Source organism: Podarcis tiliguerta (genome assembly GCF_965153285.1).
Source record: "Podarcis tiliguerta genome assembly, chromosome: 13".
NCBI classification, from domain to species: Eukaryota; Metazoa; Chordata; class Lepidosauria; order Squamata; family Lacertidae; genus Podarcis; species Podarcis tiliguerta.
The window spans coordinates 10,381,971-10,523,909 of record NC_139546.1 but is presented as its reverse complement, the minus strand read 5'-3'; the positions used below and the strand labels follow the sequence as shown (position 1 = coordinate 10,523,909).

At 46.0% G+C, this 141,939-nt stretch overlaps 5 protein-coding genes and 1 long non-coding RNA gene across 12 annotated transcripts; 3 read left to right on the top strand and 3 right to left on the bottom strand.

Annotated features, from left to right (window-relative positions):
• Window positions 1-24,311: 24,311 nt before the first annotated feature.
• ARL4D (ARF like GTPase 4D) lies at window positions 24,312-27,516 on the bottom strand. Of its 2 annotated transcripts, none has more exons than XM_083408047.1 (2): window positions 27,284-27,516; window positions 24,312-25,755 (listed from the first exon to the last, which is right to left on the bottom strand). In XM_083408047.1, the coding sequence occupies exon 2, from the start codon at window positions 25,677-25,679 to the stop codon at window positions 25,086-25,088; it is 594 nt and encodes a 197-aa protein (XP_083264173.1). In that variant the 5' UTR covers window positions 25,680-25,755; window positions 27,284-27,516; the 3' UTR covers window positions 24,312-25,085. The 2 variants fall into 2 exon arrangements, with proteins under 2 accessions (XP_083264173.1, XP_083264172.1); XM_083408046.1 differs by having other exon boundaries at window positions 27,378-27,514.
• Window positions 27,389-35,096, top strand: LOC310662476 (uncharacterized protein; the record flags this gene model as incomplete). The annotated part of the gene is made up of 5 exons (XM_083409409.1): window positions 27,389-27,509; window positions 28,361-28,788; window positions 29,806-29,917; window positions 33,928-34,004; window positions 34,887-35,096. The coding sequence occupies 5 exons, from the start codon at window positions 27,389-27,391 to the stop codon at window positions 34,911-34,913; spliced, it is 765 nt and encodes a 254-aa protein (XP_083265535.1). The 3' UTR covers window positions 34,914-35,096.
• Window positions 35,097-35,414: 318 nt separating this feature from the next.
• LOC310661717 lies at window positions 35,415-79,648 on the top strand. Its single transcript, XR_014504097.1, has 3 exons — window positions 35,415-35,896; window positions 46,281-46,362; window positions 79,512-79,648. It is a non-coding gene; the product is annotated as an uncharacterized lncRNA (long non-coding RNA).
• Window positions 38,590-54,060, bottom strand: TMEM106A (transmembrane protein 106A). Of its 5 annotated transcripts, none has more exons than XM_083407993.1 (10): window positions 53,286-54,060; window positions 50,882-53,118; window positions 49,153-49,340; window positions 45,508-45,761; window positions 44,315-44,378; window positions 44,019-44,178; window positions 41,737-41,877; window positions 41,609-41,652; window positions 40,370-40,423; window positions 38,590-39,498 (listed from the first exon to the last, which is right to left on the bottom strand). In XM_083407993.1, the coding sequence occupies exons 4-10, from the start codon at window positions 45,743-45,745 to the stop codon at window positions 39,375-39,377; spliced, it is 825 nt and encodes a 274-aa protein (XP_083264119.1). In that variant the 5' UTR covers window positions 45,746-45,761; window positions 49,153-49,340; window positions 50,882-53,118; window positions 53,286-54,060; the 3' UTR covers window positions 38,590-39,374. The 5 variants fall into 5 exon arrangements, with proteins under 5 accessions (XP_083264119.1, XP_083264117.1, XP_083264118.1 ...); XM_083407991.1 differs by having other exon boundaries at window positions 50,882-50,960; window positions 53,835-54,042; XM_083407992.1 differs by having other exon boundaries at window positions 50,882-50,960; window positions 53,435-53,891.
• Window positions 58,239-87,344, bottom strand: NBR1 (NBR1 autophagy cargo receptor). Of its 2 annotated transcripts, none has more exons than XM_083407530.1 (21): window positions 87,186-87,344; window positions 85,000-85,110; window positions 82,149-82,211; window positions 81,009-81,027; window positions 79,061-79,083; window positions 76,941-77,144; window positions 76,390-76,446; window positions 75,456-75,664; window positions 73,987-74,148; window positions 72,872-73,078; window positions 71,507-71,663; window positions 69,544-69,831; window positions 67,922-68,074; window positions 67,607-67,682; window positions 66,070-66,231; window positions 65,828-65,968; window positions 64,585-64,915; window positions 64,207-64,301; window positions 63,882-63,960; window positions 62,290-62,395; window positions 58,239-60,209 (listed from the first exon to the last, which is right to left on the bottom strand). In XM_083407530.1, the coding sequence occupies exons 1-21, from the start codon at window positions 87,300-87,302 to the stop codon at window positions 60,030-60,032; spliced, it is 2,940 nt and encodes a 979-aa protein (XP_083263656.1). In that variant the 5' UTR covers window positions 87,303-87,344; the 3' UTR covers window positions 58,239-60,029. The 2 variants fall into 2 exon arrangements, with proteins under 2 accessions (XP_083263656.1, XP_083263657.1); XM_083407531.1 differs by lacking the exon at window positions 87,186-87,344 and adding an exon at window positions 87,151-87,156 and having other exon boundaries at window positions 85,000-85,111.
• Window positions 87,345-89,480: 2,136 nt separating this feature from the next.
• On the top strand, window positions 89,481-141,623 carry BRCA1 (BRCA1 DNA repair associated). Its single transcript, XM_083407381.1, has 21 exons — window positions 89,481-89,655; window positions 91,501-91,594; window positions 97,397-97,450; window positions 98,680-98,757; window positions 99,473-99,561; window positions 100,907-101,052; window positions 103,950-104,043; window positions 104,931-104,979; window positions 110,225-110,352; window positions 110,724-113,903; window positions 114,869-114,957; window positions 117,883-118,042; window positions 127,175-127,506; window positions 130,000-130,087; window positions 132,134-132,211; window positions 133,411-133,451; window positions 134,998-135,081; window positions 136,376-136,430; window positions 137,927-138,000; window positions 139,271-139,331; window positions 140,700-141,623. Exons 2-21 carry the CDS (start codon window positions 91,515-91,517, stop codon window positions 140,807-140,809), a joined length of 5,070 nt encoding a protein of 1,689 aa, XP_083263507.1. The 5' UTR covers window positions 89,481-89,655; window positions 91,501-91,514; the 3' UTR covers window positions 140,810-141,623.
• Window positions 141,624-141,939: the final 316 nt, after the last annotated feature.

The window sequence follows — 141,939 nt, the reverse complement described above, 5'->3', positions numbered from 1 at the left end:
AAAGAGAGAAGAATAAAAAATTACATAAAAAGAATGCAAAAAAGGCACAATACATCAAAACACAAAAAACAAAAAAAACAACAATTAAAAACACCTCCAATATTTATCCTTATCTTTCATTAACTTATTTCCTCGACCTCCTCACACCTCCCATTTTTGTATTCCAGTTATTAATTATATCAGCAAATCCTTTCCGTCTTTCACTGCTTTCTATCATTTAGTTATCTTAATTTGTTTTAACCTTATCTTATCATCAAAACCTTGAGATTTATTTATACTTAACTCCTTATAATATTTCTACTAAAGTCATGTAATTTCATTCCAACATTTCCTAACGTTCATTAATTAGACAATATTTCTCTAAATAAATTTTTATATTTCCCCCCCCAATCTTCTTCCACCGTCTCTTCTCCCTGGTCTCGGATTCTGTCAGTCCTTTCTATCAGTTCTATATGGCCCATCAGCCTGGTGATCTTCTAACGGACGACCATATTTTCAAAGTTCCCAGTGCCACTCACAAGAGCTGGAAAGTCCTCGTGCCAAGGAGTGTTTTCCAAAGAGCAACCTGCCAAGTCTGCGCTCCGTGCCAAACAGCTGCTGCTCGTTTGCTCGAAGCAAGACATTCAATTTGCCTTGTCAGGCTTTCTTGTCTGCATCTGATTGGCATGCCCATTTCAGTGCGCACCAGGCAGAGCAGGGGCTTGTTTCACAACAACAGGTTGGCACCCCGGGAAGTTGTCTTGAACCAGCCGGGGCAGGCCGCAGTCTCTGAGGAGGCAAGATGTCTGACGCACATTTCCCATTGAACTCTTCTTTTTTTATATAATATTTTTATTAAAATTTTTACATAGAAAAAAAAAAAAGAAAATACAAAAGTACAAAGAACAGAAAAAAAACCAAATAAAAACAATTCCATTTTCATAATATTCTTTGCGTTTACTTATTTCCCAGACTTCCCCACACCTCCCCTCACTGTATTCCAATTCAAATATTTAATCAGCAAATCCCTTCCCTCTATCTTATCTTAATCTTTATCTTAATATATTAAACCTTTAATTCTTCATCTTTTAGCCTTCGAATTTTCCATACTCCTTCGCCACATTATTACTAATAACCTTTTAACCTCCATCCGATGTCATTCTAACATTCATTGATTTTATAATATTTCTGTAAATAGTCTTTAAATTTCTTCCAATCTTCCTCCACCGTCTCTTCTCCCTGGTCTCTGATTCTGCCAGTCATTTTTGCCAATTCCATGTAGTCCATCACCTTCATCTGCCATTCTTCCAGAGTGGGTAGTTCTTGTGTCTTCCAATACTGCGCGATGAGTATTCTTGCTGCTGTTGTGGCATACATAAAGAAAGTTCTATCCTTCTTTAGCACCAATTGGCCGACCTCATTTCCCATTGAACTCTGGGTCTACTCGGCTTCGGTGCAACGGAGACGGTGCCATGATGTCAATTTGAGGGGTTTAGAGAGCGCTCCTGCTGCATTAGGGGCGGAAACTTGTGGGGCAAATGAACTACAATTTTAAAGGGGGGGGGGGCATTTGTGCGTCTTGTACAGTGGTGCCTCGGGTTACAGGCGCTTCAGGTTACAGACTCCGCTAACCCAGAAATAGTACAGTGGTACCTTGGGCTAAGAACTTATTTCGTTCCGGAGGTCCGTTCTTAACCTGAAACTGTTCTTAACCTGAGGTACCACTTTAGCTAGTGGGGCCTCCTGCTGCTGTTGCACGATTTCTGTTCTCATCCTGAAGCAAAGTTCTTAACCCAAGGTACTATTTCTGCAACCTTTTTCAGCCGTGGGCCGGTCCACCGTCCCTCAGACCATGTGGTGGACCGGGCTATATTGGGGGGGGGGGGATGAATGAATTCCTATGCCCCACACATAACCCAGAGATGCATTTTAAATAAAAGGACACATTCTACTCATGTAAAAACACGTTGATTCCTGGACCGTCCGTGGGCCAGATTTAGAAGGCGATTGGGCTGAATCTGGCCCCCAGGCCTTACGTTGCCTACAGGCCTTAGGTCATCTGAAAGAAAACTCCAAGCAGCTGCTATTTTGGGGTTTCTTTCAGGGAAGACAGTTAAGCCTGTTTCCAATCTGTGCATCCTCAGAAATTCCCCTTTATCTTCTCTCAAATTATCACCGGCTGCAATGTTATAATGATCAAAGGAGTGGCAGCATGAAGGCTTGCAAACTTTCTTCCTTCATTTTCCGCTCTGGGGGAAACCCACGGCAGTCGGAGTGAAAACAAAAGCTTTCCTGGAAATGAACCCTGAGCAGGGAGACTGGCGTTAGGACAACCCCAAAAACTCCTCCAGGGAGAGGGGAACCCAGTTCTCCTTTTTAAGAGACTATTAATTATGGGAAGCGCTGCTTCAGAGAGGAAGGAACAGGTTTCTGTTGTGCCGCAGAACAGATAAGGCCCTTGGCATTGCAATAACATTGCTGGACGAGTTTGTGCACATGTGTGCGTGTGTTTTCGGTTTTGAAACCTGGGCTCAATGCGTGTTCAGACCCAGAAACCTCCCCACTAAATAAATTCACACGTGAATCAAATTTCGGTTTGGTTTTTGGCAGAATTTAGGCCAAAACTTTATTGATTGCAGGAAGAATGGAATAAATTTAATGATTATTTAGTTAAATTTGTTAAGTTAAACTAACTGGAAATCGCTTGCAGATACTTAATGGGCTTAGGATTTTATTTATGTTAAGTGATGAATTAATATGTTTAATTCTATAAGGTGAAGATTTAAGGATGTTAATGTTTAAGTTAAATTTCATAAAAATTGGGATTTGGAAAACCGTTAAAAGGACATGCAATGAAATTCAACCAAGGGGAAGCGAGGAAGTCACTTAACAAAGTTAATAACTGTAATTTTTAATAAGGCTATGATTTATGTTTGTTTTGTTTGTTTGTCTTGTGTGTTTGTTTGTTTATAATATTGTGAAAACCAATAAAAAATATTTTTTTGGGGGGGAAACTTTATTGATTGCAAAATGTGACTGGTTGCATAGGCTCTGGTTCGACTAACTCCCTGCCATGCAGGTAGCGCTGACCCAGGGCACCAGCATAGGTCAGCCAAGGGTGAACACCTGGATAAGCGGAAAGCCGGGCACAGGCTAACTCCGCCACCCAAATGTCCCCCTGGACTCAGGCACGGGCACAACCCCCTCTCAGGGGTTGACCAAACCATCGAGTCCCTGGATTCCTTTAATGGAATACCCTTCACATAATAATAATAATTAATAATAATAATATTTTTTTTTTACATCCTGCCCTCCCCAGCCGAAGCCGGGCTCAGAGCGGCTAACAACAATAAAAGTAATACAGCATTCTAAAATCAATTCATTCTAAAATCAATTCAAAATCAAATTAATGGCAACCATTGGGCTAGAGTTCTGTGAGGATTACCAAAGGAGGGGGTCAGGCTGTGCCTTGGCCAAAGGCCTGGTGGAACAGCTCTGTCTTGCAGGCCCTGTGGAAAGATGTCAAGTCCTTCAGGGCCCTAGTCTCTTGTGACAGAGCGTTCCACCAGATTGGGGCCACGGCCGAAAAAGCCCTGGCTCTGGTTGAGGCCAGCCTAACCTCCCTGTGGCCCAGGCCCTCCAAGATGTTTTTGTTTGAAGACCGTAAGGTCCTCCGTGGGACATACCAGGAGAGGCAGTCCCGTAGATATGAGGGTCCTAAGCCGTATAGGGCTTTAAAGGTTAAAACCAGCACCTTAAACCTGATCCTGTACTCCACCGGGAGCCAGTGCAGCTGGTATAGCACTGGGTGAATGTGATCCCACATAGGGATGGCGAGATGACTCCCCCATCCCTACCACCTGAACCAGAGCCTATCCGCAACCTTACAAGTTGTGGTGATTTGCTACGTGGCAGGCGAAACCCAAATGGCAACAGCCAATCAGCCAAGTGGGGGAAATTCCTGCCGTGCCCCTGTCTCAAAGACACACGACGGCATAGCAAGGTCAAGCGCAAAGCCCTAAAAATAGGGAGAGGTGGGTGGGTTCCAAATGCGCGCGCCGAAAGAGGAAGCTCTGGGTCACGTGCGTGGGCTTAAATAGGTCCCTCGAACTGTTTGGACTGCGTCCCATTGGCCAGATTGCACCCAGCTGCGAGGGACCTACCAATCGGCTGTTGTGGATGACCAATAGAACCCACCCACAACACAGGGTGTCGGTTATCCGGGTCTCACCGCAATATGTGCCCTATTTAAGGGAGGACCCGATTTGCAGCCTGCATCCCCTGAACCCAAGCACCCTTTTCCCCCACCCAGACTGCTTTAAATATTTCCCAGCCCAGAGCACTCGAGGCAAGTGAGGAGCAGAATAAACTTCCTCCCACTGAGTCAGAATATTGGCTCACCCTGCTCCAGTGGCGTAACATGGGGGGTGCAGGGGGGGCCGGCCGCACCGGGCGCAACATCTGGGGGGGGGGGCGCGCTCGCACTCGCAGCTCTCTGCCCCTACCTGGCTCACTCACTCTCTCTCACTGCAGTGCTGGCTGTGCGAATCCGATCTGAGCCGCCGGGTCGCCGCCCACTGTGGAGGGGAGGGTGCCAGGCGTGCGGTGCGGAGAGAGAGCGAGGGACTATCTGGGGGAGGGACAGTGCGGGGGGGGGGGCACAAATTACTTGCCTTGCCCCGGGTTAGGGGGCACAAATTACTTGCCTTGCCCCGGGTTAGGGGGCACAAATCCACGGGTTAGGGGGCGCAAATTACTTGCCTTGCCCCGGGTGCTGACAACCCACGCTACGCCACTGCCCTGCTCAGTTTTATAGAGCATCTACTTTGGGTGAAAAACTCTCCAACTTCCACCCCCAGCTAAAACTTTGAGGAGCTGATTCCAGTCAGGTGGAAAATTCTGAGCTAGGTCAACTGTTGGTCTGACTTAGCATAAGGCAGTTTCCTATGTGCTCCTAAAATCTAGAACCAATCTAGATTGCAAGCAGCAGGTTGGGGGAAAGCGGGAACAATTCTGGTTTGAGAAAAACTACATTTTTGCGCTACAAATGAGTAACTGTGTGCACTGCTACTAAGCACGTGTGTTTTTACAAATAGCAGCTGGAGGGGGGGGGGGAGCAGACCAGGATTGGGACCATGGTGCATGTGTAGGGTTTTTTTTTATTAAAAAAATATTTCCTCCTCTTCTGTGGTCCTGATAAAAGTGTGTGTTTGTGTGTGTGTGTGTGTGTTGTATCACACACATTAAAAACACTAGAATGCCTATATTACGCAAATCCAATTGAAAAAACACGTGAATGTAATAGGCTGTATGATAACAACTGCAAAGTTATTTACTAGAAACTACTTCTCAAAATTAGATACAGCTTCTTATAGTGTCAAAATCAACATAATATATTAAAATGTAGCTTATTCAGTTGCCCACCAAGTCCAGTATGTACAAAATACAAATCCTATTTTGTCAGTGCCGGAATACGTTTATTTCTAAATTCCTCATCTTCTATTGTATTTTTCTGTCTAACTTATTCCTTAGAATATTTATATCACGCACATAGCTGCTGTTTCTCTGAGACGAAAGCTTCCGTTGTGCCAAGCAGTCAGTGGCTCCGTTCAGACCACTACTAATTCTGCCTCCGTTTCACCCCAGAGCAGGAGCTTGGTTGGTCTGCTCTTGTGGCTTGATGTTGCTGCGCGGAAAGAAGGAGCTGAAGCTTTTTGCAGCAGGGAGCTTGACATCATCGCCTGTGCATCAGGCTTCTGTCAAAAGCACTGGCTGTTGAGAAGCTGGCAAGCTTAACAAGCACACCTTGAGCCAGGGCTTAGCCACACTTCACCTTTTCCCTGCTCTTTCCAGACACAGGTTTCGGGCTTTAAAGCTCTGTGTTGCAGCACTCTTTATCTTTTCCCCTGGAGCTTTCCCTACAAAACCCCTCTCTTTGAAACCTGAAGTGCAACAAATGGCAATTCGGGTGTTTTTTTTGTAGATTGACATTTGCTCCGGTTCAGCTTTAAATACAGTGGTACCTCAGGTTAAGAACTTAATTCGTTCTGGAGGTTTGTTCTTAACCTGAAACTGTTCTTAACCTGAGGTACCACTTTAGCTAATGGGGCCTCCCGCTGCCACCGTGCCACCGCCACAATTTCTGTTCCGATCCTGAAGCACAGTTCTTAACCTGAGGTACTATATCTGGGTTAGCGGAGTCTGTAACCTGAAGCTTCTGTGACCTGAGGTACCACTGTACAATGGTACCTTGGGTTACATACGCTTCAGGTTACAGACTCCGCTAACCCAGAAATAGTAGGTTAAGAGGTTAAGAACTATACCTCAGGATGAGAACAGAAATCTTGCGGCGGCAGCGGGAGGCCCCATTAGCTAAAGATGTGCTTCAGGTTAAGAGCAGTTTCAGGTTAAGAACGGACCTCCGGAACGAATTAAGTACTTAACCCGAGGTACCACTGTAGTGGGTTTTGTAGGGAAAGCTCTGGAGCAGAAAAAAAGGGGCTCAGGACTGCCTGGAAAGCACAGAAGAAATGTAAGTGTCGATAAGCCCCTAGTTGTGGGATCTGCCAGAAATTCACTGACTTGGGAGCATCAATTGAGAAAGAGGGAAAGGATTTGCTGAACCAGCTAATTTGAACTAGAATACAAAAAAGGGAGGTGTGAGGAAGTCGAGGAAACAAGCAAATGAAAGTTAAAGATATGAAAGTTGGATGTGTTTTTAAATGTTTTTGGTTTTTTTTCTTGTTGTTTGGTTGTATTGTTTTTTCTTTCTATTTTCGATGTATTGCTTGTTTTTTTTTTACTATTTTTTCTTTTTTTTGTTACTCTTTTTCTTTCTGTAACTTTTAAATATCTAATAAATATTACTTGAGGGGGAAAAAGAGAGTGTTTCGTTTCTAAAAAGAGTGTTGCATCAACTGAAACCATCATCTGAGAGTCTTGCCCTCTGGCCTGGAAGGCTTTCATAATAACCTGGACTTGCTTGGGCTGCTGGTGGTTCACAGCAGGTATATTTTTTCCAGCTGGAACTTTCTGGCACCTCTCAGGTGGGTGCCATTGCCATTATGAGAACAAGGGAGGCGTTCGTGGTGAGTCCCGGCACCTTTTCCTAGAAAAATAGCACCGGTTCAGAGAATGCCTCTGTCACAGATATGGCTTTCTGTACCTCACACACCCCAGGACAGATCCTTGTTGACACCGATGGCGAGTTTAATGGCCGAGCCTTTAATGGCACAGCAAGAGCCTGCCTTTCTGGAGCTTCATGGGTGTAGATTTTCCTCAGCACAACTTGGAGACATCCGGTGGTGACACAAACCACACACGCGAAACTGCTACCGGCCTAACCACTCACTAATAACCACTTGCTGCTGCATTCCTGCCTCATCTTTGCTCACCTTTCCTCCATCTCTGGACAAATGAGTGTGTGTCAGCCTCACCCTTACCTGAGCATCTTTGCAATTTGCAGTTTTCATTGTTATGAGCGGGAAAAAACTGCTCCTTTTCCCTTATGGGGTACCCAAGAGCCCATATAGAGTCCTTTTGTAGGTTCTCTATCGGTGGGTGAAAATAACAGAGACCAACCGGAGAATATTGAGAAGCAAAGCAGCTAGTAAGCCTGATCTTTATTAAAGCTGTTGCAACAGGGTGCCCCCCCCACAGGAAGTGGGGGGGCCCAGGACAAAGGTGTACAAGCCCTTATACAGTGGTACCTTGTGTTACAGATGCTTCAGGTTACAGACGCTTCAGGTTACAGACTCCGCTAACCCAGAAATAGTACCTCAGGTTAAGAACTTTGCTTCAGGATGAGAACAGAAATCACATGGTGGCAGCGGGAGGCCCCATTAGCTAAAGTGGTGCTTCAGGTTAAGAACAGTTTCAGGTTAAGAACAGACCTCCAGAACAAATTAAGTTCTTAACCCGAGGTAACACTGTATAGACTTTGAAATTGCCCACCCTGTAGCTCAAGACCACCCCCTGGATACATCATACATACATCAGGGAAGGGGCGGACTACAACAGAAATCTGAGTGAGTTTTTTATCCTGTCTGCCAGGTTACCTGATTGGATTACTACTCAACTCCTGAATCCAGGTCACAGGCTCACACTCTATTCGTATCTTAAATGTGCTCTTAAGAGCGGATTTGTGAGCAAAGAGACAATGGGGAGGCTTCCCATTTCCTTCGACCTTGCAGAGACATATTTGAGGTCAATTTGGAAGGGAGAAAATGGTTTCAGGACTTTTCTGTGGGTTTCAGACATATGGTTTACATATTTGTATGTGTTTGCTTGGTACATTTATGAACATCTGCTGAGGCTCCAATACATGGCCACCTCATGAGAAGAGAAGACTGCCTGGAAAAGACCCTGATGTTGGGAAAGATGGAGGGCGCAAGGAGAAGGGGACGACAGAGGACGAGATGGTTGGACAGTATTCTCGAAGCTACCAGCATGAGTTTGACCAAAATGCGGGAGGCAGTAGAAGGCAGGAGTGCCTGGCGTGCTCTGGTCCACGGGGTCACGAAGAGTCGGACACGACTAAACGACAAAACAACAACAACATTATATATATATATATATATATATATATATATAGACGCGGGTGGCGCTGTGGGTAAAACCTCAGTGCCTAGGACTTGCTGATCGTAAGGTCGGCAGTTCGAATCCCCGCGGCGGGGTGAGCTCCCGTCATTCGGTCCCAGTTCCTGCCCACCTAGCAGTTCGAAAGCACCCCTAAGGGCAAGTAGATAAATAGGTACCGCTTTCTAGCGGGAAGGTAAACGGCGTTTCCGTGTGCTGCGCTGGTGCAGGCTCGCCAGAGCAGCTTCGTCACGCTGGCCACATGACCTGGAAGTGTCTTCGGATGGCGCCGGCTCCCAGCCTCTTGAGCGAGATGAGCGCGCAACCCTAGAGTCGGTCACGACTGGCCCATACGGGCAGGGGTACCTTTACCTTTTATATACACACACACACACACACACACACACATATATATGACCATAAAATTCTTATAACATAATTCATGACGCCTCCACCACAGGGCTCTAACTTGGGGATGGAGGACCCTACTTAGTTATTTAAAGGGTGGGGCCTACATGCCTTGATATTGTGATCTTGGGGTCTCCGTATTCAACCTTTGGCCTGTGTTAGGTTAACAGAAAACAAGGCACATATTTATAGCTTTGCGTTTCAGTTTGTTTCTCCTTGCATTTAATTAAGATTACACCTGCCCGCCCCATGTACGAATAGACTAGTTATTGTCTTGCCTTTATTCTTGAAGATATACCCCTGCTTTGAGGCGTTCACAGACTGTCTTCCCTTGTATATCATTTACTACAAAGGCATGCCTTAATTATGCATCCTCCACGTACCTGTATTTTAAATTAATATTTTCTTTATTCTGCTTATTAATTCAGTGCAATTCTGTTACAATAGATTTTGGCAGCCTGATGACTAAGGGATTTAGCGGCAGAACGTCAGATCACCGGAACGGCGTCCAAGCACCGAACCACTGGTTTGTCGCAAGTGAACCCTTTATTACTGTGTTTGCAGTTGTTCAAGATAAAATCTATTTTGGAAAGAGAAGAACCACTGACATATTACAAAGGAACTCTTTATTTACAGCATTCGCTATTGTTTCAGATAAAACTGATTTGGGAAAGAAACTACTTTTGCCATTTTTATGGACGTTAATTATTGTTTATTTGCGGATAATCGCCTTGGTGAAATTATCTTGCGTCGGTTGCAGTAGCCATTGTATCACCACCCTGTTTTATCACCTCATTATTCCAGCAGGCTCCAGAACACCTCCGAATTTTGGCTGTACATTTAGATCACTCCGTTTCCTGGGTTCTTAATGATGGCCTCGGAGGTGCCACCGTTTGCAGTCATGTTTTGGGTGTCCCATAATATCTGTGAGTGTCCACCTTCTTCTTAGAAGAAGGCCTTAGAGTTCCACAGTTACTCCAACAGAGCCAAGAGGGTCTCTTTGAATGTTGTAGTTAAGTCAGTTTTCTATATTCAGATCCAAAACATGAGCTTTATCCACAGTTGCCCTATGCTCAGTCCTGGAACTGCATTCAGGGAACATGGTGTTACAGCTAGGTAATTTTAGACCCTGGCCATACCGGTCTTGCAGAGTCCAATTGTATTATGTCAGTTGTGAAGCACACCATTAACATTTGACTTCTCTCAAATCCCATCCTTTAACATCAGCTCCCGCATTCCTGGTGTGTTAGAACAAGGAGCAAGCAAGCAAGCAAGCAAAACAAAAAACCAGTTCGGCAACCGTGATTAAACAAAAAGGAAATACGCTGAGAGCACGTGCAATTTCACATTTTAAACTCACTTGAATTCTTGCGTCACCATGACTACAGGAATAAAATGGGGTGTGCTTCCCCGACACTAAACACATTTATGCAGGAATAAGCACGTTGTTCTTTGTAGAAAATAATAATGTATTTTTAAAGAGAAAATAAGAGAAAACAAGCATCTATAACCATTTATTAGCCTGGCTGCTCACCCGCTGACGTAACTTTTTAAAAAAAGAAAATGTAGGCATAAGAACAAAACGATGCTGCAGTGATGGACATTAGCCCTGATGATACTGGGATATCCTGCTGCTGCCTTCACCACCTGCTACTTTCTAGGTCAGGGCTCAGCAAGGTTTACCTCACCTGGGACGGTTCACTCCAGCGGAGATCACTCTGTGGGCCGCATTGCGCACCCGCCTGCGATTTCTGGCATCTGCGCAGATGCGATTTCCGGTGCCACGGAAGCGAGTCCCCGCGCTGTGCTGCACCGGTTTAGCGCAGTGCGCGGGGACTCGCCAAGCAGGTGGTTCAGTTCGGGGGTGGCTTGTGGGCCAGTTAAACGACCCCCGTGGGCTGCTTGTGGCCCCTGGGCCTTAGGTTGCCGGCTCCTGTTCTAGGTAGTCCGGGAGGGTCTGGGCTTGGGCTCCGAGGTTTTGCTGGACAGCAGATGCAGAATGTTCTCTGGCAGCTGCTGGTCCCTTCCGCTGCAAGATTTGGAAAAACATCTCAGCTGTTTCTAATGCTTGGACCAGGGCTGGTGCAGCTCTGGTGGCTTCCTAAATTATGTTGGTAAGGAATGGCAGAGGTCTGCTGTGCAGCCGGACTTCTGAAAAAAAAAAAAGGATCATGTTATGTACTGAAGTTCTCACCCTGGTATCCCTAGCAGGGGGATACTGTAGATAGTTTTCACTCAGGTCCACATATGCAAATAAGGACTTGAAAGTGACGTTCAGTGATTGGATAGTTGCAGAAAATGGTTACTGTTGCGTTGTACTGGAGCTCTATATAAGCAGGCTGGCTGAACCCTTCAGTTCAGTTCTGTCCTGGCCTGTGAATAAACAAGAGCTGTTTGAAGAATCGCTGTGTCATCTGATATGTTCACCCACAACTTAACAGATCAGGCTTTGCATTCGGAGGAAGAGAGCAAACCTTCCCCCTCCCCCCGGTCACCCTTTCCTTCTCCTTTGCAAGTTTGCAACGCAGACGTTTCCTGTGCAAGCCCTTCCAGGCTCACACTGGGTGGAAGATCTTAACTGCACGCACCCAAAGATGGCCTTAGATATGTGCTCAACATTCTTCGGCTGCAGCACCCGCTGCTCCTGTCAAGGAATTATGCAAGTTTCAACCACACGCCCGCCCAGAGAGCAGATGCAAGTCTGATATAAGGAAAGCTGAAGTCTGCCTGCCAATTGCCACCCTCTGAACAGGATGCCCTGCTTTGTTCTCTAACCCAAGATTGTATGTGTGGGCTGGTTGCAATTACCTAGTGAGGTGATCTGGTGCACTCTCTGTTTTTCCTCCTTCCTGCGAGTGGCATTGATAAACCCCCAAGCTAGTCACCGAACAAAACAGGGTTCAAAGCTTCTTACTTTTTCAGCTAGTTTCAGAGTGGTGATGCGGTCATTTGAGTCGATGTTGCACCGTTTCTCACTCTATTCCAGGGGTCAGCAAGGTTTACCTCGCCTAGGCTGGTTTACTCCAGCGAAGATCCTTCTGTGGGCCGGATCAGGCACTTTCTGGCATCTGCGCAGATGTGATTTCTGGCGCCGCAGAAGCAAGTTCCCGTGCCGCCCTGCGCCAGTTTAGCGCAGCGTGGGGGGGGGGGGCTCGCTGAGCAGGCGACTCGGTTCGGGGGTGGTTCGTGGGCTGGTTAAATAACCCCCGTGGGCTGCTTGTGGCCCATGGGCCTGAGGTTGCTTACCCCTCTCTATGCCAAACTTAAAAATGGAAAGCGTAATGCTGGTGGTCAACAAAAGAGGTTTAAAGACTGTCTCAAGGCAAAAAATTGTTTAAAATGTAGTGTAAAGGTAAAGGGACCCCTGACCATTAGGTCCAGTCTGGGTTGCGGCACTCATCTCGCTTTATTGGTCAAGGGAGCCAGCGTACAGTTTCCGGGCCATGTGACCAGCATGACTAAGCCGCTTCTGGCGAACCAGAGCAGCGCACGGAAACGCCGTTTACCTTCCCGCCGGAGCGGTACCTATTTATCTACTTGCACTTTTGACATGCTTTCAAACTGCTAGGTTGGCAGGAGCAGGGACCGAGCAACGGGCGCTCACCCCGTCACGGGGATTTGAACTGCCGACCTTCTGATCAGCAAGTCCTAGGCTCTGTGGTTTAACCCACAGCGCCACCCGCATCCCTAAAATGTAGTATAAACACAAGCAATTGGGGAACACTTGCCTGTGAGCGCTCCAGGGGTAGAACAGCCTTTGCCAAAGGTGTCATGGGCTTTGAAGACGCCCGAACTCAGGACACAAGGGAGAAATGTGCTGAGAGGAAGGCACGCTTGGCAAATCCACACCGTGATCAACTCCCGCCCAGAAACCTGTGTCCCCGCTGCGGAAGGACGTGTGGATCCAAAATTGGCCCCCATAGTCACTTACGGACTCACTGTTAAAACCGTGCTTGTGGAAGACAATTTTACTCGGCTATGAGGGATCGCCAAAGAAGAAAGAAGTTACCTATCTGCCATGGCTTATTCTACAACGACGTTTCCCTCTGCCAAAACTCTTCTCGAACAACCATCCCTTGCACTAGCTCTGTCCTTTTATTACCGTATTTTCCCGTGTATTAGACAAGGTTTTTTGTCTCAAAAATCGTGTCAAAAAACTGGGGTCGTCCAATAGACAGATAGCGGCATGGGGGGGGGGGAAGCAGTTGGCGGTAGCGCAACTTTCCCTGATGCCACTGCGCGTGGGAAATGATCTAGGGAGTGTTTCCCGCGCACAGCTGCATGGGGGGGGACTCAACAACTTTGGGCCATCTCCCCTCAGTTTCGTAAAATTGAGTCCCCCAAAATAGGGGGGGTCTTACGCATGGGGGTGTCTTATAGACGGAAAAATATGGTACACTTTTTCATATAGTCTTAGGCACTCAAGTGCATGTACAGTGGTATCTCGGGTTACATACGCTTCAGGTTACATACGCTTCAGGTTACAGACTCCGCAAACCCAGAAATAGTACCTCGGGTTAAGAACTTTGCTTCAGGATGAGAACAGAAATTGTGCTCCGGCATCGTGGCAGCAGCAGGAGGCCCCATTAGCTCAAGTGGTACCTCAGGTTAAGAACAGTTTCAGGTTAAGAACGGACCTCCGGAACAAATTAAGTACTTAACCCGAGGTACCACTGTATATGCAAAGTCTATTTTTTGTGGCGTATATTACCGTATTTTTTGCTCTATAGGACTCACTTTTTCCCTCCTAAAAAGTAAGGGGAAATGTGTGTGCGTCTTATGGAGCGAATGCAGGCTGCGCAGCTATCCCAGAAGCCAGAACAGCAAGAGGGATTGCTGCTTTCGCTGCGCAGCAATCCCTCTTGTTGTTCTGGCTTCTGAGATTCAGAATAATTTTTTTCTTGTTTTCCTCCTCCAAAAACTAGGTGCGTCTTGTGGTCTGGTGCATCTTATAGAGCGAAAAATACGCTAATTTGCTCATGTGTCTATAGGTAGCTGGGTGCATTGGTGTTCTGGTCAGTCGTATGACATGGGCTGTTTAGGGCGAATCGGTGTCTTCAGGGTTGGAACACGCAAATTGCACAAGTGCGTGACCCAGAAACAGGGAGTACAAACCAGCCCGTATTATTTCCCCCACCTACACATTTGCCTCCGAAAATGGCAGGCAGCCATCGCTTCAGCTGCAAATTCTTGCATAAGGCCCTCATCTGTCCTGGCTCAACGATCAGGCCAAAAATAATTATCCCTGTGTTGTAACACTGGACTTAATAGTTTGGTTCAGACTGGATGAGAGAGAGAAGGAAATCGATCTTTGTGTGCAGCAGATGGGAACGAAAATCCTTGAATGCCCCAGAATTTCCCTGCCGCTCTCTTGATGTGAGCGGGTTGAAATTTTGTAGTCACAGCTAACAAAGCCAGTAATTTCAGATGAAAGTGTCAAACACTATCTCTGGCAAATAACTTTATCTCTTCTGCCCAGGGGGAATCCCCCCCCCCCATATCAACATTTGCAATTTGTATAGTACTGGCAACAGTTTTAATCAAACATGCTTTGAGTATGCTATTTTAAAATCGTGGCAGGGAAGATGGCAATAAATCTGTATTTGTAGCATGGATGTTGTAATGGTTCTAGGGGTTGCTCGTGCGTAAATCGGCGCCACACCTGGGTGGGTTGCCTGAGTGAACCCTTTCTGTCTGGACAGCCACTCGCCCGTGGCTGTCTCAATCGCTGGCAGAATCCGTCAGTGGGCGTTTCTTGAACTTCTTCCAGCATAAAAGTTCTTTGACGCCTAGTCTCCTCCTACTCTCTCTGTGCGAAAGCCTTCTGTGCAAGGAGGGCGTAGGCAGCGGAGGACCTCTACTCTCCCCACTGGTCCCCGGCATGGAGTCATGGGACCGCCTCGCCGCTTCCCCCATCTGCCCCCCTTCTCCACTGGAGCTACGTTGATTCTCTTCCCCAGAAGATGGGCTGCCTCTCCCAATCCCGGGACGCTCTCCGGAATCCCTCTGGATTTTGCTCTCTCCCTCCGGCACTGATGGCAGTTCCCTGACAGATGTGCTTAAACGTTTAGGTTCACAAATGTTTATCACGGGATGGAGCAATTCCTCTCTGAGGAGAGTTTCATAGAATCATAGAATTGTAGCGTTGAAAGGGAGCCCCAAGGCTGATCTAGTCCAAGTGGCTTTTTTGTTTAGTGAAAAGGTGACTAAGAGACAATGTGCTAGGGGAAAAAACGAATTTGCCCTCTTTAACAGCACTAGAATTTGTGGATAGCAAAAGAAACCAAACATTGAACATAGGGTAAAAAAATATGGATGTACAATTAGAAGCAAAAAAATTTGTTTTGATGAATTGGAAGAGCCGCAAAAAGATTCCATTGAGCACATGGATTGATAATATGGACAGATTACCTACATATGAATGCATTGCATGTCGACGCAAATTAAGAATGGATAAATATGAAGAAATCTGGAATGAATATTTAAGCGATAAGGCGGATAGTGGGGGGAAGTGGGGGGAAGAGAGAGAGGTGGGAAAATATTGTTTAAAAGGTGCAGTCAGAGGTATATCAGTGTACAGTGGTGCCCCGCAAGACGAATGCCTCGCAAGACGGGAAACCCGCTAGACGAAAGGGTTTTCCGTTTTCAGAGGTGCTTCGCAGGACGAATTTCTCTATGGGCTTGCTTCGCAAGACGAAAATGTCTTGCGATTCCTGGGGGTTTTTTTCCGCTCCCCACCCCCTTTTTCTAAGGCGCTAAGCTGCTAATAGCCTTTTAGCAGCTAATCCGCTAATCCCTTAAGCCTTTAATAGCCGCTAATAGCCGCTAATAGCCGCTAAACCGCTAATAGCGCTAATCCGCTAATAGGGTTACTTCGCAAGACGAAAAAACCGCTAGATGCAGAGACTCGCGGAACGGATTAATTTCGTCTTGCGAGGCACCACTGTATTTAAATCTGAATTGTCAAATTGTGTTATTATGGTTTTTGTTGTAGTGTCTTTTGCGGTTGTTGTTTGTATCGAAAAAATGATTAAATAAATTTAATAATAATAATAATAATAATAATAATAATAATAATAATAGATAGGGCAGGTGCAAAAAAAGTGCTTCTCTGCACAACGCATAGTCAAACTTTGGAATTAGCTCTCAGAAGAGGCCGCGATGACCAACTTGGATAGCTTTAAAAGATGTGCCTCCATAGCTGATTGGCGGCACTCTGCTTCCGAATACCAGTTGCTGGGAATTGCAGGAGGAGGCTGCTCTCACACTCCGGTCCTGCTGAAGGGACTTCCCACAGGCATCTAGCTGGCCACTGGGAAAGCAGGATGCTGAACTATGTGGGTGACTGGCCTGACCCAGCAGGCTATTCTCACGTTTTTGTTTTAAATACTTATTCAAATGGCTTTTGAAGAAGAGCATGGCTCACGAGAGCATTTGCATTTCTGAAGCTCGGTGCATTTGACTTCCCTGCATCTGAGGCCTAAAATGTTATAAAAATTTACATGTGGCTCTTCCCACTTGCGGAAGATAAGGTAGAGAACTTGTGTCTGCCTGGTACCATTTCGGATCGGGGCTCATATGATTTCCTCTCCTCCTCCTCCCATTTTAGTGTATTTTTCATCTTTGTTAGAAGCCGCCCAGAGTGGCTGGGGAAACCCAGCCAGATGGGCGGGGTACAAATAAATAATAATAATAATAATAATTATTATTATTATTATTATTATTCTCACATTTTCTGCATGTTACGGCTGGCATGTTGGTGAGTTTTAACTTTTATTTTGTACAGTAGAGCATGGGGTCGTTTGAGCCTCCGCCAGCATTCTGGAGGGCTACAACTGAAGTAAAGTGGTACCTCAGGTTAAAGACGCTTCAGGTTGCAGACGCTTCAGGTTATAGACTCCGCTAACTCAGAAATATTACCTCGGGTTAAGAACTTTGCTTCAGGATGAGAACAGAAATCGTGCTCCGGCGGCAGCAGGAGGCCCCATTAGCTAAAGTGGTACCACAGGTTAAGAACAGTTTCAGGTTAAGAACGGACCTCCGGAACGAATTAAGTTCTTAACCCGAGGTACCACTGTATATGTTTTAAGAATCCTCTGTGGTTTCTTACTTTGTCATGTCCTAAGTAACCGTGCCATCCAAAAACGTTATCCAATCCTCTATATCTAACATTTCCGTATTTTTTTAACATCATCCAATCTATAATCCAGATCAAGCTGGACACTTCATAGTATACCGTATTTTTTGCTCTATAAGACTCACTTTTTCCCTCCTAAAAAGTAAGGGGAAATGTGTGTGCGTCTTATGGAGCGAATGCAGGCTGCGCAGCTATCCCAGAAGCCAGAACAGCAAGAGGGATTGCTGCTTTCATTGCGCAGCGATCCCTCTCGCTGTTCTGGCTTCTGAGATTCAGAATATTTTTTTCCTTGTATTCCTCTTCCAAAAACTAGGTGCGTCTTGTGGTCTGGTGCGTCTTATAGAGCGAAAAATATGGTAGTTTGAGATCTGGAACTGTGAAGTCTCCTCTATCCTCGATCTCTGTTAATAATGTAAATTTTATTTGCAATACCACTGTATAGGTTTCCAATTTCCTACATAGTTGGGGGGGAACTAAGCCTTTAACCAAAGCTTCTTCCAGGAGAAGCTCCTCCTTTGCCAACACAGCAATAGTCTGGCTAAAGCTGCCTTCATTATGAAAACTGAAAGGGGCCCCAGGAAAGCAAAATGTGGGTGGGTGAGACACCTGTTTCAAGAACATCCCAGCCCAGGAACTTAATTAAGAAGAAACTACTTTATGGAGCAAGTCCTCTCTATTTACAGCTGGAGTCAAGATTGCTGCCTTGCCGAGATGCAGACAGACACCCAGGGGCTGAGCCAGGACTCAGTCACCTGTTTTTCTTGCTGTTGGCCTGGAATATGTGAGATAAGTGACCGAGAGAACACACCTGAGCATGTGCAGAATGCTGCTCTTACTGGCAAGCAGCACCGCACCGCAGAGATTGGAAGCTGTTGTTTCTTCACAGTACAGTGGTACCTCAGGTTAAGAACTTAATTCGTTCTGGAGGTCTGTTCTTAACCTGAAATTGTTCTTAACCTGAGGTACCACTTTAGCTAATGGGGCCTCCCGCTGCTGCCGTGCCGCCTCTGCACGATTTCTGTTCTCATCCCGAAGCAAAGTTCTTAACCCAAGGTACTATTTCTGGGTTAGCGGAGTCTGTAATCTGAAGTGTCTGTAACCTGAAGCGTCTGTAACTTGAGGTACCACTGTACTAAAAGGTAAAGGTACCCCTGCCCGTACGGACCAGTCTTGACAGACTCTAGGGTTGTGCGCCCATCTCACTCAAGAGGCCGGGGGCCAGCGCTGTCCGGAGACACTTCCGGGTCACGTGGCCAGCGTGACAAAGCCGCATCTGGTGAGCCAGCGCAGCACACGGAACGCCGTTTACCTTCCCGCTAGTAAGCGGTCCCTATTTATCTACTTGCACCCGGGGGTGCTTTCGAACTGCTAAGTAGGCAGGCGCTGGGACCGAGCAACGGGAGCGCACCCCGCCGCGGGGATTCGAACCGCCGACCTTTCGATCGGCAAGCCCTAGGCGCTGAGGCTTTTACCCACAGCGCCACCTGCGTCCCTTACCACTGTACTAGTAGTTTCAAAATCTGGAGCTGACCAGATAAGCCAGGCAGCGTGGATTCTGAAATGAATCACCTTCACACGTGGCCAGTCCCCAAACCTGCTTTCAAAGACGGTTTTTTGGTTGTCTGGCCGTGTAAAACAAGTGAGGGCAGCGCCTCTGAGCTGAACAGATTGCCTGTGAGGGACTGAGCCTCTGAGAAAGATAATGAGTCAGCACCACTAAGCCTGGGAGTGGTGCAGGAGCAGGAGAGGTCGACAGATTTGGAAAGCCCTTATATAACAGCTCCAAAGGCGATTTAAACCCGTTGCCCTCAAATCTCTTACATAAAAGAAGGCATTAGTGTCCAAGCACACTCCGAGCAAGGACAGCCTGGTGGCTTATCCTCCAGATTCAGAGTTCAGCTGGCTTGAAGTAATGCAAGGCCACTGCTACGTGGTCACACAGACCCCTGATCAGCTTGGGAGCTGATGGCATCAGTTTGAAGGGCTTTCTGGTCTAAATCCAGTTTAAACATAAAGCACCATATAGAGTCCTTGAAGTTGCTCATTAACAGCACCTGGCGAACAGGTAGACAGATCGCCCATCTGGTCACATCCCACTTTGGTACGATGCACTGTTTCCATTTAAGTGATCAGAATTAATTCTAAGTACAGTACACCTATATATCAGCATAGGGAAATTTTACGCAATCTTGTCTCTTTTCTCAGGATGCATTTTCTTCTCTTTTTGTGATATGTACGTGGCCACGCTATGCTCTTAGGGTGTGAAACCAGCGTTGGAAATTCACTAGGCGCATTTTGTACCTGGCTACCAGCCCCTTAGGGACGCGGGTGGCGCTGTGGGTTAAACCACCGAGCCTAGGACTTGCTGATCAGAAGGTCGGTGGTTTGAATCCCCGCGACGGGGTGAGCTCCCATTGCTCGATCCCAGCTCCTGCCTACCTAGCAGTTCGAAAGCATCTCAAAGTGCAAGTAGATAAATAGGTACTGCTCTGGCGGGAAGGTAAATGGCATTTCCGTGCGCTGCTCTGGTTTCGCCAGAAGCGGCTTAGTCATGCTGGCCACATGACCCGGAAGCTGTACGCCGGCTCCCTCGGCCAATAAAGCGAGATGAGTGCCGCATCCCCAGAGTCGGCCACAACTGGACCTAGTGGTCAGGGGTCCCTTTACCTTTATCATCCCCTTGTGACCAAATGATGATGTCCAGGTGCCAGGATTTCGTCGCCTGACGCCTCCACCATCTGGAGGTGCAGGCCTGGGGATCCTTGGACCTTGACTGTTTTCGCACATTTAATCCCACATCCTGTCTAGCCGTTATATTTTATCTGCCTACCAGCCTCTCTCAACCTGTGGGTCCCCAGATGCTGTTGAACTACAACTCCCATCACCCCTAGCTAGCAAGGCCAGAGCTTGGGGAGGATGGGAGTTGTAGTCCAACAACATCTGGGGACCCACAGGTTGAGAACCGCTCATTTCAGGAACCAAAAAGTTGTATTGAAAAATACGGCTTTCAAGCTGCCTGGCCCCAAAACCGGACATGCGGTTTTGGTGCCTGTAACTCTGGTTTAAGGAACCATTTGATGCCTAGCTTATATATCTGAGTTTCTAACACTGTGTGAAGCTTTACATTTCCTCGCAAGCGCCTGCTAACTAAATCACAAGGAACACGTGCTGTGGAGGAATATTACCAGTGCCAAGAATCAGACACCAGACCAGGCATTAGAGAAACTTCACTGGGCCCAGACCAAGAATGTCAGAAGCAAGTGAATGAAAGAAGAAGAAGAAGAGTTGGGATTTGATATCCCGCCTTTCACTCCCTTTAAGGAGTCTCAAAGCGGCTAACATTCTCCTTTCCCTTCCTCCCCACAACAAACACTCTGTGAGGTGAGTGGGGCTGAGAGACTTCAAAGAAGTCTGACTGGCCCAAGGTCACCCAGCAGCTGCATGTGGAGGAGCGGAGACGCGAACCCGGTTCCCCAGATTACGTGACTACCGCTCTTAAGCACTATACCACACTGGCTCTCAGACACAGAGGTCTATTTGGTGCACAACAGTGACTGTTCTTTCATAATCTCAACCTCTCCCTTTCGTTCTTTATTAGTTGCTTCATAACACAAGTTTCTCTGAGGGACAAAACACATTTGCATCAGGTGGGAGAACGACTTGAAAGTAAGAGGATGCGATTTCTAGGCAGCGCATGAACTCTGGTACCTCTCGTACAGGCTGTTGTCACAATAATTGCTTTGAGCTATGTTTAAATTGCCAACCTAAAACTAGTTCCCAGCCGGTTTGGCTGCTGTGGCTTTTGTCCAGGAAGGTAACAGATGAATTCTCATTTAGTAGGCCAAGGAGTCAGCCGTACCCAAGGGCTTGATCCGAGAAAGGACTTCAGCCACAGGATGTGTTTTGAGTGCCAGAAGTTACCGTATTTTTCGCTCTATAGGACGCACTTTCCCCCCTCCAAAAATTAAGGGGAAATGTGTGTGCATCCTATGGGGTGAATGCAGGCTCCTTGGCTTCAGCGATAGCAACGCGAAGCCTCCGAAGCGGAGAGGGAGTGCTCCCTCCGCGCTCCGGAGGCTTTGCGTTGCTTTCGCTGAAGCCTGGAGAACAAGAGGGGTCGGTGCGCACCGACCCCTCTCGCTCTCCAGGCTTCAGGGATAGCCGCCTGAAGCCTTCAGAGTTCCCGCTGAAGGGGCGCTGAGCAGAGAGGTGGAGAATTATTTTTTCTTGTTCTCCCCCTGTCCTATGGTCGGGTGCATCCTATAGAGCGAAAAATATGGTAGTTCTTGAATGTGAAAACACCCAACAAGGCAGAAGACCAGCAGAGCGACTTTCTCCTCAACTCGTGAGTAATCTGTGCTGCTTCTCCTTCTTCTGCCTGGAGCGGATCCAAGGGCAAACCACACATTACATGGCAGTCCTGGAAGTTGCTATCCTGACTTTTTAATTTTTTTACTTTTAAGTTTCAAATGCTTTATTTTGGTTGGGGGGAGAGATATATTTGACTGGAGTAGCGCTGTGGGTGCCTGATTGTCCTTCCTGCTGCTAGTGTTTTCCCAGTCAAAATTCCTTCCCAACAACTGCTTGTCCCGGTAGGGAAGTTTTGCAGCAGGCCTCTGTATTCCCCCATCACAGAGAAAACAACAGCCTTGATTTTGCACCAGAAAACATGACAGGTATCCACAAAACACATGAACCCCATCATTTTACTTTAGAAGGTCAAGCGGTGTTGATTAAAAGCTCTGTGCATCAGTCGGTAGAGCATTAGACGCTTAATCTCAGGGATATGGGTTCAAGCCCCACATTGGGCAAAAAGATTCTTGCATTACAGGGGGTTGGACTAGATGACCCTTCCAACAATTCTGTGGTTCTGATTCTATGAAAAGCTCCATTCCGGCACTCTGAACATTCATGGGTCCCACACATTTCCTCAGCAGCTCTGTGCAACTGACGGCATGTGTTCAAATGTAGGCATTAAATGCAGGTGAATAAAGCGTCTCCTCTTGACAATGTCCACAGCTTATTCCCACCCCCAAAAAACCCCAGCCAAAAATTGGAAGTACTTCCAGCTAAAGAGAAAATAGCCCGGGGGGGGGGGGATTTGTAGGAGAAGATTTGCAAGCATGAGCCCTTTTCACCAATGGATACCAGGAAAAAAATAACCGTCTGTCCCTGTGTTCTCATGTCCACAAATGTGGAATTGCTTGCCAAATTCCAGCCAGAACATTAGGATTAGCAGACTCTAGAAACACGGTGCTGTTCCGCTGCGTATCGAAGGAAGCCCACACTTAATTCCTCCTCATCCACCAACAAAGGAGCGATCTCTTCCCCAATGGGAACATGCAGGGGCCGACATGTAAAATAAGAACTGAAGAAATCTTCACCGTACAAACACGAGCTTGGGGTGCCAGACCGTCCGGAAATCTGGTGTTTCCGCTGAGCATGTTTGCCAGGCTAAAAACAGTTGTCCACTTTTCCAGCAGCGTGTCTGAGCCAGCACCAAATTCCCACCCGCCTCCACGTCACCCCAGAGACACAACAGCTGCTACCCAAACGTGTTATCGGTTTGATTTTGTTGGCGGAGGTTAGACCCACAAGCGGCAAGAACTGCTGGATGCTCTGGCCTGCCTAAATGCTCTGATCTGCGCCCCTAAGCCTAGATATGTGGGGTCTGGGTTAAGAGGAGAAGATGGCAAGAAAAGCACAATGCATGCGCATCTCTGGAGCAAAATGCTGCTTTAGAAGTGAAGGAAAATGCAAAAAGGAAAACCAGCGAATGGTTTTCTTTTTTATCATCACCGGACACCTTATTGCACCGACAAGTGTATTGATAAATGCTCAGCTGCAATGTTTGCAACGCTTACCTCTGGTTATCTTCAAATAAAGATTTGCATGCTCAGAGCTGGGAAAGCTCCAAACCCTGGAGCTGAAAATTGCTTCTGATCTAAACAAAGCCTGAGCGAACAATGTTGATCTGGGCCTTTATAAGGCTCATGGAAAACTGGGGCGGGGGACACAGTCAGCGCAAAAGCAGATGGAATTTTACAGCGACGCAAAGCCCCTTGCATCAAACGCACCCCTCCCCTCCTCCTCTCCAAGTCAACACAGGCAGTCCCTAACACCAGAAGAGGAAACTGGGAGCGCGGCAACCAGTCATCTCCAAAATTAATAGTGCTTAGCCCAGAGCCTCCCTAGAAGTGACAAGCTGGGTGTCCCCGTTCCCAGATGCTGAGGAGCTAGGTGCGGGTACCTAATGATGATAATCACTGGGACATGTAAAGGAACTCACGAGTCCTCCGTCTTCCAGCATAAGCCTGTCTTCACTACCGAGCAGCCACAACTCATGGGGATGTATCCAGAGGTTTGTGAGTAGAAAACTAAAGGCCCTGAAAAGCCCTGAACTCCAGCCTCTTTCCTGCAGAGGTTACAGGGAACCAGGCAGAGGGCCTTCTTGGTAGTGGCGCCCGCCCTGTGGAACGCCCTCCCACCAGATGTCAAAGAGAAAAACAACTACCAGACTTTTAGAAGACATCTGAAGGCAGCCCTCTTTAGGGAAGCTTTTAATGTTTAGTAGATTATTGTATTTTAATATTCTGTTGGAAGCCGCCCAGAGTGGCTGGGGAAACCCAGCCAGATGGGCAGGGTATAAATAAAAAATTATTATTATTATTATTATTATTATTAAGCATTACCTTCCATTCCAGGAAGGCATGATGTTTACAAATAATCCTTATAAATATCATGCAACCAGCATTCGAAACTCCCATTGTTCTGGGCACATTTTGCGACAGGCAATTTCATTAGCGTGAGCAGTTGCTGAGCCTAAGATTTCAGATTGAAACTGCAGTGTGGAAGGAAAGGAGGACTTTTTCTGCCTCCCCACATCCAGCTATTCTCTGAAGACTATAGAAGAGACCCTCTTAAGAATATTAGGGGGGTGGGCAGGGGAAGGACTAGACCATGCGAAAAATGAACATAATATTTTAGCTGCAGTCCATTCATTTTCAGCTTGTTGTAAGACATTCCATTGTTGCGCTCATAACCTAGGTTCAAGGTGCCCTTTAGCTCCTCGCTTTCCCATCTCAGTTTCTAACACTGCATGCAAGCAGCTCTGCGATCTTCCCCTGTTTATCATCTGGTCCATCTCCTTAGCATGCCAAAACCCTCCCTCATCCCTGTGTACAAAAGATGACATAAATGCCTCATCCCCAACTCTGAAAAGAATGGTGGTTTTTTTAATAATTTAAGGTTTCTTTTCTACAAAAAACAACAACAGAAAAACAGGGGTGGGGAGCCCAGAAAACATTATGCTTTCTTTTTGAAAAGATATAAACAAATAATGTGGTTGGCGCATGACGGACCTCTAACTCTTTGGAAAATTCCCCCTTTCTCCCCAAACTAGTAGCCTCCTGGGGAATCCAGGGCAGGGCAGGCTGCCAAGGTGCTTTCTTACTGCCCATGGGAGGTATTATCCCTATTATTTACCGTATTTTTTGCTCTATAAGACTCACTTTTCCCCTCCTTAAAAGTAAGGGGAAATGTGTGTGCGTCTTATGGAGCGAATGCAGGCTGCGCAGCTATCCCAGAAGCCAGAACAGCAAAAGGGATCGCTGTTTTCACTGTGCAACGATCCCTCTTGCTGTTCTGGCTTCTGAGATTCAGAATATATTTTTTTCTCGTTTTCTTCCTCCAAAAACTAGGTGCGTCTTGTGGTCTGGTGCATCTTACAGAGCGAAAAATACAGTATTCAATTTGTATACTACGCACCGCCCGAAGATCACAGGGCGGTTCACAACATAAAAATACAAAAACGAGGGCACAAATGCTCCACAATTCATCAGTCCAAAAAGCAGAGTCGCCAAAGAGGAAATTGTCTGATTTGCAACCTCGCATTGCTCCGAAACAATGTCCCGGGGTGGCAGAAAACTGTGGTCCGGGCGCAAAACGTCTGAATCCCCCAGAGATAATCTCACACCCCAGTTTGTCAGCGCTTCTTCTTACTGGTGCGAAGGGCTTTTTTGCGCTTGAGAATCATTTCGTAGAGTTTTTCCAGGCCTTGCTGAAGGCCCTGTCCGCTGACAGCGCTGCAGCCCTGGATGTGGTTCGAGGTGGAGGCGCAGAGTTCGGGCAGACCCAGGAACTTCTCCACCTCGGCTACGGAGAGGGCCTGGGCCACATCCTGTTTGTTGGCTAGCACCAACATGGGGACGCCTTGGTTTTCCGAGGAACGGACGATCTTGTGCAACTCCACGCGGGCCTCCTCCAGCCGCTCGGCCTCCGAAGAGTCCACCACAAAAACGACGCCGTCCGTGCGGCGCATGTAGGATTTCCAGAGGGGGCGCAGCTTCTCCTGCCCGCCCACATCCCACACCTGGAAAGTGATGGCGCGCGAACCGCCTAGCGGCACCCGGATCTTCTCCATGTTGAAGCCCTTCGTGGGCGCGCTCTTGACAAACTCCTGGAACTTCAAGCGGTACAGCAGCGATGTTTTGCCGGCTGCATCCAGCCCAACCACCACCACGTGCAGGGCCTGCAAATGGGGCATAAATGGGGGCACTGGGCCCAGCTGGTTCCCCATAGTCCTCCGTAGCACAGCCAAACTTTGAAGCGTTGCGGGTGGCCGGATGATTTTTCCACTCACAGCAGTTGTGGAACTGTGGCAACAAGACACAGAGATACAGTTAATGCAAAATGCAAACCCATGCGCACATACTTTGCGTCACTATGGGCAATGCTTGAAGATGCAGCAATTTTTTTGGGGGGGGGGAGGTATTGTTAAAGACATGCTGATCAAATAAACAGGGGAATTGGAACATTTACTGTTTTTTTGTGAACTACCCGTAATGCTTAGACTCGACTCTTCAGATGCCAAAGTAATCCCCCAGCTAAACATCTCAAATTCCTCGATTCAAGCAACACTTTCACAAACCCTAAAGAAACCTCCTTCGCAGAAAACCCGAATTCACACAGAGGACAATCGATCCAGAGAAACTGGTTTTCAGAGAAGCTGAACCGTGCCTATTTGCAGATCCACATTAGCTGGTAACTTTCCTTTCCCTTAGTTTATTTTAAAACATTTACTTGCTACTTTTCCTGTATTCGTTTCAAAAATAGTTAACACACTAAAAAAATAACACTGTAAAATAATACATCATCATCAACAACAACACCACAGCCTGTAACAGCAAGGAACAGCACAATGACAACATCTCTATAAAGGACAAGAGAAAGACACTAAGTTTAAAAGACTAAAAAGTTTTTTGTTGTAGTTTTAAGTAAGAAGTGAGGAAGCTGTAGAGAGGTGTTTTTTTGTGTGTGTTTTGAAAACACTGGTGCCACTACAGAGAAGTCTCCGGTGCTCATGTAGCCTCAAAGTAAGAAGGAATCTGAAGCAGTGATTATTATTAAGATTTTAAGTGTGTGGGGGGAGCTATCCTCCCCCCTCAAAGACTTACAGTCTTCCCCCTCAAAACCTTTGGATTACTGGCCAAGGATAGAAGCAGTATTACTTTAAATAGGCACCATGACTGGTGGCAGACAGAGCCTAAAGAGGTCCTTTGGCCACGATCTGCGCTCAAAAACTCCCCAAAGATGGGAATCTATCTCAGGAAGAAGCAGCCTTCAAAACACAACCCTCTATACTGCTGCAATATCAGCTGAATGTTTACTGAAAGGTATGCACAAAAAAGTGCTGGGCTGAGCGCAGTTTCTAAACATGAGATTCAGTCGCGCTCAAGTCATGGCTGGAGGTTACAGGGGGGGGAAAGATAATTGCATATTTTCAGCGGACTCTGAATTATTCCTCCAAGTGTGCAGACCACCCTTTCCGCCAACATGATATCAAGAGTTGCTTCCAACAGCACGTAAGAAATGCAATAAGCAAAACAAAAATTAAAAAGTATCAAAACCATCCAATTAATAAAACAGTAACAGAGCGACAACATGAGGCGGATGGGCCAGAACAGGCAAGCTATTAAGTCACCTTATTTCAACTAAGCTGTTTTTTAAAAAAAAAGGGGGGGGAGGGGAGCAAGGGCAGACGGTGTCGAGTCTGTAGAAAGAGAAGCGGGGAAAAGCCACCCTCCGATTTTTCCAAGCAAGCGGACGCGCCCGCCCAAATCCTCCAGTCCCGGGAGATTTTAAAAATGCACTCTGTACATGCTCAGAGACACCCTCTCCTACCGAGTTCCGCGTCTGCGGCGAAAGCGGGCCGAATTGAGAACCGGGGAAGCCTAGAAGGGATCGCAGACTCCAGAGATCGAGAGAAAGAGATTACCTTCCATGGGGATGCCGCCGCCGCAGCAACAGCAACAGCAGCAGCACCTTCGCCGAGCAGCCGTCCGCAGCCCGGGCTCTCCACGCGCCCAGCTCGCCCGCGGATGCCTCTCGCCTCCCGGGGAGAGGAAAGGCGAGGCCAGCCGGGCGGCGTCAGCGCTCCCGAAGCCAACCAGCGCCCGAGATGCGGCTGCGGGGAAGGCGCGGGGGAGGCTTCCTGGATCGGACCAATCGGGAGCGCGCCCTCGACAGCGCCGCCTTCGCCTCCGCCTCGGAACTGCAAGCGCTTTCTTCTCCAAAGGCGCGCGGTGCGCTTCCTCCCTTGGCACGGAGTTTTGAGCGTGCGAGCTCCAAAAAGGCAGCCGGGCTTGCAGCAATCTGGAGGCATATTATTATTATTATTATTATTTATTTGTTATAGATTTGCATGCTTCCCGTCCTTGGCGGCTCACAACACAGAGCGCAAAATGCGTCGTGGATAAAACAAGAATGAGCTCGGTCCGTGGACGCGAGACGCTTAATCTCGGTGTCGCGGGCAGAAAGATCCCCACGTTGCCGAGGGTCGGACTAGGCCAGATGAGCCTCCCTTCCAGCTCTACGATTCTATGCAAAAGAAACCACAGACACATTTAAAAGGACATGGGATGTCAACCAGCCAAAGGCCGCCTTTTGAGTCCTTTGTCGGGGGAGGGAAAGGCTGGATATAAATAAATACACATGCATGTAGAAAGCGAGGGAGAAGGGACCGTCTCCTTTACAAGCTAGCTTTCTGCGCGCGGGGACATGCAAAGGCAAAATTCTAATTCCACCCTGGAGCCTGGTTTTCAGTCCTGCAGCTTTGAGATCCAAGAAGTAACAAACACGAGCACGTGCTGTTCCCTCTTCCCCTATTTTTTTGCTTTTTTACGGCGATCGTTCGCGCACAGGATAATTGTAACCAGCAATTTTGCACCGACTTTTGCATTTTGCTTGCAAACTTCCCAGATTCCCGCTTTCCTCCATCCCCGGGCTTTCGTTTGCTGCTTTTCTGGGTCATCTGTACATGCTCAGAGACCTTGCAAAGAAGCTTTCCCCTGCCTGGGTGCAGCGCCTGGCACGCACCCCGGGATGCTAAATCAGTCGCGCGCTCCCAGGACGTGCCTCCGCCAGGCAAGGACTGGGAGAAGCAGCGCCTGGTTTCTGCCGCCCCCTGGCGGCCAGGTGCGGCAGCGGGCGACAGGTGGGGCGGCGGCGGCGTCTTCCCAGTTGCCCGGGCATCGCGGCATTGTGTGACCCGACGGGCCTCGGCGACGGTGCCACCGCGGCTGCCCGCGGCTGCAGGCGGTCCGGCGGGCAGCACAATGGCGGGCGCCTACCACTGGGAAGCGCGGCGCAGGCAGATGCAGCTGGAGCGCAGATGCTGGCAGATGCAGGTACCTGGGCAAGGGAGGCGAGGGGAAATCTCAGGTCCAGGAGGGTCGTTTAAAGGCGGGGAGGGGGACAAAAACTTTCTCACCAGAGGGTGGGAAAATGTGGGGCACAGGGGAGAATATGATGGAAGTCACAAAGCGCTGCATTATCTGGTTGGTTGTTGTTGTTCATCTAGTCAGTGGCGTAGGGTAGGTTGTCAGCACCCAGGGCAAGGCAAGTAATTTGCGCCCCCCCAACCCGTGGATTTGCGCCCCCTAACCCGTGGATTTGCGCCCCCTAACCCCTGGATTTGCGCCCCCTAACCCCTAGATTTGTGCCCCCTAACCCTAACCCCCAGATGTTGCGCCCGGTGCGGCCGCCCCCCCCTGCACCCCCACGCTACGCCACTGCATCTAGTTGCAGGCATGCCAACTTGAATACAGTGGTACCTCAGGTTACATACGCTTCAGGTTACAAACGCTTCAGATTGCAGACTCCTCTAACCCAGAAATAGTACCTCAGGTTAAGAACTTTGCTTCAGGATGAGAACAGAAATCGTTCTTTGACAGCGTGGCAGCAGCAGGAGGCCCCATTAGCTAAAGTGGTGCTTCAGGTTAAGAACAGTTTCAGGTTAAGAACAGACCTCCGGAACGAATTAAGTATGTAACCAGAGGTACCACTGTACAGAACCTGAACCCGCATTCTCGTCAAAACTAAGGCAACATAAAAAGTGGTAGCAGATGAGAAAGCAGAACAGAAAGGGAGCCTTGTATAGGGAAGCTTCTTAATGTTTAATGCTTTATTATGTTTTTATGTGTGTGGCTGGGGCAACCCGATCAAATGGGCAGGGTACAAATAAATTATTATTATTATTATTATTATTATTAGAGTTACCCAGGCTGAAAAGGGAGAAATCCAAATAGGGATGTTGCAGAAGGGGAAGGAACAGGAAAATGCACACCTGGTCCAGGATGGGCAGGTATTAGCCAGGGGAAAGTAACCTGGCAGTTTTCACTTTGCGTGTCTGTGGTTGCATGCAGGCGAGAGGCGCCTATGGAGGACAGCCCCATGACCATGTTTTGAGGGATATCCAAGCAAAATGCTCCATCCCGCCGCCCTCCAACACCGTGTCTCAGAATCCAGTCTCCCAAGGTAAGGGGAAGGGTGGGAACCTGTTACAAGACAAGGGGGTCTTCTGAGATGCCTGGTCCATGAACATCACCTACCTAGGCTAGCCTCTGGACCCAGCCTCTGGAAAGGAAAATAATAATAATAATAATAATAATAATAAATTCTATTTATATCCCGCCCTCCCCAGCTGAAGCTGGGCTCAGGGCGGCTGACAACAATCAAAATAATCCAACATTCTAAAAACCTTTCATTATAAAAATTAATTAAAATCAAATTGATGGCAACCATTAAGCAAGAGTCTGTGCAGATTGCCAGAGGAGGGGGTCAGGCTGCGCCCTGACCAAAGGCCTGGTGGAACAGCTCTGTCTTACAGGCCCTGCGGAAAGATGTCAGGTCCTGCAGGGCCCTAGTCTCTTGTGACAAGAGCGTTGCACCAGATCGGAGCCGCGGCCGAGAAAGCCCTGGCTCTAGTTGAGGCCAGCCTAACCTCTCTGTGGCCTGGGACCTTCAGGATGTTTTTGTTTGAAGACCGTAAGTTCTTCTGTGGGACATACCAGGAGAGGCAGTCCCGTAGGTACGAGGGTCCTAGGCCATATAGGGCTTTGAAGGTTAAAACCAGCACCTTAAACCTGATCCTGTACTCCACCGGGAGCCAGTGCAGCTGGTATAGCACCGGGTGAATGTGATCTCGCAGCGAAGACCCCGTAAGGAGTCTCGCTGCAGCATTCTGCACCCGCTGGAGTTTCTGGGTCAGTCTCAAGGGCAGCCCCACGTAGAGCGAGTTACAATAATCCAGTCTGGAGGTGACCGTCGCATGGATCACAGTGGCTAGGTCAGGGCGAGAGAGATAAGGGCGAGAGAGATATCTAAGATATCTCAAACCCTCGGTGAGTTAGGAACTTCTCCTGCATACAAAGGCAGGCTCTGGCAAAGTGAGCGGACAAGACCAATCGTAGGCCCAAGAAGGTGGTTTCCATACCTGCTGCGGAGGGAAGTGAGGGACAGGTGAGGCTGACCAACCTGGCAAGGCAGCCCATCTAGGAGAAGGAAATCTTTCTTTTTAAAAAACATTTTTTAATGTCATTTTTATAAACATACAACAAACATCAAATTCAAAATCCAAAAACTGAGATTACTCTGAATCTCCTGACTCCCCCCCTATCCCTTTCATGGGTCCTAATGAAAATAATTACAACTGCGTGTCAATATTTATCCAAATATTTTCTCCGTCTGAATTGTCCATAGTTTCTGTTACTTTACAAATGTGATTGAAATCCTGCCAGTGTTTTAACCTGCTTGCAGTAGTCTTGTATATAAATTATAAACTTTTCCCATTCTTTTTTTTTAAAGTTCTTGTCCTCTTGATTTCTGAGCTTCCCAGTTAATTTTGCCATTTTGGCATAGTCTATTCATCTTGAAGTGGCTTATTCATGCCGGCCACATGACCTGGAAGTTGTACGCCGGCTTCCTCAGCCAGTAAAGCGAGATGAGCGCCGCAACCCCAGAGTCGGCCACGAATGGACCTAAAGGTCAGGGGTCCCTTTACCTTTTTATAACACAAGTAGGAAAAAAATGTCTCATATTAAAGGTCAGAAACTCACTTTGCCATGTGGCCTTCTGCAGCACACTTCGAATGTGTTTGGGGTGTGCAAATTAGTGCCTTAATTTGGGTACTCTTCTGCCACAAAGAATTAGTCAGTGCCTTCCATCTGATAACCATTATTCAAAGATACAGTTCATTCTGCCCAGAATTAACCCCTTATGCCTTTCATTACTTTGAAACTAACCTGGCTTTCACACACAGAAGATGAGTTGTTACCAGATCCTCAGCCCCCATTGCGACTGAGCTTGAGCTTTGAAATATTCATGCACTGAAGGTATTGGAAAATCAGGTGTAGGCTAACCTAGCCGTGTACCCTCCCTTGAAAGACAGAGGTCAAATTACAAGGGTTTGTCGCGCTAGAAAACAGGCGCTCAGTGGGACTTACGGCTACAATTTCAACATGATTCGGAGGATGAGGTCACTCAATCAAGTTCCACTAGAAGCGCTGCTTGTGGTTTAGGGACGGCGGCTTCTTCTGCAAATTCATATGTTGCCAAGCGAAACCAACAAAATATCTCGTAAACGAAACGAGCTCTTCCTGCAAACATCCGACCTGTCGGAGCTAAAGCGAGATGCCAAAATAGGTTGGGACAGTGGCTCCCAAACTCATTTCACCACGGAACTTGCTGTATATCTTGGGAGACCAATTAAAGATTTTTCTGCCTGTTGTAGCAATTGTAATCCACAATGCCAAATGCTGTGTGGTTTTTAATTGTATTGCCAGTGCTGTTTTCCCCAGGGGGGAAAACACCTTTTTTGGGGGGGGGTTAAAAAGTGTGACACTTACTGTAACAACTTCATGGTGAGTACCGGCACCTACCGTATTTTTTGCTCTATAAGACTCACTTTTCCCCTCCTAAAAATTAAGGGGAAATGTGTGTGCGTCTTATGGAGCGAATGCAGGCTGCGCAGCTATCCCAGAAGCCAGAACAGCAAGAGGGATTGCTGCTTTCACTGCGCAGCGATCCCTCTTGCTGTTTTGGCTTCTGAGATTCAGAATTTTTTTTTCTTGTTTTCCTCCTCCAAAAACTAGGTGCGTCTTGTGATGTGGTGCGTCTTATAGAGCGAAAAATACGGTATTTTTCTAGAAAAAAAGCACTGGGTATTGTTACTGCTTATTTTATTCATTATGTGCTCTTTTTAGCTGTACTACAACTTGAATTTTATGAAGTTCAATTTGTAAACAATTCATAAAATTCAAGTTGTAATACAATACAGTACAATACCAGAAGCAGTAAAAATACAAATAAAATTCAGGATCGCTATTTACCACCTTCCATCTTTAGCCACAAATCCAGACATGCCGTGGACCGTCTGAACGAAGCTTGTGGACCATGGGCATGATACGTTGGTTTGAGAGTAAACTGAGATTAAAAGTGTGCGAGTCGTACCAGACTCATCAGGTGCAGGTACCCTTGTGCGAGACGTCCTGAAATCAAGAGTACAGAGCTCATGGGCCTCCTGGTGTTGAACTACAGTTCCTATTAAACCGGACCATTGGTCCTTCTGGGTGGAGCTGATGGGAAGTGGAGTCCAACATCATGAGATCTGCAGGCTCACCGTCACTGCTTTAAATCTCGGAAGGTATTGCAAGACACCTTGCCGTTTATAGGTTTCAGGTGCCCAAAGTGCTTCCTGCAGACATTCATAAGATCATAGAATTGTAGAGTTGGAAGGGATCCCAAGAGTCATCTATAACAACAACAGCAACAATTTATTATTTATACCCCTCCCATGTGGCTGGGTTTCCCCAGCCACTCTGGGCGGCTTCCGACAAAATACTAAAATACAACAGTCCTTCAGATATTAAAAGCTTCCCTAAACAGGGCTGCCTTCAAATGTATCCTAAAAGTCTGCTAGTTGTTTTTTCCCTTTGATATCTGATGGGAGGGCATTCCACAGGGCGGGTGCCACCACCGAGAAGGCCCTCTGCCTGGTTCCCTGTAACTTCGCTTCTTGCAGGGAGGGAACCGCCAGAAGGCCCTCGGCGCTGGACCTCAGTGTCTGGGCTGAATGATGAGGGTGGAGACGCTCCTTCAGGTATCTAGTTAAACTCCCTGCAATGTAGGAAATCCTGCGCACAGCCATCCTTGGGTGGGCTTGAACCACCAACCTTTTGTTTAGTAGCCAGATGCACAGACCCATTGCATTTTCTTTACAACAGCCCCTGTGAGGTAGATGTCATCGCCTTATGGAATACAGGGAAGTTGATCCGAGTATGCGGTTGCTAGCTCTGTCTTCCTAAGAGGGGCTCAAACTTGGCTGTGATCCAGAATGCCTTCCTTCCACCCTAACCAGCTTGTGGTTGCTCGGTCCTGAAAGATTGGGAGTCTGTTCTGTCATAACATGTCTCAGAGCTTGGGCCCTGGCTCCTTTTAAGTTGCTCCAAATGTATACAGCTCGGTTTCCCCCTTTTAATTTCTCGCAGGGGTCCAGGCTGACTGTTGCCTGTGCAGAACGGACCATGTGCCGAATCACAGTGGCAAGCTGTTGAAAAGATACTCGGTGAGTCAGAAAGTGAAAAGCGGGGAGTTATGAATCAATGGGGACGCGGGTGGCGCTGTGGGTTAAACCACAGAGCCTAGGACTTGCTGATCAGAAGGTTGGCGGTTCGAATCCCCACAACGGGGTGAGCTCCTGTTGCTCAGTCCCTGCTCCTGCCAACCTAGCAGTTCAAAAGCACGTCAAAGTGCAAGTAGATAAATAGGTACTGCTCCGGCGGGAAGGTAAACGGCATTTCTGTGTGCTGCTCTGGTTCGCCAGAAGCGGCTTAGTCCTGCTGGCCACATGACCCGGAAGCTGTACGCCGGCTCCCTTGGCCAATAAAGTGAGATGAGCGCCGTAACCCCAGAATCGGCCACGACTGGACCTAATGGTCAGGGGTCCCTTTACCTTTTAGGAATCAATGACCTCTTGGCTGCAACCTTTGGGCAGGGCAGCCTGTTTTGAGCGCAGCCGGCAGTGAACCTCTCTCTTACTCACGTTCTCCTCACTGAGCTTTGTGGTCTTCTCTATGCCTCAAATGGCCATTCTCGTTCTGCTCATTCCCATCCTCGCTCCCCTTCAGATCTCTCCTTCCTAATTTTTTAACATCAGCATATTAGCTATGAGGTCCTCAACTACATAGATTTAAATAAAACATGCATCGGCATTCTACGTAGAATCATTGAGCTGGAAGGGCGCCTGAAGCTCATAGGCTATCCAATCTGCAACCTTGGCGTTATCAGCACCAACTGAGTTATGTCTGGGTAGAACTGGACAACGAAGTTCTCAAATGTTTTGCCAGAACCAGCCTGTTGGAATGGAGGAGAAAACATTGTGAAATGTGTGGCTGCGTGTTGTTGTTGGATCCGATCCGATACTGATGGCCTCTCTTTTCTCTTTTAGACAACAGAGTACATACAGCAGTGGTAACAACTGAGCAGCCGGCAACGGCAGGGAGAAAAGATTCCTCTGCAACTTGGACCTGGAAAGAAAAGCGGTGTCCATTTTATGTGCGGTAAAAGCACTTTTCCAGGGCAAAACACAGAGTTTAGTGGTTGCGCCCATGGGTTCTCCCACTCTCCCTAACCATAAAATGAAAGCTTTCCAGAGTCACGGACCGAAACCACACTCCTTTATGTAGAACTGAGCATAACTAAAGTTATTGCAGGTGGTTGGACTAGATCACCCAGGGATCTCTTCTACATCTCTGCTATTCTATGGCAGGCATAGGCAAACTCCGGCCCTCCAGATGTTTGGGACTACAATTCCCATCATCCCTAGCTAACAGGGCCAGTGGTCAGGGATGATAGGAATTGTAGTCCCAATAATAATAATAATAATAATAATTTTTTTATTATTTATACCCTGCCCATCTGGCTGGGTCTTCCCAGCCACCCTGGGCAGCTTCCAACAAAGTATTAAAATACAGTGGTCTGTTAACATTAAAAGCTTCCCTAAACAGGGCTGCCTTCAGATGTCTTCTAAAAGTCTGGTAGTTGTTGTTCTCTTTGACATCTAGTGGGAGGGTGTTCCACAGGGCAGGTGCCACTACCAAGAAGGCCCTCTGCCTGGTTCCCTGTAACCTCACTTCTCGCAATGAGGGAACCGCCAGAAGGCCCTCGGCGCTGGACCTCAGTGTCCGGGCAAATCGATGGGGGTGGAGACGCTCCTTCAGGTATACTGGGCCGAGGTCGTTTAGGGCTTTAACGGTCAGCACCAACACTTTGAATTGTGCTCGGAAACGTACTGGGAGCCAAACATCTGGAGGGTCGGAGTTTGCCTATACCTGTTCTATGGCTTTCTCAAAAATGTTTGTTCCTCTTGAAACTTTGAGCCGCTGCACAGCCTTAAATTGGGGTGGTGTTGGGTGGATCACATTATTCCGAAACCTGCAGAGACCACTGCAGCAAGTTGTGGCCAGACAGTTGCCCAGCACTAAAAGGAAACTAGATTTAAATAGGGGGAAATATCACCGGCAGAACAAGAGCCCCCTGTTCTCCTTCCTTGGGAGGTTTGAAGAAAGGATTAGGGAGGGATCTGGTGGAGACAATTTGGTAGAATGTGGGTGTCGCTGCTTAGGGCAGGAATTTAGGTTGCTTGCATCCACGCTAGAGTCCTGCTGAGGCCTTGCTTGTCTGTGATTAGCTGGAAGTGAATTTGAAATGCAGGTTCTGCACATTCCTTAAGGTAATGCTAGTAACCCAGCGATACTCATTCCCCATGACAAGGATTCTTCTGTATTTACTTAAAACTAGTTCCCATTTATGAAAGGTTGTCTGCAACATTAAGGAAGAGAGTTGGCAAGCCCTCCCTTTTTAGTTGCTTCTGGTTGATTGAAGCTGGGGGACTAACAATGGATAGTCCCTCAATTCCCCCAATGTCACTTTTAGTGGCTTGGGGGAGGTTTGATGATTGAGTTCCTCATTTTAACCTTAAAAAGAAGTAGTAGTAAAAGAGCCTCATTTTGGTGTTAGAAGAATCACCCCACCTTCAGCCACAGGAACAGAAACGGACATTGAAGGCATTAAGAGGCTATTCTTCACTAATTCTGCAACCTTGATCAACCAGAAGCAATAAAACACGTAAAGGTAAAAGGTAAAGGGACCCCTGACCATTAGGTCCAGTCGTGACTGACTCTGGGGTTGCGGCACTCATCTCGCTTTATTGGCCAAGGGAGCTGGCGTACAGCTTCCGGGTCATGTGGCTAGCATGACTAAGCCGCTTCTGGCAAACCAGAGCAGCGCATGGAAACGCCGTTTACCTTCCCGCCAGAGCAGTGCCTATTTATCTACTTGCACTTTGATATGCTTTCGAACTGCTAGGTTGGCAGGAGCAGGGACTGAGCAACGGGAGCTCACCCCGTCGCGGGGATTCAAACCGCCGACCTTCTGATCGGCAAGTCCTAGGCCCTGTGGTTTAACCCACAGCGCCACCCACGTCCCTTTAATAAAACACGTAGGACCTGCAAAAAGGAAACTTTTAGTTAAAAGCGTAAGAACCCCCCAGAAGCTTCCTCAGATGTTTTCCACTCCACGTAGGACAGTGCTGCAGTTGCACATTTTATTGCAAAAGTAAATAGAATCCGTTACGAATCATGGCTGAAAAAACATACAAACACAGGGTTGCAGAGATTTGCACCTCTGGACTCTCTGCAAAATGTAACATAGCAAAAGCCGTTTCACAGAAAAGGGCTGGTATGGAAGGAAGCTTACTTAGGGCATGTACACGTGGCAGTTTAAAGTGGACTCAGGGCATCCCATGTATGCAAACTTCCACACCATCCATATATCATCCTCATTCAAGTGGCTAACCTGCAGTTTCCTCTCCAACTAATTTGGATTTCTCCAATCTGGATAATTCGGTGAAAGAAAACAATCCAACGTAAAATGACTTGCTACTTGAACGGAGATGCACCGAAGCAACAAGCGTGGGGATTTGCCACACCAAGTGCACTCTTAGGACAAAATGCCCACTTCTGTTTTGCTCATCAGCTGAGCACATCCCTAGCCATTTCCCCAACAGCTCACAGTAAAGGCTCCAGGGTGTCTACCTCCATCTGTCGCTGCTGAAGGCACGTTTGCAGTATTTATTGTTTTCAAAACGCTCACTTAAAAAACCACGATGTATTTTTTTTAAAAAAGGCCTTTGCAGGTACAGGAGGCAGGAAAGGAAAAACAGGCGGTGGGGGGGGGACGGACAGGCTTGCACAAATCACTTTCTCTGTCCTGCCTTAGTGTGTTGTGCCTCTGTGTGAAATGCAGTTTTATGCTCTTCTCTGAGCTGACTCACAGCGCTCTGTATTGGGAGGGCCTGCAGATTGGGGGCGCCAGTGCTTCCACCTGCCTGGTCATTATTAGGCCTCATAAGGTGGTGGGCTGCTGGTTCTCTACCTCAAAAAACACTTTTCGAGGGATGGGAGAGCTGCTATCTTGCACAAATCTGGTGGAACAAAAAAACAACTTGTATTTCAAAAAACATTAAAATTAAAATCTGGCTCATTTACTACGAAACATCGGCTAGGGTGGAAGTTTGTTGTCATGCAATTAGAGGCAAAACAGGTAAACAAATACCTGCACGCACACCTACAATGGGTCTCAGATTTCCAGAACTTGCAGGAATCAGGAAAGTTCCAATTGAAGGGAGGATGTAACACCACACAGCACAAATGCATCCAGTCAAGCTCTGCCCAATGCGGAAGGAAAATACAGAGAGATTTAAATTTGTGGGCAAAAGTGCACCAAAAAAAAGCACACTGAAAAATCAGATCTATGCAACTCACATGCACATAAATGCCCTGGTGCAGGCATAGGCAAACTCGGCCCACCAGATGTTTTGGGACTACAACTCCCATCATCCCTAGCTAACAGGACCAGTGGTCAGGGATGATGGGAGTTGTAGTCCCAAAACATCTGGAGGGCCGAGTTTGCCTATGCCTGCCCTGGTGTGCACACAGCCTTAAGAGTATCAGACATCTTTCTTCCTCATCTACAAAGTTCTCTTGTGCAATAATTTCAACTCGCCACCAGGCAGCACTGCACACACACACAGCCAAAAACATCTTCCATCACAATGTGTAAGCAAAGAAGCAACAGCACACCGCCTCCAATAACAATGCATGAGACTATTTATTCTGGAGTACTTTTTTTGAGAATTGTGCAATCTGAAAGAAAATGGAGGTCAGCATGATTTTATTATCTCCCCGACTCTGCCCAGAAGGGAGAGGGGTGCATTTAGAAAGACAGGATTTGAACATGGAATAATACATTTGTGACTTCCAAAACCTTTGTGTACTCCGCCTCCGCCACACATTGCAAAGGGCTGATCCAATGGTCAGGAGGAGGCCAGTGGGATGAGAGATGAGTAAACATACAGCCTCATTTAGAAGCAGTGTTTGCCTGTGCAAGTAAAGAGTGCAAAGTCCATAGTTCTCTGCTGCTTAGGGAGGGAAGATTGTTTTGAACAACGACATCAAAGGTAAACTCCAGCCTTCCCATAAAGCACACACTTGGCACTTCTTCAGGCCAGAAAACATTTGTAGAAGATCAATCCAATCTGGCCAGTCGGGGTTGGACGCGCACAGCCCAAAGCTATGCAAACTCCAGCGCAAAATCCCAAAGCTCCAGCATGCTTTTCTTGGATTCTATCTTCCACAATCAGATGCATTTCTGCTGGTCCCTCAAGATATATGTTGTCAAACAGCATCACCCAAATCTCTATATCCTGATGAGGCTGCCCCTCGTCTTAGCAGCAGAACTAGCAACACTGAAACACCTTTCCCTTCCTGACCCCACAGTTTACAGGAGGGATGAAAATGTTGCTGCTGCTGCTGCGATTTCATTGCAGAGGGCGGAAGATGTGGCAGACAGTTTCTCCTCCGGGAGTTAACAGCAGCTATGGGGAACAGGAGGAGCCAGACACCCCAGGAAGCATGACATTACCTCTGCAGTCCACATACTGGTAGTTTTCAAAGGCCAACTGCTCCGAGTGAGCAAGGTATGAGCAAGTCACAGTACCCCTGGAGAGGGAGAGAAAGACAGGCTCAAAATTGACAGCCATGATGACTTCCCCAAGTCTAGTTCCCAACCTGACACAACCCACCAAAGACGTACAAAGCCCTGCCCTCCTCTTCACCACCTCCATGTTTCCAACCATAGCTTAATTCAAGTCTAGAGTTCAAGCCCAGGACTGTACAGGACACAAAAATGATTCCAGCCTTTGCCCTTTGGGCTTATAATCTACATTAGATAAGCAGGGAAGAAATGGGAGTCAGATGAAAGAGACCGACAACGACCAGTAAGGACATAGAAGGGGGAAAGTCAGCCAGCAGTCAACACAAGAGCAAGCAAGGGGGTGGATAGGTTTGTTCTGGGAAGAGTCAGGGATAGGGCTGGCCTTCAAGCTCAAAGGGGTCCCCAAACAGTGCGGGATCAAGGGGCAGATTAATTGGGCGGAGCTGCAATTTTGTTTCACTTTGGGCTGAAAGGCACAGTATAAATACTTTAAAATGAACAAAACGGGGGCCCGGTGGCCAAGGGGCTGGAGTGCAGCGAAGGGGGTTTGTGCGTGGTGGGATTGAAAAGAGGGGGAGAAGAACGAATCAGGGTGCCAAGGAGGAGAAGATTAAAAGACTGAAAGCTGGTAGAGCCACTGCAAGGACTTCTGGGGAAGGGTGACATGATCTTGGGACCGAGAGGGAGAAAGTGGAGCTTAAAAGATGTCATGAATTTGACTGGTGGTGGGAAGAAAATGCCCAGCCAGGTGCAGGGGACTGTCATGGGGAAATCTATGCTATTGGCTGGAGGAAAGAACTGAGGATGGAGCAGGAGGCAGGGCGGGAGAGGGAGATCAGAAACTCGTCAGATTACCGTCAAGGAAATGACGCTTACTGTATGTGCAGGAGAACATTGTGAACTTTTATTTTGGACCACGTGCAAATGTTGCTGAAAGAGAAGGGAAGATAATTAGTTTCCGGCTGCTGATGCCAACGCTTTGAATGCAGAACTTAATGGGGATGGGTTTTTCTGTCTCTTGTCACAAACAGGCCCACAACTCAAGTTCTGAAGCTGGGATATTTCTTGAATTGAGCAGCACACTCAGCAACACAGACAAGCCATAGATACATAGTTCTTTGCCGTTCTAATTTTCTGCCTTAGCTCCCCCCCCCCCATTAAAGCAGTGATTCAACAATCAATTCCGCTCTCCAAGGAGCTCTGGGTCTGTGAGGAGAACTGGGGGTCTTCTCGCAACTCTCAGCAACACCCTTAACAAACTACAGTTCCCAGGATTCTCTGGGAGAAGCCGTGACTCTTTGAAGTGGTATGATACGGCTTTAAATGCATAATGCAGGCGGGATCTTAAGTGTGTCTGCTGTAGCTTCTCTAACAACTATCCTAGCTCTCTTATATAGATCTAGATACCTAAGCATCTACTTAGTCTCACTGTGCCTCTTCCTTCACTGTAACCCACTAACCAGATACTAAGCCATCTGTCTGGATCTTGGGCAGTGCTGATGGGCTTGAACTGGCTTATTTTCAAAGTCCATTTTAGCTGTGCTGCATTGCTGTAATGGGGACACTATGCATTATATACCATATTTTTTGCTCTATAAGACTCACCTTTTCCCTCCTAAAAAGTAAGGGGAAATGTGTGTGCGTCTTATGGAGCGAATGCAGGCTGCGCAGCTATCCCAGAAGCCAGAACAGCAAGAGGGATTGCTGCTTTCACTGCACAGAGATCCCTCTTGCTGTTCTGGCTTCTGAGATTCAGAATATTTTTTTTTCTTGTTTTCCTCCTCCAAAAACTAGGTGTGTCTTGTGGTCTGGTGCGTCTTATAGAGCAAAAAATACGGTAATTCAATAAAAAAAATTAATGCTGATATTTCCTTCTAAAATTGAAGCATTTGTTTAAGAAATTGTAACTTGTTCATACTTAAAAAGCAGTCAATTTGTTCAATGGTGTTTTTTTTTTAAAAAACAAAGGCATCTTCCTTAAGTCTGAAACATATAAGTTTGCCAGCCACAATTGGTTAAAGTCATTATAAAAAAAATTCCATCAATTGACAGCATAACTTGAATTGAGATTTTTTCCCCCCCAAGTGCAGGGATAGATTTCAGAGACATACTTACTAAGTGTTATTATCCATGATTTTACTTGAGACACTGTAATGCATCTGCAAATAAATAAGAAAGAGCAAGTTAATTTGGGCTGCTTGTCTACTGCTTCTCTGTTACACACACTTTAGCATGGTCCTCACCTGAGCCCCGTGTAAAGGTCTGATGTCCAGCTGTGTCGTCACAGTGTTTTTCCCAATCACCAGTGCCTTGTGCAAGACTTCGAGAGCAAGCTGAGACACATGCACAGTGTAAAAGTTGTTGTTTGTCACATTCAGCATATTCTAGAGAGAGCAAGACAGGTAGGCAGTATGAGTTACGTGGGATGAGTTGATAAATTTGACATCTTGGTACATGTGTGTCCATCTGCTCCGCGACTGAATATTTATCCCATAATTAGCACCCTGCTGCTTCTGCTGCCCTATCCAAATGTATGATGCCATAGAAAAAGCCGAATGCCGAGTCTGTACATTAGATAAACACACAGGGGCAGAGAGGGAGAATACAGCAGGGATTGAGGTCTGGAGCAAAGGGGAACTCTGGATGAAATACAGTGGTGCCCCGCAAGACGAATGCCTCGCAAGACGGAAAACCCGCTAGACGAAAGGGTTTTCTGTTTTGGAGGTGCTTCGCAAAACGAATTTCCTATGGGCTTGCTTCGCAAGACGAAAATGTCTTGCGAGTTCCTGTGATTTTTTTTCGCTCCCCACCCCCTTTTTCTAAGGCACTAAGCTGCTAATAGCCTTTTAGCAGCTAATCCGCTAATCCCTTAAGCCTTTAATAGCCGCTAATAGCCACTAAACCGCTAATAGCGCTAATCTGCTAATGGGGTTGCTTCGCAAGACGAAAAAACCGCTAGACGAAGAGACTCGCGGAACGGATTCTTTTCGTCTTGCGAGGCACCACTGTATTATTAAGGCATGGAGGAGGGCTTTCACATTTCACAATGGATCCAGAAAGTATTTTCGACACACTGAAAAGGAAGATGCTAAAGATCAGGTGACCCATCTGATATGGTCTCACCTGTTCCGTGAGACCAGGGGTCAGCAAACTTTTTCAGCAGGGGGCCGGTCCACTGTCCCTCAGACCTTGTGGGGGGGGGACTATATTTGGGGGGAGAATAAACAAATTCCTATGCCCCACAAATAACCCAGAGATACATTTTAAATAAAAGGGCACATTCTACTCATGTAAAAACATACTGATTCCCAGACCGTCCGCAGGCTGAATTTGGAAGGCGATTGGGCCAGATCCGGCCCCTGGGCCTTAGTTTGCCTACCCATGCGTGAGACCAACATGAATCATCTCTGCGCAGTACAAAGCTCTGTACAGAGCATGGAACTGGCCTTGATATTTGGGCTAGGTTAAGCCCGGTAGAAGATTCCTGTTAGGTACTACTTGAGACCCTTTCCCTGATCCTAAGGAATGACTGGCAGGAGGGAAAGTCAATGACAATACTAGATCAGAAACAGTTTCAGGTGTAATAAACTTCACTCTTTTTGTATAAACCAATCTGGTGCCCTCTTGGTGTCTTGTACTCATCCAGCACAGATTGATACAAGCAAAAATGGAAATGCGTTTGCCCGTAGGACGTTGCTTGCTTCTGCCCACATCTGTATGGTGTGCCATTTGCATTTGAGTGTAATGTGCTGAGTACAGTATAAGGACTAGACCATGGGTAGGCAAACTAAAGCCCAGGGGCCGGATCCGGCCCAATCGCCTTCTAAATCTGGCCCACTGACGGGCCGGGAATCAGCGTGTTTTTACATGAGTAGAAAGTGTCCTTTTATTTAAAATGCATCTCTGGATTATTTGTGGGGCCTGCCTGGTGTTTTTACACGAGTAGAATGTGTCCTTTTATTTAAAATGTATCTCTGGGTTATTTGTGGGGCATAGGAATTTGTTCATTTTTCTTCTTCAAAATATAGTCTGCCCCCCCCCCCAAGGTCTGAGGGACAGTGGACTGAAAAAGTTTGCTGACCCCTGGACTAAACAAAAAGGCGGTTTTAATTTTTCCTAATCTCATTTACAACAGGCTCCTTTAGTCACCTGCTCCTTTGTTCCATTGATAAAGTCTTAAATTTGGGGCAAAGTTGAGTCCCACAACCTGCTTTGAATGTCACTTCTCAGCCTTGGAACATGTGCGGTGATAAAGGATGCCTCTTTTCATAGACATAATGGATTTTTCCTCTGCACACAGCGCAGTTACAACCAAGTTGCAGAGATCTCTGATCTAGAAGCCCCTCTAACTCAAGAAGATGCATCTTCCAGGCAGCTCTGAGCCCAGTAATTGTATTAAAAACAACAACAACAACCCCATAGCAACCCACGCATTACATTAATCACAATCTCAATTTAAGAAGAAAATAGATTTTGTGACATGAATGCGATACAACCCCTGTCCCACCAACCCCCAGGGACTCACAGTCATATTAAGGGTGATGCTGTAAGTAGAATTGTCAAAGGATATAGATGAGAAATTCAGTCCGGCAGGGACCACCGCAATGGAGCGTGGAAACAGGAAATACATCATGAGCCCTGTCATCAGCAGGCAGATGGCCACTGTGAGACATACGTACAGCTTCCTGCAAAAACAGGAGGAAGGCAGGTTAGCAGTAGCTGAACCGCCACAAAAGAATCAGATTGCTGGCAGCAAAGTTAGGAAAGAGACGGCGGGAAGAAGGGCAGGGAGCATCATCAACAAAGACACAGTGGACTTACGTTCGCCTGGGCTTGAGCCGCTGGTCTCCGTATGGAATGAGGGCCACCAGCTGCTGTTCTTGCTCTGGAATGGGAGTAGAGGAGGAAGGGAGAGAGAGAAAAAGAGAGAAAAAGACAGAATAAGCAAAGGCCTGGAAAACACCACTCAATGCAGGGGAGCACAGATCTGGTCCAATGAAGAGAACAGTATATACCGTATTTTTCGCCCTATAGGACGCACTTTCCCCCCTCCAAAAGTGAAGGGGAAATGTGCGTCCTAAGGGGCGAATGCAGGCTTTCGCTGAAGCCTGGAGAGCGAGAGGTGTCGGTGCGCACCGACACCTCTCGCTCTCCAGGCAGCTTTCTGAAAGCCTTGCGCACCCGGAGTTCCCCGGGCGCGCAAGGCTTGCGGGCGGTAGCCTGCAGCGCGGAGCACGGGGTGCCCTCCGGAGGACGCCCCGTGCTTCACACAGGTGTCGGCAAGCCTTGCGCACCGGGGGGAACTCCCCCGGGAGCGCAAGGCTTGCGGGCGGCAGCCTGCAGCGCGGAGCACGGGGCGCCCTTCGGAGGACGCCCCGTGCTTCGCACAGGTGTCGGCAAGCCTTGCGCACCGGGGGGAACTCCCCCGGGAGCGCAAGGCTTGCGGGCGGCAGCCTGCAGCGCGGAGCACGGGGCGCCCTCTGGAGGACGCCCCGTGCTTCACGCAGGTGTCCGCAGCCTGCCGCCCGGCGCGTGGGGTGCCCTGAAGCACAGCGCCCCTTGCGCCGGGCAGACATCGGCCAGCCCCACAAGCTCGGGGGACAGCGGGGAGGCGCAGCGCCGCCATCCCACTGTTCCCTGACCTGGTTTTGGGGGGGAAATAAAGGGGGGAAAATTTCCTTTATTTCCCCCCCAAAACAGTAGGTGCATCCTATGGGACGGAGCGTCCTATGGGACGAAAAATACGGTACATCTCAATGCAGAACATTGCATGTAATTTGGGCCATTTCCTTCTTAAGCAAGATGTAGCAGAACTTGTGAAGACATTTGTGTCTCTGTTTAAAAAACCCCCAGCTGTTTTAAGTATGTCTGGATCAGCTAGTTGTACAGGCTGGTGCCTTCAAGAGCTGCTTGTCGGCTTCTGGGAAAGATCTGGGAAACAGGATCCAGCGGGGCTCTTCCTACATTAGCTTTGGAAGAACCTGGGCAACAGAAGGTCTGGAGCTGAAACTTACCTCGGGGGATCCTCCCGGTGCCCTGGCACGTAGGGCAGGTGACGGAGCCACGGCTGGCAGCGCCAACACAAGGAGCGCAGGACGCCTCTGCAGCATTGCCTCCGTTGATGGTGCCATAGTAGGGTGCTTCATCCTCATCCCCCGAACTTTTCTCCCGTAGCGAGTCGCGTTCTCCTTTTTCTTCCTCGGCCTCTTCCTTGCCGCAGAGTTTCCTCAGCCACGAGAGGACTCTGTCCATTGTTCAGGGATGCTGTCTGACAAAGAGACTTTAATAAATGAAGATCTGAGGGTCTTGTGCAGGGGTCAGCAAACTTTTTCAGCAGGGGACTGGTCCACTGCCCCTCAGACCTTGTGGGGGGGGGGCGGGCTATTTTTTTGGGGGGGGGGGAATGAACAAATTCCTATGCCCCACAAATAACCCAGAGGTGCATTTTAAATAAAAGCACACATTCTACTCATGTAAAAACACGCTGATTCCCGGACCACCTGCGGGCCAGATTTAGAAGGTGATTGGGCCGGATCCGGCCCCCGGGTCTTAGTTTGCTTACCCATGGTCTTGTGGGTCCCCAAAGGCAGTACTTGATTTCTTAAATGAGCCTAAGGATCAAGGACACCTGGAAGGCACACCTGCCACAACAAAATTACATTCCCCAGCAATACCTTTTCCCCTTTGTGACTACTACTACTACTAATTTTATTATTTATGCCCCACCCACTCTGGGCAGCTTTCAACACATAATAAAATGTCAAACGTTAAAACTTCCCAATACAAGGAATGCCTTATGAGGAACGGCTACGGGAGCTGGGCATGTTTAGCCTGGAGAAGAGGAGGTTAAGGGGTGATATGATAGCCATGTTCAAATATATAAAAGGATGTCACATAGAGGAGGGAGAAAGGTTGTTTTCTGCTGCTCCAGAGAAGCGGACACGGAGCAATGGATCCAAACTACAAGAAAGAAGATTCCACCTAAACATTAGGAAGAACTTCCTGACAGTAAGAGCTGTTCGACAGTGGAATTTGCTGCCAAGGAGTGTGGTGGAGTCTCCTTCTTTGGAGGTCTTTATGCAGAGGCTTGACAACCATATGTCAGGAGTGCTCTGATGGTGTTTCCTACTTGGCAGGGGGTTGGACTCGATGGCCCTTGTGGTCTCTTCCAACTCTAAGATTCTATGGTTGCCTTCAGATGTCTTCTAAAAGTTGTATACTTATTTATCTCCTTGACATCTGCTGGGAGGGCGTTCCACAGGGAGGACGCCGCTGCCGAGAAGGCCCTCTGCCTGGTTCCCTGTAGCTTCACTTGTCTCAGGGAGGGATCTGCCAGAAGGCTGTTGGAATGGTTTACCTCAGAGATGGGGAACCTGTGGTCCGTCAGATGTTGTTGGACTCCCACCAGTCCCAGCTAGCGTAGTCAGGGGTCAGGGATGATGGGAGCTGTGGTCTAGCCATGTCTAAAGAGCCACCTGTTCCCCATCACTGATATACATTCAAACGTGTTTGGCTCTTTTGGTTACCATATTTGAACTGCTGTTGTTGTTATATTTATTTATTCAATTTGAATCCCAGGGAGGTGTGGCTGAGGCAACCCAGGACTCAGCTAAATTGGTAAAGAAAAAGTGTTTTGTATGTGTTGTATATGCGATATAACACTGTGACACCAGATGGCGGTGTAGAGTCCCATTTTCCCCCTACCCGATTTCCCTGTATGAGTTTACGTGTTTAACTGAATCGCCTCTTAGACATGTCTAGATCCAGCCTCAGTCAGATGGGCGGGGTATAAATAATTTTTTAAAAAATTATTATTACAACCTTAAGAACATAATTTACACAGCATAATAATAAAAACATAATACACATAATGATAATAAAATAACCACAACAGTCCTCCCGCCCCTATTTAGCAGATTATTTAATGGCCAAAGGCTTGGGTAAAGAGGAATGTATTAACATTTGCATTTTCCCTCTGTGCCATTTTAGGAGGGTGAATTTTTTTGCAAATTTTTTTCCCCAGTGAGGGTGTCTTAAACATAACTTTTTGAGAGTGAGGCACTTGAACCTGCTATTATTTTTGTGAATGGACAACATTTAAATTTGCAAGTCTACATTTGATGAAGAAGCACATAAAGTTCTTTGGGAAAACCAAATAATTATAATTTCACCTTCTGAAAAAGTCAGGTAACGCTTAATAATAAAAATAACAAATATATGTAACTGGAAGTACTTGGCAATCAGGCAATCATTTTAACAATTTTCTATGCAATTTCACACACATTTCACTCACCAAGCAAAACTGAATTATATTAATTTAACCAAAATACACCTTGAATTCCCATGTCATGTTTCAACTTTTGAGCACCCCTCATTTTTGGAATTTGAAAAATTCAACATGCCCTACTCTGTCATATGCAAACTCATCTCCTTCTGCCATTCAAACTTGTCTCCTCCTTCTCCCCTTTTCTCCCATTTCCTTCAGACTTGTAAGTTCAAAAGCAATGCTTCAGAGAACTGAAAGCAGTTTGAAACCAGAGCCGTAGTTAGGTGATCTTGCGCCCCTGAAAGAATCGTTGCCCCCTAGACAATGACAAATTAGCTCTTATTTCTGCCTCTCCTCCAACCCTTCACCCATTCAATTCACCCTCTGTTTATTGCAAGAGGCAATATTATAGTCCAAGGACATGTTCCAGTGATGGAGAAACACTTAAGGAGGGTGAGAAGCAGGACCAATAGGGTGTGTGGCCTGGGGAGAATCTCAAGGGCCAGATAGGAAGGCTTAGAGGGCCACATTTGGCCAATGGGCCTGAGGCTCCCCACCCCTAGGGTATAAACTGATACCACATTTGCCTCTGGTCAGATACAGCATCACAGAATTGCAGAGTTGGAATGGACATCCAACAGTCACTAATCCAAACCCCTGCAATGCAGGAATCTTTTGCCGAACGTGGAGTGTTCCTGTTCAGGGTGCTAGCCAGCCAGCCAGCCAGGTAGCCAACCCTTCCTTCAGGAAACCATAAACTGTAAGAAGCTCAAGCAGGGCTTCCCCAGTCTTCTGCTTTTCTCCTTCAACTGACATTAAACGTTTCATTGCGACTGAGTATGCTCAGTCTTCACATTAGGCTTTTTAAAAACTTTTTTTTTTGGTAGTTCTGCAAACACTGAGGTTCCCCCTAAAACATGTTACCATAATTCATCCCTCTTGTTTCTCAATTTCTGTCAGTGCTTGCTGCCTGAGTTTGCAGAGAGAGGCACTTATTATTTATTGTTATTTATAAAATTTGTATACCACCCTTCATCCATAGATCTCAGAGCATAAAAAACACAAGGTTAAAAAACAACATATGTAATAAAAGCACTAACAAAACAAGCCAATAACCAATAGTTGTTTTCAGCAGCAAATTCTGGAGATATGGCTTAAAGACAGCTGGCTTCGTGGGCATGGCCAGGATTTTTATGGGGGGCGGGGACAGGACTTTGTTGGGGGGCAGAACTGATGTGATTGATATTTCTATTGTTTTACTTGGTATGGAGGGGCAGCTGCCCCCTCCCCGCTGCCCCTTGGCTAAACCCATGGCTGGTTTCTTTCAGCAACTGTATGAAGGGATAATCAACCTAACTTATTGGAAGGAGCTTGAGATGGGCACAGTTCTTACCTGGCAGATGGGGAGCCAGAAGCAAGGAAAGAATCACTCTCAGAAGTCCCTACTTAGGCCAAGTATCAGAGGTGAATACTAGCAGACTCTCAGAACAGGCCCCAACCAGTGTCAGATGTTTAACATTTCCTCTAAGGAAGTCCTTTCAATGCCACGAATCATATCTTGGGGAAGCAAAGTAGGAATGACTGGGGGAGGAGGAGAAAATTGGTTTGCAGGGGGAGAGAAAGGGGAGATATACGGTAAATTTGAGAAATAATTTATCACCAGGTTTCAAACACTGCTGTTTGATTCCCACCTACCCTCAGAAGAGGAATCGTGGTAGCAAATAGTATGGGAAACAGCCCTACTAGAAAAATTAACCAATAAACTGAAACTGACACGGGGACAAACAGAAGAAGACACCTTCACCCCGGTATGGCTCCCCTTTATCACACACACAGCCCAACAAGACAATGACAAAAATCCATCAAATCAGTATGGCTAACCTGTTCCGAAACACCCGCCTACCCCACTCACACATGAAAACAAAGACCACCACAGCCAACCACAAATGAATAACCACGCCCTAGGCCAACCCCAACCGCTCTCACCACCAAAGGAACACAAGTGAACAGCAAAGAACCTGCACAAGCAATGCTGATACCAAACCCTACATATTGTAAGTAAAATAGAAACATCGCCACCCGACCCCACCCCCACCCATCTTCCCCCCTCCACCTCTTTCCCCCTTTTCTTCCTAATTTCAACAAATGAAACTGACTTGTAAAAATGTTACATGGAAAAAGAATGCAAGAGAAAGACATTGCACACACTTTTGTAAATCAAGAAACTCTTTAATAAAAAAAGGGAAAAGAAAAAAGAAAAGAAGAAGAGGAATCGTGGATTTCTGCTGAGAAAGGTCACATGTGTACTCAAAGAAATAAAGATGAGTTCAACAGGGTAGAAATGGAGAGAGAACATTTTCCAGCAAGTCCTCCTGCTAACTCAAATTTACCAACAAAATAAATGTATATTCTACCGATTCAAATATTTTACAAACATTCTCAATTGTGGAGGCTACTAGATACACAGTGTTGGAAACTACAAAGTGTTGACTTTTGACTTAGTGAACTATAACTTTTGACCTTAACATTAATTAGCAGTGTTTATCTTTCATAGCTGTTACAACTTCAGATATTAAACTGTTAATCTGATTTTGACCTGTGCTGATTGAAGCATTTGCTTTGAATCAGGTTCAGTGATAACAAGGCTTAGACAAGATAGAGTCCTGCTCAAGAACCTAGCCGACCTGTGGTTTCCTCAGCCTTCTATAAAGAATGAAAAGGAAAAACTGCAGACTCAATATGAGCCACAGCCCACAAAACGTCACAATTCAGAAAAGTATCTCTCAACCTATGCAAAGCTTTCCCCCAGTTCCAAACTTGTGCCAATCTATTCTATTTTAAAACAGTGTGGATTCTCAATACCTCTGCCTAGCCAAGTGCAGGGTTTAGCAGCCTGAACAAGTACTGCATATCTGGGATTAGAAAAGGAGCAGTTCTAGATAAACACACTCTTTTTATAAACTGACTATAGCAGAGATTCAGCTCTTTTAAAAGGGGCAGGCTTCATTCACACACAAAGGAGACTTATCCCCTTCTTTGTGTTTTAATGGGGTGAGCTGTTCCTTCTATTCAAAACTCAAGATCACCTAGAAAGGTAACCCAGAAATACAGGTTGCACATACCTCACAGGATGAGCACTGAAAGCAGCATGAAGGCTTGGGAGTAGTGCTACAACTCTTCAGTCAACCTCTGTCACTGTGCCTTTAACAAGCAGATTAACAAAACATTAGCAGGTGGCAGCACTTCATCCTCAAACTGTGAAGAGTTTTAACTACTGATTTCACTACAATTTAGATTAGCTGCTGTAAATAAAGCCCAGGAACATCCCAGGCTGATGAAATGACAACCCTACTTGGGAAGATATATACCAGGCATGTCCAACCGGTTGATTGCGGGACCCATATTAGGAGGTGTGGCACGTTCACGTTTATTTCCTCCCTGGCATGGAGGGCAATGAGATGGGCTCATTTGTCTACTGGCTGCTGTAGCGCTGTGTGCTATTGTCAGCGGTGGACAACTCTGGTCAACCCTCCCCCCCAAAATGCCAATGGGTAGATCACTGCCTTTTCTATATACTGGAAGTAGATGGCGGGGAGCTAAACGTGGACAGAAAAGCAAAGATTGACCAAGTTTGAAGCTTGTTTGGAAAGATTAAGGAGTTTTGGTTGGCAAAAGTAGCTTTAGATGGGGCTGAGATTACCTTCCTGCCTGTAGTAGTATAAAACCATAGAAATGTACAGTGGTACCTCAGGTTAAGAACTTAATTCATTCTGGAGGTCCGTTCTTAACCTGAAACTGTTCTTAACCTGAGATACCACCGCTAATGGGGCCTCCTGCTGCTGCGCCACGGGAGCACGATTTCTGTTCTCATCCTGAAGCAATGTTCTTAACCCGAGGTACTATTTTTGGGTTATCAGAGTCTGTAACCTAAAGCATCTGTAACCCGAAGTACCACTGTAGTTGGAAGGGACTCTAAGGGTCATCTAGTCCAACCCCCTGTAATGAAGGAATCTCAACTGGCTGAAGTACCACTCAGGAGACCAACACCCAAATAAAGGAGGCTGGCTTACTACATTTTGAAGTATTGCACAGTAGCCTAGGGCTCCATAACACTAATAATAATAATAATAATAATAATATCCTACCCATCTGACTGGGTTGCCCTAGCCACTCTGTGGGGCTTCCAACATATAAAAACAAAACAAAACATAACACATTAAAAGGGTTCCCTATACAGGGCTGCCTTCAGATGTCTTCTAAAATTTATATAGTTACTCATCTCCTTGACATCTGATGGGAGGGCATTCCACAGGTAGGGCACCACTGCTGAAAAGGCCCTCTGCCTGGTTCCCTGTAACCTCACTTCTCGCAATGAGGAAACCGCCAGAAGGCCCTTGGAGCTGGACCTCAGTGTCTGGGCTGAACAATGGGGGTGGAGACACTCCTTCGGGTATACTGGGCCGAGGTCGTTTAGGGCTTTAAAGGTCAGTACCAACACTTTGAATTGTGCTCGGAAACGTAAAAAGGTAAAGGTAAAGGACCCCTGACAGTTAAGTCCAGTTGCCGACAACTCTGGGGTTGCGGTGCTCATCTCGCTTTACAGGCTGAGGGTAGCCGGCGTTTGTCCCCAGACAGTTTTTCTGGTTCATGTGGCCAGCATGACTAAGCCGCTTCTGGCACAACCAGAGCAGAGCACGGAAACACCGTTTACCTTCCTGCCGGAGTGGTACCTATTAATCTACTTGCACTTTTGGTGTGCTTTTGAACTGCTAGGTTGGCCGGAGCTGGGACTGAGCAACAAGAGCTCACCCCTTGCTGGGATTTGAACCGCCGACCTTCTGACTGGCAAGCCTGAGAGGCTCAGTGGTTTAGACCACAGCGCCACCTGTGTCCCTCTCAGAAACATCTTTCAAGACTGGTGTTATGTGGTCTTGGCGGCCGCTCCCAGTCACCAGTCTAGCTGCCGCATTCTGCATTACTTGTAGTTTCCGGCTCACCTTCAAAGGTAGCCCCACATAGAGCGCATTGCAGTAGTCCAAGCGAGAGATAACCAGAGCATGCGCCACTCTGGCGAGACAGTGCGTAGGCAGGTAGGGTCTCAGCCTGCATACCTGATGGAGCTGGTTGACAGCTGCCCTGGACACAGAATTGACCTGTGCCTTCACGGACGGCTGTGAGCCCAAAATGACTCCCAGGCGCATAGCTGTCAACCTTCCCTTTTTTTGCAGGAAATTCCCTAATTCCAGCGCCGTTTCCCGCTGCTATCCCGGATTGTTAGATATCCTGTAGACTGTCCCTGGGACAGGTGAGGCTGCTGATCCCTGATTTTCAAATCTGAAAGTTGACAGCTATGCCCAGGCTGCGCCAGTGGCGTAGCGTGGGGGGTGCAGAGGGGGCCGGCTGCACCGGGCGCAACATCTGGGGGTTAGGGGGCACAAATCCACGGGTTAGGGGGCGCAAATCCACGGGTTAGGGGGCGCAAATTACTTGCCTTGCCCCGGGTGCTGACAACCCACGCTATGCCACTGGGCTGTGCACCTGGTCCTTCAGGGGCACAGTTGCCCCATTCACGACCAGGTAGTCCCTTAACCCCAGAAACAATCCTTCTTTCTTGTCGGGATTCAACCTCAATCTGTGATCCGCCATCCATCCTCCAACCGCATCCAGACAAGCACCTTAACTACTCCCTGCTTGGTTTGCTCAACCAGGCCATGTTGTCGCCAGTTAATAACTTTGCAAAATGGCCATTGTTCCTCCTCCTCCTCGCAAAAAGCCACCTTAGGGCCAAGGAAGGCGAGGCTGGCATGCGCTTCCCCGGCTGTGTTGCAGGGAAGGGGGCTCTTGGGTGCCTGTTTGGGGAGGGATCGGGATCCTTTAAATTTGAGGATCCGGTTTAAATTTGACGATCCGGTTGTTGAGGCGCAGAGAAAACGAGAGCCAGAAAGAGGAAATGGCAGGGCAGTCGCAGCAAAGAAGAAGAGGAGAAAGGGGCAGCAGGGGAAGGAAGCGAGGGGGCGAGGGGCCGGTGGTCGCACGCGGCCCCTCAGAGGAGACCCAAGGGGGACACCTGCTCACCGCGCCCCGCCTGAGGAGAGCGGCCAGGCTGCTGCAGCGTCCGGCGGACTCCGGAACGAAGCGAAAGCGAAAACCGGCGGCGCCTCGCCCTCCTCCGGCCACCGAGAGGGCGACACCCGAGCGGCTCCACCCCCGGCGGGCATTTCCCGCCCGAGAAGGGGGCGATGGCGGCGGTCTGCTCTCGGCTTTCCCCTCAGCGACTGATTTTAGCCGTCGCTTAATTTCAAATAGGTTGGGGGGGGGGGAGCCGAGCACGGACCCTGCCAGGCTTTCGCCCCGAAAAAAGCACGGCTAGTCCGGCCACGCCGCTGGCATTTACTCGCGAGTAAACGGGGGGGTGCTTCGGCGCCCTTTACTCGAAAGTAAAGCCTCCCTCCAGCACGCGGAGTTTCCGCAAAAGGCGGCATAGCGTTTTATTCTTCCCCTGGTCCATAAATGGCGACGGCTTCGTGGGTGAATCGCCCCACGGCTTCGAATAAGTCGCCTTCGGGGTTCGAAGATGCGTGTTGTTGCCTTTTCCCACGTCATGGTTGGCCAGCATCTGCTAGCGGCCCTAGGCCGCGTGGAGATTGGCGCGTTCCGAAAATGCCTATACTCGGTTTTTAAACCGTCTTTTGCTTCTCAACTTGTAACTGAGGTAATGGCCTGAAGTGTTCCAGGTTTAGTTTTTCACTCGCTTTCTCCCCGCCCCCTTTGCTACTATTTTTTCCCCCTTTTTTTTGCGCTCAATTCAGAACATAAACCCCTTTCCTCGCTCCATTTATGCTCCTTCCAAAGTCCTCTTTTTCACCTGGAGGGCCGCCATGACAACTGGGCAAAGCCGTCCTTCCAGTTGCTCTCACTGCTCTGAGAGGAAATTGAGCAATCCAGACTTTTCCGTGGAATTTCCTCATTATGTCTGCGCCTCCTCAGCCACAAACCAAGATCCCCATTGTCCTCCCTATGGTGAAAAAAGCACAACCTGTTTCCCATGACCATACCACTGAAGCATAGTTTTACAATATCTAGATTTAAGGTGATGAAACACCAGCAGCCCAACTATCCACCAGAACACAGAACATAGTGAAATTGGTCACCGACTTATTGAGAAATCCTACTTTGTCGAATTGGGGTTACGCCCAGGAAAGTGTGCCAAGGACGGTAGCTCTATTTGTGTTTTTATTATTATTATTATTATTATTATTATTATTATTATTATTATTATTATGTGCATGCCTTGCAAAAAGAGCTATATATAGAAATGCAATCAAGGAGTCCAAAAATTGGAAAGGTTTGCCAAGGACGTGGTTTCCTTCACCACATCCATAACATTCATGCGGTACTTTTACCTTTCCATACCATAAATAAGTGCCAACCAAAAATATTATCATGACCTAAGTCTAGAATATATTAATTCTCCAATATCACCCATTCTTTCAGACAACAAAGACAAGATGCTTCATAATATAATCTCATATCTGGCAGGGAGAAACCTCTCTCTTTTGCATCTCTCAGTGTTTTATATTTTATTCTTGGTTTTTTCCCCTTGCCAAATATATTTAGAAATATCTTTTTGTCATGTATTGAAACACCTTGCCAATCACCGGAATTGTTTGAAAGAAAAATAACATTCTAAATAATACATTCATTTTTATGGTCGACAGACTCAATACTGCCTAATAGTGAAAGATTCATTCTGTTCCAAATAACTTTCCAGCTTTTTAAATACTTATCTTTATACAGATTTATATTATTTGCTGTTACCCATACGCCTAAATACTTAGCCTTCCTTTCAATCTTTAATCCAGACGCATCTGGATTTATTTTTACTCTCATCATTCATATTCTTAAGCAAGACTTTGGTTTTATCTTTATTAATCTTAAGACCTGTTGCCTCACCAAAATTTTTTATCCCTTGTAATACTTTCGTGATTGACTCTTGGTTCTTCTACCGATAATCACCACATCATCTGCAAATGCTTTTAATTTATATTGTCTCTGTCCCACTCTTCTACCTTTAATATCTTGATTACATCTTGTTCTTTGTGCCAATACTTCTAAAACCACAATAAACAATATTCATGCAGACACAAGCTAGGTGGGAGAAATTGCAGGGCATGCTATGGCAGAGAAGCCCCCAAACCTGTCCGCTCCTGATCTTGGGAAGCAAATTCATCTCAGCTGACACGAATGCTTATGAGAGGAGCTGCTTGTTCTGACAATTGCCCAAGTCCAGGCTATTGGGGGCTTTCAAAGGTCAAAACAGCACCCAATTATCTTTTGTAACTTTATTACAAGTAAATAATAATGACAAAAACAAAGGTAAGGTCTCCCCCACCCCACCCTGCTCCTGAAAATAATAATAATAATGCAAGAGTTAATAACATTTTGCCAAAGATTACTATGTGTGCCTGGCAATTGTAAACTAGGCTTACCAAGAAACGTGTACCAAATCTCAATAAAATAATTGTTTTTGTTGTCCCTCTGAAGCCTGCATTCGTTTGGCAAGTTTCTCCATCGGAGCAATGGACCAAATTTGTCGTTGCTATTAGTGAACTGCCCAAGCTCTTCCAGTTGTAGTCCCAAAATATCTGGTTACCTCGCTGCCACCGACAGAAATATAAGAAGCTCTTTATGTGGTTAAGTCTCTGTTCTCCCCATAAAAAAGCCAGCTAATTATTAAACACTTGTGCTATAAAAACTGTCCCTTGGTTTGCTTAAGACAGTCAGGCATGGCCGCCAAACTTGGCCCTCCAGATGTTTTGGGACAACTCCCATCATACCTAGCTAACAGGGCCAGTGGCCAGGGATGATAATTGTAGTCCCAAAACATCTGCAGGGCCAGGTTTGGCCATGCCTTAAGTCAACCCTTGAGGATATTTGAAGCAGTTTGCTTAGTTTGTTGACTGTTGTGCTTTTCCCACTTCTTTTCAACAGTGGATTGTGCATCTAGCAAACAATCTGCTGAGTTTTTGTGTGTTGTTTTTTTTTTAAAGAGAGAAGTTTCAGAAGCTCTCTTAAAAAAACCCAGGGATACATTATTTGAAAAGTATTCCTACTGCTGTTTCCTGAGACACATATACATGTACAGAGCTCCCACAGACCTCTGGCTCTGGGTTCAGGGGTGCTGAGCTGGAGCAAAACAACAGAGTGCCATGCATTTAAAAGGTAAGGGGACCCCTGACCATTAGGTCCAGTCGTGGCCGACTCTGGGGTTGCAGTGCTCATCTCGCTTTATTGGCCAAGGGAGCTGGCGTACAGCTTCCGGGTCATGTGGCCAGCATGAATAAGCCGCTTCTGGCGAACCAGAGCAGCACAAGGAAACGCTGTTTACCTTCCTGCCAGAGCGGTACCTATTAATCTACTTGCACTTTGATGTGCTTTCGAACTGCTAGGTTGGCTGGAGCAGGGACTGAGCAATGGGAGCACACCCCGTTGTGGGGATTCGAGCCGCCGACCTTCTGATCAGCAAGTCCTAGGCTCTGTGGTTTAACCCACAGCGCCTTAGGCAGCACTTAGCACCGCTGGTGGCAAGGGAAGAGGCAACCTTTTATACAAAGCTTGTTCAGTGTAATGTTGTTTTCTTGTAAGCAAATCCTCAGACCTACTCCATGTGTCCCCCCCCCCCCAAAGAAAAATAGGTGCCAGAACTCACTATGAAGTTGTTATGGGAAAGCCAGCCAGATGGGCGGGGTATAAATAATAAAATTGATTTTATTACTATTACTACTACAGTAAGTTGCCAGGCGACTCAGGACAGCCCTGAACAAATGCCAGTTTGAGAACAGCTACTTTCAGCGCCCGGGGAGGTGCTAAAAACCAAGGCAAGCTGTCCCTTTAAATGGTTTAGGGGTAGCCTCTGGTTCTGGTGCTGGTCAAATGTTCCCCCGCCTCTCTCCTCTTAGGTTCAGACGGATAGCTAGGGCAGCTTGGAAGGACCCTTGCGCAAATGCATGCTTGGGCAATGACGGAGGCCTGGGTGGAAAACTTTAAAGCCCATCTGAAGAAAAGGAAATACGAACTGGCCCTGCCACGTAGCTTGACCAAATGCAGCTGGGAGCTAGGTGAAGTTGTAGATAAAAAAACTGTAGACTTGCCCATGCTGGTCAGCTTCCATTTTGATTTGAAATGTTCATTTTTTGGACTTCTTAAAATGAGAATGGGGGGGGGGCAGTCCTCAATGGCACCCACCTGAGAGGTGCCAGAAATGCGCCCCAGCTGAAAAAAAGCACTAGACCTACTGCCATTGAATATAAACAAGTGTGCCTCACTCGAGAAGCCCTGCCACCCCAATTTTACTTGAAATGTTTCATTTCACTGGAAGTTACTTTTCTAGAAATAAGGTTAAGAATGGTTTCCCTCATAAACCCCACCCAGCAAGGAACGTTTGGTGAGCTGGTTTTATTTTCATAAACGCAAGGCTACTTATTTAATGTAGACTTTATTTTAACATCTGTCACACCCCAAAGACTGTTCAAAGTGTTTATTCTAAGCAATATACAAAGATTTTAATATTTGCACTTTTTAAAATTATCATCCATGCACTCCTCTCATAAAATATATGAAGCCAACGAAAGAAAAGTTCAGCTTTTATGAAACCTAAAAAGAAAGATCTCTACCAGGGTTAACACGAGGTTTGCCAATAGGATTGGTAGTAATAGAACTAATTCAAGTCAAACAATATGATCTACCTAGGAATACCAAGATTCTCACCCATCAACCCAAAGCAAAGTAAGTCCTAATCTGGAGATTTCTGATCAGAGGTATGTAGCTTTCCATGCACAAGTTAAATGAGGGTGGGGAAAGGCAGTGCACTGCAGAAATAGGTGTTTTGTTTCGTTTTCCCTCTTCTAAAGCAAAAAGGGGTCTTAATCGCTTCCATCATTTCTGAATTTCCCCTCCCAATCATATTGGCCCAAAGTCACAGGAAAAAAACAGACCTGTGTTTACCCCACCGCACAAAAAAACAGGTATGGGTTTAGCCACATCTCCAAGTGTAGGTGTGTCTTTTTTAAACGATAGCAGCCATTCTTTTTATATTGTTTGAAAAGTCAAAGGAGCACCTGAGAGCTAAATAATCCAGTTGGAATGGGCACACATCCTGTTTATTCAATGGGGTTTGGGCAGAACTTCCTTCTGTCTCTTTTCCCTGATGGGATGGGGGAAATATCCTCCCTTATTACCATCTCTGATCCAGCATTTCCTCATGTTCTTTTATGCTCAATATTATGCAAATGCATATTTAAGGGCTTTATTAGCATGTTTAAATTGAAATCAACGTTTGTTAAAAACTGTGCATTCCCCCCCCCCCCCAAAAAAAATTGGTCCACTGGCTGGGCAGGGTGGGTCAGAAATCTTGGATGTGAGAGTCTCGTCATCTAAACAAGAGGAATGGGTCTACAAAAATAGTTTTGTGTCGTTTCCCCCACCAAGCATGTCTTGACCATGTGTCAATCAAATACTTAAGTTATAATAGCTATTAATAATACCTCTAAAGATTTACACAAGAGGAGCAACTGCTCTTTGTTTTGGTATTTTTATGGCGAACCACCCACCCAGTCTTGCTACCGACTTTGCTCCTTTCATAGTCCATTTCACTCCCAGTAACTAACAGCAAACAGCAAACAGCAGCATTTAGATTTTGATGGGATTGGCCAAGAACGCCAACAGCTAGACTATGACGAATGCATTTTAAGGTAGCATTTGCAAAACACAACATGAAAATGCTGGTGGAATTATTGCTCCAACAAAATGCAGGATGATTCCAAAACTAGAGGACAAACGGCTCCACCCACCGCCTTCATGAGAGGACAGAATCTGGAAGAGCTGGTCTTTAGTTTAGCTCCACCGCTGCCACCACCAGATGGGCAGGAACCATACAGGAAGGCCCCTCAAGTCTCTGGTTCTTGCTTGCTTGCTGCTCATGAACAAAAGCCCTAAAATTCTTAGGAACACAGCTCACTTGTATTTCGTGTGTACATTCACCTCTTTTTACTACAACAAAATCAGGTATTATGCCAGAAGGAACAACCCTTAGTGTTTTAAAGAAATCCTAGCGCCCGAGTCATTGGATACTGGTGGTAGTGGTGGTGGTGAACCATGATGCAATGGGAAACAGAAGCCAAGCCATCTCTGCTGTGCTGGAACAGAAGGGAGCTGGAAGCTGCTGGTGCCATTTACTGCTCAGGTTTTAATGAGCACGGTGAGGGAAAAGGTTCAATACTGGTTTTCGTACCAATCGCTGTGACTCAGTTGCAGCAACTCAGCGACAACTTGGGACACATCACAGTTGTGTTTCCGTAGCAGCCTGAGGTTAAGGTGCCGGTCGCAGAAGCCCATCTCGCTCAGGTTGGCTAGGAAGGGGTTCATTTGCTCCTCAGTGGCCACAGGAAGAGCCTTGAAGGATGGAAGGAGGAGAACGATCAAAACCAGGAAATGTGCATGCTTACATCTAGGGTTCTCTGCCAATGCTTTTCCCAATCTGTACCCATGAAATAAATCCCCACCTCCCACAGGAGAGGATGTTATCTTGGCAATTATTAATCAAATTCATATCTCACCTTTCCTTCAGGAAACCCATTTCCCCCCATTATTTTATCTTCACAATGGACAAAATATATGGGTTACTCTTCCCACTCATTCCACAGTCAGCAGCGTTTCAATAACAGAAGGCTTTCACATCACTCTGATGTGAAGCTACCACCTCCATTTTGATCCTGCCTATTTCTGCAGCACTATGAGGGACCCGGGTGGCGCTGTGGTCTAAACCACTGAGCCTCTTGGGCTTGCTGATCAGAAGGTTGGCAGTTCGAATCCCTGTGATGGGGTGAGCTCCTGTTGCTCGGTCCCAGCTCCTGCCAGCCTAGCAGTTCAAAAGCATGCCAAAAAGTGCAAATAGATAAATAGGTACCACTCCGGCAGGAAGGTAAATGGCATTTCTGTGCGCTGCTCTGGTTTCGGTGTTCCGTTGCGCCAGAAGTGGCTTAATCATGCTGGCCACATGACCCAGAAAAACTGTCTGTGGACAAACACCAGCTCCCTTGGCCTGTAAAGCGAGACGAGCGCCGCAACCCCAGAGTTGTCTGCGACTGGACTTAACTGTCAGGGGACCTTTACCTTTGCGATTTAAGGGATTTCTGGAATCCTTGCTGCCAACTACAGGTGCAACAGGACCTTTTCTACTCTCCCCATCTCCCCTCCTCTCTTGACTGCATAGAGCAGGTGGGAATGTAGCTCCACCTTTGCTCACACAACCAAGTTCCTTTCCCAATCGCTATCTACTAATTTTTAACAGGACGGAGGACTGCGTGTGCTTGCTTCTCCCACTGCCCAGCTGTCGTCAAAGGGAAGAGAGAGCACCAGTCAACCAGAATGCAATGGGAGCAAGTAAGGTTTTCCACTCTGGTTCTGGAGCATGTTGAGACACAGGAGGCTAGTGGCAACCAGTCCAAAGAACAAAGCAGCTCATGGCTGCAGTCTGACAGAACAAGGCAGGTGACTGTCCCAATGAAATGATACAGCACCAACTTGCTGGAGCCAAGGGCCATCTGCGTGATGCTGCAGGTCTTCCGAAGCCATTTCAAAATGGCTTGCCCAGATGGGCAAGGCCCATGTGAGCATTCAAGATCCCAATCCTTGTTTTAGGAAGCTACCCCCCTCCTTGCTTTTCCTGTTAGCCCACGGCTTCCAAGGAATCCACAACTACAAGGTTGAGCTTTCAACATTCTGGAGATCCGGAGTCTTTTGAGCCATCCAGTGCTGATTTGAGACACCAGCAATTGACCTCTTCGCCTACCTGCCCAAAAACAAACTTCCCTATTTTCTGTCCAGGTTTCCATCAGAGGCAGTCTAATCTGACTACAGGGACATACAGTGGTGCCCCGCAAGACGAATGCCTTGCAAGACGGAAAACCCGCAAGACGAAAGGGTTTTCCATTTGCAGAGGCGCTTCGCAAGACGAATTTCCCTATGGGCTTGCTTCGCAAGACGAAAAATTTTGAATTTTTTTTCCGCTCCAAAACCCCTTTTTCTGAAGCGCTAAGCTGCTAAAAGCATTTTAGCAGCAAAACCGCTAATCCCTTAAGCCTTAAAAAGCCGTTTTTAGCCCTTAAACTGTCAATAGCGCTAATAGCGCTGATCCGCCAATGGGCTTGCTTCGCAAGACGAAAAAACCGCAAGACGAAAAGACTCGCGGAACGGATTCTTTTCGTCTTGCGAGGCACCACTGTACTCCTTCTTGTCATCCCAAGTAACATATAAACGTGAAATATTTATCTCCTGGACATAACAATCCCTGGTGCCACATGTTCTCAAGTTCATTTTGCAGCCACAAAAGCTAGAAGCCTGTTTTCACGTGCATGTAACACCAAATTTGTACTTGCAGTGCGACAGTGGAGAGACAAAATACACAAACTCTGCTCCGATCCCTTTCTTGCCCATTCCCGGGGGAGCATTATCATCCCAAGGAGCTGCCTACCTGCTCCACGGTGGGCGGTCCAGCGAACAGTGCCTTGTAAGCAGAGGCAGCCACTGACAAGGCGCCTTTCACGAGGTCACCAGCGAGGCTGTTCCCATGGGTGTGCCTGCAGAGTTAAGTTGCAATTAAAGGACATAAATAACGAAAGTAAAAGAACCGTGCAGGCTGTCTTAACGGGGCACATGCTAGGGTTTGGCTTAATGGTAAGGAAAATGGGATGCACTGCTTGGGCCAAACCTTTCAGGAGAAGAGAATGCTAAAAGGTAGGATTTCTGTCTTCTGTGCCTGAGCCAAAATAAATAAATAAAAATTATGCACCAAGAAAACCATGATCCTGTGACGACCAACATTTGACAGTGTGTTATACCAGATAAGCCTACTGGCCCATCTAAAGGTAAAGGTAAAGCTACCCCTGACCATTAGGTCCAGTCGCAAACGACTCTGGGGTTGCGGTGCTCATCTTGCTTTACTGGCTGAGGGAGCCGGCGTACAGCTTCCGGGTCATGTGGCCAGCATGACTAAGTCGCTTTTGGCAAACCAGAGCAGCGCATGGAAACGCTGTTTACCTTCCCGCCAGGAAGGTAAACTATTTATCTACTTGCATTTGGACGTGCTTTCAAATTGCTAGGTGGGCAGGTGGTTCATCTAGATCGATATAATCTACAGTCATACCTCATGTTGCGTCCACTTCAGGTTACGTGTTTTTGTGTTGCGTACCGCGGCAACCCGGAAGTACTGGAACGAGTTACTTCTGGGTTTTGCCGCTCACGCAGAAGCGCTAAATCGCGCTGAGCACATGCACAGACACGGCGCTTCGGCTCGCGTCAGTTCCGTGTTACGGACGGGCCTCCAGAACGGATCCTGTCCATAACACGAGGTTCCATTGTACTTAGAATGGCACAGATCTCCAACCCTGATACTAGAGCCTTTTACATGGAGATTCCACAGAATGAATACAATACAGAAAACTTGCTGAAGGTTTTATGTCTAGATGGAACAAGTGCCCAGGAACCCTTTGCATGCCAGATTAAAAGTTCATTTTAAAGTGCATTCATTTTCAAGCCCATCCTAGCAGCCATATTAGCTAGAAGCTTGCCCCTTATTAAAAAAAAACAAAAACTATTGTGTTCAAGTTGCTGAATTCCCACTATGGGCCAAATTTTTATTTGTTAAATTTCAATCCTGCCTTTCTACCAAAATGGTGTTCAGGGGAGACTAACCACAAGAATACAAATACAACAAAACAGCAATAAGATGCAAGGAAAGAAACAAGGCAGGTAAAACCAAAAAAGATAGTCAGATAATACCAATCTATTTGCTACTGGTACAAGTCCACTTATGAACAACAGACATCTCTCATAAAAATGTCACTGCCAGCCTACGTACTTGCACAGTGCAGTTTGCAACTCAATGAGCACATCTTGCCTAGCATAAATTAAGTTTACACAGCTGTCAGTGGGCATTTTGGGTAGGAGTGGGAGGGGATCTCAAAGCATACAGAAACAGACACTTATTTTTCAGCGAAAAACAGGACAGATACCACTTGCCAACCGGATCACAACAAAATCCCATCCTGACCCAGCTTCTATTACCTGGAGAATTCTGGACATGTTGGTGTGCTATGTACATTCCCTGCAGGCGGAGGTTCAGGAACATCTGCTCCTTGGACCCCTAGAAGAGAAATATTTGGGAGCTTGAGAGCAGGAACTGGCAGGAAAGAACCAAATAGCGACTATCAGAGAAATTTAATGGGGAATAGCATTACCCTTCATTGAATCTATTTAATGAGAGCAGCACCTTTCATTGATTTGCCACCACCCACCTTGAGGCTCTGGAAGAGGGTGGGCTGTAAAACTAATGATTTGAGTTAGGAGCAGTTGCTAACCAATTATCAGCCTGTATATCATAGCACAGTACCTTCTCTGGTTTGGTCTGGAACCCACCAAGAGGCGTCCTCTCCACTGGGAACACTTGTTTCTTGGGAGGTGCTGTTTTGGGGAGGGGCCAGAGATCTATTGTTAAAAAATGGGGGGAAAAGCAGGCATGTGAAAAGGTGTAGTAGGCAGAAACTGTAGAAAAAGCACACCCACCAAGCTTGAGCATATGTCTACGCTACACATTCAAGCCATTTCCCTAGTAACACACCCTACTTAGTTTCACCTGTGTTCTGATTTTTGTGCTTTGGCTGGCTGGCACACTAGGCCCAAACTCAGCAGCCAACCCCTTTTTTATCTCCTTCTGAAGGCAGGAGACAAAGAAGTCTTAGCACACTTTGGCTCCGGATCCACTTGGTACCTTGCAGGCTGTGGTTCCAGGATCTGAGGGGTCAGAGGCACCTCGTCCAGTGTCTGCGAGGTGGTTAGCATGTCGTTGATACTGTGAGCTGAGGGCTGGTTCTCTCCCGCAGGGCTTGCCGAGGCCTCGGCCACTTTTTCCAAGCTGGGCTGAGAGAGCGCAGAACTGTACATAGACTCCCCCAGAGGGCGGCTGGTGTCAAAACACTCTGGGAGGATGATGATGTAATCCTCAGAGGAGGTAGAGGATGCTTGGCTACAGACTTCATCCTTGGCATCATCCTCGGCCTCTCCATCACTCAATTCCGCCCCGTCTTGCAGCAGGAGTTCCTCTAGGAGAAGCAGCGGAACAATTTGATTACAAAGACTACTGCAGCCCCTTTCTATTGATCCAACCCCCTGCAATGCAGGGATCTTCTCCTCAATGTAATTTGTTTTGTCCTATTGGGCACCATAAAACTAAGATATTCTCCACAAAAGCCTTTTCGTGTGGCTGAAAAACAACAAAAAGTACAGTCCTGTCGCCTATAGCTCACTTCCATAGATCAGCCTAAGCAATGCAGAGCTGCAAACAGAAGCTGGGAGAAATAAAACAATAACAACAACAACAACAACAGCAGTAAAATAATACAGCATTCTAAAATCAATTCATTATAAAATCAGTTCAAATCAAATTGATGGCAATCATTGGGCTAGAGTTCTGTGAAGAATTACCAAAGGAGGGGGTCAGGCTGTGCCCTGGCCAAAGGCCTGGTGGAACAGCTCTGTCTTGCAGGCCCTGCGGAAAGATGTCAAGTCCCGCAGGGCCCTAGTCTCTTGTGACAGAGCATTCCACCAGATCAGAGCCACAGCCGAAAAAGCCCTGGCTCTGGTTGAGGCCAGCCTAACCTCCCTGTGGCCTGGGACCTCCAAGATGTTTTTGTTTGAAGACCGTAAGGTCCTCCGTGGGACATACCAGGAGAGGCGGTCCTATAGGTACGAGGGTCCTAGGCTGTATAGGGCTTTAAAGGTCAAAACCAGCACCTTAAACCTGATCCAGGTTTAATGGAAGAGCTCTTAATCTTGACTCCTAAGAAAGGTTTCACCACCCCCACTATCATGCTCTTCTTTGAACTTATTCCAGTTTGAATTTATCCTTCTTGAACATGGGGATCTATTATAAGCTTATTCCACCCATGGGGCAGAGAGACTGATACTGTCAGTCCTGGTCTCTCTTTCAAAGAAGCAAACTCTAGTCTCCTTACCAAACTCAGGTTCTTGGGCCACCTCTATGCCTTGATTCTTGGACTCTGGTTCCTGTAGTGTTGGAGAAGGAACATTTTCTATCCTAACAGGGTCCTTGTTTGGGCTGCAGTGGGCATTGTCCTGTAGTGCTTGTAGAGAACCTAAATCAACAAAAACACAGGAGCCGATCAAAATGCGAGATTGGCTTAAGCTTTTTCTGTACATGTAATGCGCTCAGCAGGATGACAAATTAAACACTCACTCTGCAACGATTCCTTCCGCTGTGGGGGCCTATGGTCAGGCGCAGCATCCAAGGTGAGAGAACGAATTACTGTTTCACAAACAAACTGGGTCCCACTCATGTCTTCCTCTCCTTCCTCTGAGTTAGCCGGATTCTCAGCCTTCCCTTTCCCTGCCTGGGCATCTGTAGGACACAATGTTCTCATTAACACTCTCCGTAAGTTTTAGAACTCAAGCAGCCCTAGAAGCTGGGGGCTTGATCTTCATCCTCAGTAACCAACTCAAATTATTATACAGAGACTTGAAACAATGGGACAGGCTGAAGGGGGAGCCCAAAACAGTTCAGATCACCAGATAATTGAGAAGGTCCATCATTTCAAAATAACAAATGAAGGCAACTAAGCGAGGGCACAATTTATTACTGGGTGCGGATTTCAGCATTTTAAGAATCTCAGCTTTCATTTTTGAAAAATACATATGCTCTTAGGGCTTATGGAAGTGCTGAAATAGGCTTCAAATTGCTTGAGCCTGGTGAAATCTCAGAGACACAAGACAGGCTAAGTAAGACCTTCTGGTTTGGCAGTGGATGAAGCGTAGCTTATTGTTCCTTCCTGTAACTAGAAGAAATGTAACACACCATTTCAGGCTTCAAATTTACATGTGCTCCCCCTGCTCTCCTCCTGTATCTGGTCCCAGCCAGCCTTCTCCAGCAAGGAACTGCCATGGGGCAGCAGTGACATGCCCCAAGTCATGTCTGGAAGAGCAAGATGCCACCTGAAGGAACAGGAACCTGCTCCTGAGATTCCCAAAACTATTTTTGTGGACTGCCTCAAGTGCTGTGCACGTGCAGGAACTCAAACCTGCCTGGAACTGTTCCAAATAGGTAGAAAGTGATAGGGATTTCCTTTAATTACTTAGTGGCAAAAGAAATGCACCCCACCTGCTCAGTATGGCAACACAGCTCAGAGTTAAGCCAGAAGGGGTTACAAATTCATCGCCTTTGGGCGCCCATGATTCGACTGGCCGGCAGTCTCGGACAGAACTATAAAAACCCTAAATGGTATCTGCTCAGGCAAAGCAACCAGGGAGTCCAAGGCAAGCAAATGAGGGCCCACAGGCAAGCCAAAATCGGGGTACAGTCCTCAGCACAGCTTCAAAGCAGCACAGACGACCTCAGATGCAGCTGTGGCAATACAAGAGGGAATTGCCAAAAGAATCTGCCCTGGTCTTCAGAGGAGCTTAGTGCCAGTTCCAGGTTGGTGGAAGCTTGGGACCTCTTGGCAAAAAGCTCTGAGTAGACAAGCCTCCTTTGTCTCTTCTCTACCACGGAAAGGGGCAGGTAACAAGCAAGAACCGCAAGGAGCAGGAGCAGGAGTCTCTGGGGACTGACAGAGGGGTTCCTACTGAAGCACGGGTCCTGACAGGTGCCCAACGATGGCAGCTCCTCCTACTGGCCTACTGGATGGAGTGCTAGACCTGCATCTCTAGGCCAGACGGGGCAAGGATGTGCCCATCACAACTACCACCGACAGGCCTCCTGGGGTTGGGGTGATGCTTACCTCCAGGAGTGTTGTGTGGAACCTGCTCCAGTTCCTGCACTATGTTAATGTCCAGCAGTTCAAAGGAGAGCAGATCCTAGGAGGGAGGAAGGAAACGAAAGCATTCAAGTTAGGGGATGAAAAGAGAGCGACAGTCCATCTCTGTCCCTCTCTGCCACGCCTGGTCAGCTGGACACCAAGTTTTATTAAGTTTAAGAGAAAACAGGCTTGCCTCTCTGCAGAATCTTTGGTGTTGAAGGGCAGAACAAATGCGGAATTATAGATTTTCTGCGAATTCTCCCTGCCTCCAAGCTTGGCTCACACCTGACATTTTACCTGAGCTGTAAGCAGGTCAACTGACGGGATGTAGAACTCCCTAGCGCCGAGGATGCTCTTCAGCTTTGGTGGAGCAGCTCGGCCAGCCACACCTCCCGCCGTGGCACCATCAGCAGTTTGCAGAGTTTGCCCCTTGAACTTTGAGGGCCTTTCCTACAAGGAGAAAGAGAAACAGTGAAAGGGCCATGGAGGTGACTCTTAAGGCGAGCAGCCTCATCCTGACTTAGGGCAAACAAAAACTCCATCTTTTTACTGTGCCATCAACATACAGGACAGTTTCTTGGGCACTAGAGTTCCATTTTGTTGCTTAAGCTTCCTGGCAAAAGGGGTGCAGTGAAGAAAAAAAAAAAAAATGCTTAATTATGGGCTGTGCCAAGAGACCAAACGAATCACAGGGACTGACAATCTTCCTCTCAATTCTCTATAGGTGACCGCACAGAATGTTTGCAGGATCTTGTAAAATCCTGCTGGTGGAATAAATGCCACATAGAAAGCAAGATATAGAGTGTTTGTTCTTTTCCCACAGAAAGAGATGCATCTTTCACATCTGTTCAATTACATTCATGTTCCACTTAGGAACAAGGGGAAGCTGTCTTAACTACTGCAGTGCTGCCCACACAGGCAGGCTTCAGGGTTTGCAATAGAAGTCATTCCCAGCCCCACCTGGAGGCAACAGGAACAAAACCTTGTGGGGCCAGTGCACACCACTGTTATCTACTCTTTGCTCAAAGAGAGTGTTTTTAATTTGATGAAGAAGGGAGACCAAGAAAAAGCAACACAGACATGCATACGTATGAACACAGTTACTAAATGGGATGTCACAAGCCTTATCTCTGCTGCTTGGGAGGCCCAACTTGCCATTGGCTAAACCGCTATGACATCACTGACTTGACTCAGACTTTCTAATCTTATTTTCCATATACAGTGGTACCTTGGGTTAAGAACTTAATTCGTTCCGGAGGTCCGTTCTTAACCTGAAATGGTTCTTAACCTGAGGCGTGCTTTTGCTAATGTGGCCTCCTGCTGATTTCTGTTCTTATCATGGGGCAAAGTTCTTAACTTGGAGCAACCACTTCCTGGTTAGCAGAGTTTGTAACCCGAAGCATCAGTAACCTGAAGCGTCTGTAACCCGAGGTACCACTGTATTCAATAAGTATTTTCCACTCTTCTTTAAATATATGAAGCATGGAAGGAGAAGAAGGGAAGTCATTGGATATTTTAAAGTTTGTAAAAGTTTAATTTGAAATTAGAGAGGGAGGGAAATAGGGGTGCCTGGAGGCATGGTGGCTGAAGGAAGGTGGTTACATGAAAGTTTATGATATACACAGTGGTACCTACATTATAGTGCACCACATACTATTATTACTGCAAATACAAATGACCCTTTCAGCAGTGATTTGTTGGCAATAATTCAAAAAGTCTTAAGAGGAAAGCGAGCTAATTTAGCCGAGGAACTTGAATACACCTTGTTGCTGAAGGAAGGAGTGGGAAAATATATATGCAGAAAGCAGAGAAGCAGAGGCCTGAGGAGAAAGATCTAAGGGAAGGTGGTAAGCAGAAAGCAGAGCTGGGGGGAAAACAACAACTTACACAGGCTCAGGGATATAAAATAAGGACCTCACCTCTTTCTTACAATGGGAACTGCCCTTCTGGGAAAAACTGGACACCAGTTTGCTATTCTCTGGGCAGTCTGTGTTGCAGGAGGGGTCTACCACAATGCTGCACCAGATCCGGGGCCCAAACTGCTCCCCTCTGTGCGATAACCGCCAATGAGACGTGTAGGTTCCTTCCATTGGAGGAGCTACAAACTCCACAGAGACAACCCCCTCTTGCCCAGGCAGCAGGGAGGGCACAAGGACATCCTTCTTGTCCGAGGACACCAGAGTTAAGTTCCCCCACATGAATTTCAGCTGAAGATGGAGACAGAGAAAAAAAGAAAAGGCCATTAACTTCTTCCTGGTCCCAACCAAGCATGTGAAGGAAGCCTCATTCACCGCAAGTATCTTCCCGCAACAAAAAACCTTTTTTTAAAAAACCTAGCTTCCCCCTCAAGTTTGTTCTAAGGAATTAACTAGACAGCTTTGGAGACAAAAAATCCGAAAGGCTGGCAAACAAAGGTGGCAGAGGGACTAAGGCTGTTCCCATATTGTTTTAGGTCAACTTGATAAATGAGGGTGGGCAGGTATCTTTTAAAAGAATGGTGTCCCAACCTAGGGCAGGTTAAGTTTGGAACGGGTTCAGAAGCAATGTGTGAGCTGTGGGGAACAGTTAGAGCAATTTTATTTGACAGACACATGGTCTCCTACTGCGCCTTCCACACACACACAAAAACAAAAAATCTGCTTGTCAATGTTTTCACTGTGTTTCTTAAATCAATTCTGTGGCTTTGGATTTGCTCAGCAGCAAAAATGAACAACTACGGCAGGGATGGGAAAACTCTAGCTGTTAGGCTAGAATTCCCTCCATCCCTAGCCATCATGGCCAATTGTCACGAATGATAGGAGTTGCAGTCCAGCAACATCGGGGGGAGGGGATGGACAAAGGTTCCCCAGCCCTGAACCCAAAGGAACTTTGGGCTTTGCACCTTTAGGAGTCTGGCCAATGCCCCATGTCGGTTGTTGGCTGGCTGAGAATCTAAACCAACTCCTCACCCAAATACAGCGGTGCCTCGCAAGACGAAATTAATTCGTGCCGCGAGTTTTTTCGTCTTGCGAAGCACCACGGCGGGGAGGGTGGGGAGAAGCAGGGCAGCTGCCGCAGCTGGTCCTTGGACTCACCCGCGCCTTGTGGACACCGCGCGACGCGGCTGCTGGAGGGCGGCAGGGCTCAGGAGCACGACTCCGGCTGCAACGCTGGCTACTGGCGGCAGTGGCTCTCAGAGGAGCGCGCGAGGGCAGTGGGCAGCGGAGCGAGGCAGCCGGAAGGTCGGAAGGTTGGCTGGAAGGTGGGAGGGAGCCGGAGGAGCGGGGAAGCGAGCGTGCGACCGTCGCCATGACAGGAGAGGCAGGGCTGTTTCGTCTAGCGAAGCAAGCCCTTTGGAAAATCCGTCTTGCGAATCACCTCAGAAAACGAAAAACCCTTTCGTCTAGCGAGTTTTTCGTCTTCCGAGGCATTCGTCTTGCGGGGTACCACTGTAATTTACAGGTGATGATAGGCAAAGGATGGCAATAGGGCTCTGTACTGAAGCCTGTGAAATAATAAGAAAGCAGTACAGTAACCTTTGGGTTACGCTACCTTTGGGTTACGAAGGCAGCAAACCCAGAAGCGTATACTTTCCGGTTTCGCTGTGCGGGCATGCGCAGAAGTGCTCTGCACACCTTGTGCAGGAGCACTCTGTGCGCCGTGTGCATGTGCAGAAGCAGCGCCTCATGTTGCCAACTTTTCGGGGTACGTACGGACCCCCGGAATGAATTAAGTTCGTATCCGGAGGGTCCACTGTATGTTGTGCTTCTGCTGTTGCTTTCTGTTGCTGCTGAGTAACCAAAAACAGCACCTACAAATCTGGGCTGAAGAAACTGTGGGGAATAGGGCATCGCTTGCAGGGAGATCTCAGCTCCAGCACATACCTTAAGCACTGGAACGCACCTTAGTGTCAGAGCTCCACTCCATGTTGCCAGTGTTCCTCATGCGCCAATGTTTGATGAAGGTCGTCCTTGGGTGCAGGCGAGTTCCGTCAGGAAGGTTCTCATCCACAAAGGCAGCGCTCAGCGTTGGGACAATGACTGGGCAGCCCTGGAGGGGACTGCAAAGAGAGGGGAAAGTCAGTACAGTTCACTCCCTCCGCTTATGGGAGGCAGATCTACAGTAAATTGTAAAGGATCTGCATTTAACAGAAGTTCTAAGCTGCAATCTACCACGACTCTCCCAAGCAGACTGTTCTTGAGAGGTAGGTCTAAGAAGGGACTGGGGATCTTGAACAAAGGATCCTCAGCAGCCCAACTTATAAATCCCGGGGGCGCTGTCCAATGCATCTGCTCCGCAAGTGCAAGCAACTTGTGCTAGTGGAATGTACCGTATTTTTCGCTCCATAAGACACACCCTTTTCCTCCTAAAAAGTAAGGGGAAATGTCTGTGCGTCTTACGGAGCAAATGTACTGGTTGGCAGAGGGATACCTCGGCTACTGCTGCAGTTGCGAGCTGAGGGATGCCTCCGCAGCTGGAGCCATGGCTCCCGTCCGTCGCTGTGAAGCCAGCAGAGCAAGAGCCGCTGCACAGCTATCGTTCTTGCTCTGCTGGCTTCAGCAAGAGCTGCACAGCGCCTCTTGCTCTGCTGCCTTCACAGCGAAGCGGGAGGGAAGGACGGATGGGAGCAAGCAAAGCGAGAGCCGCTTACACGGCTTCTGTCCCGCTTTGCACAGCTCTCACTTTGCTTGCCCATCCCTCCTCCCACCTCACTGTAAAGCAAGCAAAGCACCTGTCCCAGTGTCTCCTCCTCCTCTTTCTCGCCGCACTTTACAGTGAAGCGGGAGGAGGGATGGGCAAGCAAAATGAGAGCTGCGCAAAGCGGGACAGAAGCCATGTAAGCGGCTCTCACTTTGCTTGCTTTAAAGCAAGAAAAGCGAGAGCCGCTTACATGCTCTGCGCAGAATTTTTTTTTTCTTGCTTTCCCCCTCTAAAAACCTATGGAGCGAAAAATACAGGAACTTTCCCCTCCTCTCTGCTGTAGCCCCATGAGTGCCTTGAAGAGCAGCTGCACAAGACTGGGGCGGGGGGTTGGGGGTTGGGGGAAGGAGAGGAAACAAGAAACACCACTGTGCTAGCAGACCTCTGCTGGCTCTGCTTTGCATATAACCCCAGGGTTCAGGGAGTCAAATAAGTTACAAGTGCTGGAAATGTTGCAGAGATTCACAATAGCCCATAGCTTGGCTAGGGCACAGCACCCCCTAGAAGTGCTCCAAACATGCAGATAAAATTGCCTCCCCCATGCGGCCCAGTCCTCAGATTGCTTACAGAAGTGTGTTGGGCTGCAGGCTCTCCGATTTGGCAGCTGTCAAGCCAGCATTTTCCAGAGCATGGACAGAGTTCCACAGGTGGATCTTCCGGTGCAGCTTCAGCTGCTTCTTGAGTTCCCGCACCTCAGCTTTGCGTTGCTTCTTCTCTGCTCGCAAGCGCTGCTTCTCTGCCTTCAGAAAGCGCTTGTCCATCTGTTTCTGAAGCCTGTGCAGGTCGAAAGCGGAGACTGGTTTGCTTACAGGAGGATCTGCACACCTAAAGCCAGACCCAGGCTGTTGGGGGGGGGGGGCAGGCGATGGCTGTCAAGGCCATTTCCTTCAGCTGGGCTAAGCGTCACATCCAAAAGTCCCTCGGGTGCCAGTGGGGCATCTCACTGCAAATTCTACGCAAAAGGTAAGGAACCTGTGGTGGCCCTTGAGATGTTTGTAGGACTTCAACTCCCATCAGCCCCAGCCAGCAAGGCCTGTGATTAGGGACAATGAGAGTTGGGAGCCCAATAATCTCTGGAGGGCTACAGGTTTACCATGCCTGCTCTACACAATAGGCTCCTGGGTGCCTACTGGACAGAGGAAGAGAAAGAACTGCCGGGCCTCTCCAAACACTCTGTTGTAATATCAGCTCCATCAGGCTCCTACCCTCAACTTAGCAGCCATTTCATCAGGAAATGCTGGAAGACAAGCAATGTTTGGTTGCCCCTCTCAGTTAAAAATCTCTCAATTCCAGCTGATTGTTCTGCATCCTCCTGCCTCCCTATTCCTTTTGTGCTGGGCAGTGTGGACTGCAAGTCTGAAGACAGGAATTGTCTTTGTCACTGACATTTCTAAGTTGCTCTGGGAGCCTTAAAAAAACCCAACACGTTGCATTCCTTGCATATTGTACACAGGTAGGCAAAAGAAGCTTGAAGACAAAAAAGCCACAGAACACAGGGTGCCAGGTGGAAACAGAAATTTACATTGAACTTAGAACCAAACCCTTTTCTGCAGGTCTCTGGGTATCCCTCTATTGGTTTTCTTGTGTGCTTACCCACTACCAGCACACACCCCAAATATGTAGACAGACCCAAGGTTTGCACAACATGTTTGCACACAGTTTGCAGAACATGGGCTACTTACCTGGCTTGTTCCAGAGTGGCGAAGCGAGGAGCAAACTGCCCAAGATTATATGTCTCTGAGATACACAATACTGGCTTCCTCAGCTTCAAAAGTACATGGTTAGGGTCGTGGGCATATGTCCCCGTTTCACATGATTCACAGATGCTATAGGATGGGCACACACTGTCAAGAGAGGAAAGGCTATGAGATACCCAACAGCTTTTTCAACTTTTACTAACTGAACTGGTTAAATCAATTTGTGTTAAGATGTGATTACAAAGGTGAGAAAAGCCTGAAATAAAACAAAAGAAATTTTAATTCTGTTAGCATGCAGGCTAAAAGATTTCACTTCTCATAAAATGTTACCTTGCTTGTGAGCTATTCCACCATCTTTCCCGCCCCCAATTGGCTGAGCTTTTGCATTGCCATGACATGTTCACAAACATTCTAACAGCTTAGTGTGAAAGTGCCAGCAACAGGATTCTGAAAACACTGCAGCTTTTGAAAGGGAACTGAAATATAAATTTGGATAGGAGGCTGGCGGCTGGGAAACTGAGTGGGTAAAGGACCCAGAAAGTGAAGAGAAACTGACCCCTGAAGGATAACCAATTTTACTACCAGACGATGGTGGTGGAGGTAAACAGCAAAGCTCTTGACTTTTAGTAGCCCTGCAGCTGAGCTCCGTTGTCGTCTACATCTCCCTTTCATGTTTGCCAAAATGAAGAAGCATCAGGAAAAGACAGACATCAGTAAGAGAATTCCTCAACTTGCTGATGTAGCTTGATTTGCCTTTCTTAATGAGGATTTTTTTAAAAAGTATAAAAAAACCAAGAAAGGCAAACAGGTGAAGACAATTTTTTTTTACAAAGGGCAGAAGTGCCAATGAAAAAGGTAAAGGTAAAGGTACCCCTGCCCGTACGGGCCAGTCTTGACAGACTCTAGGGTTGTGTGCTCATCTCACTCTATAGGCCGGGAGCCAGCGCTGTCCGGAGACACTTCCGGGTCACGTGGCCAGCGTGACAAGCTGCATCTGGCGAGCCAGCGCAGCACACGGAACGCCGTTTACCTTCCCGCTGGTAAGCGGTCCCTATTTATCTACTTGCACCCAGGGGTGCTTTCGAACTGCTAGGTTGGCAGGCGCTGGGACCGAACGACGGGAGCGCACCCCGCCGCGGGGATTCGAACCGCCGACCATATGATCGGCAAGTCCTAGGCGCTGAGGTTTTACCCACAGCGCCACCCGCGTCACCAATGAAAAAGGGGATTTAAAGGTCATTGGATTCCCCTCCCAATCCGTAGAACATGCTTCCAATATTTATCTTGGATAATTTTGGTCATAAGGACTAGAACTCTGACTTTTTACATAACTACACACACACCCTTCCTTGCTTGCCCCTTGGAATCTCTGGATGCCAAATTGGGACATTCTGGACACAAAGAACCAACACAGCTGTACGATTTGCATTTTCACCCTTCTGCCCATGTCCTACCTGCACTGGTAGCGAATGCCCACAATAGAGGCCTGACAGTTACTGCAGGAGAGAAGCCAGTCAAAGGGGTTTCCTTGCACAGAGGGGCTCGCAGGGGCGTGGGGCGTGGCGCTGCTCAAGGAGCTGGGGAGCTGGCCAGAAAGGAGGAGCTTCTCACTCAGCTTCTGTTCAAGCATTTCAACGGTCTCTTGAACCACTTGCTCCCGGAACTGGAAAGGGGAAAAGGTGCGCCATAAGCAAAGTCTCCTAGATTTTCTCTAAAAGGTACTTCCACTCCGCTCCCCCATCCCAGAACTGGTGCATGCAGAGATACGCTAGGATTGGGAAGCAATACGTAGGTTGATGAGAACAAAATAGTATTGGCCACAAACACATACAGTGGTACCTCGGGTTAAGTACTTAATTCGTTCCGGAGGTCCGTTCTTAACCTGAAACTGTTCTTAACCTGAAGCGCCACTTTAGCTAATGGGGCCTCCTGCTGCTGCTGCCGCACCGCCGGAGCATGATTTCTATTCTCATCCTGAAGCAAAGTTCTTAACCCAAGGTACTATTTCTGAGTTAGCGGAGTCTGTAACCTGAAGCGCATGTAACCCGAGGTACCACTGTACATTGTTATGAAACCCAGGACAATCACCATATTTATATGTTTTTGATTACCATATGCACTCCTCCATCCATTACAACACTTAAGATCAACTAAGTGCCCTCTTAACAATATGAGCCAAGCACTGGATATTTATCCAGATTGCAATTTGATGTAGTGTGGTGTCAAATTTCAATGTGCGGGCCAAGCTCCATTATGTTAAGGAAGCACAAGTGTGTGTTTGCGTGTGGAAATCTGTGGTTCTCATGGTCTGCTTGAGAAACCCTCCAATGACCCCTTCCCCAAGGTCTGAAAAGACAAATAGAAATCTAAGAGCGGAGAGGAACTCACCCTTTCCAAATAGCTGGTGAACCACTCAGGAGGGGCCTCACTGGGATGCTGCTCACTCTGGGGAGACAAAAAGGGGGGAAATGCAGCCACACAACTTCACACACAACTTCCTTGTACACAGTTCATAATTAACTTGAGACTGAGCAAACAGCGAAATGCATTCTTTGAAGCAGGACACAGTGTTTTTCCTCCAAAAGAAAGATGAACACCAACTTCCCACTAGGAACAGGAGTTTCGTTCTTCTGGCAAAGCAGAATGTAAGCAGCACCTTTCTACTTGTGGAGAGCAGTTCCTGAGCATTTGTCTTGTGTGTTCAGTTGCCTTAGCCGTGGAAAAGCCAGAGGCAAGCAAGCATCTCCCACTCCTTCTCAACAGCACAGCTTTGAGTTTAGAGAAAGCAGAATATCTGCTTGCCACTGCTGGCGAGGGTGTCATGTGGAGCTGTGTTATAACTATCTGTTGGAAGCGCATAACATGTTGACATGCTTCGAGCGCATCAGGTAAACAGGATGGCTCCAGGGGCCCAAGGGACACACATCTTTTGTTCCTACCTGTCTCTTCTCATTCTCTCTTCCAGTATCTCTGTCCTGAGCCAAGGTCCGAGCGAGCATGGAATAGTGGGCAAGGGGCTTCCTCCCGTCTCTGGGACTCTGGGTTTTCTCAGCCTTCTCGGGGGCTTGCTGTGTAGGCATGCCCAGAGGAGTGCTTATTTGATAAACATTCATCTGTAGCCGATTGCCTTGTTTCACTGCAATCTAAGGAAAGAGCTTGCAATAAATATACTTTTACATGCACTCACACTCCCCCATGAATCCTGTGCAGGGCTTTCTTAAAGAGGCAAAGCCAAAAATGAAAATCACATGCGAACCTTGAATGGGTCAATCTTATTGTTCAGGGGAAACACAGCTGTTTGGAGTTAGAATAAAACGAACACGCACACAACCTCAGAAACAGAGCAAACAAGAAGTTCTGAATCTGAGGCTGAGGAATGCTGCCTTGGTTTGTTTCCAAAGGTAGCTGGCAAGGTAAACATGTAGAAATGAACCCTAGGAACAGTGTCAGGAAATGAAAAATATCCATCAAAAGCAGGGGCCAGGATCAAACAAAGGTTAACTTCTAGAAGAGAAAGGCAAAATTCAGACAGCGCGCCCACAAGACCGCAAGTCTCTTTACGGGGCAAACTGACAAACCAACAATTCTGCTTTGATGCACATTGCCTTGGCCAATTCACTTTTCTCAGCTTTAATTCTGCCAGCCTGTAAGATGGAAACAGTAAAAAGGATCTCTCACACAGGGTGGCCTGGAGGGTAAAACACCCACCCACAAAAAAATTGCTTCAATGTACAGTGGTGCCCCGCAAGATGAATGCCTCGCAAGACGGAAAACCTGCTAGACGAAAGGGTTTTCCGTTTTGGAGGTGCTTCACAGGACGAATTTGCTATGGGCTTGCTTTGCAAGACGAAAATGTCTTGCGATTCCTGGGTTTTCCCCCCACTTCCTACCCCCTTTTTCTAAGGCACCAAGCTGCTAACAGCCTTTTAGCAGCTAATCCGCTAATCCCTTAAGCCTTTAATAGCCGCTAATAGCCGCTAAACCGCTAATAGCGCTAATCCGCTAATGGGCTTGCTTTGCAAGACGAAAAAACCGCTAGACGAAGAGACTCACGGAACGGATTCTTTTCGTCTTGTGAGGCACCACTGTACTCTGCAAATCCAAGTGCTATAGGTAAGAGAGAGGCCTTGAACCTTGAAGCATGACAGGCAACCCGCATAAGAATGTCGGGAAAGGTGATGTGATCAGAGTTATATCAGAAAAAGAGGAGCTTAGCAGATGTGTCCTGAGCCAACTGGAGAGCCAACTGGGAGTGGAGTTACAGCAGTCCAGCTAAGAGGAGATCAGTGCACAGACAAGTGACCACGAAACTGTAGTGGGGATTCGCAAGAACTTTACAGCACCCTGGAATGCACCAGTGTGTGTTAAGTGTAGCCGCTTTTACCTACGCTGAAGTACAAGTAACATGGTGACTCAAGCACCATCTTCTCAAGCATGCTTAATATTACAGGAACAGTCCTGCGAGGCTTAACATGACAGACACAGAGCAAATACTTGAGCTACAAACTTTGGGGGGGGGGGGGAGGGAGGTTATATGCAACCTTCAGTGCAATGACTTTTGGCTGTACAACAGAATGTCCCCTCCACCTCCTCCTTTGCTAAATTTGTTGGTGCAAACAGAAATCCTTGTGCCAAAAAAATGAGTGCACTGGATGCCACGGTGGGTCCCCCCCCCCCCCGCAGATTTCATGCAAGGTGGGCCTATTAGCATTACACTAAGCCTTGGCTAGAAAAATATGTAAATTCTTTTTGACAGCAGCAAGAGTGTCTCACAAGCAGAAGTACCAGTGAAGGAGGCCTTCAAACTTTGCCCCCGCCTCCATTCTGCTTCAGATATGAAATTTATGTGGGAGCAACGCTCCTACAACCGAGAGATAACAACATCACTCCCAATGAGCTTAAGGCACAGGGTGTTATTAGAACCACTAGTAAAACCTGACAACCCTGAGAAATGTGGAAGGAAGAGATTTCCACAGGTTCTTCCCACACCAAAGAATGCCCAGGATTTTGTAGCTGTACTGTTTCAAAAATAGCCATAAATGCTGATCACATCTGTTACCTTAAGAGCTTCTTCGTATTCCTCTGTAAAGAGAGAGAAAGCCACAGTGAGTTCTGTTGTATTCAGACTTGCAATAAAAGTCACCTTTGCACATTTTATAAATCAACATCTACATTAATCCTATGCTACGTGAAAAGTATGCTACTCACTAGGTTTCCTTCTGGCCGCTGGGTTAAACCCCGTTTCCCCCCAATTCAAGGCCCACTCAAGGATGTGAAAGGGAAATTCCTACATTCATTCTGCAATGCATGAACTTAGGGACTTACTTAATGCTGACTGCTATCAATGAAACCACAACCCATGTCCTGAGTTTCAAATCTTATATGTAAAAAAGTTTCCAACTTGAAAAGAAAATAACCATTGCAGTGTCCTGGATTGTGTGAGTACAACACATTTCAGCTTTCCTCCAGTTTGGGAAGTATTCGGGTTTTATAGCCTCTGAGTCAGTGAGGCCCAAATATATACAGTGGTGCCCCGCAAGACGAATGCCTCGCAAGACGGAAAACCCGCTAGACGAAAGGGTTTTCCATTTTGGAGGTGCTTCGCAAAACCAATTTGCTATGGGCTTGCTTCGCAAGACGAAAATGTCTTGCGATTCCTGGGGTTTTTTTTCCCTCCCCCCCCCCTTTTTCCCAAGCCCCTAAGCCACTTAACAGCTGTTCGCTAAGCCGCTTAACAGCTGATCTAAGCCGCTAATAGCCTTTTAGCAGCTAATCCGCTAATCCCTTAAGCCTTTAATAGCCGCTAAACCGCTAATAGCGCTAATCCGCTAATGGGCTTGCTTCGCAAGACGAAAAAAACCGCAAGACGAAGAGACTCGCGGAACGGATTCTTTTCGTCTTGCGAGGCACCACTGTATTATTACATGCCACCGACGCATGAGACTTCAGGGGTTCCAGGAGCTTAACCAGGGTCCATGTTTCCTTTTGGGAATAAGACACAGTGCAGTCTGTGGTGTCTTTATGATACATGGTTTGTTTACGCATACATACAAGCTGCAGTCTACAACAGAGGAAGTTCGCAGCAGCAGCAGCAAAACATGCCAGGTTATTCCATAGCATCAGCAACAACAATATACCATTTGATGCTTTGAACTGCAGCCAGTAGAATTAGACGTTTCAATTAACACGTTGATTGGCTAGGATTACTGTCCTAATACACAACTTCATAAATCTGCCTAATTTAATTAGCATTTACCTATGCTAACTACTGGTGCTTATAAGCGAGTACGTCACACCTCCCACGATTCCTAATACATACTTGGGTCTGGCCATTTCCGGTCTCCAGCTCTAATTCAATTCTAATGTTTATTAAAAGCCAAGCATTTGGCACTCTCAGACCTTGAACAGTGTAAATACTTGAGCCTAACTAACTCACAAGGGCATAAATTTTTTTATAGGATGCTAAGAGACTAAACAAAAAAACCTGACACTTGCCTATTGCCTGCAAGTCCTGCTCTCATTTGCTATTGGCTGTGCTGCTGTGATGTCATTGAACAGAAAGGAATCAACTGTTTTGTATGAGTGGAGTGGAGTCAGAGATGCAAAGTCAGCAAGGAAGGGTATAGGAAAGACAGGCAGTAAAAAAAAAAGGCTGTGTGGAGAGCCCAAAGTGGTAGAGCAGGAACTGGATGACATTTTAATTTGAGCGAGCCAGTTAAATCTTTGGTTGCTAGTCTTAAGTATAATTACATAAAGGGAACCAGGAACACGGCAGTGAGAAAGGCTACTTCCTATGTGTACAGGAGAACTGCTAGGAAAACCCTATAACTTCACTAAATGCAGACTTCTTTATGTGGTGAAAGTGAGGCATGTTCTCCTGCGCATAAAAAGTGCAATACTATTTGTACCCAAATTCCCCCCTACAGGATATAAAAATGCAGGCTTTATTCAGAGAAATGCAGCTGTTAATCCTCATCAGATGTTACAAGCAAGCAACAGAAACTCACCTGCGGTATTGACAGACACCTGTGAAAAGAAATCAAGCACAAATGAAGGCTTATTCCCTGTTGCTGGTCACATTCACCACCCTAAAATCAAAAGGGGATTTCTCATCCAGGATTTCAGAGCCGTTGCCTGGCTTCTGTCACCACTCCCATTGTTTCTAGTCACTCTCCATCATATCATTAGCTTGCTTCCCTTCTCCTTACCACCCCACAAAGTAGGTTCATACTAGTTTAAGGCACTGTCCAGCCCAGTAACTCCACCCAGGCTATGATTCAGCAGATTAGACCCAGGGCAACAGATACACACCAGACAGACTTAATTCAAGTTTTATACGCTGCAAATCTCCCACTAACACAACACATAAAAGCTTTCCATAATCCACAACGCTCTTCTTGGCCAGGAATGTTACAGACTTCACTTCTGAAGTTCTCTACACAATGACACCAATTAGCCTAATAACTTGCAATAGGAGATCCAGCCTCTCCTCAGCCCAGCAAGATTTCCTCATTTTGGAATCTTAGCATGCCGGTTCTCAACAATGGAGAAATGTGGAGAGGCAGGTACCAGAATGCACTGAACACAGAAAGACTGACTTCCGGTAAAAATGAAGAACTCATCTCCCTTCTCCTGGGATAAGCAAGACCAGGCCTATTGGCATTAGAGGGTGGTGTTCAGCTTGTGACGTGCAACTGATCCAATGTAGACAGAAAACGTCATACAGTGGAAAAGAGCCAGCACACCTAATGCAACAGGAACATCACAGCAGATGTTTTAAGACGACAACTCTCATCATCCCCAGCCACTGGACATTACGTTCTACGGCTGATGGGCGTTGTGGGTCAACTGCATCTGCAGAGCTACATGTTCCCCATTCCTCTTGTAGGCAAATTTTGTTTCAGGATAATTATTCTCAGACTCCTTTGAATCCCCATTCTGTTAAAACAGGCTTCAGGATCGAGAGAACCCAAAGACTAAATATTACTCAATACAGAACAAGCGTTCACTGATTGAGAAAGGAAGCTATTTTGTAAGAGATGCAAGTTTCTTTATAGGGAATTGACGGTGCCAGACTCCGTAAACCTTCCTCCCCAAACTTTCACATTTAAAACAGACCCTACACAGGAACTGTGGAGATAATGTACCTCGTCTTGATCCTCATCTAGGTACTTGATCTGGATATCATTCAGTTCAAATGAGACTTTCACCTGCAAGAGAATGGAAGTGCAGTGAACTAGGCTGCTATGCCTGGGGTCAGCAAACTTTTTCAGACCTTGTGGGGGGGTGGGGAGTGAACGAATTCCTACGCACACTGGGAAGAATGGGGCTGGGGAAGGGCAGGCATAATAAAATAAAATAGTGTGCATTAAAGCGGGGTGGGGAAGGCTCCTCAACAAACAAGCTCACACACCACCAAGCTGCTCATCCTTCAGCCACCCCCCAAAACACACACAAACACACACAGACCCACAATCGTCTCATGGAGAAAAGGGCAGCAAGTTCAATATGCAGAGAACGGCCGATGGCGGCTCTAGAGAAGCAGCACCGGGGGGGGGGGGGAGAGACTGGAAGAAGAGGTGAGGGGGGAAAGTAGTCCTCCTCCCCACCCCACCCCACCCCCCTTTGCCAGCTGCCTCATTTGCTGAAGGGCTGGCACCGGTGGTGCGAAACAGGCTTCCTCCCTGCCTAGACAAAGAGCCGCCACCGCTTTTCATGAAGCAGGTAGGCAGAGCGAACATGTCTGCTCTGCTCTCTGGCCCACAGCGGCACCAGGGCAGCGGTGGCAGGAGGAAGATTATTATTATTACAACTATTTCCCCAATGGCCTGACTTGGAGGGAGAATAAGAGGAGAAATGTTGGTGGGAAAGCAGAGAGAAAGAGAGGCAAGAGGATTTTTGTCCTTCCACCATTTACCTCCGTGTGCGCGCTCAGCTTCTGGGGGCACAAAACAATACAAACACTAACAATAATTCTAATAATAATAATATTAACTATCTTGGGGTAAGTATGCAAGCAAAGGTGTGTGAAGGAGGCATGTTGCTGGAGCCGCCCGCTGTGGTGCAGGGGTGCATGGCGGCGGCAGCGCCAGCCAGCTTGGCTGCCCGGCGACGGGAGAAAGAGGCTGAGCTGACCACTGAACAGTTTGCTTAGCAGCCCATCCTCCCTTCTCCCAGTGCCCAGGATTTCATCAGATGCTGCTCACATGTTTTTAAGCCTATCCTTGCAGCCTTTAGGGCTAGAAGCAAGGCAATAGAAATAATAGCAGATTCTCGAGAGTGCTTAATTCTGCACCCAGTATGAAATTCCAGAGAATCTGAGGACTAAGTAATATTCCAAAAATATTTGCCAGACCTTCCAGAGAAAATGTACCTTGCACCAATCATGTAATGCTCCACTCACTGCAAGCCAGTAGTGTGCAAGCAAGGTAAACACCTGTGTACAAAGGGCAAAGCAAGCTCACGATAAAATCCAGCCAAACTATCCCTCAGCCAAGAGGCAGAGTAAGTGGGCATTTCTTTTACTTTGTGGCAGACAGCAGCACTGGATTTACATTCAGCCAGGCTTCTCTTTCAGCAGTAAAACTGCAGAGATCTGTTCACTTCCTGCCACTTTCAATACTAGGTCCTGATCTACAGTGGTACTTTGGTTTACGAACTTAATCCGTTCTGGAACTCCGTTCTTAAACCAAAGCTTTCTTAAACCAAGGCATGGTTTCCCATAGCAGCGGGGGACTCAATTTACAAATGGAACACAGTCAGCAGGAAGTGGAACATGTTCTGCTTCCAAGGCAAAGTTCACAAACCAAAACACCTACTTCCGGGTTTGCAGCGTTCTTAACCCAAGTTGTTCATAAACTAAGCTATTCTTAAACCAAGATACCACTGTATTTCAAGCAGATCTGAGTAATCGGCTCTGCTTCCTAGTAGGTTCTCCCTTCAAATAAAAGTCCATCTTGTTGGATTGTAGCTCAATCCCCATCTAGCTCCTGATGAAGTTCCTACCAAGTTCCTGTGTGCCAGGCCTCATTTGTTTGCTCCCATGGAGCCGACAGAACACAAACGACATTCAGAAAGTTAAATGGGAACTCAATTTACATTTATGGCTATCATCACCAGGGACTCACCACCTTTGGCAAACCTTGGTAAGCAAGCTGAAAGTGGTGGTTGCCCCTTCCTTGTCACTGTGTCTCCACACAAGGTCAGGGACAATCTGCTACATTAGGTTTGAAATGGGAAAGTTTTGATGAGGGGTTGCTGGGAAGGCCACTGTGTGGCTGAGGCTCTTCAGCCATGTCAGCAGGGCAGCAGCCAAACAGCCTTTAGTATTCTTTCCTATCTCAAGAGTTGGTAAATCAAAGAGTTAGTGGGAATGAAAAGCCAGACAATTATCACTCACCTCTGCAGATCCTAATTGGGAAGAAGGGCTGGGGTTTATCATGCTTGCCAGAAGGCAGTGGCAAGCTTATCATGGCTAGGGGTGGGTGATATCTGGTTTTCAATATGACTATACAGTGGTACCTCACAAGACGAATGCCTCGCAAGACGAAAAACTTGCAAGACGAAATAGTTTTGCGTTTTCTGAGTTGCTTCGCAAGACGGATTTCCCTATGGGCTTGCTTCGCAAGATGAAAACGTCTTGCACCTTTTTAAAAAAACCGCCAATTCATTCCTATGGGAAACCGTCAATACACATTGGTGCTTCGCAAGACGAAAAAATTCACAAGACGAAAAAACTCGCAGAACGAATTAATTTCGTCTTGCGAGGCACCACTGTATATCACCAGCTAAACATCGTGATATACCAATAATGATATGGATATCAAACCGGTTTTGGATGCTATATTGATATAATCATCCAGCCCTAATCATGGCAAGCAAAAATGTGGAAGTCTGATAATCAGAGTTAACTTTCATTATACATATTAATTTTGAAAATTCATCTACTTTTTCCCCTGTGTTGTTCAGTGTATTTCAACCATCAAAGATCCAACTCACCATGGCTTCCACATCAGCCCATGTGGTATTAGATGAATCTGACACAAGGAAGCTCTGTGTGTCACCTTGGAAGGTCACACTGAGATTTACCTGTGGATCCATGCCGCAGGACTATGGAAAGAAAATGAAAGCAATTAAAATCTAAACTGCTTGGATGCTTTGAAGTGAATGCAACCACCCCCAGAAAAAGAGATGCTGGGGCTCTGGTTTACTTGAATGTTTTTCCTACTGCTCCTGAAGCCCTCCCTGTGCCCCCCCCCCCAGCCAGCCAAACACCATGATTCCCCAGGGCTTAGGCAATAACACTTTGTACCTGCTCACAGCTTCTCTTTTAATATTACAACAGTGAACTCTGACTGGGCCGATTTACTTGTATATAACTTTTGAAAAGCTGGATGTAGTGTAAAATAATAAACACACTTATTCTGTCTCAAGTGAGGCTATCAAGAGAAAAAGCTGGTTTTACACCAAGCTGTTTGGTTTTAAACAGCCCAATATGTAGGTATTGCCACTCACTCAATTTATTTTCTTTTTTTACAGACACCGCCCAGATTCATTCTAGATAATCTCTCAACAGCTGTTTGCATGATTTAGTGCTTCCAATCACCTGACTCTAATTTTCCTAACGTCATAAACAAACTAGACCATATACAGTAGTTTACTAAACACCACCCACTAACATTTCTTACTCCTGTAATCATGTCCACCCAGTACCTCATCTTTTTTAAAAATAAACAAATCCAACTACACTTTTAAGAAATTCAGATTATTGACAACTGAAAAACAGGGATTTCAACAAGAGCTGTGTCTTGCTAATGCAAATAATGAACATTTTGTAAAATACTAATGTGTTATGCCAACAATTTCCAAGATCAGAAATGCCTTTTACTCCAGCCACCAGCCCACTATTTAAACACTTTCTAACACCAGATTTCATTGGGGTTTATGTACATCTACCTCTGTTGACGTTCTTGCTATTGTTTTTCTCTTCATATCTTCTGTTTCGACAATGGTATTGATCTCTCCTTTGCCCTCCCCTCAACCCGGTTGAGCACAGACTGTACTACTTAGTTCATACACAACCCAATTACAGGTTATATGACCCACAGACTGAAGCTCAACCTGTTAAACAAATGACACAGCTGAGATAAAAGGGGTGGGGAGAAGTCCTGCAATAGCTGCACTACAGATACAACAAGGCAGGTACAGATAATGTTTTAACTGGAACACTACAAAGATTCCTGAGGGGGAACCATCTTGGGAGTAAATCCCTGAGCACAGGAAATTGCATTCTTACAGGGTGCATACCGGAAACTCGGCTACGCATCTGACCTAGTTGCCTGTCTTGGCGAGAGATTGCCCTGAAGCCAAAACACCACCAACAACCCTGAGTTTAAAGGCCGCAACTGCCATACACCATACTTGCCTGATGGGAGAAAACTCCAAGACCATAACTGAGACAAGCAGCGCTTGGGGACATTGGGATCAAGCAGCATTAGCCACGTATTAGCGAATACACACGCCCAAAAATTATATCTATACATAGACACACACGCATATATACATATATGAATATATGAATCTACGAAAGCATATATGAATATATTATACACACACACACACATATATATATACATACATTACACACATACACATATTATATATATATCTCTCCTACCACCACTAAACATCCCTTTGGGCTTCCATGGTGTTTCTGGGCTGCATTTGAAATAGGTTGGCAGGCAGCAGGCGAGGCGATGCTAGGCTACTCACCCAGCTGTGAAATTTTATTATTAATAATAATATCTAAATTCGTATACTGCCCTTCATCCGTAGTTCTCGGGGTGGTTCACAGAATAAAAACACGATACCGAAACACAAAATAACTCCCCCCCCCCAACAACAACATATTTAAAAGGGTGCAGAAATGAAGGCAGGGAAGCAACTTGGGCTCCCCACCACCAGCCCACCGTCGCCTCAGAGAGAATTTTTTTTTTACTCGCCACAGGGCACGAGAGAGAAACTAACTCCATAATAACCACAAAGACAATAGTGTGGTGGTTGTTGTTGTTTACAGAAAGGGGGGGAGAAAGATAGACTTCTCTCCCCTCCGCAGTCCCCAGCCCGCCGAAGCGGCCCTGCCTCCTCCGAGTCGCGCCGCCGCCTCAGGACAGAGCGGCCCTTACCGTCGCGCCGCCGGATCCCCTGGGAGCTGCTCCCGCCCGCAGCTGTCTCGGCAGCGAACGCTCCGGCGGCCCCTTCTCCTCGCGCCCGCCCCGCGCTGTGACGTGGGGAAAAAACATGGCGGCTCCACCCGAGGCCGGGGCCCTCGCAACAGCGGCTGCCGGGAGGTGATTGGACGCCGCCGAGCGCCGCTCACGCCGCTCTCTTCATTCCATTGGGCGGCTTGGGTAGGCGGGGTCGGTGGGCAGGGGAAGGGCCTGGGAACCACAACAGCAGCGGCGGCGGCGGCAGAAGTGGGCGTGACGCATTCGATCGCCCAGGAGAAGGCATTTCCGGGTTTGCGAGGGAAGATGCCATTTTTCTCCCCCGCCCGCGCGCCTTCAAGTGCGTTTCCGGGGATGACGTAAAAGCGGCCTGCAGCCCTTGGGGAAGAAGGCGGGGCTGATAACAATAACAACAATAAATGTTATTAATTATTTAATTATTATTGGTATTAATTATTATAACAATATAATATTTATTATTGTTGTTAATAATTTTATAATAATAATTTATTATTTATACCCCGCCCATAGAAGAATAAGAGTTTGGATTTGATATCCCACCTTTCACTCCCCTTCAGGAGTCTCAAAGCGGCTAACATTCTCCTTTCCCTTCCTCCCCCACAACAAACACTCTGTGAGGTGAGTGAGGCTGAGAGACTTCAGAGAAGTGTGACTGGCCCAAGGTCACCCAGCAGCTGCATGTGGAGGAGCAGAGACGCGAACCCGGTTCCCCAGATTATGAGACTACCGCACTTAACCACTACACTGCACTACACCACACCACAATAACCTATTAAACATTAAAAGCTTCCTTAAACAGGGCTGCCTTCAGATGTCTTCTAAATGTCAGGTATTGTTTATTTCCTTGACATCTGATGGGAGGGCGTTCCAAAGGGCCACCACCTAGAAGGCCCTCTGTCTGGTTCCCTGCAACCTCACTTCTTGCAATGAGGGAACCGCCAGAAGGCCCTCGGCGCTGGACCTCATTGTCCGGGCAGAACGATGGAGGTGGAGATGCTCCTTCAGAAAGAAATTGACTTTCCACCTCCACTTCCACAGTGTTTTCACTGGAGTTTCCTTTCCTTTTCGTAGTTCAACTAAGGCAAGCTATACAGACAGAAACAATAAAGAACGGGCAGACAATACCAACAAGTGGGTTATATACCTGCATTACAGCGGGTTGGACTAGATGACCCATAGGATCCCTTCCAACGCGGCTCTTCTGTAACGGAGGTGACTATTTCCCGTCCCAACAATGAGGGAAGGGCATCATGGGAGTTGTAAGGTAAAGGTAAAGTTACCCCTGCCCGTACGGGCCAGTCGTGTCCGACTCTGGGGTTGCGCGCCCATGTCGCTTAAGAGGCCGGGGGCCAGCGCTGTCCGAAGACACTTCCAGGTCACGTGGCCAGCGTGACATCGCTGCTCTGGCAAGCCAGAGCTACACACGGAAACGCTGTTTACCTTCCCGCTAGTAAGCGGTCCCTATTTATCTACTTGCACCCGGGGGTGCTTTTGAACTGCTAGGTTGGCAGGCGCTGGGACCGAGCAACGGGAGCGCACCCCCCCGCGGGGATTCGAACCACCGACCTGACGATCGGCAAGTCCTAGGCGCTGAAGTTGTACCCACAGCGCCACCCGCGTCCCGCATGGGAGTTGTAGTCTCGCCCAAAGAGCCGAAAGTGAGTTTGTTCCTCTCATCCTCTTAAAACTTAACACCCCGGAGGTGGACGAAGAATTAATAGGGGTGAACCGCCTACCTTTTCCCCACTCCTGCCACATGAAATAAGATCTGAGTCAGAAAAAAACCAGAAATCATTTCTCTGCTTTGGAGGGGGGGGGGAGCTTATACCGGTGCCCCCTCGCAGCCTCCATTCAAATCGTAAACATTAATAATAATAAGTAATAATAAATATGTGTGTTTTTATTTAAAATGCATCTTTGACTTATTTGTTGGGCATAAGAATTTGTTCAATTCCCCCCCCCCAAAAAAAAATATAGTCCGGCCCCCCGCAAGGTCTGACGGACAGTGGACCGGCCCCCTGCTGAAAAAGTTTGCTGACCCCTGGTATAGACAATACTGAGCCGATAAAGAAGCTCAGCCTCAGCCTTAAACGTTGCTCAGAAATTGAGGTTAAACACAGCGCCACAGAGAGAGAGAGAGAGAGAGAGAGAGAGAGAGAGAGAGAGGGGGGGGGTGGGGGTAGGGGGGGAAGAGTGGCGTTCTGGTTCACGTGATCGCAACGGATGCGGAAGCGAGGAGGTGATTGGTTGGCGAACAGGTTGCCTAGGGGACGGTTCTGAAAGAAGGCGCGAAAAAGGGCCCGAGAGACGGTTAGAGGAAGATAGCGAGCGCGCGCGCGTGACAACTGACTGAGGGGACATTTGCGTGAGGGAAGAGAGCGAAACGGGGTTTGGCGTTTGTCTTGAGGTATCAAATGGGTTTTTTTTTTTTTGCGGGGGGTGGGCAGCGGCGGCGAGAGAAGGCTAACAGCGTCCGGGTAGCCGGCGGGGGAAATTCCTTTCGGGCCGCAGTTAGTCAACGTGGCTTGAAAAAGAGAGTTATCTGACCGGACGAGAGACGGGGAAAGCTTGTGCAATGGGAAGGGCGAGTTGCGGGTGTTGTGTGTGTCTTGAAGACTCGGAATTTCGCCCAGTTTTTAAGAGAAGGTCGGGGGCACAGCGGTGTTTTCCTAAATTAAAACCAGGGACTCGGTTTCATGAGGCATTGTCGGTCAAACGGCGGCTATTTTATTTATTTTAAAACGTGTTTCTTTTTTTGGGTGGGTGGTTATTGGGTTGTTGTTTTTTATTTTGATTATTTTGTGTTTGTATATTCTGATTTTGTTTTGTGAATCGCCCTGAGACCTTCGGGTATAGGGCGGTATATAAACTGAATAAATAAATAATAGATTTATATTTATAACTTTTGTTAGCCGCTTTATCTCGCCCGGGGCAACAAAACAAACCAACATTAAAGCCCAGGGGTTGGGGGGGGGGGAAGAAGTGTATTAACCATAGAATTGTAGAGTTTGGGAAGGGACCCCAAAGGGTCATCTAGTGCAACCCCTTGCAGTGCCTTAAAAACATCCCACCCACTCCTAAAAGGCCATGGGGAGTTAAAGGTTAAAAAGGAAAGTCTTTGCCTGGTGCCTAAAGCTAAATGAAGGCGACAGGTAAGCAATAGATTCCCGAATCAGTGGGTGTTAACTTCTCTTCTGTTTATGGTGGGTGGCCAAGTTTCTCTCTCTCCAGTTTTCTCCAATAGGTGAGACAGGGTGGGGTCTGGGGCGCATAGTTTCTTCGGGCCAGCATTCATGCCTTTGCCACCACCCTGCAACTGGTTAGGTGTATTTGTGGCCTTCCTCAGGCTTTCCTGCTGTATCCTTAAAGGTAAAGGGACCCCTGACCATCATGGGTAGGCAAACTAAGGCCCGGGGACCGGATCTGACCCAATCACTTTCTAAATACAGCCCGCGGACGGCCCAGGAATCAGCATGTTTTTACATGAGTGTAGAATGTGTCCTTTTGTTTAAAATGCATCTCTGGGTTATTTGTGGAGCACAGGAATTCGTTCATTTCCCCCCTTCAAAATATAGTCTGGCCCCCCCCAAGGTCTGAGGGACAGTGGACCGGCCCCCTGCTGAAAAAGTTTGCTGACCCCTGCTTAAAATGATGCCATTGCCCCAACCCTTCATCCATTTATAAGAGAAAGGGGTGAGAGTTATAAGGAAAAAGAGTAGCCTGTAGTGCAACACACTTCTATTGAAGATGAATATTTCAGTGCTACATGGTTTCTACTATATAGGAACAAATTTATACGTTTATTATCATTCATTCAATCATGATGTTAAAAGTTATTAGTAACATTCAGGGGTTGTTGATAGCAACAATAATCCTTCTGTGAGAAAAAGTATCCAGTGACCCCGCTGATCCTCGTTTGTTCACCATATATCTACATAGCAAGTAATTATGCTGTGAGTGAAACATGCATATGATAGGGTTGTAAAGTTGCAGTTGTCTGTCTGCTTAGCTGAGAGTAACTTTAAAAAAGTAGTCACTGGGTTGAACTGAAATGTTACTGGATTTGCAGAATAAAAGTCAATCTCACTGGTTCATCTGCACACTTACTGTGGGTGTAAAAGTCCTCTGAACTCAATAGGCCTTATTTCCAAGTCAGTTTGGGCTACTCATTTAATAGAACCTTAAGTCTGAAATTGTAGTTTAGGCCTAGAATGCTAGACTATTTTAACATGAAGCCTTTTAATTTTTGAAGGTGTAGAAGACATTATGGATTCCTCCATTCCAAGCATTGCAGAGGTTCGTGGCATATTGCTGGCTATGCAGAAGAACTTGGAATGCCCAATATGGTATGGAAAAAAAATTAGAGTGTCCCCATGGCTTCTGATTCAAAATACAATATCTAAAGACTGTCATTAGAGCTACTGTTCTTTGAACGTGGGTGTCACAGGGAACTATGGTTAGTTTAACATCTAAAGCAGAAGCTTTCGATCTTGTGAAAGAGGACTGGGAAAATGAGAGAATGTGAACTTCATGATTTCCTGTTAGGTTTCAACTGAGCCTGTATCTTTCAGATTCTTTTATCTCAATTACTCTTTATTGGTTTTATATATGACATCCAAACAACACAAAAAACACAGTAAGCCTTCTGCCAGTTGCAAATGAGTAAGAAGCAGGGAAGGCACATCTCCATTGCCCAATCAAGCTTTTTATCTGAAAGTTTATAGTATGTGTGAAGTGCTTTTTCATAGAATGCTCCTGCCAGCTTGTTGTATTTGTGTCACATTGTTCAAAATTGACCCTATATGAATGTGCAATGACTTTACGCCTTTGGCTTATTTGAGTCTCTGACCTCCTGTGTCTCCTTATGGCACATCTGCAGTATTGGTTTGAACCAGCTGAATTGTCATAGGAGTCCTCTGAGGATTGCTGTAAATATCACTGAAGATGCTAGGAATTTTTTTATTGGAGATCTCTAATTGCTTTAAAGAATTACTAGGATTCCTTGCATGGAAATTGCAGCAGTTAAATAAGCTTGAAAATCGTTTAGGATTCTAGTATAAATGTGCCTTAGCAGGTTTTGGTCAGGTAGAATATAAAGCTATGGTTAAATACTATATGCATTCATAGTGATGTACATAGCTAAGAGTTGGGTTTGCTATTTTTGCATTGTAGAATGTTGTCTGGGTCTTTGGTGATTTCCTCCCCCCCCCCCCATTGCTTTGAGTTTGAGGGGGTCAGCTTGCATGATGCTTGAGTCCCTTGCAATTGCTAGGGGCCTGGACCCAGCAAGGGTTAAAATCTAATGGGGGATTTGATTGTTAAGTAGCCAGACCAGCTTCTTGGTGAGTGAATGGGCCTAAGCATGATTGTTTGTGTAACAAAGGAAGTGGCTTTGTATCAGAGGACAAATGAGTGAGCCCTCTCCTTTACCTGGCTGGTGATGAGAGGGACAATTGCCAGAGTGGTGTATTATAGAACTGGGCTAGAAGCATACAGCAGCTAGAGAGTGTCATGCGTGATTTCTACTTGAGTCCAAGGTTGTGACAGGGAGAAGCAATAGCTCTTGGAGTGTTAATGCTGTGAGCCCCTTAATCTTGGGCTCAGGTCACACGTGTGTGTAAATAAACCATATATCACAAAGACACTACAGTCTCCACCACCCCTCATTCCAAGAAAACTAAATCCTGGGTGAGCAGCTGGAAACCCTGGCATCTCACACTGCTGGGAGAATGGGGTGACATGCAACACTATGCTGGTGCTAAATACTTGTTGTCATGGCAGCAAACACTTGGGGGCACCAAAATCAAGGACATAAGTGTTACACTAGAAATTGCAGTCCTAGCATCAGACCACTCTAATATGCTTCATGCTTGTTTTATTATGTGTATTGTATTCTCATGGGATCCTTGAATGAAGATCATTTTGTTCCAGAATGTTTATAAAACCAAGCAGATACTTGTCATCCTGACAAGAAGTACTGTTTTGGGGGGACGGGGGAGAGCGGGTGTGGAGGATTCCCTGATCCTGAATAGGGCAACTGTGTCCCTGAAGGACCAGAGGCGCAGCCTGGGAGTCTTTTTGGACTCACAGCTGTCCATGGAGGCACAGGCCAATTCTTTGTCCAGGGAAGCTGTCTACCAGCTCTATCTGTTATGCAAGCTGAGACCCTACCTGCCCGTGGACTGTCTTGCCAGAGTGCTGCATGCTCTAGTTAACTCGCACTTGGACTACTGCAATGCACTCTACGTGGGGCTACATTTGAAGGTGAGCCGGAAACTGCAGCTAATCCAGAATGCGGCAGCTAGACTGGTGACTGGGAGCGGCCACAGAGACCATATAACACTGGTCCTGAAAGACCTACATTGGCTCCCAGTACGTTTCTGAGCACAATTCAAAGTGTTGGTGCTGACCTTTAAAGCCCTAAACAGCCTCGGCCCAGTGTACCTGAAGGAGCATCTCCACCCCCATCATTCAGCCTGGATACTGAGGTTCAGCTCCGAGGGCCTTCTGGCAGTTTCCTCCCTGAGAGAAGTGAGGTTACAGCGAACCAGGCAGAGGGCCTTATCGGTAGTGGCGACCACCCTGTGGAATGCCCTCCCATCAGATGTCAAGGAAATAAACAACTACCTGACTTTTAGAAGACATCTGAAGGCAGCCCTGTTTAGGGAGGTTTTTAATGTTTGATGTTTTATTGTGCTTTTAATTCTGTTGGGAGCCACCCAGAGTGGCTGGGGAAACCCAGCCAGATGGGTGGGGTATAAATAATAAATTATTATTATTACTGTATATTATTTTGATGATTTTGAGAATCACCGCAGCTTGTCAAAGATGTTCAATTAAGCTCAGTTCAGATGTTGTGAGCATCAGACTGAGGTCTGGTAAACCCGGTCACTTCCTGATTTGCAATAAGGACAGTTTTCCATGATCTTCAAATCAAGCAGACTGTGGTCACTGATAACCAGAGTTATCTCCAAGTCAGATTTCAAAAACTGGTTTGAAGTGAATGTGTCAAATTCTGGTTATTGAAGTTACATCACAGTAAATGCTAGATAACACAAAACATGCAATGGAAGTGGGAATTGGTGTATGCAAGGGGAGGATGGGGCACATGACTTGATAGCACATTCCTGATGGCCAAATTATGATTGGGCTGTTATGTCACAATTGAGCCATACCCTTGATTTTTATATCAAAGCAAGAAGACATTCTGTTATCCTTTATCAGACAACTGCAAAAAGAGATAATTCAATACAGTACCAAAAATACAGCAGTAGTACCAAATTGGGAATTTGTAAGTATGACCTGGAAGTGTGTGGGATGTGTGTGTTAAGCATTTTGCTGAAAGAGCAGATGGTTCCTGAAATGGATATTTATTACTAAAGCTGGGTTATTTCAAAAGAGGGAAAAATCATCATGGGCAGTGTTTCCAATATCTTTCTTAAGAACCTGAAGTAATAGTTAATTCCGAACCAACTGTGGTGGGGGTTGTCCACAGATGTATTACACTTACTAGCTCTCTTAAAAGAATAACCTTATGGCATGTTAAATATTAACAGATATGAGCTTTTGTGGACTTCATGCCACTTCATCAGGTCTTTAGTTAGCAGAAATATATATAGTGGTACCTTGTGTTACAGATGCTTCAGGTTACAAGTGCTTCAGGTTACAGACTCCGCTAACCCAGAAATAGTACCGCTAATCCAGAAATAGTAACCCAGAAGAACTTTGCTTCAGGATGAGAACAGAATTCATGCGGCGGCGGCAGTGGGAGGCCCCATTAGCTAAAGTGATGTCCCAGGTTAAGAACAGTTTCAGGTTAAGAACGGACCTCAAGCATGAATTAAGTTCTTAACCCAAGGTACCAGTGTACATAAATGGTTATAGGAGGTGGGGGCAAGGAAACAGTGGGCCCAAAAGGTCATGAAATGCAAAAAAGATACAGCTTGAATAATAATAATAATAATAATAATAATAATAATAATAATAATTAATAATAATTTATTATTTGTACCCCGCCCATCTGGCCAGGTTTCTCCAGCCACTCTGGGCGGCTTCCAACAAAGATTAAAAATATGGTTCATTAAAATGCCACACATTAAAAACTTCCCTAAACAGGACTGCCTTCAGATGTCTTCTAAATGTCAGGTAGTTGTTTATCTCTTTGACATCTATGCAAAGCTCAAACGTATATACAAGTTAAACAGAGTGACTTCAATAGCAATATGTGGCATAAAACTCAATCTAAATTTGCTATCCTGATTTCCTCATGTAGCGGGAGAGAGAACCTTAACTTCAGTTGTGTTCTAAATGGTTATAATCAAACTTGCTGACAGATGTTCAGAAATTTCATGCTTTTGTGTGTGTTAAAGAACTGACTTTCAAGACAGAATCAGAGTGGTCTAGGAGAGGGGTTCCTCATTGGTGGTCTGCAGACCCTACCACATAGGTAGTGCTAGAAACTTAAAGAACAAATCTCAGAGTGATTTACAGCACATTAAAATATCAAATAAAACAATCTAGACTAATCAAATTCAAGCTTCAAGGAAAATATACCAGATGACATTTTGCTTTCTCCAGTCACCAACGTGGCATCCAGGAATGTACAGTATTGTTGGCAGGTAATGGCATGTTTCATGATAGTTTTGTGTTGATTAGTTTTTAAATTTATGATCTTCTGCAAGTAGACTGTGTGGTGTAGTGGTTAAGAGCGGTAGTCTCCTAATCTGGGGAACCGGGTTCGCGTCTCCGCTCCTCCACATGCAGCTGCTGGGTGACCTTGGGCCAGTCACACTTCCCTGAAGTCTCTCAGCCCCACTCACCTCACAGAGTGTTTGTTGTGGGGAGGAAGGGAAAGGAGAATGTTAGCCGCTTTGAGTCTCCTTAAAGGGAGTGAAAGGCGGGATATCAAATCCAAACTCTTCTTCTTCTTCTTCTTCTTCTTCTAGACTGTTGCCTGAGTAAATATGGGGACAGAATTGGCATCTAGATTTGTTGTAGGGCCTAATCCCAGGGTTGTATCACATGATAGTTCTACAGCCGTTGAAGTTAGTTGGTCTTAGTTGGATACAATCCCATGGTTTATGTCTCTGTTAATGAGCAGCTATATGAGGTTAGGTGGCTATCTCTATGCAAGGACAGCTCTGTCAACTGAGGATACAATTCATGCATCTGTTATGTTTTAAGGTGCTGCAAGATTCTTCTTTTGTGTTTGCAGAGAACCGATTCCATGTTAATATGATAGAGCAGTCTGTTCCTATACAGACATTGCATTGAGGATGCCATATTTGAAATGGGTACTTTGGGTGCTTTATTTTTTTACTCTGCTTAATCAAATGCAAAAATATACTATGGCTCTACATTTTACTTTTTAAAACAAAATATTAATATAGTAATTTTACATGTTTGGCTTGTGTAGAAGTATACAATTACAATAAAGAAAAAGTGTTTTTTGGTTTGTATATTATTTTGATGCCTATCATTCTAAAAATTTAGAAATGACCATTGTTCTAAAACCTTGTTTGGTTGTTCATTATAAACTTATCTAAAACAATTCATTTTAATCATAGTTATACTTGACTAGATTATGTCAAATCAGTCTGCTATTGATGAAGAGTTGCTTTTATTCCATTTTTTGCAACAAAATGGCTGTCAACAAATTCAGCTCAGTTTCTTCTTGACGAGATTTAGGGTCGTATAATAATGAGTATCCTGTAATTTTATTGATTGCAATGTGAATTATATTCCAAAATGACTATTTTTGGTCATTCCCCAAAGATCTACATAAAATCTGATTTTGAGCCTTTGCATTTCCAGCAATTATTGTGAGTTGTTACTTACATTTTGAATTGTGTGTACATATATGTATTTATGTAGTGCTGGGTAACATTGATATTGGATATTAAAAGCAATTTCTTTAGAATCCACTGATATTAGTTTAGGTGGCATTTTAGTTCATAGCCATCTCTATTAATCTCTTTCTGGTTCCTGGCCTATATCTCTCCCTCATTTCCTTATAAATGTGCCAGATTTATCTTTGAAACCTGCTATTATTCTATAAAATTTGCCTATTGGCCCTTTTATTATTTGAGGACATAAAGAGAATTGCATTTGTTTTCTAGTTTTGATTCTTTATATATATTTTTTACTAGCCTGGAGGTAATGAAGGAGCCAGTCTCAACAAACTGTGCCCACATCTTCTGCAGGTAAGCCCTTTTTTCAGATTTTGTATGTAGAAGTTTCAAGAAATAGTTGTATGGAAATTACTAGAACCATGTTGCTTACATGGTACAAATGTATTTGGCAACATACTTTCCTCCTAGAAAGGTTAAGTCATTAAACATGCTTATCTAAAAGTTGAGTCAAGCCAGATTCCTTTCACTCTGTGTGGTACTTTAATCTCTTCCAACAATACAGTGGTGCCTCGCAAGACGAAAAGAATCCGTTCCGCAAGTCTCTTCGTCTTGCGGTTTTTTTCGTCTTGCGAAGCAAGCACATTAGTGGATTAGCGCTATTAGCGGTTTAGCGGCTATTAGCGGCTATTAAAGGCTTAAGGGGTTAGCGGATTAGCTGCTAAAAGGCTATTAGCGGCTTAGATCAGCTGTTAAGCGGCTTAGCGATCAGCTGTTAAGCGGCTTAGCGATCAGCTGTTAAGCGGCTTAGCGAACAGCTGTTAAGCGGCTTAGGGGCTTGGGAAAAAGGGGGGGGGAGGGGAAGCAAGCCCATAGCAAATTCGTTTTGCGAAGCACCTCCAAAACGGAAAACCCTTTCGTCTAGCGGGTTTTCCGTCTTGCGAGGCATTCGTCTTGCGGGGCACCACTGTATAATAATAATCATTACTCCTCTCTGCACCCTATACAAACCACTTCCTCTCCAAAAATCATTTTGGAACAATCTTATTGATTTGTAAGCTTGTTATATCTTAATCTCAGTTACCATACTGCAAAAATTCTTATTGTTATTTCTGATTCATACTACCTATAATTCACTGTGAGTCCTTGTTATGTTTATGTTGTGCCTGTAAATTACTGCACAAACTTTGAATAGTAATAATTTTTTTAAAAGGATGAAGCAAAAAGTCATAGAATCATTTCTACAGTACTTCCTGAGGGAAGGACTTGAGATAAGCAAAAGCTAAGAAATTGTGTAAAGGAGGCAACATTTTACTACCCTGGTAAGCATGGGAAGCTGGTATATTGATTCTTTTCCTTCCTTGGGGTCCAGTTGAGGCAGAGTATAGAGGATCACATGCCTCTGAAACTGTTGTGAGTAAGCAGTTTGTTTTGGCTCAGATTGGCAAAAGAAAGCAGTGGTGGTAACTGAGCTTGACAGAGACGTGTGTACATGGTGGTCAAGCCAACAAGGGCTTAGTAGGGTGCCCCACACTTCAGATAAAGACCAGTATTCACACCTCGACTTCCTTTTTCTTTTCTAGTTTCTGCATGTTTAAGCTCCTTAAACAGAAGAAGGGTGCGGTACGGTGTCCACTTTGCAATGCCAAAGTCACCAAAAGGTAAATTCCTCATGACAAAATTTAATTAGAACAGGATGAAGCAACTATGCAACTAAGAACACTGCTGTGCAGACCCAGGAGAACAGTTTCAGCAATAGGCAGATAACTAGAGCCTTCTGCAATGAGAACACACCTGTGGAAGAACTTTTAATGCCTGAAGAGAGGCACGGCTATGGTTATCTCCCCAACCCATGCCAATTAAGCTCGAAAACTGCTCCTGTACATTTTTCAAATCTAATTACTGCCGTTGTGAGTGTATAAATGCCTTGGCAAATGAGTTTTGTTAATGTGTGGGGGGGGGAGTGTGGATAAACAGGGTGGCCCTCCCCATTTTTGCATTTGCTCCACCCACCAACTACATGTGTCTCTTAGGCTGAAAACAGTTCTGCATCTCTACCTAAATTTTGATCAGAGCCCTGTTGCTTTTATTATGGCTTGCTGTTTTCACACCAAAGGACTCTTGGAGTAAACGGGTATGAAACAGCAAGTGCAAAACCTACTGTCTCTTGGGTTATTATAAAGTGAGTAATTCTTTAATTAGACAAAAGCCTGCAGCATCTTAGAAATTCAAGCATCTACTGCTTGGAAACCTTTCTTATTACTTATTCCACTTCCCCATTCCAGTCCCCTGAGCGCTGTGTCTCAGGTGACTGTAGATAAAAACGTCCATTTCATCTTCTTGACTACACATCTTTGTTGTCTTTATTTTTTTCAGAAGTCTATGGGAAGATGTCCGATTTAAGCAAGTAATCAAAGTGGTGCTGGAAGCCATCCGTGCTTTTGAACATGATACAGGGCTCAAGTGTAGGTATTATGTATCTCCATGAACAACGTCTTCCGAGATTTGCTAGGCTGGGGGAGGGCAAGCTGGGTCAGTTAGAATTCTGCCCCCCCGCCCCGTCTTCTTGTGGTGCAGAACTACACAACTGATTTTCTGCATCCTTAAATAAATCCCAAGATGATAGTTTTGCCTTATAAAGGTCTAAAGGATTTGGTCTGTACCAGTTCATCTTCTGGCATCCTATCTCAACCTCTAAGACAGGTGCGAAAACTGTCTCAACTTGAACTCCCATCAGCCCTGCCAGCAAGGCAAATGGTCAGGGAAATGTTGTAGTCCCAACAACATTGAGAGGGCTGCTCTCTGCTCTAAGGTGTCAAACAGTACCCTTTGAAATGCATCTTCCTTACCTTGGCTTCATAAAACCAGATTGAATACAGGATGCAACCATTTTAGGTGTGCCCAATTGACACACAAGTGCGGACATGTGAATCCTTGTGGACATAGAAGAAGGCAGAACGGGGGCAGGGCGTGCTTACATGCACTCCACTGACATGTACATGGGCTGGGAATGGAACCCCCATGTGAAATGGTTGCTGCTTGTTGTGGGAAAGGAGACATTAGTCTACAACCTTGGAGCCCTTCCTCTTGAAGTAGAGCAAAGTTTGAGCCTGGGTGCCTTCCAGAGATGATATACAGTGGTGCCCCGCAAGACGAATGCCTCGCAAGACGGAAAACCCGCTAGACGAAAGGGTTTTCCGTTTTGGAGGTGCTTCGCAGAACGAATTTCCTATGGGCTTGCTTCGCAAGATGAAAATGTCTTGCGAGTTCCTGCGATTTTTTTCCACTCCCCACCCCCTTTTTCTAAGGCACTAAGCTGCTAATAGCCTTTTAGCAGCTAATCCGCTAATCCCTTAAGCCTTTAATAGCCGCTAATCCGCTAATGGGGTTGCTTCGCAAGATGAAAAAAACGCTAGACGAAGAGACTCGCGGAACGGATTCTTTTCGTCTTGCGAGGCACCACTGTAGTACCTTTGTATGTGGACAACTGTATGATAACTAGGAGTGAGGAAGCATTTTGGTTTTGCAGTATTTTAGAAATAGGAGTCTTTTAAAAATCTATATAAAATTATGGTAAATGAAGCTTGCATTCTGCAAATGTTGTTACATATTGCTTGCCCCCAATGGAAGTGCCCCCCCTTCCCCAAATCCAAGTCCAAAGGCAGCAGAATTCCTGAACCACAATGTTCTGTCTTATGTGCAGCTTGGCTTGCTTTGTACAGCAAAGCTTGCCTCTTATTAAAAGGTTGACTTCATGTCCCAGGTTTTTGAGATGAAGGGTTTGCTGCTTGATTATCTTAATCTTCTCAGTTTCAGATGATCTGTGTTTCCCTAAGAAAGCTTTAGAAGATGCTTCTGCTTCTGTTTCATGGAAAGAAAAACAAGTCGTTGATTGCAAAGGCTACAGGGACAGACTGAAGAGAGTGAAGGAAGTAAAAAAGAGAAATGCTAGCTTGGTAACAGTGTTTTCTCTCCTTTTGCCTGCTATCCTAATCATATTTACAGAGCTATCCAACCCCTTGAACCACTATGTTGGAGAAGGTTTGGTGAGGTAGAGGTGCCTCTCCCTGGCACTGCTGGTGAGGAATGCCCTGATGTGCCCACCCAAATGGTGGGTATGTGGAAACTATGATTGGCAGTAGCCAGTGGAAACCCCCAGAACAGGCATTCTGAGGGCAGAGCTGGACTGGCACAAGATTTGCTGGATCCTGAGCTGGCTCTGTTGCCATTATGTGATAGCAATAGGCCTGATCCAGTCCTCTTCATTGTGCCAGCCTGATTGCTCATGTAGCAAAGAGGATTTTCCTTCCTTTTTTCCATCATGTGGCTGAGTGCAGCGTACTTTGGGTTATCAAGTGGACTCCCATCTGGGCCTTGACCAAATACAGACCCGCTTAACTTTAGCAAGATGGCTTCAAATTTATTTGCTTAGACTATAAAATTATAAACAGCACTTGAGTTGGACTCTGAGGCTGTGAAAAGTGCTAGTATATAATCACTCCCTTTAGAATAACTATTTATTTTTAAAAAGCATCTGAATGAAAGCTGTTTTTATTGCTTTGGAGTATTGAAGCTATAATGCATTTTAATTGTCATTGAAATTACCGCTGTGAGGGATATTTTTCCATGCTAATGTGTTTCAGGGAAGCTTCAAAGAGTAACTGTTAAAAAGGGACACTGCAGACTAAAGCAGAGGTTTGTTATAACCAAATGGTTTTGGCATTGCAGTAACCTTCAAGAAACTGGGAGATAAAAGTTAACTGGTCGCCACAATTAAATTTCCCTTTTTGTTTTCCCACTCTGCTTTTCTCTGGCTCCTGACCTGCCTTAAAGTCAGATCTTGTTGGTGGCTAATCATAAGTGCCATTGTCTTAAAGGTAGGCACATCAGTTAAAGGGGAGGAACCCAATCCACATCGAGGCAGCTGACCTAGGAAATATAAGAAAATTGCAATGGTTTGAGTAGGCTGACTAGCCCATAACAAAATGAAAAGGAACACTGGTGTTGATGGGTAAGGGAAGTAAAACCGGACAAGTCTGGCAAGCCAAGGGAAGAGTACTCAGGTGAACAGCTGGTCAACTAAATATCCAGTAGAGGTAAGCTTATATGTGAACTTCAGAAAGCTGGCCTAGAATCCTATTAAGACCTGAGAAATAAGTAGAGGAGCTGTGCAAGGTGGAGCCAAAGGATGGCTGAGGCATACTAATTCTCTTTTGGACCTTTGGGCACCAGCAACACTTGACAAGGAGGAAGGAAACCTGGCATGATCTGCTATATTCAGATATCCTCCCATCACCATTATTCAGGTTAAAGTGTTGCCCATAATAAGATACCTCCTATAGATTAAATAGCCTTATTGGATTGATGCAGCTTATTTCCCTTGTGCTGCCAGGCCTAGACCAATTCTGTATTTGTCTAGCCATCTGCAATCCTCTAGTCAAGGAATATTTCGGAGGTCTCATCCAACCAGGTTTGGTAATTTAATATAGCTATTGACTTTAGTATAGATTGCAGTGTTTTTCTTTTTGATGAGTGGAAGATGTTTCTCCCAACCCTAAGGAGGCCAACACTGGTGTTCTACATTAAAGTTTTCATTCAAGATCTTATACAAACTTGTATCAGTATAACTTGTGTGTCAGAGGGAAACCCTCCTCAAGCATTCACTGCCAAACTTGCAAAGGGGCCTGTGGGAACAGGTGGGGCTCACTCAACTCCTCAGTGATGCCCCATGTGCTGACAGTGCTCCTGCTCAAGTCAGAAGGGGACCTTTTTATGTGTAGAGTAGTAAATGCCTCAAGAGAGCTAGAGTTTCTTCAACATCAAATATTAAGAGTTCTATGGTTAAAATAATTATAATTTTATTATTTATACCTCACCCACCTGGCTGGGTTTCCCAGCCACTGGGCGGCTTACAGCATATATAAAAAATTGTAAAACATCAGACATTAACAATTTCCTGAAACAGGGCTGCCTTCAGATGTCTTCTAGAAGTCTGGTAGTTGTTGTTCTCTTTGACATCTGGTGGGAGGGCAGGCACCACTACCAGAAGGCCCTCGGAGCTGGACCTCGGTGTCCAGGCAGAATGATGGGGGTGGAGACGCTCCTTCAGGTATACTGGGCTTTAAAGGTCAATACCAACACTTTGAATTGTGTTCAGAAACGTACTGGGAGCCAATGTAGGTCTTTCAGGACTGGTGTTATATGGTCTCAATGGCCGCTCCCAGTCACCAGTCTAACTGCCGCATTCCGGATTAGTTGCAGTTTCTGGCTCACCTTCAAAGGTAGCCCCACGTAGAGCGCATTGCAGTAGTCCAAGCGGGAGATAACTAGAGCATGCACCACTCTGGTGAGACACTGCACAGGCAGGTAGGGTCTCAGCCTGCGTACCAGATGGAGCTGGTAGTCAGCTGCCCTGGACACAGAATTGGCCTGCACCTCCATGGACAGCTGTGAATCCAAAAAGACTCCCAGGCTGCGCACCTGGTCCTTCAGGGGCATGGTTACCCCATTCAGGACCAGGAAGTCCCTCATACCTGCCTGTCCTCCCGAAACAGTACTTCTGTCAGTCAAGATTCAACCTCAATCCGTTAGTCTCCAACTGCCTCCAGACACTCACACAGGATATTCACTGCCTTTAAAAGAGGTAGAGCTGGGTATCATCCACATACTGGTGAACATCCAGCCCAAACCCCCTGGTGATCTCTTACAGCGGCTTCATATAGCTGTTGAAAAGTACAGGGGAGAATCAGTTTTGTGATGAATAGTGATGAATACAGGTACCTAAAGACTAGACTGCATCTGGATTGCAGGTTAATGTCTGTAGGCCCCTAACATATCTTCTCTCTTCCCTTAGGAAGGTGAGACCTCCAACTTGCCATTAGATGGTGGAACAAGGCGCTCCCTGAGAAAGAAAAGCAATTCCAGTAAAGCTGCTGTGTTTGAAATTGGTAAGTGTTTCAACAAATTGGGTCAGTCAGAATAGCAGGAGTTAGAACAATAATACTTACCTGTTGTCATCTGCTGAAAGTAGCATCTTTGTATCCCTAAACGTGCCTGATTTTTTTTTTGTTTTACTATTTTTTCTTCAATAGTGTCCCCTTTTGTGGTAATTACGATAAGGAATGGTGAATCTTGGTGGATCCTAATAGAAGAATTGCTTACTGCTCTAACTTGTCCCAGATCACCTAGTGGACATAGCTGAACAGGGTTTGAACTTACCGCAAACGTACTGTAAACAAGTATGCTCATGCATGCTGTTTAATTGCTCCCACATTGGTTGCCTTGCCTGGAGCTGGGGAAAGCAGTGAGGCTTGGCATAACAGTATGTGTGAACCGGGACTCATGATTTGTTTCTCTCCAACATCTCTTGAGTGGTAAGCCAAGAACAAACCTTGGCTTCCGCTTGTGGTTTGTTTGGGGAGAAACTAAACCATAACCTCTGATGTTCGTTCCTGTTCTAGGCAGGTCTAGTGCAAAGAAGGGTGATGCTTGCTCAGAGCAAGCCATGGTTTATTGCTTATTGTGGCATGCAAGCCAGCTCTCTGCCTTGGTTTCCCAAGACCAAATCCTGCCCAATCTTAACTTTCTGGGCCCTAATCCAGGTACACTGTTCACATTCCAGCGGACTGTCTGCCAACATATATTTTTTATTTAAATGTTTCTATAAGTTGTATTGCTGATTCAGTCAACCTGGATTTTATGGAATATTTGAGGGAAAGCATTAGGTTCTGAACAGAGTGGCTACGATCCTGCTAAACCTTAGCCAGCAATGCTAATTGTGGTTTTTGAATCCCCTTTTTGTCAAAATTATAATAGTAAACCTTGTTCATTTAAGGATCAGACTCGTCTGAAGATGCATTTAAGAAGACAGATACAATCAGATGGTGAGTAGAGCCATCAATTCAAATTGTCAGTACCTTTTTCTTTACAGTATTCATTTCCCCCCCGCTGCATCTTGGGGGTGGTACACTACCATGCTTTGCAGATGTTTCTTTAATACTTAGTAGTGCTAATGGCCCTCTGGATCTGTGAATTGCAGCTGTGCAGTACAGGTAAGAGGAAAAAACAACTCTCATGCCTTGTTACTCTGTAGCATCCTATGAAGATAAGTGTTCTGCAATGGCTGTTTCTTGGTCTTCTCTCTGCTGAGTGTTTACATTTTCTGTGCGGAATGCTTACTGTTCCTCCACCTCCTATTCTCTGGGCTCTTTATCAATATGTGAATGGAAGGAAAGGTACAGGGTGGTATTTTTCAGAAAGCTTTGTTCAGCCCAGGGACAACTGGCTATTGACTTCTAGTTTATTTTGAAGACACAGAACCTGTGAAGTAGATCATTAATAAATTTATTGTTCTAATCTGCACTTATATCTAGGGCTCAGAAGATGGCACTAAGTTAATTATAAATGGCAAAAAAATAGATAGCATGGTCTTGCTTAATCACAACTACTTGTTCAGTGCGAGCTTTTAAACTGCCTCTGCTGAATCCCCAGTGCAGTGGAGCAGCTCCTGGGGGTGTTTCTGTTTGACCCAGTTTAGACATGTTAAAAAATAGTTTGTTCTTATATCATTGAACCTTGGCCTCATATAAGGGGAGGAGATTTAAAGCTTCCATTTCTTGTAAGAACAAAGCATAGTTTCTGCTTTGGCTCAACTTAAACAAATGCTGATTTGTTCGAGACAGTTTGTCAACAAGGCAGGGTGTTATTTGTGTGATAACTTGCCTTGCTAACAAATTTTGGTTTGAACAAACCACCGTTTTTCGTTCAGAGCAAGCAACAAACAATGGTTTGTACTTAACCAGGAACAGAAGCATTAAGTCTTCTCTTACAAAAGAGATGGGAAAGTGCTCCCTGTGCTTATAACAAACTATGGTTTGTTGCAAGTGAATTTGGTCTATTTGTCTTTGAGATTTTTTTAATCCTCAACAGGGCTCTTTTGGTCAAACTCTTTTCGTCAAACTCATGATAGAACATAAATAGGATTTTATGTACTATATGAATGATCCCCCCCCCCCCCAGTATTCTGGGCCAAGGAAAGCAGACATCTGTTCTCAATATGAATTATGTATCATTTTATATATTTAGTTTTCCATCCAGTTTAGAGCCTTTTGAGGATGAAACTGTGCTGTTTAACCATGCATCTGGTGAATCAGTCTTAAATATGAAAACTCATGCCATAATAAATTCACTTTATAATTTTAAGTTTCATGGTGCAAAACAAAGACCACTACTGGACACACATCTGGGGTTGCTAATAAAGGAAAAATAGGGCCAGTGCAAGACCCTGCTGCCCATCAGTTGTTTGTTCCTTGCTCAGCTTGTTCCAGGAGTTGTGGGAAGGAGAATGCAGAATTCAAAGGAAAAGCCCCAGATACATTATATTTCAGGCCACCTTCTTTGAACCATAAGTTCTACTCACAATAGTGCAGGAGGGAGAAACCATTTAAAGGCTACCTTAAAAGAGCTCCACACTTGCGACTGTTCTTCCCTGAATGTAAAATGATTTTCTTACTACTACTACGGTTTAGTACAATTTAAACTTTTGTAAGTCTTCCTTGCTTTCATCTGAGGCATAATAGGGTTGCCTTGTCCAGATCTACAAATCGGGGAAGCCTAATTTGCATTGGATGCCTTTTTGCTAAGTATGTAAATGCCCTGCTTTTATGTAAAAATGTGTTTTTAAATTGAATTATAAATATTTAAAATTGCAACATGTTTGCATGCAACTCAATGAAGCACAAGGCTCCTGCAAGCAGTTGAACACTGAATTTGGGCTGGAAGGGGCTCTGAGGAGGCACTGGAACTCGATTGACCTGAGGTGTATCGAGTTGCAACTAACTTTAATTAAATCTCCCTCTGCCTGGACTGATTGTCTAAACAGATAGACCTTTACAGAAGTTTTTCGTTGATGCTTTTCATGGAGCTATTGCTATAGAGGAAGTTTATCTCTTTGCTTTCCCCCTCAGATACTGAATAGAAATGAATGGCTATCCCATAATACAGAGGTACTCAACATGGTGCCCTCCATATATTTTAGACTGCAACTCCCATCCGCCCAATAAACATGGTCAGTGGTCCTGGATCGTGGGAGTTATAGTTCAGAACATTGGAATGCACTGCATACGCTATCTCTGCCATCGTTCCTTGTACTTAACAAGAAATGTAGTGATTGTGGCCTTTTCACAGGGACAACTTTTCCTTGCCTTCGTCTCCTCCACCCAATCTTCCTTCAGGTCAGGTGCGCCAACTCTATGGGGTTGAGGCTTCTACAGACCACCCCCCAAATGTCTGTTGGGAAGGGGCTCAGCCCCCATAATCTTGAGGGGTCGGAAGAGGCCTTGCTGTGCTTGGTTCCCATTGAATCTATGGAACCTAAGTACAGTTGACTTACTCTGGAATCAACCCTTGGTTTGGGGGTGGTAGGTTGAGAGAGAGCTACTTGCTCACCTTCCAGGAGTTTATCTGTTATGCAGTGTTTCTCAGACTTGGGTCCCCAGCTGCTGTTGGACTACAACTCCCATCATCTCTAGCTAGCAGGACCAGTGGTGAGGGATGGTGAGAGTTGTAGTCCAACAACAGCTGGGGATCCAAGTTTGAGAAACACAGGTTTACAGGCTAAATACTATCAAAATACTATCTCACTGCCACCTGTTATTTGCTTGTGTGGGAATTACTTCTGCATTGGAGAAAGCGTCCACTGGCAAAATGATGGAAAAAGGGGCACTGAGTTCAGAAACTAGTACCTGAAGCACAGGTGCTTAGTTGTAGCCGTCACATGTGTGGCGACTGTCACATTGGGAGAGGCCAACCAGACCTCCTCCCGTTGCGGTACAGCTTTGGGAGATGTCGCGCAGTGACTTCCCGCCAGGCCTCCGCCCCCTCAAGATTATGAGGGCTGAGCCCCATCGCAGCAGACATTGGGGGGGGGGGGTCTGTAGAAGCCTCAGCCCCATAGAGTTGGCGCACCTGACCTGAAGGAAGATTGAGTGGAGGAGACGGCGGCATTGAAAAGATGTAGGTGGAACAGGCAGAGAACTGAAAGGGGGGGGCAATGAAGCAAGTGGAGATCAGAGAACCTTGTGCACAGGGCCAAGGGTTGATCGCTGAAAATAGGCAGGTGGCTGGGTGGGAAATTTAGAGTGGCATTGTGAGGACTGAATGCTGATTTGCTCTAACAGGGTCAATTTGTGAAGGATAACAGGAATGCATGTACTTCTTATGGCTATCTTGTTCCCGTTGAGGATTAAAATTTGACTCTCTTGCTCCCATGGCTTGTGAATAAAGATCAGAGTCACACAAATCCAGTTCTGCAAAGCACAAGTTATTCTACAGTAGCTTGTCTCATTGTAGCAAGGTCAGACTTTGCAGTTGCAGCCCTAGTCAGTGAGACCTTTGCTACTGCCTCTCCCTGCTGAAGTGTTTTAGTGGATTTTTTTCTTTTCTTTTTTGCCACTGTTGTTGGTGCTGTGCATGAATCTTTAACGTCTTTTCTTTGACACTCAGTGGGGGGGTAGTTGCATAGCTATACAAAATTCATAAACATCAGATCAATATATTCCTACGCTACAAAAAATTATTTAATAGTCAGGGATGTCAAAGGATAATGCACACTTTAGCCCAGGTGTGGCTAACCTGTGGCTGACTATTGGTCATGCTGATTGAGGCTGATGGGAAGAGTAGCCCAATACCCTAGGAGACCCATAGCTTATCCACCTCTGCTTTAGTCACAAATAAACTTCCCACTCAAGCAGCCAATATATCAAAATATTGTGGCGTATCATAAAAGCAACCAAATTCACCCTAAAACCAACAAAGCTAAAAGAGAAGGACCAGCCTACAGGACCTTTTACCAGGCACATACAGTTTACTACAAAACAATAGAGCTCTCATACCTCTCCTAAAATAAATAAATTAAATTAAATTAAATTAAATGCCCACTGACCACAGTTTAGAAAGAGAGTAAGAAAAAAGGAGATACATTTCTCACTACTTCTCCAAGTAGCATGTTAAAAGGAGCAATGGATTCTGGTGGTAGCTGTTAATTCATAGCTTAGCCTGCAGCATTTATGACACACATCTGAACTGAGAGGGTAAAGGAACTACAGCCTGGGCCACTCACTGGGCTTCAGGCAAGTTGTCTTGTAAGTCAGCTGGTCTTCTCAGATGCAACAGGAGAGATATGCCAGAGCTTGGAACTAGTAGAGTTCTTTTCCCCACTTCTTTGTTCCTGTGCTTAGTTGGCATCTGCCTCAAGACTTCTTTAGATGACCATCATGTCATGGAAGATGGGTCAACTGCATGGTGCCTGGTTCATCCAACAGCTCTATTATTGGAAATTTAAAAGGGATGAGCCAAGGAGAGCAACTCTTGCCAGCTCTTAATTGCTTACAGAAGTCCTGGTACCCAGTGGAACAGCTGTAGTTGCTTGGGAGATGCTCCATTCCCACCTCCTGTTGTCACTCCCACCTCCTGTTGTCAATCTTTCCTCACTTCTGGATTTACTGAAACAAATTGGAAGAATGGGGCGGGGGGGGGGGAGTATGGACACAGTATAGAGGCATTGTGATTAAAAATTATTTATTGAATTTTTTACTTGCCCTTCACAAGGTCCTAGGATGCTGTACATCAGTTTAAGACACAAGTTTATAGTTTAAAACAAATACAATGAAAAGAAAAGGACAGGTCGTAAACTATATATATCTTGAGTGTCAAAGGCTAGAATAAAGAGATGCGTCGTCAGCATGCAATGGAAGCTACATAATGAAGGTGCCAGATTCATATTTGTGGGGTGGGCATTGAATAACTTGGGGACTGTCACAGAGAAAGTCCTTTTCTGCCCCCCCCCCAAAACCCCTTGAGAGTGTTAAGAACTACCAACAGGGCTTCCTCTGCTGATCTTAACAAGGGTTTGCTGGGAAGGAAGTGGTCTTTCAGATATCTGAGGCCTAAATTTAGGACTTTAGATAATAACATGAGCATCTTGAAGGGTTTGTTCTTTCCTGTCCTTATTTCCCTGAACCCCTGTACTGGGGTTGTAAACCCTAATGGCAGGAACCTGGTTTTAAGAGGTTGTTTGCAATTCATCATTTGGTCACCTGGGCATTCTTGTTTCGTTCTTCTTCTTCACAGTGTGAGTTTAAGACGTAATTATCCAGCTCGAGTTGATGAAGGGTGTGCCAAGAATGAAAGCCCAAGCCCTTTTCACATGGAGTTTTCTGAGCCGAGTGCTGAAGATGAGACACCATTAAATATCCTAGGTATGAGGATTTTCTCTCGATGGCACCTGAAATAAGAATCCAAATGCCTAGGCATCAAGCGGGCTCAGTTCACCACTCTGGGGGGTTTATTTGAGTCTTGTGAAATTCAGCTAGCACGCTTTTCTCGGGCCTGATTTTTACGACTTGCTGCATTCTCACAGGGAGTCCCAGCACCTGACCACAACTCACTTCTCAAAGAAATAGCCTCCCTTCTGGGAAGGGTTAGGGTAGCTCAACCAGGAACTCGGTTCCTAAGAGAGTGGTGGCAGGGCTTGGACTAGCTTAACTGGTGATGAGAAAAGGCAGCAGTTAAGAAAGGTAGCTGGTGTAAGAGGCAAGCCATTCCCATTTCTAAACTTTTGTATTTTCAGGTGTATGTGATTATTTGGAAGAACTTGGAAACACAGAAGAAGCCAGCATTAGAAAGTTAGAAATTCCTGAGAAGAATGTTGCTGTGGAAAAGAGTCAGGGTTTGTCTTCTCCAGATCCCTGCTTGCGTAAACATGACAGGAACTCCAATTCCATGCCAGAGGGTGGTTCTTGCTCTTTACTCAATATGGCAGAATTGGTTGGTGAAGCCACAAATCTCACTGTAGATAAACAGGCTGGTCATGATGCAGGAAATGTTAGTACGGGACCGCCTTCTGGACATAAACATGTCCTGTGTGAAAATGAGGAACAGCTACTGCAGTCACAAACTTCCCCTGAACGTCCTCTGAGTCAAGTCTCTGGGAAGAAACTGATGCGGAGCATCCAGAAAGTCAAAGCATGGCTGTCTAAAAGCAAGGAAGGTCTTTCTCCAAGATCCTTGCAAGATACTCACACACAGGAGGTGGATCAAGATCCAGACTTGTCAGATGGAGACTCTCTGGTCTCCCAGAAGACTGAACAGATTGGATACCAGAAAGTGTTCACAGTGGAATGTGAAGGTGACAGGTCTTTGCCCAAACCAGTTGCCTCTAAAGCTGAGGATAAACTATTTGGGAGAACGTACAAGAGGAAACGCAAATCAACCCCTCTTTGGAATAAGAGGGACACAGTTTGTATCCAAGCAAAGGAAGGCATTGCTATGAATACAGAATCCTGTGATGCACCTGTAAAAAGATTATCACGAAAGAGGAAGGCCACATCAGAATTGCTACCAGATGACTTCATTAGGAGGCAAGATGTGGAAGTAAATAGTAGGAGGCCTGGTGGAGATGAAGATACTGCTTTGGAAGAAGGTGGCCAAGCTCCTGCTCTTGTAGATGATAGCCCTGTGGCAGATCAAAAGGAAGTTGAGCTGCCGACTGAATTTCCTGTCAAGGAAGGGCTGTCTGTTTTGGAAACTGATTTAAATGAACCATCTCAGAGTATAGGCCTGAAATCGCCAGAATCAAACCGTAACCGTCTAAAGAAGAAAAGTAACACTTTGAGCAAGATACGTAGACAATTAATCAAGCCTGTTGGTGAATTGCAGTTAATGATGGACAGAAGCTCCAGGTCCCCTGAGAAGGCAAAGATACAGACTAATGATAAGTTAAGGGAAGTTGGCACAAGCCAAGTGCAAGTCAGACGGAGCAGAAGGCTTCAGTTCTCGACAGAAGACGCCTGGCGGAGAAGTGAGCCAGTTAAGCGAGGAAGGAAACAGTTGGATAAGAGAGAAACAAAGAAGCGTAGGTGGTCTTATGAAGAAAACGTGCCAACACCTTCCGTAGCAGAAAATTACCCCAGTGTGTTGCAGGGCAGGCTCCAAAAGGGTGTGTCTTTGTCAGATACCAGCCTGATGGACGTGGAAGGGGATGCAAGTAAAGCTTGTGCTAACCCTCCAGCTTCTCCTCAGGTAGGTGTTGAACAAACCACAGAGGGCAGCAGTCCTTGTTGCATTGTTCCCAGTGCAAGTTCCCAGGACAGCTGCTCACTTCTGCATTTTGCTTCTCCGGAGGTGGAGCAAACCACTTCTGAGGACAAACAGCTCACAGTAGCACACCAGACTGAGAAGAATGTGTTATGTACCCAGAAACTAGAGGGCGATGAGTTTTGCACAGGGGATATAATGAGAAGCTGTAAACCCCCTGAAACAAATGATGAAGCTGCAGGAACTTTGGAGCTGAACTCAGAAACTGAGGACAGTGAACTGGATACAAACTTCATGCAGAAGATATTCAACGGCTGCAAACGCCAGTCATTCTTGTTGCATCCAGTAAAGGAATCTGCTGCAGAAATTCAAAAAGAGACACGCATTGGCTTGGGGGAAGATGGCAAGGTTGACTGTTTGAAGAAATCAACTTGCATCGGTAAATTTTGTGAGGAGAGAAGAGATGCTGTTGCCTGTGAGGCGAACAGCTCTGTCCAAAGACTGGCATCTTGTGCTACTGGTTTCCTTGATCACGAGAGGAGGACTGAGCACCCCCAGCTTGCCTCACAAACTGCGTTCCCAGATCATCCATCCACACCAGATCAATTAGCCACCAAGAATCCTTTCAGTCCCCAGCAAAGTCAAAAGCCGGTAACTAAAAAGTGTACGTCCCCTCAAATTAGGGGAGAAGGTGCAAACTCAAATAACAGCAGCAGCAGTGGAAGCCCAAATGTCTGGAGAAATGTCATCATCCACAGCACCAGTTTAAGTGACATTAATGAGGCACGTTCTAGTATAAACAACTCTGAAGATGCAGAATCTGAAAGCACTAAAAACAAAGGGCTGGCATTAAACTCTCAGCCAGAATTCATGCAGCCATGTCCTGTAATTTGCCAGCTACCACATTCTGAATTCAGTGGCAGCCATGGTGAAAAGAATAGCCCCATGGAACAAAAGCAACGGCATAGTGACACAGAAGAAGCAACCAATAATTGCAGTACAGGCACTCCTAAGCGCTTGGTTCACAGTAATAGTTTGGAACAGTGCGCCGAGGAGGAGTACCATGGCTTTGAGGTGTCCTCGGAGACACCAGAGGGCTTGCTAGGCCCTGTCATCAGAAGCATAGAGGGCTCACCTAACCTTGGGGAAATAGAGAGGAGTGATAGCTTCACCATGTCTCCTGGCAGAGACGAGCAAACCCCACTTAAGGGAGACCTGGGTAGTGGCAACAGAAGAAGTTCCAGGTTGAGCAATAAAGGCCTCGTTCGCACGCAGCAGAGATGGGCACGGAAGCTGCCATCCTCGGAGGAAGATTCTAGCGAAGATGAAGAGTTGCCATCTTTTCAGGCACTGATATTTGGTAAATCGGCAAGCACCCCGCTAGATCCACTGAAAAAGAAGAAGACATCGGGAGGGATGCCAGTACTGAAGAGCAGCAACAAATGTAGTGTAGAAACCAAGGATGAGCATGTCTGTCCAAGTCAGGGTTCAGAGTGCTCTATGAAGTTGTTTTCTTCCCAGTCACACACAGCTGAGGATTTCCGGAGCAGGCCTCATGACTCAAGACACTTAACTCCAGCTCCTACTTCTAGAGAAAATCTGGAAAGTCTTGGAGAGAATAAAAAAGCCACTCAGCCCAGGGATGAAGTCTCAAAAGAAGCTGGACAACAGAAAGATGAACAGCAAGAACAAGTGGATTCAGAATTCAATTTAGGTATGAATATATGCTTTTTTTATTTATGTATTTTAAATCTCCTACCTTCATATTGAATCCTCTCCCTTTTGCCTCTTATTAGTACTGTTTTATGAGTTAGCTTGTGTCTACAAGCCATAGGCCCATATATAGAAACAGCTAAGGAGGCAATGGTACCGCTTTTGATATATCCAGTTTAAGGAAGAATCCTGTTTCACTTGGAAGTCTTCATACTGCATTTTAAATGCTAACTGAAATGGAGGTTCTTGTTTTCTCCCCCTGTAAGTGTGTTTACATTACACTATTGCCCCTCTCCTGGGTTTTCTGAATACAGAGAGGAGATGCACATACCAGACATTTTTAATATTCACTACAGCAGTCACCAGTGTGCCTATAGTGCTGAATAAAGTATAAATTGGCCCTTAGACCTTTTACAACAGGGATGGGTAAGATGGGGGACCTCTGGCCTGCAGGTGATACTCATCTATTCAGCCTGTATTTATCACCCTACTCTCCTGTATTACATTGGTTTTTTTTTTAAATCTTCCATTGGTGCCAATAGAATATGTTTTAAAAGCTTAATTGTTGCATGGAGGAAGTGGCGAGCAATTTTCAGTGATGGTTGAAGCTGTTGAGGTAAGGGTTAACCTCCATGTACTGTTCATATATATTCAGTGTTCTCAGTGCCTAACATTGAATAATCCCGGGTGCATAAACATTTGTCTCTGGCACCTAGGAATTTGAAATATTTCTCCAGCCCTGTCACTGTATCTTAACTGCTACTTTGAGCTCAGGTTGCGATTCTGTAGGAAGCTGGGAACTTTCCTAACCTTCCCCGTTCCTTCTTGTTCTTTCAGCCAAAGCTCCCCTCTTCCTTTCTGGGGGTGGCACATCTTTGTATCAATAAATAAGAAGCCTTGCCTGGGAATTATCTCTGTATGCTCTCCAATATTTTGTATGAGAAACAGGCTTCTTGTCTTTTGAAGGTGAAGAGACCTTGGACTATGACAGCGAAGCTAGCTGCTTGGGGGATTCATCAGGCCTTTCTTCCCAGAGTGAGATTCTCACCACACAGGTATGAAATGGTGCAGTTTCAGGCATGGCTGTGAAGGACTAATGCAGACAAGCTGCAGCAAGGGAGGATAAGATCTTGGGAGGAGAGAAGTTTTGGAAAGCTAGGGGTATACAGGAACCACATGTCATACTGGGAACATGGTTGAACCTTTGTCACTGGAGGCCTTTAAGAGCTGCTTGGACCAGCATGGATTAACGAGCTAGAATCAATCCATGTTATTTATTGTTTGTTTCACAACTCATTCTTCCTCCCAATGGAGCCATAGGTGGCAAGCACATCCACTTTTTAAAAAAGAAGCATTCTAAAACAGTTTAAAGAAGAAGAGTTTGGATTTGATATCCCGCCTTTCACTCCCTTTAAGGAGTCTCAAAGCGGCTAACATTCTCCTTTCCCTTCCTCCCCCACAACAAACACTCTGTGAGGTGAGTGGGGCTGAGAGACTTCAAGGAAGTGTGACTGGCCCAAGGTCACCCAGCAGCTGCATGTGGAGGAGCGGAGACACGAACCCGGTTCCCTAGATTACAAGACTACCGCTCTCAACCACTACACCACATTTTACTTTACCATTAGTAACATTATTTCTTCCAATGATCTTTGGGTTGCCAGGAATAGTATTTTTCCGGCCACCAAATACATGGTGGATAGGAATGTTTTCAAAGTTAATAATGTTGGAGGTGGGTGCTCCTCACCAGGGTAGGCATTCCACAAATGGGGAATTGCTACTGAGAAGGCCCTGTCATAGGTCAGTTTCCAGTAGCGGCACCACCAACAAGGCCTTATCTGCTGATTGTAGGGCCTGAGTAGGTTTATATGGGGGGAGGTGCTCTTTGGGGTACTTGGGCCCCAAGCCATTTCGGGCTTCATAAGCTACTACTAACACATTGAATTGGGCCTTGTAGCTCACTTGCAGCCAGTGCTGTGCTTAGCAACCACATTCTGCATTGGCAGCAGCCCCTGGATCATCTTCAAGGGCAGCCCACCTTTCAAAATCCCTAGTGCTGCTGTGGGAGGCACCAGAAAGAACTTCTTTGTGGCGTTTTGCTCAGCAGCAGGTGCTTGGGAACCCCGCTGGCTTCCCTCCCTCTCTTGTGGTGGGCAGAAGAGGGGGATGAATCTCCTTCCTCTCCTTCACTGGGCATGAAGCATTGTCCCACTCCTACACCTGCAGAAGGGAAGGAATGAAGCCAGTGATAGTTTCTACTGCTTGGGGGGTGGGGCGTTGCTAGCAAAAAGCCTGCAATAAAGTTCTTTTACAGAAATATTTCGATAAGATTTCTGCTACCAGCTCCCTTGCAACTGCTGCAGTTGTAATGTATACTTCTGCATGCATTCAGCAAGCTGACTTATGTACAAAAGAGAAATTTCCCAGTGCTGCAAACCTTTCTCCTTCAGTTGAGGAGGGTATCCTTGTGTGGCTTACTCCTCCTGCTAACTCTAGTCAAGGTTTTCATTCTCATTAAGTTTACCTGCTCTTCTCAAGTAGAAGGAACTCCTCCTAGTCCTAAAACTTCCTGCTCTGATACAAGTAGTCTTCATTAAAGCTCCATTCCTATTCTGTTTTTTACCTTAAGCTTCTGGAGGTTCTCTTCTCCCCCCACCATGCTTTCTGAATTATAATGGTGCAAAAGGAAGTCAGAACATCATAAAACTGGCTGTGCTCCATGCTGCCCTTCGTGGATCTTTGGGAAGCGGCTAGAATGTGGTTTGAGTCACAAGAAGGGTGCCTCCTCCAGCCACCACAGGTTCAATGGGAAAAGCCCACTGTGGAGGGGAGGTCTTTATGATAATGAAACAGACGTACAAGGGAACTGTTTTGGCTGGCATCAAACCAGCTTTGGTGAAGGACATGAAAGGGAGCACAAGAACACTGAGAATAAGGTAGCCAATGCAATGCCCTCCAAATGTTGGACTCCCAAATCCTATCAGTTTGCTAGGATGGACAATGATCTGGAAGTTGGGAGTCCAGCAATATCTAGAACATGCCAGCCAAACTTTTCATACCAAGTGGGCCACAAGAGTACTTTGACACGAAACCTAATGGGGGTAAGGGGTGGGGAGAAGAGGCCAAAATTTGACACACACACTCCCCCAGTACCCTTGTGCTGCCTTCCAGAAACCAGGTAAGTGAGGTGCTGGGGTTTGGGAAGGGGGTGTGAGGGCTCTGACAGGGTCCTAGAGCCCTCCCACCTCCTTTCCAAAGCTGGGAAAATGCTAACTGGGCTTTGGGAAGGAGGCGGGAGGACTCTAGGACCCTGTCAGAGCCCTCATGCCTCCTTCCCAAAGCCCAGCACCTTGCTTAACTGGCTTTTGGAAGGTGGCACAAGGGCCGTGGGGGAGGGAGGCATCCAGTGTTTCTGAGGGCAAAAAAGGCATCAAGGGCTGCATGTGATCCTCAGGCAAAGCATTGGACTGCCCAGATCTAGAAAGCACCACATGGGCTGCTATAGGACTCCTTCATGGAAGGAGAAAATAATGTTGCTCTTACCATGATATGTTCATTCTCTTTAGCGCAGGTATAGGCAAACTCGGCCCTCCAGATGTTTTGGGGCTACAATTCCCATCATCCCTGACCACTGGTCCTGTTAGCTAGGGATGATGGGAGTTGTAGCCCCAAAACAACTGGAGGGCCGAGTTTGCCTGTGCCCGCTTTAGCAGGTATCGGTATCCTACTTACCCAGGTATGGTTGTTTCACTGCTTGTGGTCAGGCTGGGAGAGACTCCCAGGGCTTTCAGTCAGAATAATTTGAGTACGGAGGGTGTCCTTTTCTCTTCTGTTCCCCATCGAACTTCTCAGCGCCCTTGCTTATAACTCTGTATTGTACCACAACGTTGCCTTAGATGGCATGCAAGGATACTCTCTGTTCGCTGAAAAGAGATAACTTATCATGGGCAAATCTGTTCTGTTCTGTTCTGTCTCGTTTGCAGCAAAAAAATGCCATGCAAAACAGCTTAAAGAAACTCCAGCAGAAGATGGCTTTTCTTGAAGCAGTTCTCAAACAGGGAAGCCAGAGTGCTGTCCGTGAAGGATCACTGCTTCCTGGTGAGGAAGGTGATTTCACTGGAGGACAGACAAAATCAGCAATGGGTGAGCAATGCAGTCCCTTCTATTTTTTCTCAGGAAGATTGCCTGGGTATTAAGAATGCTTTCCTACTTCTTTTCAAACACCTTGAAATAGACCTGTGCCTTATTTTCTATTTTCACATATTGCATTATGATTTTCATTGTAAAAGTCATAAGCTACTGGCACAAAGAGATGCTGAACCTAAGTTAATTACTCTTGTCAGCAGCTGACTTTGCTAACAAGCTACTTTGAATAGGAGATAACATTGAACCACCAGTGTGTTGTCCGAGTACACAACAAAACAATCTCTGCTTCTCCTCCCCTCCCCTGCACTCCCTCCCCTGAATTTGTTCTGGGAATGCAGAGCAGATTTGGGGCAGCATAGGGGAGGAGAGGGAACTAATCACATTGTCCTAGCAATGTGCAACTATTTGGTTTAGTGCCACTCTCATGACGGATACCTCTGCATGAAGTACTGGAACTGGGAGTTCTTCTAGCGGAAGGTGAATTGTGCATCTTCCACCAAGGTAAAGCAGTCCTCCATATAGATCCAGCTTTTAGTTAAAAAATCAACTCTGTTTTCACAAGATTCAGGGACCCATCCTGCCTTCTTTCTTCCTATTGTCATCCAACCGTGCCCCTTGAACTGGGCCAGTTTGCACTGGTCACTGCCAGACCTTCAAGTTTTATATTGAATCATAGAATCATAGAGTTGGAAGAGGGCCATCGAGTCCAACCCCCTGCCAAGCAGGAAACACCATCAGAGCACTCCTGGCATATGGTTGTCAAGCCTCTGCTTAAAGACCTCCGAAGAAGGAGACTCCACCACACTCCCTGGCAGCAAATTCCACTGTCGAACAGCTCTTACTGTCAGGAAGTTCTTCCTAATGTTTAGGTGGAATCTTCTTTCTTGTAGTTTGGATCCATTGCTCCGTGTCCGCTTCTCTGGAGCAGCAGAAAACAACCTTTCTCCCTCCTCTATGTGACATCCTTTTATATATTTGAACATGGCTATCATATCACCCCTTAACCTCCTCTTCTCCAGGCTAAACATGCCCAGCTCCCTTAGCCGTTCCTCATAAGGCATCGTTTCCAGGCCTTTGACCATTTTGGTTGCCCTCCTCTGGACACGTTCCAGTTTGTCAGTGTCCTTCTTGAACTGTGGTGCCCAGAACTGGACACAGTACTCCAGGTGAGGTCTGACCAGAGCAGAATACAGTGGCACTATTACTTCCCTTGATCTAGATGCTATACTCCTATTGATGCAGCCCAGAATAGTTCTTCTAGCGGAGGGTGAATTGTGCATCTTCCACCAAGGTAAAGCAGTCCTCCATATAGATCCAGCTTTTAGTTAAAAAATCAACTCTGTTTTCACAAGATTCAGGAACCCATCCTGCCTTCTTTCTTCCTATTCTCATCCAACCGTGCCCCTTGAACTGGGCCAGTTTGCACTGGTCACTGCCAGACCTTCAAGTTTTATATTGTCAGAACCAAGTCCCTGCATCAACACAGATTCCTCTTTGTATCCCTTCGATAAATTGGGCCTTGAAAGGAGGCTGTCCCTGGCTTCCTCAGTCAAATTGCCCTGGGAATGTTAGTCCTAGTTCAGTCTTCAGCAACATTCAGATCCCAGAGAGTATCCTGGCTGACTCTTGTCGGCAGTGCTGCCTTGCTACATGGTTGCTTTCTGAGAGAGAGCATTGCTGGAGGAGATATGCCTGGTCATTGGTGCATACCTTTGCAGTTCCAAGTTTGCAGCAAGGCCTATGGTTGATTCTAATGAGATCAGTTCCATTTGTCACATGGTTCTGCTTCCTGCCACCTTTCCTAGACTCAAACATCCCCTCTTCCCAACCCCCAAAGAGGAGTGGTAGAAGCCTGACACGCAACAAACATGAATCTATGGTAATCAAACAGTTTAACAGCCTATTAGCTTTCCAACGGGACGCGGGTGGCGCTGTGGGTAAAAGCCTCAGCGCCTAGGGCTTGCCGATCAAAAGGTTGGCGGTTCGAATCCCCGCGGTGGGGTGCGCTCCCATCGCTCAGTCGCAGCGCCTGCCAACCTAGCAGTTCGAAAGCACATCAAAGTGCAAGTAGATAAATAGGGACCGCTTACTAGCGGGAAGGTAAACGGCGTTCCGTGTGCAGCTCTGGCTCACCAGAGCAGCGATGTCACGCTGGCCACGTGACCCGGAAGTGTCTTCGGACAGCGCTGGCCCTTGGCAGGGGTACCTTTACCTTTACCTAGCTTTCCAACCTATTAGCTTTCCACAACAAGCAGCAAAGTTTCCAAAGCTAACATAGGTATGTGGAGTAAACCCTGTATCTCTAGCCTACAATGTACAGCACATGGCCCCTCAGTGGTCACAGCTCATTCCACAATAGTGATGCGACTTCAGCATTCAGCACAAATGCTCCGTTGGAAGAGTTTTAGCAGGGCCACCAGGACCTCGGCCTCTTATTTTGTTAAGCATTACCAGTTCAACATACTTGCTTCTGCTGATGTGGCTTTTGTAAGAATGGTGTCCCTACAGACCCTTTGCCCTTAGACCCTGAGTAGGGAGGGGAAAGACCAGGATGTTGGTACAACAGTTGAACATTCCAGTTTAGGTATCTTCCTCCACTGATAGAGAACGGAGCGCTGAACTTACCATGGATATTTCTTCTCATCAGTACATGGAAGGATATCCAGTCGTACTCAGGCTCACCTTCAAGTTCCCTTGCTGGTCATAGGGTAGATGAGGGATGATGCATTTGGCTTCCAAGGCATACAGTTCAGCTTGGGGATCTTTATCCTCCTTTCCTCCTCTTTCTTACCCCCTTTTTTCTAGTACTGTAGTGTTTTTACAGTTATGGTGGTTGTTAATGTATTGGCTGTACCATGTCCTGAAACTGGGTTGGGGGTTCTTGTCTCAGCAGAAAGGACAGCACCAAGATTTTCTTAGTTCTTCCTTTGGAATGAGTAAGAGGAGTAATCTCCATTCACAGTTAAGATGAGAAGGAACCTTCTCAGCAAGTCCGGTGTTGCTTGCCCTCTTCTGATCTGTTTATCCTTGCTCTTTAATTCCAGAAACAAATGTTTCTTCTGTCTGTTAAAGCACCATGCTATAGTTTCTGCTGATGATGCAATACAGAGTTAATTTTGCATTTTTACAGAGGAGTTTATGCATCAGTTTGAGCTCTGTTGCCATGGCATTGGTTTTAAAATGCATTCCCATCCCCATATTGTTGTGACAGTGTATCACATTAGCTTGTTTTCTTTAGCTAGATAAAGCCCAGAAGCTACCTTGGCTTTGCAGGGGATGCCCTTCTTTTGGAATTGTGACCTGGTGTACTGATAAAATTTGTAATAGAAATGCTACTCCAAGCAAGTGTACACATTCATTCAGGGCTTTTATTTGCTACTCACTCAAATTGTTCCTCTGGGCAAGGAAGGCCAGTTTAATTGCTCCATCAACAACACAGCCGGGTCCCTCTCTTAGACTAACTTCATAACCTTTTGCTGTTGCAGGGTCCCAGGTGCTTAATCTTTTGACACCCTATGGAGGCAAACAAGGGCTGTGGCTAGTAGGCATCATTGCCTTCTGCAGAAGGGTGGGCAAGCGAAACAGAGCAATGCTAATCTCCACCAGGCTTCAGGTCAAAGGTTCTCTTGGGAAGTCTGTGGGGGAGCCAGCTATAAAACACCAGCAGTAAAAAGTAAAACAGCTACTTCCAAGAGGAAGAATGAGGCCCATGCCAAATGAGCAAGATGACCCAGAATTTTAAGGCAGCTGAAACGTTTTTAAAAGTTCAGAGTAACTGTCACCTTAATGAGCTGACTGCCAAAGGGTATTGCGATCTGCATTCAGTGCCAGTGATTCTGTAGAGTATGCTCATCTTTGCACGTCTGATCTATTTGCATTTTTCAATCCCCTATTTGCAAACATGGGGCGTGGATGGCGCTGTGGGTTAAACCACAGAGTCTAGGGCTTGCCGATCAGAAGGTCGGCAGTTCAAATCCTCGCGACGGGGTGAGCTCCCATTGCTCAGTCCCTGCTCCTGCCAACTTAGCAGTTTGAAAGCACATCAAAGTGCAAGTAGATAAATGGGTACCGCTCTGGCGGGAAGGTAAACGGTGTTTCTGTGCGCTGCTCTGCTTAGTCATGCTGGCCACATGACCCAGAAGCTGTATGCTGGCTCCCTCGGCCAATAAAGCTAGATGAGCGCCGCAACCCCAGAGTCGGTCACGACTGGACCTAATGGTCAGGGGTCCCTTTACCTTTTTATTTGCAAATATGGCTCCTTCAAACTTGGTTATATGGCTGTAACAATTGGGGGCGGACAGTGGTGATTGCTGAGTTCACTGTAAGTTGACTTCTCAAAAGTCCTTAAGATTTTGCCTCTTTCAGTTCCACCCACACGCATAATAGCCAATGAGGACTCAACTCAGGACAAAGATTCAAAACTTGTCATTGCTTTGCTTTGAAAGAGCATCACACAACAAGAAGCTAACATTGGGGTTGTAGTGGATAGCTTGATGAAGATGTCGATCCAGTGTACGGCAGCTGTGGAAAAAGCAAACTCCACGAAAGGAATTGGAAATAAAATGCCAACATCGTAATGCTGTTATACAAATTTGTGGTGTGACCGCGTTTGGAGTATTGTGCACAATTCTGGTTGCCTCACATCAAAAAGGATATTACAGAGTTGGAAAGGATTCAGAGAAGGGCAAGCAAAGTGATCAGGCGGATGGAGTGACCCCCCTCCCCCATAAAGAAAAGTGGCAGTATTTGGGACTTTTTAATTCAGAGAAAAGGCCTGAAAGAGGTGACATGATTGGGGTTTACAAAATTAAGTACAGCATGGAGAAAGTGGAAGTTTTCCTGCCTCTGTCATAACACTAGAACTTGTGGACATTCAGTGAAGTGGAACATGGGAAGATTCAGGATAGTTAAAATAAAGTACTTTTTCACACAACATATAGTTAAACTATGAAACTCACACAGAAGGCAGTAAAAGCCACCAGCGGGGATGGCTTTAAAAGCAGATTGGACAAATTCATGAAGGAAATTGGGAGTAGGGTGGGCTTTTCCTAATACTACAATAAGGGAGAAAGTTGATTAATTAAGTCCCCACCTACACCCAGACATTCAACTAGCTCAGGCTTGCAAATGTTAATTTGCCTTCTCACTTAATGGCAAATAAGAACATTTTCCAGCTGACCGGGCATGGCCGTTTCTGTAAACTGGAGGAGATGTTCCTTTATCTAATTCATGCTCTTGATATGCAAGAGGTGATTTTGTTACGTGTGACCAGTCATGCTGGTGAAAGTTTTTGTGGGCTAGCAGATTTTGTAGATTCATCTGCCAGACTATCTAGAGCTGTCTTGAACACAGTTCAAGGTCTGTGCTCCCCACGGCTGTTTGCACAGCTGTCAACTTTTCCCTTTTCTTGCGAGGAATCCTATTCGGAATAAGGGAATTTCCCTTTTAAAAAAAGGGACAGCTTTTGAGTGTGAAGGACAGCTATGAGTTTGTAGGAGCAATTGGTGGGATTTACCTTTCAACCTTTGACACAATTGGTGGTGTCCAACTTTTATTCAGAGTAGACCTTAAGTTAATGGACCTCACTTAATCCTATTCATTAATTTCAGCGGATGTATGGGTTGTTAGGCGAGGGTAGGACCTCTGGTAGTACATCATGCTCCTCCTGGGGCAGTTTGTCCACCTTTGGTCCCCACCCTGCACTAAGCTCTCACCTGTGGCTTCTAGAAGCTGTCAACAAACAACAGTGGCCACCATCCAGGAAACCTTTTCGACTGGCCGACTAAATCAGGTGAGGGTCTCAAACCCTGGGTGAGTTAGGGACTTCCCCTGCATGCAAAGACAGTCTCTGGTGGATTGAGCAGTTGAAGTCAATAGTGGGTCCAGTGGTCAGGAAGGCAATTTTTGCACATGCTATAGAGGGAAGTGAGAGGGCAGGTGGGGCTCAGCCTGGGAAGGTAGCCCATCTAGGAGAAGGAAAACTCTGATCCGAAACCTCTGATAATAATAATAATAATAATAATAATAATAATAATAATAATTTTTATTTATATCCCGCCCTCCCCAGCCGAAGCCGGGCTCAGGGCGGCTAACAACAATCAAATAATCAAACAATCAAATAATCCAACATTCTAAAAACATTTCATTATAAAAATTAATTAAAATCAAATTAATGGCAACCGTTAAGCAAAATTCTGTGCAGGTTGCCAGAGGAGGGAATCAGGCTGGGCCCTGGCCAAAGGCCTGGTGGAACAACTCTGTCTTGCAGGCCTTGCGGAAAGATGCCAGGTCCCGCAGGGCCCTAGTCTCTTGTGACAGAGCGTTCCACCAGATTGGAGCCGCAGCCGAGAAAGCCCTGGCTCTAGTTGAGGCCAGCCTAACCTCTCTGAGGCCTGGGACCTTCAGGATGTTTTTATTTGCAGACCGTAGGTTCCTCTGTGGGGCATACCAGGAGAGGCGGTCCTGTAGGTACGAGGGTCCTAGGTACGATGTCCTGTGGGGTATCCTTGGGAGAAGAAAACGCTAAGGAGTAAACCCATAAGACTGTTGGCTGGTGCCTTGTGCCTTCAGCAACCCCTGCAGCCAAGCTGTGCCAAATGTATTGCTCTACTTTCCTTTCGACCACATCAGTGAGGCTGAGAGGAGGGACCTTGTCTGGGCAGCCCAGGACCTTTATACACACCACCCAGGCTTAGCCAAACGAATGAAGAGGTTTGGCTTCACCCCTGGAGGAACACTCCATTTTCTCTCGAGACAGATGGATGTCAAAAAACCCCAACAACAACTCTGAGTAAAACTGAATTGAATACCACCCAGTATCTTTAACATAAATTGCAAAAGTGATTAGCAACTTCTCGAACGTCAGTCATGAGTCTGCTGTGCTTTTCTAGTTTATTTTCATCCCAATCCCCCAGTGATTCTAGGGACAGTCTTTCTGGGCTTAGAAGCCCACTGCGTTTAGACATAAACAGAACCTTATCTAGTGTGAGAATAATATGCTGTTCCTGATGGAGCTGGTTTGCAGGCGAATGTTTTTGCAGCAATTTCAAATCCAATCAAAGCCAAATCCTTAGATAGCTATAAATAGCACGTTTGAGTTTTAAGTCGGTGAAATCGATTAATTAGCTTCCTCTGGGCTCGGAAACAGACTGAAGACAACTTAATTAACAGAGCCCTTGTTTGGGCTTTCAGGCCAGTATAAAGTATTTTGGGGCGCCTCATAAAAGCTTCAACCTGATTACATTTATTGATGGCTTGATTACAAATTACAGCGTCTCTCCTGGCTATTAAAAAAAAACCTTTTGCCTCTTTCTAATCACTTTCTGGGGAGAAGAGATATATTAAAGCTCTTTTGAGACACCATAAATAAGAAGCTTTAAAAAAAAAGTAGTGAAGAGAATGTTGCCTCAGGCCTGTTCTGCTCTTTCCATGTTTCTTCTGCTGTTTTATCATTAGTTCCACCAAACGCATCACTTGACACCTTGTGTTTTTTCCAGTGTGATTGAATATTCAAAGTATAATTTGAGTATTGAGTCGGTAGCGTATTATATACTGATGCAGGACTGTTTTATAGACCGTTAAAGATGCAGCTACTCTCCAGAGTCGGGAACTAATACGGTTCTACATTTTATGATGAATATTTCAGAATAAATCAGCAAAATACTAAAGCTGCTTTAGAGACTGATGTCACTTCAAGTTACTGGCTGAGAACTGTGTCACTAACATTTTTATTTTTCCCCCCAAACCTGGAAGGTTGAGGCATTGGTCTAGAATCTAGACCAACTCACCTAAAAACAGAGTACCCTATACAGTGGTGCCCCGCAAGACGAATGCCTCGCAAGAAGGAAAACCCGCTAGACGAAAGGGTTTTCCGTTTTGGAGGTGCTTCGCAGGACGAATTTGCTATGGGCTTGCTTCGCAAGACGAAAATGTCTTGCGATTCCTGGGGGGTTTTTTCCGCTCCCCACCCCCTTTTTCTAAGGCACTAAGCTGCTAGTAGCCTTTTAGCAGCTAATCCGCTAATCCCTTAAGCCTTTAATAGCCGCTAATAGCGCTAATCCGCTAATCTGCTAATGGGCTTGCTTCGCAAGACGAAAAAACCGCTAGACGAAGAGACTCACGGAACGGATTCTTTTCGTCTTGCGAGGCACCACTGTACTAAGTCTATCTCTTATTCACCCTTATACACGTCATAAATAGCTGTGGGAGAGTTTCTCTGTAAAAGTTCCAAAGATCTCAGAAGCCTATTCCTCAGTAACCCAGAGCAAGGCTTTCTTTTAGTATGGCTGCCCCTGTTTCTGTGTAATATCTTTTGTAATATCTTTCCTGTTAAGATCCAACAGATGCCCACTATCTGCATTGTTCTGACAGGCTTTCCTGGATAAATGGGTTTTTACCAGGGGTGTCTACTTTGTATGGTTTCACTTTGGTTGTTAATGTATTTGCTGTTTTTGTGTGTTTAACTTTCTTCTTTATCCTCAATGTTCATCACCCTGGGAGTGGTTGTCTATAAGGCAATTAAGAAATCAGTGATAATGATAAGTATATAATAGGGTTAAAAACATGTCCATCAGTGACAGACATGTGCAGGCTCCCTTCCACCCACTCAGCCTTCTGCAGAGCTGCCAAGAATGTTCACAAACATTTTAACTCCTCAAGGGTGAAACTATCAGGAATAGAATGTAGAGAATACATTGCTGTTCCTTAAATTACATTTAAGAACATTTATTTTCTGAGCTTTTTCTCTAAAGCTTCTTAAGTTTCTGTAAGATAATGTTGAGGTCTACATACTATTTCAGATGACTATATAATAAAGCTTTGCTTGCAGCTCCTCTATAATGCTTGGTATATTTGTGTTTCTTAAAATAAAAATGCAGGCACTTATACTCTAAAAATTTCATAAATACCTAGACAATACAAACTGTCAGCTAATACTGCATGATAATATTTCATATTCTGAAAGCTTTGCAGTAAATTTAGGTATGATAAGAAAGGAAGTGTACTTCTGGCATCCATGGAACCTTGGAAGTATGTTAGGCTGATAATGACTGGTCTAAGTGATGGATCTTTAATCCATTCCAAATATGGAAGGAAATGCTTTTCTAATGGATATATTTTCTTCTTTTCCAGGAAGTAAAGCAGATTTGAGTTCTGAAAGTAAACAAAGCCTCCAAGGTGCCTTTTCTACCCCTGTGAGAAACATGCAAGGGACTCCAGGGTCCTCAAAGTCTAAAGAGCAGACTTCCAGCCTTTTGGCCACAGAGACAGCAATGGGACCTCCTGCTGCCGCACATGATGCAGGAAGACAAAGTGCATTGAGGCATAGTGCACAAGGAAGTCCAGTCTGCCCCTTGTCACGAATCACACATTGTAGCACAAGCAAAGGGAATTCAGAGAGGCCATTTGTGACAAGCAAGAAGAATATGTCTCTGGTGGCCTCGGGTCTGAACCAGGGCGAGTTGGTAAGCACTCCTTCAATGGTAAAATCAGTATGATTCATATTACAGAGCAAGGCTCAGAGGCTGCAATTCAAATCCTGATCTTTCTCAGTTTCCATCTAAGAAACTACTCAAAACCATGGAATTTATATCTAGGATCTGTTGCTGAGAGACCATGCAGCCTGCTTTGAGAAATACTGTTGACAAACTCTCAGTCCATTCTTATTTTGTAGCAGGTCTGTAAAAAAATTGATAATTAAAGAAGCCATAATCAAAATATTTCTTAGCCAGCTTTGGCAGTACAGAAAAGTTATGTAAAACTTTTAGACTCCAATCTAAAATTGCTGTAGTAAACAGGGCTTTTGGGTTTTCTTTCCTTGTTTTAGGGAAGGGAATTGCCGCTACTTCTACTATGAAAGAGTAGCTTAATACTTTTTATTAGGTCCAACAGAAGTGGCCTACCTGGGTAATGAGAGTGGTAAACTTATGGGAGAGTGTCATTTCCAAGAACCAACTACTGAAAGAGACATTAGTGAGACCTTTATTTTTTAAAGTTCTTAATCTCACTTTATTCGATAATTTCTGGCCAGTCTCTAATGTTCCATTCTTCAGCAGCATTCTTGAGTACACAGTAGAATCTCAACTTCAGCTTTCCCAGACAGTATGGATTACCTAGATCAGGCTTCCTCAGCCTCGGCCCTCCAGATGTTTTGAGACTACAATTCCCATCATCCCTGACCACAGATCCTGCTAGCTAGGGATCATGGGAGTTGTAGTCCCAAAACATCTGGAGGGCTGAGGTTGAGGAAGCCTGATCTAGATGCATATCATTCTGACATTGGGGTTCCATCTTGTCCCCTACGCTATTTAACATTGACATGAAACTGCTGGAGATGTTTGGGAAGTGATGTCACCAATATATGGACAGTACTGAGTAGTCTCTCCCTTTCCATTTTCCCCCTCCCCCATTCCACCACATTCCAGGGGGACTGTTGTAGTTACATACCAGGAATGGGTAGACTGTCTCTCCCCAGGTATTGTTGGACCCCACCCAACAGCCCCATCCATCATGGTCAAGCGTCAGGGATGATGAAAGCTGTTGTCTAACCATACCTGAGGGGTCACAGGTTCCCCAATGCTGTTCTAAACAATGGCCTCTAGTCAGTAATAGGACCGCCTCTCCTGGTATGCCCCGCAGAGGACCTTAAGGTCCATGAATAACCATAGTTTAGAGGTCCCAGGCCCTAAGGAAGTCAGACTATCCTCCACCAGGACCAGGGCCTTTTCAGTGATGGCTCTGACCTGGTGGAATGCTCTGTCCCATGAGACTAGGGCCCTTCAGGATTTAACCTCCTTCCGTCGAGCCTGTAAGAGAGAGCTATTCCGACTGGCCTTTAATTTGAATTCAGCCTGATATTTTATTTCCCTTCTCTTCCCTCCCCTTTTATGAAGATTACCCGCTCTGAGACCCCACAGCTAATTCTCCCCTGGCCTCCTTACTGGCCCAAGTAGGACTAATTCAGCCAGCTAGCCTTGGTGACTATCTAATGCTTATTAGATGGATTTCCTCCAAATTGATTTTTTGAACTTTGAATTTTATTGTTATTCATGTTTTTATACTGTATTTTATGCTGCTTCTACAATTGTGTGTTTTAAATTTGTTGTTAGCCGCCCTGAGCCCGGTTTTCTAAACCGGGAAGGGCGGGTATAAATAAAAAAACATTTATCATTTATTTATATGTGAATATGGTCGAGAGAGATACTAATAGAAGCTTAATCCGAACAACAGAGAGGCGACTCTGATCCATAGGACTTCTGATCTGGGAAGAGCAGCTCAATCTCTCATGAACTGGGTAGCACTCTCCTTGAAAAGTCAGGTTTATAGTGTGAGGGTACTTCTGGATCTGGCCATGAACCTGGTTGCCCAAGTAGCAATCATGGTGAGGAGTCTAGGTAATCTTAGTTTTAATTATAGTTTTACTGTGGTTTTAATGTTGTAAGCATTAAAGGGACGCGGGTGGCGCTGTGGGTAAAAGCCTCAGCGCCTAGGGCTTGCCGATCGAAAGGTCGGCGGTTCAAATCCCCGTGGCGGGGTGCGCTCCCGTTGTTCAGTCCCAGCGCCTGCCAACCTAGCAGTTCGAAAGCACTCTCGGGTGCAAGTAGATAAATAGGGACCGCTTACTAGCGGGAAGGTAAACGGCGTTTCCATGTGCGGCTCTGGCTCGCCAGAGCAGCGATGTCACGCTGGCCACGTGACCTGGAAGTGTCTCCGGACAGCGCTGGTCCCCGGCCTCTTGAGTGAGATGGGCGCACAACCCTAGAGTCTGTCAAGACTGGCCCGTACGGGCAGGGGTACCTTTACCTTTACCTTAATGTTGTAAGCTACCTTGGACATTGATACGGAAAAGGAGGGTGTACGTTCTTAAAAGTTCTTAGAGGCTCTATTGAGAAGACAGCAATATCTAATGTGCTGATAAAATCAATAATTTCTAACTCCAATATTTGCTTTCTTTCTAGCGACTAGTACAGATGTTTGCCAGGAAAAATGAGAGCACTTGGTCTAATAAGATTTCTTACGAAACAACTCATGTAGTAATGAAAACAGGTGAGTTGAGAACCCAGAGGAGAACTTTCCCATCTGCATTGCCACATAAAGTGGATGAATAGGCAGGTATGCCGTCAAGACTGCCAGAGTTCAATTTAATAATTGCATGAAGAGAACCAACAACTGTTAATTATGATTGCTTATTGAAACTCACAAGCTCAGAGATGTTTTTTTTCTGATTACCAAATACTGAGCTTCCCAGATACATGTGGCTAGCCACTGTTGAACACAGAATGCTGTATTAGATGCCCCCTGGTCTAAGCTAGCACGGCAATTTTGAGGAAGTGTTGAATGGGGCTTTGAGAGTTCTGAGTCAAAATCCAAACTTGACCTTTGCTGCTATAGTTTTGCTTCCTGTTCCTTGTAGATAGAGAGGACTGCATACTCTTTGCTTTGGTAATTCAGCTTTTAAGGTGGTGGTTATTATTATTATTAAATGCAAGTTTCTATCCCACGTGGCTTGCAGAGATAAACTGCAAAAAAGCTGACAAGTTATAGGAAACTCATGGATAGGAAAATAAGCTGAGCAGCTTTCTAGTACAGTGGTGGCCCGCAAGACAAATGCCTCGCAAGACGGAAAACCCGCTAGACGAAAGGGTTTTCCATTTTGGAGGTGCTTCGCAGGACGAATTTCTCTATGGGCTTGCTTCACAAGTCGAAAATATCTTGCGATTCCTGGGGGTTTTTTTTTCTCTCCCCACCCCCTTTTTCTAAGGCACTTAGCTGCTAATAGCCTTTTAGCAGCTAATCCCTTAAGACTTTAATAGCCGCTAAACCGCTAATAGCACTAATCCGCTAATGGGCTTGCTTCACAAGACGAAAAAACCGCTAGACGAAGAGACTCACGGAACGGATTCTTTTCGTCTTGCAAGGCACCACTGTAGTATAGTTTCTTGTCTTATCCTGTGGCTAACAAAATACATTATGTCTCAAAAACAAACGTGCATGCTGTTTTATTTCTTCATTTTTTCAGATTGCCAAGGCTAGCCTTCCTTGGCACATAATTTGGTTTTGTATCGCCACTGAGAAGGTGATAGTAATGGATCAACCAGGTAATTCCTGGAAAACAAAAAGAGAGAGAGAGACTAATATCACTCCTCTGCTTTCCAAAAAGCAGTTTAGATCTTGAAAGTGCTATAGCCTGCTTGATACATCCTGTGAATCTGCACAACATCCTGGCAGGTACCTGGCAGAACTTTCTAAGGGTTGCTTGCCTGTCAGACTACTTGGGCATGATCCAAGGAATTGGGCCCCTGATTCCACGTGCCATCTTCCCTCCCTCTGGCACCCCTTCCCCTGTCACCTAGCAATCTTTTGAAGGTACTACTGAGCACGAGGATCTGCTGTTAAAGGAAAAACCATTTTCAAAAATCCCATTGGGCCTACCCCCATGCCCTTGGGGATGCCTAAATAATTTTATTTGTATGCCACTTTTCTTCAAAAGAGATCCTGCTCAAAACAGCTTACAACAAAGAAAACAGGTATGCATTTCAAACAAACACTACAAAAACAGTTTCATGATAACATAGCAAAACAATAGCAAATATAAGAACATGCCAAACAACCCACCACATTTCAGTACTATAAATAGAACACGATTACTTAAACAACATGCAGCATCCAATAGCAAAATTACCGTATTTTTTGCTCTATAAGACTCACTTTTTCCCTCCTAAAAAGTAAGGGGAAATGAGTGTGCCTCTTATGGAGCGAATGCAGGCTGCGCAGCTATCCCAGAAGCCAGAACAGCAAGAGGGATTGCTGCTTTCGCTGTGCAGCCATCCCTCTTGCTGTTCTGGCTTCTGACATTCAGAATAATTTCTTTCTTGTTTTCCTCCTCCAAAAACTAGGTGCGTCTTGTGGTCTGGTGCGTCTTATAGAACGAAAAATATGGTAACAAGGGAGCTTCACAGTTTCACCTTAGTCCTAGAAACACTGCTCCCACGGTGTTGCTCACAGTCCCTCTCTTGCAGAAGCTTCTTACAAGGTTTCCAAAGGCCGGGCCGGGCCTAAGCACTAATTGAGCTCTCTCTGCTTAATCTTCAGATGAGGATCTGGTTTGCGAGCGGACCCTGAAATACTTCCTAGGTATTGCTGGACGGAAGTGGGTGGTGAGCTACCATTGTAAGTGTGAACATTCATTGAAATACCTCTATTCTCTCCCCTCGCACTCTTGGCAAAGTTCAGCGGAATAATCAGGCAGAGGTAACAGGCTCTTGGCTATCAGTATGCTCAGGACAGGGTGTTCCTCAGCCTGGGTACTGCCACAGGGAATTTAATGTTTATAATAATAATAATAATTTTTTATTTATACCCCGCCCTCCCCAGCCAAGGCCGGGTTCAGAGCGGCTTACAAGCAATAATAAAAACAAGATGAATGATTACAACTTAAAACAAAAGTAAAGTACAACATTAAAATAATGGAACATTAAAATATTAAAATGTAGCCTCATCGGAGGAGGAGAAGGAAAAGAAAAAAGAAAGAGAGGGAGGGAATCAAATTGGCTCCAAGCCAAAGGCTAGGCGGAACAACTCTGTCTTACAGGCCCTGCGAAAAGAAATCAGATCCTGCAGGGCCCTGGTCTCATGAGGCAGAGCGTTCCACCAGGCCGGAGCCAGAGTTGAAAAGGCCCTGGCTCTGGTTGAAGCCAATCTAACTTCCTTAGGGCCTGGGACTACTAGGGTGTTGTTATTTATGGACCTTGAGGCTCTCCGTGGAGTTTGGCACTAGGCAAAGAATTCACCATCCTGTGATTTTCCCGCTTTTAGCATATGTGGTCAGTAAATATGGACAGTGGTGAAATCAAGGAGAAATAAGCAAAAGATGCTGTATTTGTGAAGTTAGAGATTCAGTGCACTTCTCCAAAAGAAGGAACCATGGGAAACAAGCAAAGAGATGTAAATTTGATTTAGTTTTGCCTAATTCATACAGGTCATTGAATTCTCACCCCCCTGGCACTTTGAATTTCTTTAAAGCATCAACCCACCTAGAGTTGCTCTTGGCAGGGCCAGCCCTTGTTCCCTGGAAATAAGCCATAAACTGTTTCAGTTAGTTCAGCATTTGTATTCGTGAAGGAAATGGATTTGAAATCTCAAAGGAGTGGGGAGGATAAGGTTTCCAGCCGTGTACAGTAATACTGCCAGCAGGCAGTATTATTTAAACATGGGCTTACTCTTTTGCACCACATTGATGCAGTATTTATTTTATTTATTTATTTTTTTGTATCTTGAGGTAAGAACTAAAGATTGTGTGGCAGGTGCTAAAAAGAGCTATTTACTGTATCATTATAATTAATAGTAAGCTTTTGCCTGGTCTGTCCTAGGGGTTGTACAGTCACTGAAGGAAAGAAGAGTTCTTAATGAGGTATGTCTGGTGTCTGCTATTTTGCTGTTTTTATATGTGAGCATTTTGCAGAGTACTTAGAATGGGGGAGCAGAAGGAAGGGCCACTACCGAAGGTGGCCTTTTGCTTTCTGTTCACCATATTTTTCGCTTTATAAGACGCACCTATGTTTTGGAGGAGGAAAACAAGAAAAACAAATATTCTGAATCCCAGAAGCCAGAACAGCAAGAGGGATCTGGCTTCTGGGATAGCTGCGCAAAGCCTCTTCAGGGCAGTGGGATGAAGGCTCCCCCTGCCCTCAAGAGGCTGCATGCGGCTAAGCCAGAAGCCAGGACAGCAAGAAGGAAGCCTCAATGTAAAGCCTCCTGAGCGAAAAGGCAGGAGCGCTCCTGCTGCGCTCAAGAAGCCAGCGATAGCTGCGCAGCCTGCATTCACTCCATAAGACGCACACACATTTCCCCATACTTTTTAGGAGGGGAAAAGTGCGTCTTATAGAGTGAAAAATACGGTATTTAAATGCTAATACTTATAAATAATTTATTGGATGCTTTAGCTGAGATTCCTGCATTGCAGGGGGTTGGACTAGATGTCCCTTGGGTCCCTTCCAACTACGATTCTATGGTTCTATGTTGGAAAAGGCATTTCCAACATTATACCTCCAGCACCTGTGTGAATTACACAATGCCTTCCCACAACTTACACAGGGGTTATGTTCCAGGGATTGCGCCTGAAGCCAAAATCGTGTATAGTCAAAACCCATTGGGTTGAATGGCAAGTAGGGTTCCAAATTCATTTTTCCCCAGACCCCTGCCTCCTTTCCACCCCTTTTTATTTTTTTGCCGTGCGCGTAAAGCTGAATGCGTACAAGTTACATGGGCTTACTGTACTTGAAACACCAGTTTTTGGTGAATCATTTTCTAATTTGAATCTAAGGAAGCATTCTGTCTAGATTCTAAAGCAATTTACAACTGTTTAGACCTGTGGTTCCCAACATGGGGCGGACGCTCCACAGGAAGGCAATTTGATTTTTAAGGGGGCCAATTCGAGAATGAGTTATTAACAGTTAATGGCCTTCTAGGCTTCTTCCATATGAATAGGAGTTCACTTTTGAATAATAAGAATTATATGTCACAGGGGGTGGGCATCAGGATTTTAGAGATGCTTAGGTGGGGCAAGGCCAAAAAAAAAGGTTGGGAACCACTGGTTTAGACTGTATAGCATGTTCTGAATTTGTTCCATTCCTCTCTAAGCTCTTGAACTTCTACTTTTCAAGATTCCAGTGAACATTGTAAACAGTTCAGAGTTTCGCTTTCTGTGAAGATCCAGTTATTCATTCCAGTTGTGCCTCCTTTTTAAAGGAACATTTATTTGATTTTCAGTGTGGAATGAGAGCTGTTGTCTCTGTAGCCCCCCCCCCCCATAAAAACCCTCTCCTTCTGTCTCAATTTTCACAGAGGGGGTTCCACCTTCTATAATGCAAACATTCCTTTCCTGTTTTGGCCATGCAGATCTGGCCAATCCAACCAGTGTTTCATTGTCATTTCATTTCATGTGTGTCGTTTTCCAGGAGGACTTTGAAGTTAGAGGAGACATGATCAATGGGAGAAACCACCAGGGACCCAAAAGAGCAAGGGAATCTCCCGTTGGAAAGGTGTGCACCCATTAACCATTATCACTTATACAAGGGAATATGTATCAGGCCTGTACAGTGGCGTAGCATGGGTTTTCAGCACCCGGGGCAAGGCAAGTAATTTGCGCCCCCTAACCCGTGGAGCCAGGTAGGGGCAGAGAGCTGCGAGTGCGAGCGCCCCCCCCCCCCCCGATGTTGCGCCCGGTGCGGACGGCACTCCCTGCACCCCCCACGCTACGCCACTGGGCCTGTACAATTCACAGGAATGTCTTGAGACTGTGCCCCTCTCCAGCTCCTCCTAAAGTCCACCCCGCCAGCAGAGCTTTTAGTGTGGTGGCACCCACTCTTCGGAATATCCTCCCTCTGCAGATTAGGATAGCGCCAACAATTTGTTCTTTCAATTTGTACCTCTTTCAGTACTTTTCAAAATTCAACAAGGCTTTTCAGGACAGCGTTGTTGGATCTTGTTTGTGCTAGATTTACACGTGGATTCAACATATTCTTTTAACGTGGTGTTTTGTTTTTATTAATTTTTGTACACCGCAACAATATTTTTGAATGGTGGGTGGTTTATAATGATGTAAATAAGGGGGAGGAATATGAAGAATCTATGGCTGTAAGGTAAGTGCAAACAGGTAGATTATACCCTCCTGAGTAACCCTTACAGAAATGCTTAATGCTGCTTGCCTATGAGTGCGTGATTGACACTTTGTAATTCCTGAAAATGAAATACCATTGATAAGCATGTATGGTGGCGCTTATCTTTTTTTTTAAATAGTTATATTCAGAACCCTCTGACTACTTCTGACTATTAAAAACTAATAAGGAAGAGGCTGGCAGAATATAAAAAGTCATGTTGCCCTGTTGCTATAGAGAGAAAGTTAATTTCTAGTTCTTCAAGGAGCGAAGGAGGGTTATAATTAGGAGCTGATGCAAATTGTGTTTACGATCCTGCTGCAAAGCTTTGATTCTGCTTGGCTGAATTGTTTATTTTGCCTCCCACCCCCGGCCTGAAGATGTAGTGGCCTGCCAGTTCGGCCTGTATTTTTTGTTGTTGTTGTTGTTCTGCATTGCCTTGTCACCGTAAAGACTGATTGGGATGGGAAGAAAAATGCTGCACTTTTAGATGGAGACAGAGTTTAGTTAAGTGCTCATCTTTTATCTAAATGCCTGGTATTGTTTTTAACTCGGATCATATTAGCTGTACATACTCAGGTCTGAGCAGACCCCTATAACATAGTTCATACCCATATTGAGCTCCTTAGTTTGGGATTTCATTGTACACCCCTTCTGACACCTCTGCTTTCCTTTCCAGCTTTTCCAAGGCTTAGAAATATGCTGCTACGGGCCATTCACTGACATGCTCCCAGGTGAGGAGATTGCGATAAGGGAGAGAGCTTGATAAGAGCTTGAAAACAACCCAGACAATAGAAGCCACTGAGAATCCTTACTGGGGACGGAGAAGAATTGTGTTTGGTTTACATTTAAGCAAATGGGCCTAATCTGCTCCTCTCAGACTAAAATACAGATTGGAAAATTAATTATCTTTCAGGTGTCACACATATCTGACTGTTTTGATAGTTCTTGTCTCAACAAAAGTACCCAAAGGCATTTTAAAAAGTATTTCAGGATAAAATAATTTTAGAAATATATGCAGTGAGATGAATTCCACATTTAAATATTTATTTTGTGATAAAATACATATTTTAGTGCATACAAATTCTGGTATGGTTTTTTTAAAAAAAGTACATTAATCCAGAAATGGAATGGAACAAACATGGGTAAACGCCTGTAAAATTGATATGGCTCAGAAAAGGATTGATCTGTTAATCCCTCTTCTTGAGTTCCGTTTCGTTGTTCAAAGACAAGTAAAGTGAAGCAGGATTACTATTATCTTTGATCATGCTCAGTCACCGATGAAATTATCCAATATTGTCGAAAGAGGGACCGGACCTCAGCACTCTGAGATTTCCTTGCTTGATCAGTCATTGTTTTGGACCGCTGGACAAATGTATGCTCTGCTCATATTTTGCCCAAGGAAAAAATGATTTTGTGTCCCGAATAAGTTTTGCAAATTAATCTGCATCTCTTTCCTTATTTTGTATAACTTACTCCTCTTCTGGTTTTATCAGGCGGGGGGTGGGGGGCAGACTGAATCTGACCAGTGACCAGATCTTGATGTCCCCCAGCCCCAGCAGGTGACTTTGACAGGTGGCCACCTGCCATCATCATGACATCATGAAAATATCTTCATTTGGAGACCAACATGAATTCAAGCAAAGCTGCTTGTGTGGTTTGAAATCAAACGGGGGGTGGGGGTGGCACAAAGGTAGCTTTTCCTTATGAGACTTGCTGCAAGCAGCATCACTGTAAACCCTGCTTTAAACAGGAATTAGCTGCATTACCTGACAGGGAACTCTGTAACGCAGCTGATCCGAAAGGAACTTGCCTTCACCACCAGTCAGCTAATGAGTGCTTACAACAAACCTTGCTAGAGAGGGCACTTTAAGGTTCCCAATTCTGCCTTTGCGGCGAATTGGGGCAAAGCTGCCTCACAAGCCAGATTAAGACAGCTGCTGGGCCTGATTTGGCCTGCGGAGGTTCCCCACCACTGTCATAAGGAATGGCAAGATAAGGTGTCACAGCCCACACCTTTCCAGATTCATTTAAGCAGTCACGTCTTTGGAATACAACTCCTGAATCTCCAAAGTTTGATAAAAATAAAATGTCCGTATATCTCCTAACAGATGTGAGGAGCTATTTGGGGCTTGGAGTGTGTGTATGTCTGATGTTGGTTGGGGTAACCTGTTCTACCATTGTATATTGATGTTGTGTCTCTCTTTCCCTCTGGGTGGAAATTGCTTAGAACAATTGGAGTGGATGGTAGAGCTGTCCGGTGCCTCTATTGTGAAAGAACCTCGCTTATTCTCACATTCCACAGTAAGTGTGGGTTTAATATTGTGGGTACAGCGAAATGGGCCAATCTGAGTGTGTGTGAGAAACAAGACAGACAGAGGGAGAGCATTTCCATTTGCCCCCTTTAATTCCTTGGAAGCACTGACGAATTTGGCTTGCCTTGTTTTTTATTCAACTTTATCGACCCATGGCCTGTGGGGTGTATGTATGGGGTTCTAATTGCATACAGAGTCAGACCAGCATCTAGCTCAGTACTGTGCAGAGTATGTGTGAGAGAGAGTTGGGCAGCCGCACCACCTGTGGTCATGCCATACTTTGGCCACACCTGTGCAGCCCCTAAAAGCCTGGTCACAAGGAAATATAACCCCTGACCTGAGAAAAGCGCCCCACCTTTGCACCAAACATAAGTCAGATGGCAGTTTGTTTCCTAGCGCTGCTGCCAGGAATGTTTTAATCTGAAACATTGTGTATATCAGGCATGTGTAGTTCAGTGGCAGACGGCCTCGGTCCAGTATACCTGAAGTAGCGTCTCCACCCCCATCCTTCTGCCCGGACACTGAGGTCCGGCTCCGAGGGCCTTCTGGTGGTTCCCTCATTGCGAGAAGCAAAGCTACAGGGAACCAGGCAGAGGGCCTTCTCGGTAGTGGCGCCCGCCCTGTGGAATGCCCTCCCATCAGATGTCAAAGCGATGAACAACTACCTGACATTCAGAAGACACCTGAAGACAGCCCTGTTCAGGGAAGTTTTTAATATGTGACATTTTAGTGTATTTTTCATCTTCATTGAAAACCGCCCAGAGTGGCTGGGGAAACCCAGCCAGATGGGCGGGGTACAAATAATAAATTGTTGTTGTTGTTGTTGTTGTTATGTGACCTGCTGATGTTTGCTTTTCACGAGTCACACACACCTGACACTATATAGGACCGTGACATCTCACTTGCTGTCCGAGCAAAGAGCTATGGACAATTTGATGCTGAGAGGACATGCATTCATGGACATGTGTTGGGAGAGTGCAGTTTTCAGTGTGCCCTTAGACCACTCCTGTGCCACCCTTAGCTTCAAGCCTGGTTTCTCTGGCACTGTCTTAGGCTCCTAACATATTTGCTTAATTTTTGTGTAGTTGGGAAGGTAGGGGAAAGGTTTCTCCTCAATTCCCTGTCGAGTTGCAATGCTGCAGCAAAGTGAAGAACAACCTGTCTCAACAGTATCTCTGGCTGCAGACAGGCAGGCAAATTTGATCCAGTATATGCTGCCGCCTCCTCCTCATTCTTCTCTTTTATCTTGCAACCCCTAGAACTCTACTGCCGTGGTGGTCGTTCAGCCCGAAGCTTGGAGCGAAGACACTGCCTGCCAAGGTGAGATTATCATGCTGCCCATGCCTCCCAAGATAAACATAGGTTACAAAGTGTCCGATTGTGTACTAGTTTGGAATAATAAATACCAGCCATGACAGAATAACTGTCTAGGGGAAGCAGAATTAGCTGTGCAAGGCTCTGGATCAGGAGTTCACATTTGTTAGCTTGACTTTACTAGCCGGTAATAAGTAATGCCTAACACCAACTCCCATAGCCCTGTAGCACACACAGAGGGGTTTGGGGAAGAGGTGCTGGCTTCTCTCATTTGCACTAGTATATGGAGAAGGTAGGGACGCAGGTGGCGCTGTGGGTTAAACCACAGAGCCTAGGGCTTGTCGGTCAGAAGGTCGGCGGTTCGAATCCCCGCGACGGGGTGAGCTCCCGTTGCTCGGTCTCTGCTCCTGCCAACCTTGCAGTTCGAAAGCACGTCAAAGTGCAAGTAGATAAATAGGTACCGCTCCAGCGGGAAGGTAAACAGCGTTTCCGTGCGCTGCTCTGGTTCGCCAGAAGCGGCTTAGTCATGCTGGCCACATGACCCGGAAGCTGTACGCCAGCTCCCTCGGCCAGTAAAGCGAGATGAGCGTCGCAATCCCAGTGTCGGTCACGATTGGACCTATGGTCAGGGGTCCCTTTACCTTTACCATGGGGAAGGTAAGAAAGTGAAGCAGTGCTCCCTCTTGCCACTGCTCAGAAGAGATGCCTGTGTTTTACTTTCTCCAGACTGGGATCTCAAGTAACAGTTCGAGGCAGGGAAAGGGTCTGTGTACTGCAGGTATCCTGTTCCCCAGAGAGCTAGAGTCATTTGGTGCCAGTAGGCTGGCAAGCCGATTTGTGGATACTTCCTGGTGCAACTGTAAAGTCTCACATTGATGTTATGTAGTGGTGAGAGCTGGTTGTGGCCCCTAGCCTCCTAGTCTCCCATTTGTTTTCTGCTTGTACTTCCTAAAATGGCTTTGGAGGGAGACACAGCAAGGTTACACGAAGGAGAAGAAAACTTTTCCTCCTTCACTGGCTCATGTATACCTGCCTCTCTTTCCTCAACATGAAGGGCAAGGGATGTGGATTAGTGACTTAGATTAGGTCATGGGCTTGGCCTATCCTTGCCCACACATGCACACTATCACTCAAAGTTGCTTGATAGCTAAACAAATAGCTAACAAGTAATGTCAAGGGATGTTGCCGCAACAGTTCAAACCCGCTCACACGATCTGCCCCTTGTCATTTGCAGTTTTTGTGCGTCTGGCATTTTGAAAGGTCATCCATCAAAGATGCTCTGAAAGAAAGTGCATTCCTGAGCCCTCTGGGTAGAGAGAAGGGGAACAAGAGAGTGTGGACATTAAAATTCTCACAATTGATCTTGTATTGCAGGGATCCCACCGCAATGCGGTGCTACTGTAGTCTCACGAGAGTGGATGCTGGACAGTATTGCATGCTATCAACGCCAGGCATTTGACGAATACATTGTGCAACAGGTGTGAAAGGACGGCCTCTTGAACAAAGAATCTTCAGGAAAGGATTTCTGCGGAACTTTTGTGAAAGGCTTCCTCACAGACAGTGTGGTTTCACTTGCGAGATAAATATTTCAGTTGGCATGAAAACACCCCGTTGCCCGCCAAAGGCAGAACTTAAAACTGTGATACTTCTATCTTTGCCGTCGTGAGCCAAGCAATAATGTGCTCTTCTGTGCTGTTGCAGATGCATTATTTACTATCCAATTGCTGCCTTGTTTGGGAGACTTTTCTCTTCATGTCTTGGAGATGTAATCGTTTGAAAGAGTTATATGGATCTGAGAGCTTCAATTAACTCAGGAGGATGGCAGTATTTTATCTGCTTGTTTAATGGGGTAGGGTGTTCACATACAAAGATGCACTTATGCTGGAATACTGGCATAGCAACATCTAATAAGAAGCACTGTCGGACTGGAGAATGGCACACACACACAAAAACCACTTCAATGGGCCCCTGCATCATAAGGAAGCATGTCCCAAGTCAAATATTTGTTTTGCTCAAAGTAAATAAATCTAGCATCTCTCTAGCAAGTTAAATGCAAACAGGTTTTGATCATTATATTCCTGGATCCACAGAAGACCCAGCCATTATTTTTGGATTAGGATATATGATCAGCCTACTTCTTCCATGTACCATGGGACAAAGCACCCCTTTTTTAAAAACTTTGCTGGCTTAGTTACCACAAGCATAGAAAAGTGCCTTTGAAACAACAGAATATTTACCACTTCTTATTGTCAAGCAAACTGAGATCCGTAAATAAAATTTGCTTGTTTACAGTTAAAAGAGGGGTAGAACCCATCATGTTATTTTCTTTTTCAGTCTCCCCCCCCCCCCCCCGTTAGCTTTGAAAGAGTTTTACATTGCATAATGCATTTGGAGCAATCTTCCGATGTTCTGCAATTCTAAAAGCAAATAAGTCAGGTGCAGGTTTTGCTCACTCACACACTTCTGTGAGAGTCAGTTCCGACACAGAGCTGTAACTTTCCCTTTTGGAATTTGTATTTCACCGATACCTACAAATATGGCTTAGTAGAAGAACAAAAATATATTCTAAAACTGTAAAACAGCACATTGTACAGAGTGCCATAAACCTATGACA

Coding starts and splice junctions, on each gene's coding strand:
- ARL4D (XM_083408047.1), bottom strand. CDS start 25,679: ATGGGGAACCAGCTGGGCCCAGTGCCCCCATTTATGCCCCATTTGCAG.
- TMEM106A (XM_083407993.1), bottom strand. CDS start 45,745: ATGGACAGAGTCCTCTCGTGGCTGAGGAAACTCTGCGGCAAGGAAGAG. Junction 44,179..44,314: donor CGGCTCAAGCCCAGGCGAAC/GTAAGTCCACTG, acceptor CTGTTTTTGCAG/GAAGCTGTACGTATGTCTCA. Junction 39,499..40,369: donor AATGTTCTCCTGCACATACA/GTAAGCGTCATT, acceptor CTCCCTCTCCAG/GGGTACTGTGACTTGCTCAT.
- NBR1 (XM_083407530.1), bottom strand. CDS start 87,302: ATGTTTTTTCCCCACGTCACAGCGCGGGGCGGGCGCGAGGAGAAGGGG. Junction 74,149..75,455: donor GGCATTCGCTACCAGTGCAG/GTAGGACATGGG, acceptor CTCTCTTGACAG/TGTGTGCCCATCCTATAGCA. Junction 69,832..71,506: donor AGTGGAGCTCTGACACTAAG/GTGCGTTCCAGT, acceptor CTCCATCTTCAG/CTGAAATTCATGTGGGGGAA.
- BRCA1 (XM_083407381.1), top strand. CDS start 91,515: ATGGATTCCTCCATTCCAAGCATTGCAGAGGTTCGTGGCATATTGCTG. Junction 110,353..110,723: donor GACACCATTAAATATCCTAG/GTATGAGGATTT, acceptor TTGTATTTTCAG/GTGTATGTGATTATTTGGAA. Junction 135,082..136,375: donor GGGAATCTCCCGTTGGAAAG/GTGTGCACCCAT, acceptor TTTCCTTTCCAG/CTTTTCCAAGGCTTAGAAAT.